General features: G+C 42.8%; 1 protein-coding gene and 1 pseudogene across 5 annotated transcripts; one reads left to right on the top strand and one right to left on the bottom strand.

Annotated features, from left to right (window-relative positions):
* The first annotated feature begins 34,770 nt into the window (after positions 1 to 34,770).
* JCAD (junctional cadherin 5 associated) lies at positions 34,771 to 92,494 on the top strand. 4 transcript variants are annotated; one of them, XR_013813443.1, is made up of 5 exons: positions 34,771 to 34,900; positions 56,009 to 56,335; positions 73,322 to 77,043; positions 83,591 to 89,665; positions 90,824 to 92,494. XR_013813443.1 is itself a non-coding variant. In XM_079769437.1 (4 exons), exons 2-4 carry the CDS (start codon positions 56,067 to 56,069, stop codon positions 83,623 to 83,625), a joined length of 4,014 nt encoding a protein of 1,337 aa, XP_079625563.1. In that variant the 5' UTR covers positions 34,771 to 34,900; positions 56,009 to 56,066; the 3' UTR covers positions 83,626 to 90,221. The 4 variants fall into 4 exon arrangements, 3 of the variants coding, with proteins under 3 accessions (XP_079625563.1, XP_079625561.1, XP_079625562.1); XM_079769437.1 differs by lacking the exon at positions 90,824 to 92,494 and having other exon boundaries at positions 73,322 to 77,031; positions 83,591 to 90,221; XM_079769435.1 differs by lacking the exon at positions 90,824 to 92,494 and having other exon boundaries at positions 83,591 to 90,221.
* On the bottom strand, positions 90,188 to 90,668 carry LOC307098543 (60S ribosome subunit biogenesis protein NIP7 homolog; annotated as a pseudogene). The gene has a single exon. The product of its transcript is annotated as a 60S ribosome subunit biogenesis protein NIP7 homolog (transcript).
* Positions 92,495 to 144,179: the final 51,685 nt, after the last annotated feature.

Here is a 144,179-nt window from a genome sequence, read left to right as displayed (position 1 = left end):
CCCCCGTCCCTGATGTCCCACTGAGATTCGGCAGATGGAAGCACAGGAGTGATTCTGTAAGTGGTGCCAAATAGGGCAGCCAGACGAAGCAGGGGGAGAAGAGGCTGTTCAAGATGTTGCAAGCCCTGCACCCTCCAGGCAGCCATCGCATTCAGCTCCTCTGGCCAGATACAGGCAGTTGGAGCCAGAGGCCCACCTTCTCCACTATGCAAGAAAGCACCCAGCCCTTCATTTCACAGGTGGGAGAGTGACTTACAATGACATGGAATGTAGTCTCTTGAATCCTAGCCCAGTGGTCGATCTCATCGTGGCATCTTATGGGGGGCTTAGGGACCATAGGTCCTTCTGTCACCAATGACTTCTAAAATTTCCCCTGAAGAGGGGAAAAACAAAACAAAACAACCTTCTCCATTTTGGTTAATGAGCATTGTTTTTGTACCTCGCCTCCCTCCTTGGGGTAGACATTAATTGTGCTACGTATGACTTCTTCTCTTCCCATGGCAGGCCCTGGAAACAAAATGGACTTCATCCAATTCCTGTTTTTGAATGATTGTGCTTCTGAACCTTATTATTTTTAAAAGAGAAAGAGACTAACATTGAACCAGGGTCTTTATCTTGCTATCTCCCAAACTCTTTAACTTAAAACCTGAACAAGGAGCTGGCAGATCCTCCACTTGCTATAAGCAAACAAATGAACCAGGAGGCCTGCCATGAGGGTCCCTCCTGATTCGGTGGATGTTCTGGAACTCCGAAGGCTGACCGTTTTATCCTGAATGTCCCCTGGGGAGGAATACTGCTGTTTTCTATTCTAATGCTAATGAAACATCTTTGGGAATTTGAAGCTGGATCAACTGCTTCAAACTGCTTTCTATTTATAATTTTCACACTCAGCCTACTTTGCTTTTTTTTCCATCAGATCCACTCTCTCCACCTTCATTAATTTTAAACAAAAAGTTACTGAAGTCCAGTGAGGTTCTGGGTACCACACCAGGTGTTTTTGCATAAGGATGAATAAATCACACACACACACACACACACACACACCACTTTTTTTTAAATTTCACACATTCATAACCAGTTGAGTAAGTAAGGTCATTGTGTTACAGATAAAATGATATTGGAAAATGTGGTTTCAGTCTGTTTGGTTTAATACCCAAGTGGGCTTGACACTGTGCCCCTAAACTAGATATGCTCTCTCAGTCATGGACAGTGTCACTGCTGAACAAACACAGCCTACCACCACCCCAACACCCCCTGAGAACTGACTGAGTGTGCTCACTGATAGATTCAGAGGGAGGAAGGAAGAAGGTGCTGATCTGAGTGTGTTCAGCTCCTTCCAAACTCAACAATGAGATACAAGTTTGCCTCCTGCCCCGGGTAGAGGGTGTGAAGGAGTGAGAGCCGGCGGGGGGGGGGGGGGGGGGGTGACTCTTTATCACCACACACCAATGAGGAATAGGGCTTCCTTCATCATACAAGTGTTCTTAATTCAGAAGAGCCAAGATTCTCCCGCAAGTCTCTAGACCCCAAATCTGAGGTTCATTCCACTATACTTACCCTGCTGTTTCTCTGACAGGTAGCAGCAGGAATTCTTCAGCGAGAAATAAAAATCTGTCTGGGCCGGCATAGCTCAGTGGTTGGGCATCAACCTATGAACCAAGAGGTCATGGTTCAATTCCCAGCCAGGGCACATGCCTGGGTTGCAGACTCAATCCCCAGTGTGGGGTGTGCAGGGGGCAACCAATCAATGATTCTGTCTTAAAACTGATGTTTCTATCTCTCTCTTTCCCTCTCCCTTCCTCTCTAAAATCAATAAAAATTATTTTAAAAAAGAAATAAAAATCTGCAGAACTAAGAAATTTGCTCTATATTTTAAAAAAAGAAATATATCAGTATACCTTTCAAAAAGTGTTTCTGACTTCTCAGGTCCATTTAATTTCTTTGGTTATAAGAAGTATACTAACGTTTTCAAATCATATGCCTCAAATTGGAAAGAGTTAAGCTCTAGTGGTTGGAAAAAGCTAGGTGGACATCCCTCCTGTGGACACACCTCCAGTGTAGGAGCCACAGGAAGTACAATGGTTATAAAACTGAGGATGTCTTTTGTCAGTCGGAGCAAAGCATTCAACAACTCTTTTCAATAGTGGGATTGGATTTCCACCCAGGCTAAGTAGCAATTTAATGATTTGGATTTGGGACATGGTTCTCAGCATGCAGAATTCAGTATTGAAAGTCTGAAGCTAAGATAACTGGTAAATTCCAAACACAGACAGAATTTTCTACCGTGGGCCTACTTACACCATCTCACAGGCAAACAAAAAGAAGTGAGCTCTTAATCAAATTGTCAAATGCAGCTCATTTCAAACTCAGTAGCAGATTCTTTTCTGCCCTGTCAGTAATATGCAACATTTGAGTTAATGTCCTACACAACTGACACACAGTTTATACCAATTTGTCTGCCAAAGGACAAAGCAGTCCTTTGTGGAGGAGAAAAGTTCAGTGTCCAAAAAGAGGCAAATAAGATATATACTTTGTTTCTCATTGTTTTTCTGGGCAGTCAGTCTTTAGTGCACTTGGTACATATTCTTTTTTCCTTGAGGAAAAAATTCTTTCTTAAAAACAATTTAATTGGAATGTATAATTTAATGCAAGTTATTTTTGTGACAGTTTAATGTTGAAAAAATTCTAATTTTTTCATTCTTAAAAAGAGTCAGTACAGATACAGTTTTATGACTTTTGTCTATAAAATCTCATCCAATTTGCTATTTAATTTCAAATTTTTAACATTTCAAAAGAGTTCATCCAAACAAATGGAATTTCTACAGGGAGGATTACATTAGTGTTAGAATTTGGCTAAACAAAATTCTCTCTGATGCCACAGAATTCTGCTGTGCAGATGCGCAGGGTATGCAGTTAGAGTCCCACAAATTGGACAACATCCAATTGTCCAACATCCATGGGTACTTTTAAGTAGAACAGGTACCCAAGTCATTGGTGATGCTAGAGATTAGAGCTCTTGTTCTAGTTGCCAAGTGACTAGAGAGCATCTTCAAGGTCAGGCCATCACTCCCCATGCACACATACCGTTTCTACCATAGCTCTTTGGTTCCTAAAACTAGTTCTCACTTCTGTGGCTCATAATTCACATTGTCCCTCACTTGGAAGCCCTTTCTTCTCCCCATTTTGCAAGGACCTTTCATTCCCTTCAAATAGCCTTTTGTGATTGCGCAGGACTCTGTCTTCTCAGTTCTGCAAAACCCATATCTTGTATTACAATCCAGCACATCTTCTCTTTAACTGTCTATTAAATTATTGAAAGCAAGAACCATGACTTTTATTCATTACAAAATTCTTAAGCTAGAAAAATATTATTTCAGAGACTCATGGACCAATATGGAAATACTATTGAAATTTAAAGAGCAATACAAAGTCACATAAAAATTGTGGCAAACAGAGCAGATGGTACACATTGAGTAGGATCTCAATATGTGCTAATTTTATGGCAGATCATTTAAAAAATTTTTAAAAAATATTTTTCTTGATTTCAGAGAAGAGGGGAGAGGGAGAGAGAGAAACATTGATGATGAGAGAGAATCATTGATTGGTTGTCTCCTGCATGCCTTCCACTGGGGATCGAGCCCACAATCTGGGCATGTGTCCTGACCAGGAATTGAACAGTGACCTTCTGGTTCATAGGTTAATGCTCAACCACTGAGCCACACTGGCTGGGCTATAGCAGATCATTTTATTTAAGCCTTTTTTTGTGTGACTGATTTCACAATTTGAGGGTCTGACTCTTTAACATCAAGTATTTAGGGTATATGAAAAAGATAATCAAATTACTCCTCTGAAATAGTGAAAATGTCAAAACTGAATTTGAGTTCATAGAAACCAAAAGATTTAGACAGAAAAGGTTATATAACTGGAAGAAAAGACATCAGTGAGTAAGTAGCATCTCTACTAGTATTCTAGAATCAGAGTTCTAATATACAGCTAGGTCTAATATCAGGATTGTTGCTTTATTTTGTTCAGGGAGGATAGAAGGGCAAACCAATTGGACAACTATATGAAAGTAGAAAACAGAATGACCATGGATTGGGTGACTGTGATGATTTCCAGGGTGCAAATAATTGCTATATTTTATATTAATTTAATTTACTCTCCCACATAACCAACATTTTTCAGGTTCTTTAAAACTGTTTTTGCTCATTTGCCTGTTTTCCTTCTTGTGGCTTAAATGCCTATGTTTCAGTTCTGATTCATGACTGACTGTGTTAGGGCTGATAGCAGAAGTTTCATTTTTATTTCTATGTAAAATTATGGATTGAGTGATTTAAACACAGACTGGATGGCTTAGTAAATAGGCATTTAAGCTTTAACTACTAAAGTTCTGCTCTCTGTCTGTAAACGCTGTATTCTGGGAGTACAAAGAACGCTGCTCTTTCTATTGAGTGAGCAAGACACACGTAAGTTCATTTATCTTGAAACCTGTGGTGGAGTAAAATATTGTGTAATTTTTTAAATCAAATCACTTAGATTCACATGAATATACATATACAGAAAAACCGATATGAGTGACTATTTACAGAAATAGTGTTTTAGAAATGACTACTTAGCATTCAACGGAGGTGGTAACAAGGACACCCAAGAGATTCGATTTCCAGTGTCTGCTCTGTCTCTAAACCATCATCTGACCTTGAGCAAGTCATTTGCTTCATTGTAATGACTTCTAAGGGTTTCTCCCACTCTAGAAAACTCTACTTTTTATAAAATAGGATATTATTTTTTTCATCCTTCTTGTGGTTAATAGAAGAGATAAAACATTTCTACAAATGGAGAGAGGAAAAGTATGCATATCTGAAAACCCTGAAAATTTGCACTGTCTTTTAAATTACATTTTGAGCCTGGCCACAGTGGCTCAGTGGTTGAACATTGACCTATGAACAAGGTCATGATTCAATTCCCGGTCCGGATAGGCTCCATCCCCTGTGTGGGGCATGGAGGAGGCAGGCAATCAATGATTCTCTCTTATCATTGATATTTCTCTCTTTCTCTCCCTCTCTCTTCCTCACTGAAATCAATAAATTTTGAAAATAGGGAAAAAATACATTTTGAATTAGGTTTCATATTATTTGATTAGAGAAGCCTTTATTTATTTATTTTTGTAGTGACATTTCTTAATTGTGAGTTGCCACAGTGTTCCCATGGAAAAAAAATTACAAAAGAATTCATATCCTGAGGTATTAGAATAAGTGAGAGCTTTTCTTAGCACTACCTGAGAATGACTAATTTTTATCCTACGGAAAACTGGATTTGACAGCTAATGGGTCTGTTTTGTTCTAAAACTACCATCTGTTATAGGCACTTTTAAAGGTTTCAGTCATCACCATTGTGTGTGAAATGTATAAATATATATTTACTAAAGGCCTGGTGCATGACATTCGTGCACTGGAGGGGGAGGGGTTCCTCAGCCCGGCCTGCGCCATCTTGCAGTCTAGGCACCCCTCGGGGGATGTCTTCCTGCTGGCTTAGGCCTGCTCCCCACCTGCTTGCTCCTAACCTCCCACCTGCTCGCTCCTTACCACCTGCCTGCTCACTCCTTACCGCCCACCTGCTTGCTCCTAACCGCCTGCCTGCTCACTCCTTACCGCCCGCCTGCTTGCTCCTTAATGCCTGCCTGCTTGCTCTTTACCACTTGGCTTGCCACTCCTTAGTGCTGCCGCAGAGGTGAGAGAGGCTCCTGCCACCACCACTGCACTCTCCAGCTGTGAGTCCGGCTTCTGGCTGAACAGCACTCCCACTGTGGGAGTGCACTGACCACCAGGGGGCAGCTCCTGCATTGAGCGTCTGCCCCCTGGTGGTCAGTGTGTGTCATAGCAACTGGTCATTCTGGTCGTTTCGCCGTAATGGTCACTGGGCTTTTATATATATAGATAGATTCTAGCTAGTCTGGTAACCTAGTGCATGATATGAGTTTACTAGAGGCCGATAATGTCTTATCATTCTTAGGTAACATAGATGCCTGTTGAACTCAACATTTGCCTTTACCTAGGGGACCAGTGGTGGTCAGCAGTAGGAGACCACTGTTCTTCGGTGAATTTGGAATACAACCAATATCTAGTACAACTCTAAGGTAGGACTGCCATGATGAAAAGAGACTTTATTCTCCTCTTTCTGCAAACTGAGGACAAGTCTGGTGGACTCCTGGTCTTACATGTGAGAGGAGCTTAGGCAGCCAGCCATTTGGGCACCAGGCTTGGATAAGAAGACATAGGGGTGAGGGTGGGGCAGGAGTGTGTGTGTGCATGCACACATGTGTGTGTGTGCGTGTGGTTAACATGTGATTAGGAACTTTAAGGTAGGAAGTGTGTGATGTAGGATTTGAATTTGACAGAGGCTTTATTATAGTTTTGCAAAAATAAGAGTGGGGTGATCCACTTGAGATTTATGTCAGATTGTTCTTCAGGCTTTGTGCTGGAAATCTGAGGGCTAGAGGAAGGTCAGTGGCAGAGCCCCAGATGGGAGACTGTTGCCAAAATTGCAGGGATATATTGGAAGGAGTGGGTTGAAAGGACACAAAGACAGGACTCAGTGATGACTTACTGTTGGGGAAAGAGAGAACAGGAGAGAGGGACATAAATTGACTAAAAGCTGTGCAACCCCCGTGAGACAGGCCAGTAAGCCAGTAAAACCAGAATAGGAAAACTGAGATAAATAGTTAAACAGCAGTTTGCAGCCATCTAGTAAATCCTATCTTCCCTAAACCATGGACACTTAAGAGTAAGTGGTTTTCACATCTCCCCATCCAAAGGGTAAATAGATTAAATCGTCCTGTTCAGGGAGACAGATAGCAGAAATACAGTTAATGCCATTTGTCAACCACACCCAAGGACAGATGAAGTTAACAAAATAAATCCCATTTTGGTTCATCAGCATAAAGCGGATGAATAGTCTATTGAAATCCTCCCTTAAACACCCAGCCTTTAAACTCCTCAAAACAAAGGTCCCAGCTTTCTCCTTCCCTTTTTACCCCACTTCCCCCCTCCTTCCCTCCCTCCCTCCTTCTCAGGAACACCCTCTTGCCTTCCTTCCTTCTTTCCTCACAGGCATGCATCTCCTAAACTCTAAGGGACCCCACAAGGTTTGCAACCAGGGCAGCAATGGGCAATGGCAGTTCATCCCAGGCAGACTCCCTAAGCCTGTTCCCAAGGCCCCTTTTCTCTGACTTCTTAGTGAGCCAAAGTAGACCAGCCTACACTCATTTACCCAGCTCTTCCTTGTTTCACTGTCCCCAGCTTTAATAAATGTCCTCTAAAATTCACCTGGACTTGTGTTGTGAAATTTTTCCTGCACAAAATCAAGAACCCGTAAACCATCAGCGGGCCCTAGGCAGACCAGTTCAGGGCCAGGTCCCCTTTCCAGTAACACCAGGAACTAAAAGGAGAGTGCCATTAATGCAGCTATTTGAAGGTGGGAAGGAGGGAAGATGGGAAAAGGGAAGGAGGGAAATCTGGTGGTTCTTCTAAGATGAGAATTATAAAAAGAGAAAATATTTTTTTTTTACTTGTTGAATATTAGATAAAACCACTGGACAGTGAGAAAAATAATTATATCTGTGCTTATTTTAGGTAACATCTAAATGTTTCAACTCAGGTAATTCAATAAAGAAACCCTCTTATAGATTTTTTTCTTGACAAGAGATTTATATGGGTATATATTTTTTTTCATTCTTGTTTTTTATTTCGGAGGGCTTGTTTGAAAAATTAAGTAAATGATGAATACTGATTAGGAATCACTGTGCAAGTAAGGCCTGAGCTAAATTCTTTTTATAACTTACTCTCATAATCTGCAGAAACTGTTCAAGTTTTAAGCAGGGGACACAACCATGAAGTTTTAGTATCTGATTTTTATAAGTGCAGAAATGAGAATGAATGTTTGAAACCCATCAACCACAGGTGTGATTCCTGGTCCCTGACTCCAGAAACTCTTTTGCCCTCTGCTCTGTGGTCTTGGAATAGGACCAGCCATGTTGTGTATCATGTGACCTAGCCCTCCAGCCACAGCTGATTGGCTCCTGGTTCATAAGCTGACCCAAGAATAGCCAATCCATGGCCAGAAATCAGGAGGAAGTTTGTCAAAAGAGCTTTCCCTGGAGATAATGATGACAAAGTACACTAATTAGGTTCTTTCTCTTGGAAATTTTGCACCTTAGAAACTCAAAGAACCTATCTAAAACAATAATCTCTATATAACTCTGAAGTCCAGTTGTACCTTTCTGTGCCCTGTACCAGTTAGCCAGAAATTTCTATAATTACTACTCTTCTTGACCCACGAACAAAGTAAGGCAGGTTGCTAGACCTGCATCACCAGCAGAGGCAAGTCCCTCTGATATTGACTGGAAGAATCTCATTGGAGTCTGACCACTAGAGCCTACCTACACCCAGATTTGTGGGGCCCTAACCTTCCTCTCCAGGACATCAAATTGAGTTTTCTATTTTAAGGGCATGCAAAATAAGATGACAATGACATCTGATCACCCATTACCAAGATGTATTTATGAACTCTGGCCACACCTCTTCTGTCCTCAATGTTGCCAGTATCAATACCTACATCAGGGATAGCCTCCTCCTAACTGTCATCAAGGAGAAATGCCTGTGGCAGATCTGCTATATCTAGTTATAAAGGGAACACACTGTTGTCTTGTGGCCTTTCTATGTAGGAGGGCCTGCTGCCATAGGCCAGTCATTGGAGAAGTGACTTCTCTCACAGATCATTTCAGATCCAGCTCTTTCCAATTATTACAGGTATAACTTACTAGTCTTGCTGTCAGGTGAGAGCAATCAGCTTTTCCATCAAAACAGCAAACCCTACAATGGTTGCCTTCGTCCAGCCTTCAGCCATTAGAGCATCTATTTCAACCATCTTCACAGGCTTGGTGGGTGAATTGCTCAATTTACACTAAATGACAATGCTTTGATGCTGCTATATTACAAGGGGGGAAAAAGAAAAGAAAAACCCTTCATCTAGCTCCCTGGGAGTCGAAAGTGACCTTCTTGATTCAGATATTTGCCTTTCTACAACAACTATCAGCCTCTTTATGCGTGTGGTTGTGACAGTTACAAGGTATTCCTGTGGAGTGGCTCTGAGATTTGTTGGGAAACAGGCCACACAGTGACACACACTGTTTGGTTGACCAGGCAGAGCTGCTGGAATTTCAAAAAAGAGGCTTATCTGGTTTTAGTGACTAAATTGTTAAAAATATGGGTTATTAACCAAGACAGAGGCATAGATAAACACAGTACTCTGGTACTTGCTGCCTCCCACAACCACATCAAAATTATAACAAAAATACAGAACAACCATCATTCAGAATCGCCTGAAATCTGGCTGGATGGAAGTCCTACAACTAGAGAAGTAAAGAAGAAAGCACATGGAGAGCATTAGGAGGGGCCGACACCCACATGTGCCATTTTTTAATCAGGAGGTATATCTAGGCTGTGGAGGCTTCCTGTGAGGAGCAAGGGGTCTCTGCCCTACACCAGGCCCTCAGCACAAGGTCCAGTGTTGTGAAGAGAAGCCCCCATAACTTTGGGCTATCAGAATGAGCAGGGATTGTGGCTGAGTGACATGGAGGCTGCTGAAGAACTTCATTAAGTTTCCCTTAAAGGGGTGGCAAATGGACTTATTGACTTGTTCCCTCCAGCGATGGGGCAGTATGTTGGGAGGAGTCAGGGACTTATTAGGAGAAACTGGATTGTCTGGCATCAGAGCAAGAACTTGGGGGTGGCTTTCTCCAAGACAAAAGTGCTCGCAAGTGTCATTGTTCCTATGCTAAGACATCCCCCATCACAGAGCTGACTGGCAGGCTCCATATCTGAGTCTCCATCAACCTGTCTCACACTGTTCACTCCACCATGGTGATTCCCTGAGATCCTGCCCCACCCAATTTTCAGCCCCACCCAAGCTGTTTGCAGTGGCTTTTCCATATGACTGACCTGTTCTGGTTCAGGCTTAAGACTTTCCTAAAATCTCCAAATCAAGTAGCAGCTGGTGTCAGCATGCCCTATACCTCTCAATAAGAAGCCCAAGGATGGTACTGGCAGCAGTCTGCCTTGCTTTAAAGCTTGGCCTCTCCTGGGAACTTCCAAGCTCAACACAAGTATCAGCCATCTGCAGGTCACTCTGTAGCTCCTGACAGGTGGCCCCAGACAGGGCACAGGCAGTGGCTGACTTAGCAACTCCAGCAGGGCCCCAGAGCCAATACACAAGGTGGACAGATTCAGACCATACCAGATTACAACTCTATACATCCATGAACAACACACTCAAGGGGCAGACTCAGTGAGCACCAAATCCCACTGAAACAAGTCCTGCTCCATAGGGATGTCTCCTGCATAGCAACTTTTCCACTGTAGTCACAGCTGGTCCTCACAGCCAATTGGCCTGAGTGTTAATTCCTCCCAGTGATGCCAACAGCAAATAAGGCTCAACTACAATAAGACTGTGCACACAGCCCACACAGGGGCATACCTAGAGTGCCCAGCTCAGTTGATTGGGGAGGTTAAACCACTGGGCCCTACCGGACACCTACTACATAAGGCCACTTGACCAATTCTAGGAGACATAGCAGCTCTACCTAATATATATAAACAATCACAGGGAAACAGCCAGAATGCAGAGACAAAGAAACATGTCAGAAGTGAAAGAACAGAAGAAATCTCCAGAAAGATAACTAAATGAAATGGAAGCAAGAAAACTATTAGATACAGAGTTCAAAACAATGGGTATAAGGATGCTCAAGAATCTTAATGATAGCTTCAAGGGACTTTGTGAGAATTTCAAGGATTTTAGTGAGAATTTCAAAGACATGAAAAAGAACCAGTCAGAAATTAAGCATATACTAACTGAAATAAAGAAGAATTTGTAGAGAATCAACAGTAGAGTAGAGGATGCCATGAACCAAATCAGTGATTTGGAATATGAGGAAGCAAAAAATTCAATCAGAAAAGCAAAAAGAAAAAAGAATCCAAAAATATGAAGATAGTATAAGGAGCCCCTTGGACAATTTCAGTCATACCAACATTCATATTATAGGGGTGTCAGGAGGAGAAGAGAGAGAGCAAGATATTAACAACTCATTTGAAGAAATAATGACAGAAAACTTCCCCTACCTGGTGAAAGAAATAGACTTACAAGTGCAGGAAGCACAGAGAGTCCCAACCAAGAGGAACCCAAAGAGGCCCACACCAAGACACATCATAATTAAAATGCCAAAGGTTAAAGACAAAGAGAGAATCTTAAAAGTAGCAAAAGAAAAGCTCCTTTGTAGATAACTAATTACAAGGGAGTGCCCATACGACTGTCAGCTTATTTCTCAGCAGAAACTTTGCAAGCCAGAAGGGAGTGGCAAGACATATTTAAAGTGATGAATAGCAAGGACCTACAAGCAAGATTACTCTACCCAGCAAAGCTATCATTTAGAATTGAAGGTCAGATAGAGTTTCATAGACAAAGAAAAGCTAAAGGAGTTCATCACCATAAAACCAGCATTACATGAAATGTTGAAGAGTATTCTTTAGGAAGAGGAAAACGAAGAAGAGGAAGAGGAAGAAGAAGAAAGAAGAAGAAGAAGAAGAAGAAGAAGAAGAAGAAGAAGAAGAAGAAGAAGAAGAAGGAGAAGAAGAAGAAGAAGAAGAAAAGGAGAAGGGGAGGGGAGGGAAAGGAGGAGGAAGAAGAGGTAGGGAGGAGGAGAAAGAGAAGGAGGAGGAAGAGAAAAAGGATAAAAATATGAACAATAAATTGGCAATGAATACATAGCTATCAATAATCAAATCTAAAAATAAATAAACAAGGAATCTAATGAACAAAATAAACTGATGAATAAAATAGAAAAAGAGGCATGGCAACATGGATCAGACAGATGAATCTCAAAGGGAAGTGGGGAGGGGAGGGGGGAATTGATTAACCAAAGAACCTACTAGTATATGCATATATGCATTACCTATGGACACAAGCAATAGGGTGGCAAACACCTGGGGTGTGGCAGAAACTGGGTGGAGGGGGGCAATGGTGGAGAAAGGGGAATATTTGTAATACTCTCAATGATAAAGATTTTTAAAATTAAAAATATGGAATTTAAATCAAAACTCTAATGAGATACCACTACACACATATTAGGATGGCTGTTTTGAAAAAGAAAATTAAAAATAACAAGTGTTGGTGATGATGTGGAAAAATTAGAAACCCCCTTTATTGCTGGTGGGAATATAAAATGGTGCAGCAACTGTGGAAAACATTTTGGCAGTTCCTGAAAGATTGAAACGTACAATTACCATATGATCTTCAATTCCACTCATAGTTATATACTCCAAAGAATTGAAAGCAGGAACTCAAACATATTTCTGCACCAATGTTCATAGCTGCATTATTCACAAATACCAAAAGGTGGAAATAACCCCCAACTGTCCATTGATAGACAAATGGATAAGCAAGATGTGGTGTGTACATATAATGGGATATTATTCAGCCTTAAAGAGGAATGACATTCTGATACATGCTGGAACATGGATGAACCTTTAAGACATTGTGCTAAGTGAAATAAGTCAGTAACAAAATAAGAAATATACAATTCCACTTCTATGAAACACGTAGGTAAATTTATAGACAGAAAATAGAATAAAGGTGACCAGAGGCTGAAGAGAGCAGGGAATGGGGAGTTATTGTTTAACTAGAGACCCGTTGCACGATATTCGTGAAAGAATAGGCCTTCCTTCCCCTGGCTTCACTCCCAGCTGCCAGCCCACCGGGAGCCAGCAAGTCCGTGGGAGCCAGCAAGTCCCCGCTCCTGGGCCGCCCGGGAGCCAGCAAGTCCTCGCTTCTGTCCAGACCACTGCTCCAGTAGCTCCCTCCTCCCCCCTTTCCCTCATAGCAGGTGCCACGCCCCTCCTGGCCAGTCCCGCCTGCATATGCAAATTAACCTCCATCTTCGTTTGGTTAATTTGCATACTCGCTCTGATTGGCTGTGGGTGTAGTGGAGTGATGGTTAATTTGCATGTTTCTCTTTTATTAGGTAAGATGGGAATAGAGTTTCTATTAGGGATGATGAAAAAGTTCTGGAAATGGATAGTGATGGTTGCACAACATTGTAAATGTACTTAATGCTACTGAATTATACACTTAAAATGATTAAAATGTTTTTTTAAGTATTTTTCTTTTGTTCAATTCCTTGCTAAGGGCATAGGCAGTTCAATTCCATATACCATCTTCTGCCTGGGGTTTGTAAAAGAAGTCCACACGCGGTGTGTTACTGGCCTCAGAGGAGACTGGGAGGCAGGACCGTTCCACCAGGCTTGCAGCAGTATTGGTAATGTTCTCTGCAATTCAAAATGCCTTCTTATATTTTTCCAAGTTCAATCAAATGCATGTCGATTTTTTGCCTGACATTCTGAGCAAGTGAGTTCTGCTGGGGAATGTGCCTTCTCTTCTCCCTGAGAAACCCTTTAAAGGTTTAGGTGAATAAAACATAGGTCTGAGCAATTCAGTCTTCACAGCGGGTTCTCACAGACACAGCTTATGGTGTGTCTTTTGTTTGCTTCTACTCTTGACAAATCTGATGGCTTTGATCTCATGCCAACTTTTATTCCTGTAACATTGAGGATAACGGGCTGTATGTTGGTCTCATCGCACCAGAGTTTGATTTAGACTCTAATGACTGGCAATGCCATGCTACCCAGGATTGTATGTGTATTCTTATGTTGTCTAAATTCCACATAGATGGGCCTTTACAATTCCACCACAAAATTACAGAGATAATGGGATAGTGCTGGGAGCTGAAACAGGCAGTCCTACTTCTAAATCTAGCTGAGTGACACCTACAGTCTTGGAAGACTAGGATTTTGAAGCTCAGTTCCAGCTGTGGTTTCTGCAATCAACTGTACAGTGTAGCTATTTTGATAAAATAAAAACATTGGCTGGCTAACTCTAGAAGGAAATAATTCTGTTAGGTTTCTGGGTAGACACCAAATGCTCAAAAAGTCCCAGTTTGAACCATATAAATTAGAAGTGAAAATGCCTCAGGAAGCATCAGGCTAACTCCTTTTGTCATCTCAGTCGTGAAGATTCAGAACAAATGACAATGCTTGGAAATAAGTGTTGTAATATAATGAGGCGGGCTGTGGAAAGCTGCACACACAGAGGCAGGGCAGATCTTTTGCTTTTTACCCTAATTCTATTGAGGGGCTTCTTCTTGCTTTAGCAGATAAATTAGTAAAACAAAGAGAAACTGCCCTAATTTTGAATGCATTTTCCCCTTTCCAGATTTTTTCCACTGTGCTGCTTTGTAATCTGGTGGCATAATTCTGACAGGTTGGCATTGCCAGAGTTTGCCATTTCTGAAGTGACATCAGCTTCATTTTCTGCAAGAATTTTTAGCCAGAATGAGCATAGGTTCCTAGAGTGGGTTTAGACCTCAAAATGCAGCAAAGACAGAGCAAATCCTGGGCATTCTATATCCTCAGCCGGCCATTGGCTCACTTATGTAACAATCACCCAGTGCTATTGGTGCTGACAGAAGGTTAAATCAATCAGGCCATTCCATAGAGTTGGGCTAAAGCTGTGTGAAATGCCACCAGACTAACAGGTTTAATGAGAAGACCATGTTGTTTCTAAAGAATCCTATCAGATACATACTGAAAGCAACGTGTAACAGAGCCTGTTATGTAAGCGTTTTCTTGGTATCAGAGAGGAGCTATGAACGCATCAGGTCCTCTGTTACCAAAGCAGGTTATTCCCTTCACAGATTAGAACAACCCTGGCCCATTGCACTTGGCTTCCAAGGTCTTTTCCCCATGGAAGAAAAAGATGCTTCCTACAAGACCATATCAATTTTCTGTTTGTGAAACCAGAATTTAAGTAACTAATTTGAGGTTAAAATGAGGTGGATGTGGTAAATGGGAAGCTGAGGACTGCCATTTAAGACAAAGCAGGTATTGCTTCTTCCATGAGAAAAGATCCTATGTTGGATGCAATGAGTATAGTAAGGGGAACGGAGAGTTTGCCACAGGTGACATCCACTTGCTGATCTCCTTCCACCACCGCCCAGCTCTGGGAATTGTGCTCATGACTTCACCTTTTTATTTATTTGCTTACTTTTTTAAAAAATATTTTCTCTTTTAAAAAATCTTTATTGTTGAAAGTATTAAATAGGTTCCCCTTTTCCCCTCATTAACCTCTTCCAGCCCACTCCCGTCTGCCCTCCCCCACCAAGGCCCCTCAACACCATATTGTCTGTGTCCATGGGTTATGCATATATGCATACAAGTTCATTGGTTTATCTCTTCCCAACCACCCTCCCCAGCCTTCCCTTTAAGATTCAAAAGTCTGTTCATGCTTCTATTTTTGTTCATCAGTTTATTTGGTTCATTAGATTCCACATGAGTGAGATCATGTGATACTTGTCTTTCTCTGATTGGCTTATTTAGCTTAGCACAATACTCTCCAGGTCCATCCATGCTGTTGCAAATTGTAAGAGTTCTTTCTTTTTTATTGCCTCATAGTATTCCATTGTGTAAATGTACCACAGTATTTTTATCCACTTCTCTGCTGATGGACACTTAGGCTGTTTGCAAATCTTAGCTATTGTAAATGCGGTGTTATGAACATAGTGGTGCATATACTCTTTCTGATAAGTGTTTTGGGTTTCTTATGATATATTCCTAGAAGTGGGATCACTGGGTCAAATGGGAGTTCCATTTTTAATTTTTTTACAGTATTCCATAATGGATTCACCAGTCTGCATTCCCACCAGCAGTATACTAGGGTTCCCTTTTCTCCACAACCTCTCCAACACTTGCTGTTTGTTGATTTGTTGATGATAGCCATTCTGACAGGTGAGAGGTGATATCTCATTGTTGTTTTGATTTGCATCTCTTAAATAATTAGTGACTTTGAGCATCCTCTCTAATAAAACGGTAATATGCAAATTAACCATCACTCCGCTACATAAGCCACGCCCACCAGCCAGGCCACTCCCACCAGCCAATCATGACGAGTATGCAAATTAACCCTAATCCAAGATGGCTACAGCCACAGAGAGCAAGGTTTCCCAGGTAACAGAGTAAGCCAAGCTTTCCATGAGCCGTTGCAGGCCTAAGCCTCCACTCAAGCTACAAAGTTTCAATTATAGAAGGCAAACAAATTCAAACAAATGGCGGCAGAATGGAGCTTGAGAGAGCAGGCCAGGGTTGCCGCGGGCAACAGGGGAAGCAAAGCTTTCCGCACACCCTGGCCAGGCTCACCTGCTTAAGGCTACAAAGTTTCAATTGTAGAAGGAAAATAAATTCCAGATACCAGGGCCTCCACTTGCGTCGCCAGGGTGCGTGGCTGGCCTGCAAACCACCACAGGCCCCTTGCTCAGGCCGCCCCACGCCCCAAGGCAACCCCACCCTGATCCGGAACACCCTTCAGGGCAAACCAGCTGGCCCCCACCCGTGCACCAGGCCTCTATCCTATCTAATAAAAGAGTAATATACAGATTGATCATCACTGCAACACACAATATAGCTGCCCCCATGTGGTCAAAGATCCTGCCCCCATGTGGACACAAGATGGCCACTACAAGATGGCCAGCAGGAGAGGGCAGTTGGGAGGCACCCGGCCTGCAAGGGAGGGCAGTTGAGAGGGACCAGGCTTGCAAGGGAGGGCAGTTGGAGGTGATCAACCCTGCAGGAGAGGGCAGTTAGGGGTGAACAGGCCGGCAGAGGAGGGAAGTTGGGGGCAAACAGGCTGGCAGGGGAGCAGTTAAGCATCAACCAGGCTGGCAGTGGAGTGGTTAGGGGGTGATCAGGCTGGCAGGCAGAAGCGGTTAGGGGCAATCAGGAAGGCAGGCAGGCAAGCAGTTGGGAGCCAGCAGTCCTGGATTGTGAGAGGGATGTCCGACTGCCCGTTTTGGCCCGATCCTGGTGGGATCGGGCCTAAACGGGCAGTTGGACATCCCTCCAGGAGTCCCAGATTGAAGAGGGTACAGGCTGGGCTGAGGGACAACCCCCCGCCATGCACGAATTTCGTTCACCGGGCTTCTAGTGTTTTCATATGTCTCTTGGCTTTCTGTATGTCCACTTTGGAGAAGTGTTTATTTGTATTCCTTTTGTTAAGTTGTATGAGTTCCCTATATATTTTGGAGATTAACACCTTATTGGATGTATCATTGGCAAATATGTTCTCTCATACAGTGGGCTCTCATTATTTTGTTGATGGTTTCTTTTGTTGTGCAGAAGCTTTTTATTTTGATGTAGTCCATTTATTTATTTTCTCCTTAGTTCCCATTGTCTTAGGAGATGTATCAGTAAAGATATTGCTATGAGAGATATCTAAGATTTTGCTGCCTAGGGTATCTTCTAGGATTTTTATGGTTTCCCGACTTACTGGTACATTTAAGTGTTTTATTCATTTTGAGATTATTTTTGTGTATGGTGTAAGTTGGTGGTCTAGTTTCATATTTTTTTTTTTGCATGTATCTGTCCAATTTTCTCAACACCATTTATTGAAGAGACTGTCTCTGCTCCATTGTATGCTCTTACCTCCTTTGTGTGTAATGGCTTGGGTGGATTTCTGGGGTTTATGTTCTGTTCCATTGATCTATATGTCTGTTCTTGTGCCAGTACCAGGCTGTTTTGATTATAGTGGCTTTGTAGTATAACTTGATATCTGGTCTTGTGATTCCTCCAACTTTATTCTTCCTTCTCAAGATTGCTGCAACTATTTGGGTCTTTTTTGGTTCCATATAAACTTTAAAAAAAATACATTTTATTGATTTTTTACAGAGAGGAAGAGAGAGGGATAGAGAGTTAGAAACATTGATGAGAGAGAAACATCGATCAGCTGCCTCTTGCACACACCCTACTGGGGATGTGTCTGCAACCAAGGTACATGCCCTTGATCGGAATCGAACCTGGGACCCTTGAGTCCGCAGGCCGATGCTCTATCCACTGAGCCAAACTGGTTTCGGCCCATATAAACTTTTGGAGTATTTGTTCTATGTCTGTGATATATCTCATTAGTATTTTAATAGGGATTACATTGAATCTGTAGATCGCTTTGGGTACTATAGACATTTTAATGATACTGATTTCACCAATCCATGAACACAGTATATTCTTCCACTTGTTTATATCTTCCTCTATCTCTTTTTTCAACATCCTATAGTTTTCTGAGTACAGGTATTTTATCTCCTTCATTAAGTTGATTCCTAAGTATCTTAATTTTTTTGTTGCAATGGTAAATGGGATTGTTTCTCTTTATAAGAGTTCATTATCTATACTAATAAAAGCCTAGGTGGCGTCTTGCCCTCGTGTCATTTCAAGATGACCGCCCCATGTCTTCACAAGATGGCTGCCCCCATGTCATCACAAGGTGGTTGCCCCATGTCATCACAAGATGGCCACCCCCATGTGGTCACAAGATGGCTGCCTCACATCGTCACAATATGGCCACCACAAGATGGCCGCCCCCATGTCATCACAAGATGGCCACCCCCATGTCATCACAAGATGGCCACCACAAGATGGCCACCACAAGATGGCCACATCATCACAAGATGGCCACCACACATCATCACAATATGGCTGCCACAAGATGGCTGCCCCTATGTCATCACAAGATGGCTGACCCCATGTCGTCACAAGATGGCTGCCTCCATGTCATCACAAGATGGCTTTCCCCACATTGTCACAAGATGGCCGTCCCACATCATCACAAGATGGCTGTCCCCATGTCATCATAAGATGGCCGCCACAAGATGGCCAGCAGGGGAGGGCAGTTGGGGGTGATCGGGCTGGCAGGGGAGCAGTTAGGTGTCAATCAAGCTGGCAGGCAGAAGCAGTTAGGGGCAATCAGGCAGGCAGGCATGCGAGCGGATAGGAGCCAACAGTCCCAGATTGTGAGAGGGTGCAGGCTGGGCTGAGGGACACCCCTCCAGTGCACAAATTTTATGCACCAGGCCTCTAGTTGGTGTATAAAAATGCCATGGATTTTTGGATGTTAATTTTATATTCTGCTATGTCACCAAATTCATTTATTAGATCTAGTGTTTTTTTATGGAGTCTTTAGGATTTTCTATGTATAGTATCATGTGAACTGCGAATAATGAGAGTTTTACTTCCTCCTTTCCAATTGGGATATCTTTTATTTCTTATTCTTGTCTGATCACTATGGCTAGAACTTTAAATACTATGTTGAACAAGAGTGGTGAAAGAGGTCATCCCTGTCTTGTTCCCATTGATCATACATGGCTTTTATTATGTTGAGGTATGTTCCCTCTATTCACACTTTGCTAAGAGTTTTTATCAAAAAAGGGGGTTGGATTTTGTTGAATGCTTTTTTTGCATCAAGTGATATGATCATGTGATTTTTGTCTTGAAGTCTGTTTATGAGAGGTATCACATTTATTGATTTGCAAATATTGTACCAGCCTTCCATCCCTGGAATGAATCCCACTTGGTCATGGTGTATGATCTTTTTAATGAGTTACTGGATTCGATTTGCTAAAATTTTGTGAAGGATTTTAGTGTCTATGTCCATCAGGGATATTGACCTGTAGTTTTCTTTCTTTGTTGTGTCTTTATCTATTTTGGAATTAGGGTAATTCTAGCCTCATAGAAAGAGCTTGGAAGTGTTCCTTCCTCTTGAATTTGTTGGAATAGTTTGAGGAGGATTGGCGTTAGTTCTTCTTTGAATATTTGGTAAAACTGCCCTGTGAAACTGTCCAGAACAGGGCTTCTATTCGCTGGGAGTTTTTTGTTTTGTTTTGTTTTGTTTTAATTACTGTTGCAATTTTATCAGTATTTATTGGCCTATTCCAGTTTTCTGATTCTTCTGATTGAGTTTTGGAAGGTTGTATTTTTCTAGGAATTTTTTCATTTTGTCCATGTTTTCCCATTTGTTGGAATAAAGCTGTTCATAGTATTTTATTTTTATTTTTTTTTTTAAGATCCTTTGTACTTCTGTGGAGTCAGTTGTTACTTCACCTCTTTAGTTTATGATTTTGTTTATTTGGGTCCTCTCTCTCTGTTTTTTGGTGAGTCTGGCTAGTGGTTCATTAATGTTGTTTATCCTTTCAAAGAACCAGCTCTTGGTTTTATTGATTTTTTTTTTTTTTTGTCTCTATGTCATTTATTTCCACTCTGGCCTTCATTTTCCCCCCTTCTACTTACTCTGTGCTTTTCTTGTTGTTCTCTTTTTAATTCTTTAAGTTGTAGTGTTAAATAACTTATTACAAGTTTTTCTTGTTTTTTGAGGTAAGCCTGTAGTGCTATGAACTTCCCTCTCAGGACTGCTTTCACTGTGCCCCATAGATTTGAGATTGTTGTGTGTTCATTTTCATTTGTTTCCAGGATAATTTTTATTTCTTCTTTGATCTCTTTGGTAACCCATTCATTATTTAATAGCATGCTATTTAGCCTCCATGTGTTTATTTTTGAGTGTTTTTATTTTAGCTGATTTCTAATTTCATTCCATTGTGGTCTGAGAAGGTGCTTGATATGATTTTAATCTTCTTAAATTTGTAGAGACTTAGCTTATGTCCTAACATGTGGTCTATCTTTGAAAATGTCCCATGTGCACTTGATAAGAATCTATATTCCGTAGCTTTGGGGTGAAATGTTCTGAAGTTGTTGGTTAGTTCCATCTAATCTAGTGTGTCATTTAAGATCGCTGTTTCCTTGTTGATTTTTTGTCTAGAAGATATATCCAGTATTAAAGTCCCATACTATGTATTGCTGTCAATCTCTCCCTTGATATCTTCTAGAAGTTTTTTATGTATTTGGATGCTCCTGTATTTGTGCATATATGTTCACCAGAGTTACAGCCTGTTGTTGTATCAATCCCTTTAGTATTATGAAGTGGCCTTCATTATCTCTTGTTATGGCCTTCACTTTGAGGTCTATTTGGTCAGATATAAGTATTGCTATCCCAGCTTTTTTTTCTTTTTCATATCCATTTGCCTGAAACATTTTTTTCCATCCCTTCACTTTCAGTCTTTGTGAGTCCCTTGTTCTGAGGTGGGTCTCTTATAGACAGCATATATATGGGTCATGTTTTTTTATCCATACATCTACCCTATGTCTTTTGATTGGAGCCTTTAATTCATTTATGTTTAAGGTTATTATTGATAGGTACTTGTTTGTTACCATTTTTATTCTTTATGCCTGTGTTTCTTCCTCCCTTTTCATTTCTTTATACAACAGTCCCATTAGCATTTACTGCATTGCTGGTTTGATGGTAATAAACTCCCTTACTTTTTTTTTTTTTTTTTTGGTCTGCAAAGTTCCTCATTTCACCTTTAATTTTGAATGATACCCTTACTAGATAGAGTATTCTTGGATTTAGTCCCTTGCTTTTATCACTTTGTATACTTCATGCCATTCCCTTCTGGCCTGATGTGTTTCTGTTGAGAAATCACTTGACATTCCTATGGGAAATCCCTTGTATATCTTTCTTGCAGCCTTCAAGATTCTTTCTTTGTCTTCTATGTTTCCAATTTAATTATGATGTGTCTTGGTGTAAGTCATTTTGAGTCATCTTGATTGGGACTCTGTGTGCTTCCTGGACTTGTGTGACTTCTTTCTTCCAAAGGTCCAGTAAGTTTTCTGTCATTATTTCTTGAAACAGGTTTTCTATTCCTTGCTCAGCTTCCTCTTCTTCTGGCATCCCTATTATGTGGATGCTATTTCATTTCATGTTGTCCCCAAGCTCCCTTAAACTCTCCTCCTACCTTTAACATTTTTTTTTTCCATTTGATGCTCTGCTTGGGTTTTTTTTTTCTACCTTGTCTTCTAACTCACTGATTCAGTCCTCAGCTTCTTCTAGTCTATGGTTGAAACCTTCCATGGTGTTCTTTATTGCAGCTATGTCATTCTTCATTCCCTTTGATTCTTACTCAAGTTGGTGTATTTCTCATTCAGATCCTTATAATTTTCCTTGAGTTACTTGCAATGCTCATTCAGATGTTTGAGCATCCGTATAACCATTACTCTGAATTCTTTATCTGACAAATTACTTGCCTCCATTTCATTTAGTTCCTTTCCTGGTGATTCCTCCTTTTCTTTCATTTGGGGGTTGTTTCTTTGTCTCTCTATTTTTTCTGTTCCTTTATATTTGTTTCTATGCATTAGATCAAACTGCTATGCCAGTCAGATTTTTTGGGTTGATCTTTTGTAGTAGATATTTTGTGGAACCCAGTGGTGCAGTCTCTCAAGTCTCCTGGGCTGAGTGTTCTAAGAAGGCCCCCTACTTGAGATATTTGGGTACTCCTGTTGTAGTTCGGTCTTGACTGTTATTGTCCCATTAATGGATAGAATTTCTCCTCTCAGCATGCCTAATTATGTGGCTCACTACTTACCATATTGTGTCAGCTGTTGTGGAGGTGCTGACCGAATAGCACAAAATACAAGAGAAGATGTAACACAGAAAGAACAGAACAAGAACAAGACCTCTATAGTCCCAACAAAAATGATCACCAGAGAAATAGAATTAGGAAAGAGAAAAGAGAGCAAGAATGATAGAAAAATGAAAGAAAAAATATGGGGAGAAAACACAACACAATAAACAAACAAATAAGCAAAAAGGCACAAATAAAAAACACCCAGAAAATGGAGGGGGGCAAAATCTGTAGATACAGAGCCTAAATAAAGAAAATAAGGTTAAAGAATTAGAGGAGCAGGGGAAGGACCATGTTTAGCATAAAGGAGGTAGAAAAGAAATGAGAGGACAAGGAAAAAAAATTGAAAAGTAGAATAGAGGAGAGGGCAGATAAACCTAAATTTGGGAAGGGAAACAAGAAATTAAGAGAAGAAGAAAAGAGAAAGAGAAAAAAGAAAAAAAATTAAAAATGAGTCATGGAATAAAAGAAAACAGAAAGGGAATTTGAGTAGGAGCAGGGAAAAGGGAATTATATATATGAACAAAACAACAGAGACTAGAATAATAGGAAATCAATAAAGCAGATAGATAAAAAAGATCAATTTTTAAAAAGAGGGGAAAATAAAGGAAAGAGAAAAACTAAAAAGGAGAAAGGAGAAGAAAAGCAGGAGAAAAAAAGAGGAAGAAAAAGATACAAAAAGTAAAAATTAAAAAAATAAGAAAGTGAAGTGTTGTTTGCTTCAGCTGAGTTTTAATGCACCATGGCAGCTGGCTTGGGACCCCACTCTTCTGTTCTTTCTGCCAATTCTGGGCTTCCTGTTGGGTACTTAGGTGCTAATCACTGTCAGGCACTGTCTTTTGGCTTTTAGCACCCTGCTTGAGGCAAGCGATCCACCGGTCCACTGCTTGTGTCTGTCTCCACAGGCCTTGGCTGCAAGCAGGAGGGGCCAATCTGCCCTCTTTGCCTATCTGCCAGCTGTCAATCTTCATCACTCAAGAGTCTGTTTCTGACAGGGCTTTAGGTGGGGTTGTGGAGGTGCTAGAACTCTGATGGGTGTTTTTTTCTGTCCAGAGCTACTCCTCCATGAGTGGCCCAAAATATTACTCTGCCCTTGGCTGGACAGAGATCCTTGTATGAAAACCAATGAGGTCAGCTGGGACCCGGAGTTTTTGTCAGTCTGTTTCCTAGAATAGTGGGGCGGATGGCCCCTCCTTCAATCCTGTCACTGAGGGCTCCTAGAGACTGTTCAGATCCATAAGCTTGGCCTCTGCCTTTTCCTCAGTAAAGCTCTAAAGGCAGGGTGTGGCAGGGTGTGGCAGGCTGTATCACCTAGGGTGGGTTTTTTTTCCCCTTTACCTGTCCTCTAGCTGTTGGGAGGAGGTAGCTCCTCCCAGGGAAAATGGCCGTTTCGGTTTGGAAGTGTTTGGACGACCCAATGCAGGACTCCTGGCTGCTACTTTTCCAAGTCTCCCTGCCATGCTTCCCAACCCAACCTGTCCTCAGGCACCTCAAGTACACACGTCTTTCCCTGTGCCAAAGCCTCGGGTGAGTAGTTGCAAATGAAAACTCCTGTGCTCTGGGTTTAGAGATAAAAATAAAAAGGCAATCGAAACTGGGGCTCTCTCCTCCACCGGCTCTAGTCTGCTGGGTCTAGACTCCGCTGCCGCCAGCAGTCCTGCGGCCTTTTGCAGCGGCTTGGATGGTAGGGGCACTGCAGGTCGTGCCCTGTGGGTCAGGAAGAGCTGCTGGTCAGCTCCCCTCCGCCACCCCCGGCCGGTGTGCGGAGCCCGGCCTCTGCTCCCGGAGCAGTTCTCCCCGCAGCTCAGGTCCCTCCTCGCGGGGCTCCCCCCCTCCCGAGATCTCGCCTTTTCTACCCGTCCCCAGGTGTTTTCTGTCCTTCCTTGGTATAAGTCACCTCCTCAGCTGGACCACAGTTGGAAATTCCAGATGAATGTTCTCCCATTTAGTTGTATTTCCAGCCTGGCCCTGGGATGGGGTGCCCGCAGGTCTGCCTATTCAGCGCCATTTTCTCCTCCTTCTCTGCCCTTTTAGATTAAGGTGACCAGACGTCCCCCTTTTGGCGTGACAGTCCCGATTTTTAACAATTTGTCCCGCGTCCCGCGGCGTTTTAAAAAAGTCCCGATTTTTGGAAAGAATGCACGATAAGCTAGGGAACAGTGGGAAAACGGGAAGGGAATATACAGTTTTCGGCGGCCATGTGGCTATTTAGGCAGGATATGAGTTTTATATTATTTTTGTTAATTTTATAATGTTAAACTTTAATAATAACAAATAATTGTTGAGAACTGATTATCGAAAACTGCTTATCAAAGTTCGCATTGTTGATCAGTTGTTAGAATTCGACCACCATTGCTTGGACTTAATGAACAATGGCATTTTTTGGGATTGGCAACGACGAAAACATTTTGTAACTGTCTCTCAGACGATACACATCGTACTGCGTGCTAGTAAGCTAGTTAAACAAGTGATGTCATTACAAATCAGCTATTCAGATCATTTAGGTAAGTAATTTATTTAGTTATTTCATAAATACATAAATTTTCTTGAATTTAGCAGACAGTACTCGTATTATTTATATTTTATAGTGGCGGCAAAAAGTCTAGCGCCGGCCTTGAAAGTGACACTTACGACTTACGTTACGGCAAATTCATGACCTTTTAAACAACGACAGCAATCTACTAAAAAAAATTCACTCAAATGAGAAATATGCCAAAGAATAAAATAATACTACACATAATTTTTTATTTATTATATTTGTAAATTGTACTTATGTTGAAATTTTAAAAAATATATTACAATACTATTTTTGCGTTCTATGAAAATTTTTGTTGCTCCATATAGACCAAATTTTTAATCAAGAACCCCCCCCCCCCCCCCCCCCCTCCCAGTCAATGGTGTCCCGCTTTACCAATGTTAAAATCTGGTCACCTTCTTTTAGATTCCTCTTCCCTGTGGGGACTGCTGCAGCGGGAGGTGAGCACAACTACAGAGCCTGTTGTCTTTCCCTGGAAATCATTTTGTGTTTGGGTAGATGCAGAGCGTGCACATCAGCACTGCCCAGCTCTGACCGCTTATATTTTGGGGAGACACTATCTTCCTGGGAACTCGTGGAAGCCAGGCCCCAATGGCCAGGCTGGCTCTTCCGAATGTTCAGGCCAGTCTGGCCCAAGATAATGTGAAATCACTGAAACTTTCAGTGACTTTATAATATGGGCACATTCCTTTTACTTTGGCCAGTTGCCTAGCTTTGTGCGCTCCCATTAACTTTGGAAGAAAAAGGTGAAAGGCAGTGAAGTAATGTCATAGTCACAGGTTGAATATTTGTAAGTATCCAAAGAAAGAGTCCTGCAAATTTTTTCCTGCTCATGAATGTTTTAAAAATATCTTCGATTTAGTATCAGATGACTATTTTGTCCATAGTATTTTTGTCAAGATTTCTAACTCACTTATTTACCTTCTTGTTGCTGGACCAAAACTACTCTTCCAAATCCTGAAAGGTGGATTTCTCTCTCTCTCTCTCTCTCTCTCTCTCTCTCTCTCTCTCTGTGTGTGTGTGTGTGTGTGTGTGTGTGTGTGTGAGAGAGAGAGAGTTCCATATGCTCACATTAAGCTCTGAGACTTCACATCTCACATTAAATAAGAGTCTTCCCATTAAAGTGTTCTCTTAGAATCTTGTGATATCTGGGCTCCATGGGAAAATAAAGGTATCTTTAAATATCCTGCCTCAAACAATATCTTAATTAAACTCTTTATGATATTTTAATAGCTTTAAGGAGCTCTAGCAATTTCTTTTAACCTGAAAATGCATATGTTCTTTATAATTCCATTTTCTTGTATCGAAGGAAAAAAGGAAGGAAGGAAGGAAGGAAGGAAGGAAGGAAGGAAGGAAGGAAGGAAGGAAGGAAGGAAGGAAGGAAGGGAGAGAGGGAGGGATGGAGGGAGGGAGGGAGGGAGGGAAGGAAGGAAGGGAGGGAAGGAGAAAACTACAATCTTGTTTTCTGATTAAAAAGCTAAATGGAATAGTCTTTCTTAAAATTTGGTAATCATCTAGAATTTCTGTAACATTTTTCCTAGGAAAAGCAAATGAATATAGAAATAGTTTCCTCCTTTGGTTCTCGACAAATGAGGGAACTGTGCTCAGAGGTTATATTTAGTCCCCGAAATTGAGGATACTAATGGCTGTGGTTTGCAGAGTGTGATGATGTGCCAAGTGCTTTGCATTTCTTTCCTGCATTCTCACATGAGCCCCAGGAAGGGCGCAGCATCAGAACAACTAACCTCTATGGAATGTTGACTCTGTACCACATGCCTTCACAACATATCTCATTTAATCCTCATAACCAGATTGTGGTTTGTTATCATGTAAAGAAATGGAGGCTCAGAGAATTGAAGAGATTTGCCTAGAGATACGCTATTGATAAATGGCAGCATGGAGACCCACCCAAATCTCCTGACTTCAGAGCCTCAGTGCTTCTTCCTCAGGTGACGTTCCTTCTGACAAGCAGGGGAATTGGGAAGCACTTTACTGTGAATGAATGCATTTGGCTTCCCCTAAGGGGGCAGCTAATTGCTTTGTAGTTAATGAGATATTCGGACCCAGAAAGGGTATTTCTGAGAGAGCCTGTCAGTAGCAAGTTAATATTAGGAAAGGTGGCTTTCAAACTTCGTTGCTCATTAGATTCAGGAAAGGTGTTTAAAACACAGATTTCTGAGCCCCACCTCCAGGTTCCTAGCCAATAACAGTTAACTATTTTTTTTTCAAATGGTCCATAAATTTACCACTTCTACTTTAATAGATCAGACAATGGCATTTCTAGTCTGCATGGTTGATGCTGTGAATTGGTGGTTGTCATCAGGCAGCCTGTTATTGAGATATGTACAATTTAGTATGATGACTGAGGCCTTTGTGCTTTTAGGAAGGCCTGCACTTATTTTGAGATATTAGTAGAAATAGTGTCTACTGTAGCATAAAACACAAAATATAGCACATAATCTGAAAAATGGGAATGGTAAATAAATATACTTTACTGAGTAGCAGTGGGAGTTAACTGTGAACTAAAGATGTTTCATGGCTTTTAATTTAAATGCTAGGTAGGTTTTTATGATACTAAACTCTGGTCATTATCTTTATGAGGAATAGGAGAATATTTTGTTTTTCCAAAGAACTGATATATTGGTTTCTGTAGGGTTCTTTCTTATTGTTTTAATATTAGTGTTTCAAATCTACATCTAATATAATATGTCTTTTAAATTTTAAGTATATTCCTTTAAACATAGTTATTAAAACCTTAACATGTTACATCAAATGATTGAAAATCAGATTTATGGTTCTGCAATTGCTTCAACATTAGAATATTTTGTCCTCACATTCCTCAGTCTGCAACCCTTTCTGTTCTGCCTGTGCTAGTGCCCAGTTCACAGAAACTCTGGGAAAAGTAAAAGCAATAATAATAATGATGATAATATTGGAACAGTTATTATTACAACAAGCAGCAAAGAATTAGTAGCTAGAAAATGTTCTATATTTTAAATTAATCCTTCAGCATACGAAATCTATCATAATCTCATATGTAGATTTACCTTCCGATAAACAAGTGGTCCCTGATAAAATAAACCGGTGGCCCATGACCACAAATAAGGGAAGGTTCTCTGGAAAAGATATTCATTCTATTTATGAGTAGCATCTGTTCCAAGAATGTATAATATTATGGCTCCAGTGAATGCTGTATATAGAAGGGGAAAAATTGGGATGGATTTAATACTACAGCTGTGACTAGTTAGGTATGGCAACTTTCAGGTATTTGGTGGTTTCAGCAAAAGTTCTAATACACATTCCAGGCATCAAGAACCATAGGAAGGCTGTAAAAATATTTAGACAAATAACTAATACACTCACTGGTTTGAGAAGACTAGAAAGTACATTCCGTTTCCTGCTGGCTTGAAAACGGCTCCTCAGTTCGTCGTCTCAGGATGGAAGTATACCATGGGTTCTCATGCAGGCGCAGAGGTTGTAGTGATGGCACGTGCAGAAACGGGGAGCCCTATGGGGTCTTATCAGTGACGGCTGGGAAAATGGACTGAGTTATCAGGGGAGGTGGGTGACAAAGAAACATTGCAGCAGTTGTCAGGACCTTACTAACCAATTGTTCCAGCCAAATGATACTGGGCTTGGAATTTACTGTTATTTTTTAACTACTGCTGATGAAAAGCGGACTTTCATGAATGGTTTATTTTCTTTTCTCAGACTTATGCCTTACTATAAACCACTAATAATTCTCTTCGGCATCTCTTATATGGATTTTTTAAAAATGTTATTTGCTTTAGAAAGTTTAATTTTTGTTGAACTAAACCAAACAAATAAATAGCACCCAATCTGTTCCGTATATATGTATCACCCAGGTACTTACAAGGCTCATAAACAGAGTTTGAGGACAGTAATCTGAGTTTAAGACAGAACATGAAAAAAAGCACAAGTGAAACTCAAAAACAGTTTTAAAAGACACCAAAAATTCAAGAAAACCTAAACATTTTCTAAAAGTTCTGGCCATTTTGTCCTTTGGTAACCCTCAGCCCTCAGCTAACATTTTGACTGTATTCATATGGTGAGGATTTCTAATTCAGGATTTGCACAGTGTGAGTTTAAATGACCACTTTTTACTTTGAAGATACTCAACAATGCAGTTCAACAGACAGTTGTTTTATCTATCTCAATACAAGTATGGTGCTGGGTTGTGAAAAACAGAGGAATTGACTTGTTTCTGGGTCTTGATTTATGAAGGTGACTAAGTGACAACATGGAGGGGTTAATGCTATTGAAAGAAAAGTTTCAACTCACAGTCCCCCTAGAAACAAGAGGCGTGGAGTGCTATGCAGGCCACAGAGGGAAGCACCAGTGTCAGGAGGCAGGAAGGCACAAGGGAAAGCATAAAACTTAGCCTCCATTGGGGGGTCTCTGTGGAAAAGGCAAAATGGGGCTGGGAAAACAGCTTAGGATTGGCTGGTTTGAATACCTCTGGTGGGCTTTGAGGCAAAGGGGCCTGAGTTAGGGCAGGGGAAATAATTGGCTTAGTGTGGGGGAGTAGATAAGGAGGTGGTTCAGAGTATGGCTCTGGATTGAAGGGGTGCTGTAAACTACTGTGGCCTTTAGTCTGGTCCTGTAATTAATGGGTGGCAAGTAGACAAATACAGAACCTAACAAAACAAAGTTAGGGCAGGGATGAACAGTTCCACCAGGAACTCAGAATCTGTTATCTGAAGTAAATATGAGTGCCAATAAAGCAGATCCAAGGTATACCATGATCAATGCTATGTTAGCAGCTTAAACAAAAAGCTGTGGACTTATACGGAGGCAAAAAAGCAAAGATATGGAAAGTGAATTTCTCATATGGCAGATTTACATTCTCTTCAGTGCTCAACTAGAATCATAACTTCAAAATCATTCAACCCTGGCAATAAATACATAGAAGAACATGGTAGAGTCAAGGCCTACCCAAGTGCCCAACATATAAGAAATGTTAAATGAAAGGTAATTCTCACCTCTTCCTCCCAACCTGGTGTCATTTTTGTGTTGCAGTATTTTGTTATCACTGATATAATAACACATTGATATGCCCTTTTATCCCAAAATGAAAGCTTTTTTTTTTTTTTTCAATTAATGTTGGTGACTTTGTTTTGTGGTTGTTCACATATTTCCCAGTTTTTAAATAAAAACTCACATTGGGTTAAAGAAAATACTCAAGTTAATTTTGGTTGATTCTTGATTAGCTGATGTGTGATGGCTGGCAGACAGCAGCCCTGGGTGCCCGTATCTGGCCATCCCACTGCCTTCTGGAAACCACATTTGCATCACCTTTGTACCAATCGGATTCCAGCCAGCCACTGTCATTCCCTGGAGGACAGGAAAACAGGGTTTTCCTTATGAAATTGGCAAAGAATTGTAGATTGCAAGCAGGGGGATATTTGGAATGTTCTGTCAACCACAAGTAAACAGCAACCCTTTCCTCGGATGAGTTGAGATAGGGCTTAGGAGAGGCTGGTTTCCATTAATGTGTAGCCTTATGGAGGAAAAAGCTGACAAAGAGACAGCAAATACTTACAGATTCATTCTCCTTAGAGTGAAAGTATATGATTGAAAAATGTTTATTATTCTTTTCTTAACCCCCAGGGGCATACAGTTTTCTGTTTGGGAAGTGTCAAATCTTCTAAGGAACAGTTAATAAACACCTCATGAACTTATTCCAGAGGGACATTGCTGTGTTACTCTTCATCATCACACAGTGATGTCCATGGCTACTGGTTTTTTTAAAAAAATGTTTATTATGTACCAATCATTTTGTTAGACTCTTGACACAATATTTCTGTTTCTTGAGCTGTATCCCTGCTTCTCATCTGGGCTTGTACTTCAAGTCCAGAGTTTAGGGTCTCAACTGTAGGCTGTAGGAATTAGAAATTAAATTCTGCTTGTGTCCATTGTTGATGAGGCCCAGGGTCCCCCCTCCCCACCCTCCCTACTTCTCTCACCCCCCTCCCTACTTCTCCCCACCGCCCCAGCCGGGAGTACACAGTTAGCCCTGAAGTAGGTGGTCCATGGAACACACTTTGATAAACAGATTTCATGGCTAAAAATAATTATGCAGTATCACCTCTGAATTAATATATAACATGTCCATATCTAAAAACAAGTTTTACTATCAACTGTTGACATAAAACTCTCTCTGGTTTTTCTATAATCCTTATTGTTAGACTTTCTAGAATAAGCCAACCAGAGAGACTTCAAGGTTTTATCAAGAACTTTAATTAAAAAAAAAAAAAGAGAACTGGTAGTGTTTTTCAGACTAAAGAAAAATATCAAAGAGTATCCAAGTCAGCTAAAGGAAACCTAGTAGGTCATCACGGAAGGGCTCTGTAGCAGGAAGGAGGGTCATTCTCAGATCCTTGAAAAGACAGCAAGTTAAAGAAACAAGGGTTTTGTCTTTTTTCAAAAGAAGGCCATTAAGCATTCTTTCTCTGGTCATTGCACATCTGCACCATGACTCAATAGTCCAAGTTCCTTCCTGAGTCTGTGAAATCCCTTCTCCAGGACTCCAAGAGAGGCGGCGACATTTGGGCACTCCGGCCGGGCTGGATACCAGCACACGCTCCCAGGCAACACTGGATTTCTAGCAGCATCACACAAAAAGTTGTTTTAAATCATATTTTCTATTTTAAATCACATAGACAGTCAATGTGTTTTCCTGTGTTTAAATCTCCCACAGTCAAGTAGGTGGGAGAAAGGGAGTGCAGTTGCATGGAAGTGGGAGTGGGTGGTGATTAGAAGGAATGTGATCTTCCAATGGTCAAGATAAAACCTACGCATGTGCTTTCTGAGTTACAAAGACCTGACTTAGGAAGAAATGTCCTTTTATCTGAAAACATAATAAGAGCCCTGGTTGGTGTGACTCAGTGGTTGGAGTGTCGGCCCTTGCAACAAAGGGTACAGGGTTCGATTCCTGGTCAAGGGCATGTACCTGGGTTGCAGGTTTGATTCCCCACTATATCTGGGTGCATTTGGGAGGCAGCCAATTGATGTTTCTCTTTTACATCAATGTTTCTCTCTCTCTCTCTTTCCCCCTCCCTCCTTTTCATCCACTCTAAAAAAAGCAATGGGAAAAATATCCTCAGGTGAGGATTAACAAAACAACAACAACACATAATAAGAATATACACATGTATATTTGTATATGTGTGTACACATAAAAGACATAAGATTTTACACACACACAGACACACACACACACACACACACAGCTGGCTTCTCAGGTCTCATGTCCACCATCTCATGTCTATGCACTGGTGATTTGTGTGGGAAATGGCCCCATGGGTTTCCTCACCAACTTTTATCTTCCTTTGGGAAAGCACCACACTCCCCTTCACCTCTGTCTTCTTACATTATAATGCAGACAATCACCCACTCTTACTCAAGTATCTTTTCAAACTTGTCCCCCTTCCTCTTCATAATTCTACTCCCAAATCTTCAGAAAATCTCCCACCTTTCCACTTGCTACCCAGCACCACCACCTCCTTCTATCCTCATTTTTTCCCATTCTGCTCTTCACTTGAAATGGCCTCCATCATGGCTGGAGAACCTTAGAGCAGGGCTACTGATATATCAGAACTGAAGAAAGAGAGAAACTAAACATTTTTAAATGAGGGCTTCATGATAAAAAGCCAGTGTCAGGAAACCACATAAATCTTTAAAATTGTGAAGTTGTCTTTTTCAGAATCTGGTATTTCAATCTCTTTACCTTCTTTACCAGCCTTTCTGCTAAAACATAGTTTCTTCTTAAGCTTTATTTCTGGTGCTTTCACTTGTTCCTAGCATTGCTTCAATGTTGTTTTCTACTGCAACTATATAGCATTTCAGTTACATTATAAAACTTCTGTGAGGTGACCCAGAAAGCCAACAATATAACATTGTTCTATGGGGAAAACACGCATCCTAATCGCAATTTGCTGGCTGATTAATGATCTTGCGGAAACATTTGGCTCCAGATGTGTCTGCATTGTGCTGGGAACATATAGGTGCTCCTTAAAAAGCGATTTCACTGAGGACAAACGGGAATTGTATGTCATTGAAACAATTTATCCCCGAAAGATGTTTTTATGAAAAGAAGTAATGTCACCATTGTTAATAACTGCGATTTCCTGGAAAAGCTGTAGCATTCCCCTCCCCCTCCTTTTTTTCTCTCATCCTAATCCTCCAGCCTGGAGATGATACCCTTTGTCTCTGGCTAACCACAACCCTTTAAGGTGCTTCCCACAAAGCCTTCCCTGGTGGCTCCAGTCTACAGAGCACTATTAGCACTAGTATTAGTGGCAGCAGCTAACATTTCCTTCATTCCTACAATTGCTGTACTGTGCTGAGGGCTTAAAAGACATTATCTCATTTAATTCTCATGGCTTTCCTAGGAGGTTAGCATCTTCATTATCCCCATTTTATTCCAGAGGAATCTGAGGCTAACACAAGTAAAGCAACACATCTGGAAGAAGCCCTCAAATTGGGAGCATGCTGTCCACGACCATCTTCCCGCCTGGGGTCCTCAGATACACTAGCTAATTCACAGCATGGCACCTGATTATAGTTCTTTTTTTTTTCTCCCCAGCTCTAGAGTGTTTGGTTTGTTTGCCCTCTTAGACTGTACATTCTTCATAGCAGGGTTCAGAACAAGGGTGTTGGGCCAGATTCTGCAACTTGGTAATTATGTGCTTCCCTGGGTCCCAGTTTCCACCCACCTCAGAGAACTGTGGTAAAGATTAAAAGAAAATAACATATCTGAGGGGTTAAGACAGGGTGACAGTGAAGACAACTTTAGATATTATTTGGTGTTATTGGTGTTATGGCAGCAAGCACAGCCCTAAAGCCATGGTGTGGTTAAATGTTTTTCTAAAATTTTGCTCTGTAGGGTCTCCAGTCTGCTTTGCTATCCATTTTTGACTCCATGGACTTGACTTAGCCAACATCCTGTCCTTACCCCCAACTTGTCAGCAAAGTTGCACATATTATGTCTTTTATCTGCTCTCCAAAGTGCAAGGGCTTTTGCCTCTTAACAGACCAGGCACCAGTCTAATTTCTGCTGCAAGAGAAACTCGGAGTGGTTGGGAGATTGTAAATGCTCATTCTGGTCAGAGTGCCCATTGACCTCCTCCTACTCTTGGCTTTAGGTAAATCCTCCTCCTGGCTTCAGTGTTCTCATCTGTCACAGCTGACCTCTGAGGTCTCTTCCAGCCTTCAGCTAACACTTTCCTTTTTTTTTTTAAAGAAGGAAACCACAAGCACTACGCTGTTGTCACCATCACTGTGTTTTGCTCTTCATGCCTTCAACGTGTTTCTGTGTGTGCTGTATACAGAGGTGTCCGTGTGTCTACTTCATGTCTTTGTGTGAGTTTGTATATGTCTGTGAGTTTGTGTGTGACTGTATGAGTGTGCGCATTTGTGTGTGACTGTACGTGAGTATTTTTGTGTTTTGTGTATAACTGTGTGTGTGTGTGTGTGTGTGTGTGTGTGTGTACATTCTTACAGGGTTGAAGAAGCCCAAACCCAAATATCAGGAAAAGACCGGAAAGGGTGGCCAGCCCACCTGTCCCTTCAGCACGACCCACCCAGGCAGGGACAGAGGCCCATGCTGGGTTCTGTGTCTGGGTGCAGCCCTCCCACCCAAAGAGCCAGAGCCTGGAGGTCACCCGCCCGGCGGGGCGGGCGGTGGGCGGGGCTGGGCGGGGCCGTGGGCGGGGCCGTGGGCGGGGCCGTGGGCGGGGCCGTGGGCGGGGCGGGCTGGGCGGTGGGCGGGGCAGGCGGTGGGCGGGGCGGGGCGGGCGGTGGCTCCGGGAGTGCTGGGCCGCGGAGGCGGCGGGCGGCTGGTCGCGCTGTTCCCCACCCAGCGGGAGCGGCGGCGGCGGCGGCGCGGGGCAGCATGAGGGAGACACTCGGTAAGTCCAGGCGACTCCTCACCCCTGACTCCCACCGTGCCTTTGGCCCGTTCCCACGGCGCTTTACGGGCCTCGCCCCCAGCCTCCAGCGCTCGCCCCCCAACTTCTCCAGCCGGACGTCGCTCGGGTCCGAACCGCTCTCAGCCTTGGGGGACATCTGTCTGCATCCCTCCTCGAGACCCTCGGCGGTGCCCAGCCCCGCAGCCCCCGGCTCGCCAGGAGGGCTGGTCCCAGCCCCTCAGGTGCCCAGCTCGGACGCGGGGCACGGGGTTCCCCGGCGTCGCCGAAGGCCGCGCCTGGCGTTAGGGTTCGCATCGCCCCTCGGCGCTGGGGGGTGGGGGTGGGGGGCCGGGAGGGCGAGGGTCGCTGTTCCACTCTCGTCGGCGTCTCCGCTGCAGCCCTAGTCCAGCCACCCCCACCCCTTCCTCTCCCGCGCGCCACGGTTTGGCGGAGTCTCCGCCCGGGAGCTGACAGCCGCTGCTCAGAGTCCCGAGGTCCCGGGTTCCCACGACGCCCGCCCTGGCGGACCTGCCCGCGGGACGTTGGGGGCTGGCCTCCGCGTCCCCCACTCCCCGCTCGGGACCCCGCCCGGCCCGGGGACCCCCCGCTCCTCGGATCAGGACTAGGGATTAGGGCACTAATCGCCGCTGCTCCCCGCAAGTGCCCGGGTGGCCCGGCCCCAGCTGCGGGTAGTCAGGCGAAAAAGAAAAGAAAAAGAGGGGTGGGGAGAGGGGAGAAAGGAAGGAGCACCGCCGGAGAGTGCTGTAAATCCCGTCCTCCGCTGGTCTGTGGGATCCGAGCACCGTCAGCTCCCCACCTCAGATCGCTGTCAAGTCACCCCAGAATGCCAGGGTTTCCCTAGGTGACTGGACTGCAGTGAGGCTGGGCACGTACAGCTGGAAGCGCTGCTCTTGCTCCTTGTCACTGGCCCGAGCAGCCGGGCGCCTCGGATTCTTCTGGGGGTTTGAAAAAGAAGCTGATTTCACTACTAAAAAAAAAAAATAAATAACAACGGGAACTTTATGCTAGCGCAACGTGGACATGCCCTAATCTTGCTCATCCAACCTCTCCAGGAGCAGAGGACTTTGGGGAATTAGCTTAGGCGGATCACCACCTCCCTTCCCCACCACACACACACCCTGCCACCCACGCTCCCACCCCCTGCATCACCTCGCCTTAACCCCCAGGCCCGTATTCCCCTCCCCTGGTCTTGGGAGAGGAAGATGAAGGAGTGTGGACCACATAATTTGGACGTTTTCCCCGCAGCTTCATGTTTTCCTTTTCCTGTTTTTTTTTTTTTTTTTTTTTTTGTCTTTTCAGATTTGCAGATAACCCTAGGGTTAGGGGTGAGGGTTGGAAGATGATTCTTGATAGGGAAAGGGACTGGGAAATGGGAAAAGACGGCCAGATATTTTCTTGACAGAAAGGGCAGACTCAACAGTCTAAACTTCTAAACTCAGTGGTCACAGGCTGTGCAAGTAAAACAAGAAAATGATGCCTTATGCCAGATAGTTTTTGAATTTAAGAGACTAGATTAAGAACACCCAACAGCACAAGGGTGAGTAAAGGTTTTTATTTGTTTGTTTGTTTTGTTAATCCTCACCCAAGAATACTTTTTTCATTGATTTTTAGAGAGAGTGGAAAGGGAGGGGGAGAGAAAGAGAAACATGGATGTGAGGATGTGAGGATGTGAGAGAGACCCATTGATTGATTGCCTCCCCCATGGGCCACAATCCTGGCCAGGGAGCGAGCCTGCAACTGAGGTATGTGCCCTTGACTGGTATTGAACGCTGAGATCCTTCAGTCCGAGGGCCCATGTTCTAACCACTGAGCAAACTGGCTAGGGTGTGAGTAAAGTTGTTTTTGGTTTTTGGTTTGTTTGGCAAATCACACTCAGCTTCTATTTCATGGGACTTGTGCTGGTTTTCATGTGAAATTGGGAGTTTAGTAAATTCATTTAGTTTTCCATGATGCGTTTGGGCTTTCTATTTACCTTGATATGAGGTGTCTAATTCTTAGCCATCCACTGAACAAGCTTCCCAGAGGTCTCTAAACATTACTCTGGGCAGGCAGCATGTAGCAAACTGTTTCACTCTGATTGGAGTGGGTGAGCAAATATTTGTTGAACAGAAGCCTTGATCTGCTGCATCTTTCTCCCGCCAAACATCACCCTCTGTGGTGGAGACTGGAAGGTCAGGGCCTTGGCAAGCCCAAGAGATTTAGGGGGATTCAGTGGGTGGAAGAAGCCTGTGCCAAAAAAGAAAGAATTTTGTCTTCCCACCTCCTTGGAACATAACTTAAAATGCCTAAGTGTTCAATGATTAGTTTGACAAGCTAATTAGAGTAATTTAATAACCCATCTGAGTGGTCACAGATTCCAGGGGAAGATGGTAGCTCTAAAATGTAACTGGGTAGGGGTGATACCATAAAGAGAATAAATAAAGACCAATTTTTCAGTAAAAACAACAACAACAACAAAAGCAAATAGGAAAAGATCCTTGGAGTCTGATTTTTTAAATGCAACTTAAAATTTTAAAAAGTCCGAGAAATACTACCAGTAAAGGAAGCCCAGGAGTGTGTGGTTCTGCCAAGTTCTCCTTGTCCTTGCTGAGAGAGCCCTCTAGTTTGGGAGGACAGCAAACACCAACCGTGTTGCAGGAGTCCAGAGTTCCTCTTTTCATGAGCTTGGTGGGACTCCATGCCAGCTAACCTGGAGACTGTAGAACCGTTTAGAACACATAGCATAAAGTTGAAACAATTGTTCTGTTGTGATTTTTATTTTGATAAGCAAGGGGTGTATCTCTGAAATCCTCCAGGCCTATTGCTGAACCCATTCCTGTGGTTTATTTGCTTTTTTTTTTTAACAGTCTTTTACCTTTTGAATGGGAAGGGTTATATCACTCATTAAAACCTTGTTATTGTGCTTCGTTTCAAGGACCTGCTGACTTGAGGAATGGCGAGGGACACTCACTTGCCAAGGACAGCAGCCTGGGGAAGCTAGATCAGTCTCCAATGCTTTAAACACTAAGTGTCATTTAAAACATAGGAACTGCTCCGATACTAAAACTTCCATTATCTTAGTTTGATTTTGTGGTATCTTATTTAAAATTTGGATTACTACCTTTACTTCCTTTAAATATATTTTTCAAAAATTTTATATAGATAACAGAGTTGGGAACAGCCTGTCCACACTGGCATAGATAACCACTAAATATCTTTGTAGTTTGCTGCTTATTGGTTATTTCTCGATAAATCACCTCTTAAGCTAGTTTCTTATCTATGTAAATAAAAGAATTTAGATACTATTATGAAAAGACACCAAGATGTATTTCTAAGAGGGGAAGAAAAAGAAAGACAGAGCCCTAGCTGGTTTGGCTTAGTGGATATAGCATCTGCCTGCAGACTAAAGGGTCCCATGTTTGATTTTGGTCAAGGGCACCTGCAGGGGCTGTGGGCTTGATCCCCAGTAGAGGGGCATGTAGGAGGCAGCTGATCAATGATTATCTCTCATCATTGATGTTTCTCTCTCTCCCTCTCCCTTCCTCTCTGAAATCAATAAAAATATACTTAAAAAAGAAAGAAAGAAAGAAAGAAAGAAAGAAAGAAAGAAAGAAAGAAAGAAAGAGACAGAAAGAGCATGCAAGAAACTGTATGTATAGGTAGAAGATTGGAGAAGTAGAAACGAGTTATTGCTGGTTATCTCATTGGGGTTATTGGAAACTTTTACTTTTGCTTAAACTCTGAATTATGTAGTGTTTACTTTTAGAATAACTTTAAATGACTTGTAATTATAAAATCAACAAAAATATAAGAGTTATATAAAATCATTTAAACTTTAAGATTTTTATAAAACCTTGGCTCTTTTATCCTAAAGATATTTGGAAACAAAACTAGTGTATTATAAGTTTAATAGACTGTTTTAGGAATCTTTATATGTGGAGTGTGACATATTTGATGATAATGGAATTAAATTCTAACCTATTATTAAGTTTCACAGTTATTTTTTCAAGTAGCCAAAAATTTTAGAAGATTTAAAAAATCTTATATAATTTCAGTTCGTTTCTTAATGACTGCTAATCTTTCAGAAATGTTAATGGAGGTACTTGGGGGTCTCAAGAAAATGTGATGAGGTCCCCAAAGCATAAAGTGTGACAGAATTTAAAGGTGAAAGAGAAGGTGTGTGTTCACACAAGTTGTGGGGGAAAAGACAGAAAAGTCAGAGGAGATAATATTTGTGGAAAAAAAAATGAAGTGAATAATATTTTCTTTTCTTTATCAGTGCCTTAACACCGACCCAACCCAGCAAGATTGGGTTCCAGGATGCTTTTTGATCTTAGACCCAAGATTTTTCTTTCTTTTGTTTTTTTTTGTCACCATATAGAAACAAGTCAATGATGATTGCCTTATTATAATTATTACTTCACAGATTAAATATGCCTTTTTGTCTTAGGAGATTTTTAACAACTTGAGGGCTCTCTAGCAAAGCTGGCCATCACACTGTGTGGTTTGGTAATGACATTGTATGAGAACTCACTCTCCCAGAACTTAAACTGGGACTGTTGAGTTCTTTATCTCTTAAGACTGAAAGGGGAAACGACAATCTTATTGCTCATAATAAGGTACATAGTTCTATCATTAAAAAAAAAAAAGCTGCCGAAACCGGTTTGGCTCAGTGGATAGAGCGTCGGCCTGCGGACTCAAGGGTCCCGGGTTCGATTCCGGTCAAGGCATGTACCTTGGTTGCGGGCACATCCCCAGTAGGGGGTGTGCAAGAGGCAGCTGATCGATGTTTCTCTCTCATCGATGTTTCTGGCTCTCTATCCCTCTCTCTTTTTCTCTGTAAAAAATCAATAAAATACATTTAAAAAAAAAAAAGCTATAGAAAGCGTTAAAAATTCACGTATCAGTTAAGCAACACGCTCCATTCCAGTACATTTTATATCTTGACTATTTACCTCTTGTTTAAAGAAAGTACTTTGTTATATATTAATCATAACATAGACCAAAAAGTTGTCAGTTGAAGAAATATTTTCAGTGAACTGTCAACAATTTGAGGGACTAATTACATCTTAAGTATGGAATGTCAGTGAATACAGCTAAGTTTTAGGTTCTCTAGAGGAGCAACAATGTCTAATCAAGACCTTTAGAGTGCTATTTGTAATTTTGTATTAGATTTTATCAGCAAAACATGTAATTTTAGGCTTGCTGGAAACAGGTTAAGAATCTTTGTAGCAGATAAGACAAATGCACCATTTACTAGGCCCTTAGAACCTTATGTGATTTAACCATTTATTCTTTTCTTGTTTTATTCTTATTGAGTCATCCAAATATGTAATGTACTTTCAAAGATATTTTCCTAATCTGCCTAAGCAACACCTTGTTTTAATTTTTTTTTCTGTTGATGATATCATATTAAGTTAAAGTATATGAAAGTGCCAACATTTGACGATTTTCTCCTGAAAAGTGGTATTTCATAAGGTTCATTTCATGGCAGAACCTCATAAAATACATTTTATGACAGAAACTTATTTTAAAAAAGTATAAAATACAATGCTAATATATAAAAACTCTGGGTCCGTCACATCCACAATGACCGGAGGCTCGACCAACCGGAAGTCAGTCCTGCAGTCAGCGCTGGGTTGCTGTGGCGACTCAGCACTGACTGCTATGGCTGCAGGCCTGGTGACCCAGCACTGACTGCTGAGGGGGCTGCGAATCAGGCCTGGAGAGAGGCCTGAAGAGAGAGCAGGGTCTGATCCATAGCCTCTGTGGCAGCTATTGATCAGCACTTGCCTCTCTCTTTCTTTCCCGGCCTGGACAGCAGCCACACCTCCATTTCTCTCCAGGCCTCCACTGGGGCTGCTGATCAGCCCTGCCTTTCTGATCAGGCCCCGTTGATAGGCCCAGAGACGCTGACTGGCATAGAAACCAACCAATCAGAACCAAATCTGGGTGAAGTGTGAGGAGCCAATGGCTGCCTAGGAGGCGAAGCTTTTGACACTGACTGGCATAGAAACCAATCAATCAGAACCAAATCCTGGTGAACGGTGAGGAGCCAGTGGCTGCCTAGGAGGCGGGGCTTCTGATGCTGACTGGCATAGAAACCAACTAATCAGAACCAAATTGGCCAGCAGAGGAGGGCAGTTGGGGGTGAGATCAAGCCTGTAGGGGAGGGCAGTTGGGGGTGAGATCAAGTCAGTAGGGGAGGACAATTGGGGGTGAGATCAGGCTGGTAGGGGAGGGTAGTTGGGGGCGAGATAAGGCTGGCAGGGGAGGGAAGTTGGGAGTGATTGGGCCATCAGGGAGCAGTTAGGTGTTAATAAGGCTGGCAGGGGAGTGGTTAGGGGGTGATCAGGCTGGCAGACAGAAGCGGTTAGGGGCAATCAGGCAGGGAGGCAGGCAAGCAGTTAGGAGCCAGCAGTCCCGGATTGTGAGAGGAATGTCTGACTGCCTGTGGGATCGGGCCTAAACCAGCAGTCGGACATCCCCCTAGGGGTCTCAGATTGGAGAGGGTGCAGGCTGGGCTGAGGGACACCCCCCCCCCAGTGCACGAATTTCATGCACCGGGCCTCTAGTAAAATATAAATAAGAACATTAAAAAAAACACAAAAACACCACAATCCAATACCACTGTTGTTATTTTTGGTATTTTTCATTTCAGTGTTTTTCTCCCTTTTACATATGTATATAAATGAAATTTGTATTACACTGAATCTAGGGGTTTGTATCCTGTCTTTATTATTTAACTTGGTACCATAGACAATTCCCTGTGCCATTATGTATCTGAAAACATAATTTTATATGTGTGTATACATATTATAGTCTGTCATGTGGATGTACCAGAATTTTGATCCATCCCTTAAATAGACATTTAGTGTAATATTTTATTATCATAATTAACACTTGGATAAATATCCTTATACAACTTTGTGTATATCTCTGATTATTTCATTAGGATGGATCCTAAGTAGTGAGATTCATCCATAGTGTTTCAAATTTTTAAAGATTTTATGACATATTTATTACTTTTTAAAAAATTTAAATTCTTTATTGTTGAAAGTATTACATATATCTCCTTTTCCCCCCATTGACCTCTCCCCGGCAGCTCCCCACCCCAGCACGTGTCTTCACCCTGTACTGTCTGTGTCCTTTGATTATGCTTAGATGGATGCATACAAATACTGTGGTTGATCTGTTAACCACCTCCCACTTCCACCCTCCCCTGCCTTTCCTCTGAGGCTCAACAGTCTGTTCAATGCTTCTATGTCTCTGGATCTATTTTAGTTCATCAGTTTATGTTGTTCATTATATTCCACAAATGAGTGAGATCATGTGATATTTATCTTTCTCAGACTGGCTTATTTGGTTAGTATAATGCTCTCCAGGTTCATCCATGCTGTTGCAAATGATAAGAGTTCTTTCTTTTTTATAGCAGCATAGTATTCCATTGTATAGATGTACCACAGTTTTTTAACCCATTCATCTGCTGATGGGAACTTAGATTGTTTCCAAATCTTAGCTATTGTAAATTGTGCTGCTATGAACATAGGGGTGCATATATTCTTTCTGACTGGTATTTCTTAGTTCTTGGGATATATTCCTAAAAGTGGAATTATGGGGTCAAATGTGAGTTCCATTTTTAATTTTTTGAGGACACGCCATACTGTTCTCCACAGTGGCTGCACCAGTCTGCATTCCCACTAGCAGTGTACTAGGGTTCCCTTTTCACCACATCCTCACCAGCACTTGTCATTATTTGTTGATGATAGCTATTCTGACAGGTGTGAGATGGTACCACATTGTTGTTTTGATTTGCATCTCTAGGATAATTAGTGACTTTGAGCATGTTTTCATATGTCTCTTGACCTTCTGTATGTTCACTTTCGAAAAGTATGTATGTTGGTCTTTTGCCCATTTTTTGATTGGATTATTTATCTTCCTTTTGTTTTAAGTTGTATGAGTTCCCTATAAATTTTGGAGATTAAACCTTTCTTGGATTTAACATGGGCAAATATGTTCTCCCATGCAGTGGGCTCTCTTATTGTTTCGTTGATGGTTTATTTTGCTGTGCAGAGCTTTTTATTTTGATGAATCCCATTTGTTTATTTTCTCTTTAGTTTCCATTGTCCTAGGAGATGTGTCAGTAAAGATTTGCTACGACATGTCTGCTATTTTGCTGCCTATGGCTTCTTCTAAGATTTTTATGGTTTCCGTCTTATGTTTAAGTCCTTTATCTGTTTTGAGTTTATTTTTGTGTATTGTGTAAGTTGGTGATGTAGTTTAATTTTTTGCATGTAGCTGTCCAGTTTTCCCAACACCATTTATTGAAAAGACTGTCTTGCCTCCATTGTATGCTCTTGCTTCCTTTGTCAAATATTTATTGAGCATTTTGGCTTGGGTCGATTTCTGGGTTCTCTGTTCTGTTCCATTGGTCTATATGTCTGTTCTTGTGCCAGTACCAGGCAATTTTGAGAACAGTGGCTTTGTAGTATAGCTTGATCTCTGGTATTGTGATCCTTCCAAATTGTTTTCTTCTTTCTTAGGATTGCTGCAGCTCTTCGGGGTCTTTTTTTATTCCATATAAATTTTTGGAGAGTTTGTTCTAGGTCTGTGAAATATGCCATTGGTCATATTAATCACTTTTAAGAAAGGAAATTCCCATTTACATATGACCCTCCACATTTATATACCCACAGAAGGAGAACCCGCATAACTCACCATGCCCTCACCAACAACAAATACTGTTTTTTTTAAATAATAATTGGTTAGTGAATAATGACATTCTTGTTTAATTTACATATCTTTTATTATAGGTGAGGGTGAACATTTTTTTCATATTTTTAATGGGGTATTTGTTTCTTTATTAATTTTCATTTCATGGTCTAGGCAAATTTTTAAAAGCAAGACAAATTCTGGTTGATTTAATAAGGTTATTCATATTTTGTTTCATTTCACTGTCAAGGGGAGTCTTATAATTGTAAATATAAGAATAAAATATTTTAACTTTTGCAAATGGAAAGGGAGGAAGAAATGGTACCATTTGCAAGTCTCAATCTCTAATGATAAGAATGCCCATAATTGAAATAACACCACCTAGACCATGACATCCACAGGAAGGGTGCTGACGGGTCTTATGATGTATTTTTATGTTCTCCAGCACAGAGCCCAGTGACTGGCACTTTCAGTGTGGAACAAGAATAAGTGCAACACCTGTGCTCTGGAACTTCTGGGATGGAGAATTGCTAGATGGTGTGTGTACTCCCTGGCCTCTCCCCATCCCCCAATACCCATCTCCTCTTCTCAGTGTGTGGCCATTTAGCTCTGCTCTCTTGGTTGGCCTCTGTACGGGAGCTAACGAGGCCAAGGTCAGAGGTTCTATCTTCATATGACCTATTTAGCTTTGTTTGTGTCATGGCCACAATCTGTATTCTTTTCACTGTGGCCAGCTGACATAAAAATGCATGCTGTTCATCACAAGGGAGAACAGGCTAGAAGGGGGAAGATTTCTAGAGCTAGAAGGACCCTGAAGAACCTTTCATTCAACCTTCTTATTTTATTTTATTTTTTTCAGGGGAAGAGACTGAAGTTCAAACAGGTTCTTCCCTTTTCTCTTGTGCAGTGTCTCAGGGTCAATTCAACACAACAGATATGTATTGAGCAACATGGGGAAATAGAAATTTATCCCTACAATGAGTGGGTGGGCAACTGAACTCTATGCTTAAATGCTGATGGATTGTTAACACTTTCCTAAATCCCTCCCATGTGAATATAAATGATATGGCTAATATTTAAAGAACTTAGAAATCTATCACAATAAGATTGTTTTAAATTGTCTCATTCAGGTCTTTGGAAGGGACAAGTAATCTGATGAAGATCCATTTGAAAATGATTTTGGTAAAGCAAATTTTGTAGGAATTGGTTGGTTAAATCAAAATCAAATTACTTGTCATCTCTGGCCAATAATTATTTCCGCCTTCTGTACTTCTCCTAATGAAAAGACCATTATCTTAGTCACCAAGACTCAAATTCATTTTACTTCTTCCCTTAATAATTACTCTTCTTATTTCTTTATTTCTTAACCCTCTCCTACCACCCCTACACATTACTATAGAAGGGATTTGTAACTTCTTGTCTGCACATCTGTTCTTGGTCTGGCCACTTCGGTCCACTTTCTTGCTACATTCTTTGTGGAACAGCCTTACCCTTACTTGCCCAAAACCTTTGTGGTTTTCCATTATCTGCTCAATAAAGTCCAAATTCTATTAATGATGTAAATAAGAGTGGCTATTTCTATATAGATAATTTTTTTTCTTTTAGAATTCATTTTTTTTCTCCTGAAAGTTACTCCTCTTCCATTTAGCAGAGATATCATTTGTCTGGCTTTTCAGATTCACATAATAGGTTTTATGATGGCTACATGTTACTGACAAGGACCCTGAAAACTCAAATGATGGGAGAGGTCTGCTGAAGGTCCTGAAGCAATTGCATGGCATATTTGTGAATTATGTGTATTCAGAAATTAATACTAGTATTGCCACTAAGACATTATAGTCAAATGAGGCATTGAACCTGTGCATGTGTGCGCGTGCACATGTGTGTGTGTGTGTTTGGTGTGTGTAAGGAAAGAAGCAGCTAGAAGAACCATCCTAATCCCAGAGAATAAGGGAGATTTTTTCTTCTTTTTAAATATACAGCTTTTCAATTTAATGTCATCATGCTTTCTATCTTTTCTTATTTATGCATTATTTGGTAAAGTGCGAACTTTTGTTGCTATATAGAAGGATGAGCCTAAAATAGTAGCATGGGTTTTGAAGCTAGCTGACCTTTGTTTGATCTTGTATCTGCACTTACAAACTGTGTAATCTTGGACTCACTTATGGGACTTTCATAGATACATCCAGAAGTATGCTGGAGTATAAAATGAAATAAAGTGTTCCAAGCAACTAACAGAGTATCTAGCACATTGCAGATGTTCAATGGATGGTTGATGTTATTGTCTTCCATGTGTGCTGCTCTTTTGAGCTTATAGAGCAGTCACTTTCTATTTGTATGTAGAGAGTTTATTGGTACAGGGGAGGATAAATTAACCATGAATTGGAAGATGTTCTTGATGAACTTGTTGTGCATTGACCAGAGAGTATTTTGAGTATTTTACCACCTATCACAAGTATCTTCAGGGGGGTGGGGGTGTAAAAGTAATAGAATATAAACCTACTGATGTTATAAATCAATCAGAAAATCTACTACAGGCAAACTTGGCTGTTTAGCACTGTTATTCCTCCACCTCATCTCCTTTAAACCACCAGAATTAGAGACTGCATGTAATAAGCATTTTTCTTTGGGTGTCATCTCATGAATTTAATTTAATTAAACCAGTCTCATAGAGTTAAACAAGAGAATTGTGGGTTCAGCTCTGTCTCAGCTCAGTGTTACTTGTTTTTTGTTTTGTCCACTGTTTCTTCAATTATGTTATAAGTTTCTAAGCTTGTAAGTAGCATTTTTTAAATTAATTAATTAATTTATTTTTAATAAATCTTTATTGTTCAGATTATTGCAATTGTTCCTCTTTCTTCCCCCCATAGCTCCCCTCCACCTGGTTCCCACCCCACCCTCTGCCCTTACCCCCCTCAACCACTGTCCTCATCCATAGGTGTACGATTTTTATCCAGTCTCTTTCCACACCCCTTTCCCCCCGAGAATTGTCAGTCCACTCCCTTTCTATGCCCCTGATTCTATTATATTCACCAGTTTATTCTGTTCCTCAGATTTTTTAATTCACTTGAATTTTAGATTCACTTGTTGATAGATATGTATTTGTTGTTCATAATTTTTATCTTTACCTTTTTCTTCTTCTTCCTCTTCTTAAAGAATACCTTTAAGCATTTAATATAATACTGGTTTGGTGGTGATGAACTCCTTTAGCTTTTTCTTATCTGTGAAGCTCTTTATCTGACCTTCAATTCTGAATGATAGCTTTGCAGGGTAGAGTAGTCTTGGTTGTAGGTTCTTGCTAATCATCACTTTGAATATTTCTTGCCACTCCCTTCTGGCCTGCATAGCTTCTGTTGAGAAATCAGCTGACAGTCATATGGGTACTCCCGTGTAGGTAACTAACTGTTTTTCTCTTGCTGCTTTTTTAAAAAAAATATATTTTATTGATTTTTTACAGAGAGGAAGGGAGAGGGATAGAGAGCCAGAAACATCGATGACAGAGGAACATCGACCAGCTGCCTCCTGCACACCCCCCACTGGGGATGTGCCCGCAACCAATGCACATGCCCCTGACCGGAATCGAACCCGGGACCCTTCAGTCCGCAGGCCGATGCTCTATCCACTGAGCCAAACCAGTTTTGGCTCTTGCTGCTTTTAATATTCTCTCTTTGTCTTTTGCTCTTGGCATTTTAATTATAATGTGTCTTGGTGTGGTCCTCTTTGGATTCCTTTTGTTTAGGGTTCTCTGCGCTTCCTGGACTTGTAAGTCTATTTCTTTCACCAGGTGGGGGAAGTTTTCTGTCATTATTTCTTCAAGTAGGTTTTTAATATCTTGCTCTCTCTCTTCTTCTGGCACCCCTATAATTCGGATGTTGGTACGCTTGAAGTTGTCCCAGAGGCTTCATACACTATCTTCAACTTTTTGGATTCTTTTTTCTTTTTGCTTTTCCAGAGGAGTGTTTTTTGCATCTTGGTATTCCAAATCTTTGACTTGATTCTTGTGATCCTCTAGTCTGCTGTTGGATCTCTGTATATTATTCTTTATTTCAGTCAGTGTATGCTTAATTTCTAGTTGGTCCTTTTTCATATCCTCAAGGGTCTCACTAAAATTATCGGCCTTTTCTAGAAAATTCTTGAAAAACCTTATAACCATGGTTTTGAATTCTATATCCAGTTGTTTGTTTTCCTCCATTTCTTTCATTTGTGACCTGTTTCTTTGTCTCCGCATTTTGGCTGCTTCCCTGTGTTGATAGAGTGGCTTTGTGTACTAGGTGTCCTATAGGGCCCAGAGGCTCAGCCTCCCCAGTTACCTGAGGTGGACACTCTTGGTGTACCCCTTTGTGGGCTATGTGCACAGTCTTGTTGTAGTTAAGCCTTGATTGTTGTTGGTATCACTGGGAGCACTTGACCTCCAGGCCAATTGACTGTGAGGATCAGCTGTATCTATGATGGGAGAACTTCTGTGCTGGAGACACCCTTATGAGGCAAGACTTGCTTCAGTGGGGCTTTGGTGCTCACTGAGTCTGCCCCCTGAGTGTGTCCCTTATGGATCTGAGGAGTTGTAATCTGGATGGTCCTACTCTGACCCCTGGGTACACTGGCTCTTGGATCTCCAAGGAGGTGCTAATTTAGACTCTGCCTGAGGCCACCCAACAGGAGCTACGGAGAGATCTGCAGATTCCTCTTCTTTGTTTGGGTTTTGGAGGTGCCCAGATGAGGCCCAAGCTGCTGTGGGGCCTTGGGCCTTCTTTTGGATGTTCTGGGTCTCACTGACTCAGCTGCAGTTTGTTAGGTAAGTTTAGAATTCAAAGGACCAGGCCATTCATATGCAAAAGTCTCTGCACTCAGTTTGGATGGGGTGGGGTCTCAGGGTGGAGCAAACAGCAATGGCTTCGTGGGGCGGGATCTCTGGGTGGAGCAAACAGCTATGGCTTCCCGTCACCCCTGCCCTAAGGGGCCCCTGGGTCTCAGTGTACTGCGGTAATCCGGTAATCACTGCAAGCACATCTGAGAGAAAGCTGCCCTTGAGTTTCACCCGCTGCCAGACAGTCCAGTTTCTCCCCGTATGAGTCTGGGTCCCCAGAGTCTCACCCAGAACTGGAGTTCAGAGCAGTCAGGAGCTTTTGTCTCCCTCCCGATTGAGAAAGCCAGCTGCGTACTCAGTTTCCATTCCTCTCCGCGTGCACGCCTCTGTACCTCTGCCTTTATTTCTGTAGCTCCTCTGAGTCTCAGTGTGCTTTTCTCTTTCCTTCTAGTTGTAGAATTTCCACTCAGCCAGCCTTCCTGTGGTTCTGGATGATGTCCGTTTTGTCTTTTAGTTGTAGTTTTGAAATTGTTGTGTGAGGCAGCAGTTCAGGTGTTTATCTATGCTGCCATCTTGGTTTCTCTCTGTAAGTAGCATTTTAATAACAGAATAGAAAAAAAGTGTTTGCATTTATCTTATCCCTTTGTCTGTGCATTGTACACTCAGCACAGAATCTTTCTTCCATAAAAGAGAATTTTTATAAATCCAGTGTTTCTTCTTTCTGTAACAGTTGACCCTTGAAACTATGGGGGTTAGGGGTGTTACCCCCTATACAGTTGAAAATCCAGGTATAAGCCCTAGCTGGTTTGGCTTAGTGTATAGAGCGTCGGCCTGTGGACTGAAGGTCTCAGGTTCAATTCTGGTCAAGAGCCCATGCCCAGGTTGCAGGCTTGATCCCCAGTAGGGGGCATGCAGGAGGCAGCTGATCAATGATTCTCTCTCATCATTGATGTTTCTATCTCTCTCTCCCTCACCCTTTCTCTCTGAAATCAATAAAAAATATTTTTTAAAGAAAGAAAGAGAAAATCCAGGTATATCTTTGAATCCCCAAAAGACTTTATTAATAGCCTACTATTGACTGGAAGTTTTACTGATAACATAAACAGTCAATTAAGACATAGTTGGTATGTTATCCTATATAATAACGAGTTAATATGCTAGTTAGACCAAAAGGTGGAACGACCTCCTGGAACGACCAGTGTCTGGTGGGTGGGGCCGCAAGGCAGCCGGGGCACCACTCTCTGCAGGGTGATCAATGGAGCGGGGGGGTGGGGGGGACGGGGCTCCGCAATCGATCACCCCGCAGAGGGTGGTGGCAGTTGGGGCTGCGAGGGCCTAGCCCCTTGTATGAATTTCATGCATCGGGCCTCTAGTATGTATTATATATTGTATTCTTACAATAAAGTAATCTAGAGAAAAGACAATGTTATTAAGAAAGTCATAAAGAAGATAAAAATATATTTACAGTACTTTTTAAAAATATATTTCTTTATTGATTTCAGAGAGGAAGGACGACATAGAGAGAGATAGAAACATCAATGATGAGAGAGAATTATTGATCAGCTGCCTCCTGCACGTCCCCCCACTGGGGATCGAGCCCGCAACCCGGGCATGTGCCCTTGGCCAGAATCGAACCTGGACCCTTCAGTCCACAGGCCTATGCTCTATCCACTGAGCCAAACTGGCTAGGGCTATTTACAGTACTTATTAGAAAAAAATACACATATAAGTGGACCTGCACAGTTCAAACCCATGTTGTTCACGGGTCAACTGTATGGTCCTAAATAGTTTTTTTCAATCAAATGGTTTGTTTGTTTTGCTCAACTCAAGTTATACAACCAGGCAAGACATTTTCTGAGTGGGTGGCTGGGCCTAGCTCTGATTTATTTCTAGTTAAATCAAGTAATACCACAAAATCCATTAGAAATTACTATCCTAATATCCTAAAGCTCCTAGAAGCCCCATAGGTTTCCTTGGAATAAGTGGCGGCCCATCTATTTTACCCATGAGAAAACCTAGGCTTGGAAGTTAAGTAACTTGACAAAGGCCACTTATAAAATGAAAGGCAGGATGGAAACCTAGGTCATTTTGACATCAAAGTGCGTGCTTTTTCTTACTGTGCTCTGCCACCCTCTCTACATTTGTATAGGACAGCAGTTTTTAACCGGTGAACCATGGCAGGCACACTGATGTGCCACAAGGAATTTTCAAACATGCAGTACCTGACTCTTTTCCCTTAGATTGTCAAATAAAAAAAATGAAAACAGCCAATACAACAATAGCCATCTGGTATGAATGAATCAAAATTATACCTACTTTTTTATTATCAGATCGGCAAAAAAATAGAATTTATGTTTTGGTGTGCCACAGAATTTTAGTAATTAGTTTATGTGTTTCATGACATGAAAAAGATTGAAAATCGCTGATGTAGGAGAAAGTCTGCAATCACCTTCCACCGAGATGAGAAGAAACAGCTGAACACACGCTACCCAGAGAACTAGATCCATTAGCATAAGTGTCCCTTTGAGCAGGCTGTCAGCTCTTCTTGTGGTGCTAGAGTTTTTAAACACTTTATAAGTTTTGTCTTTGAAATGATGGAGTTTAGGGATATAAGCAAGATTATAGTAGGGAAACATGAAAAGACCAAAAGTGAAATAAAAAGAAACAAAAAGCTGTGTCTTGACTTAAGCCAACGAAAGAAGAATAAAGGTGGCAGCAATGCATATCCATTTGTCTCCAGGGACCTGTGACTTCCCTCTGCTTCTGCAGTGCTGGTTGCTCTGTCTGCCAGTGACGCGGTGTCCCCAGGCCTCAGGTGTCAAGCTGCTGGTAGGTCATAGGTAGAGTCAGCAGGGGACAGTACTTTCCCTTCGGGAGATTCATTTCTTTTCTTTTTCTGCTCTTAAGGATAGGAAAGTAGTTTCACTTAGTAGCTATGCTTTTTCTTGGGAAGAACATTTCTAATATGATAGAACAGCTGTATTTGCTGTTGAGAACGGAGCGATGAACTTATTAGATCAAGGAATTTCTCATAGGTTGATAAGGTCTTTGAACTTGCTGAAATTTCAGAGGTCATCTAGTTTAGCCCCCAACCGGTGTAGGAATGATTTTCATAATAGTGCTTTTCACACTGTAGGTTATGACAGACTAGAGCACCATGAAATTTCGTGGGTGGTGATCATAATTTTTTAAAATGTAATAGAATAGGAAGTGTTATAGAACGTGTTAAGTTGTGAGGGTGCATACTTCTTTAATGTTTCAATTGATGTGCATCTACATGCTTTCAATGGGTGGCTGTTGAAAGAAATCAGGTTCTAAATCCATTCCCTTCACCTCTGCTTAAGAACCTCCCAGCTGGGAACTCACCACTTTGAGAGGCAGCAGTGCCTTCATGCTTGATCTTGTGGTAAATGTTTCTCTTGCATTAAACGTCTCTCGGTATTCACAGCATGAACGTGACATTTACAGTGTGCTCATTGTCTCTTGTCATTGTGTTCGGGCCCAGCCAAGGCTAGAAGTCCGTTCCTTTCCTGAGACTGTAATGAGGCGCATTCACTGCCCTAACCACTCTTACTAGATGTTCCACAATGAGTATTTGGTACAAGGCAACAACAAAAAAGTAGCAAAGGAAAAATGTCTTAAATGAAGTGGCTGGAAAATTATCCTTACAGGTGATCTTACTGTGCAGATCTACCCTGAGGTGGGGGATTTTTTTGGCCTAGAGACAATCTTCCAGAAGCCTTCCTGACCCCTTGAGACTGGATAAGGGTCCCTTCTACATCATCCCGTTCTTATCTCTGTCACAGTGCTATGACACTGGAGAGGTGGCTAGTTTCTGCCACTAATACATGCATATGCCATGTTTTGTTTGCCAATTTTCCAACGGTCTCTACAGCAAAACAATAAGATTCTCAAGGGCAAAAATCATGTCTTACTCATTATTATAGTTTTAGTGCTTGGTGCATTGTAGGCATTCAGGAATTATGTGCTAATGTTTTGGACTATATGGAATAGCTTTTACTGTTTTAAGTGACTTGGAAGGAAATTGAAGTCTGTTCATAAAAGACAAGAGATGGGTGCTAGAAAGCAGTCATGACTTTGCAAATCAAGAGTGACATCCGAAGGGTACCAAATGAATTAGGAGATGGTCCAAACTACATCATTAAAATTAATAACTAATGTATAAGATTTCCATAAGGCAAGTAATCCTTGAGAGACAAACTAGAGCTATTGTAACATAATAAACCCACAATCTTATATTTGTGTGCTGATTTCCACTTTTACATATTCTTATTTGGCCCCCAAAACAATTTGGTGAGACAGGAAGATAGTGGCATCACCATTTTTCAGACCAGAAAACTGAGCTTTGGTGTGGTTAATGACTTGCTTGCTAAGGGATCATAGCTGGTGCTGGCATCAAAAGGATCACACCTAAAACAGTACTGTTTGAGCTGCACATATACTTGTCAAGTTGTGAAATCTGCTGTTATAATAACTCACATTTATCCTTTTTAGTGTGTCTTTCCAGCAACCCTTTGAGGTGGTTGGGTGATCAAATAAAATGCTGTTGATGTAGAGTGCTGGTATTTCAGGATTGGAAAAAAACTTTAGAAGGGGCCATCTTTTAGTCCAGCAACTCATTGGATACCTGGCTTCTCCTTAGCTCCCCAATGTCCCCTCCTGGTGGCCGCTATAATTGACATGTTAGTGAGGTGGCTCATTTCATCTTAAGTAGATAAGGATGCTGAAGAAAGTAAGCTGAATATGACAGAGGTTAGAGGAACAGGGTGGCTGTTCAGCAGTCTGCGTCTGCTGTTTAATGTCGGTATGAAGATGAGATAGAAGCCCAGGCTCTGAGTTGGGATTGAGAAAGTAAAGAATGTGAGGCAAAGGGTTGGATGGTGACTGAGAACACTTATTTGGGTTATGGGGCCTATGGGTCATCCCCTCCCCTCTTTTCCTCTCCCCGGGGCTCCAAGTCCTGCGTGATGAAGGTGGTACACTTTGTACTCCTGCTCCCCACAAGCTCTGGCCTCTGTGAAATGAAAAAGTTAGGACTGCCAAGACCGGTTTGGCTCAGTGGATAGAGTGTCAGCCTGCGGACTCAAGGGTCCCGGGTTCAATTCCGGTCAAGGGCATGTACCTTGGTTGCGGGCACATCCCCAGTGGGGGTGTGTGCAAGAGACAGCTGGTCGATGTTTCTCTCTCATCGATGTTTCTAGCTCTCTGTCCCTCTCTCTTCCTCTCTGTGAAAAATCAATAAAATATATTAAAAAAAAAAGTTAGGACTTTCCAGTAATCAATATGCTTTTGTTATCAGACCTATTGGTCAAGTTATGGCTCTTAGGGGTTTGAATCTTTAAAAGATGTTTATGGCTTGACCTGGGCTGTCTTGCCGTTTAAGGGTTTGCTAAGTATGATTGTCATACAGACATAGCCATAATGGCCCAACTTACCTAACCCCAGAAGGAAAATAAGTGACATACATGTTTGTGAGACTCACTTCTTACCACTCTAACAATGGACTGTAACAACCAACTCTGGTGGACACTGGCATGTCCCTCAATCTATGTGATGGCTAGTTGAAGTGCAGTGCACTTTGCTTTTAAAGAGCCTGACATAGCAAGAGAAAGAAACGGCGAGTGTCACAAGACCTACTAGTAAACTCTAACTTTAACTGTGGTGCCGATTTGATCATGACATTGAGCCAATGAGTCTGGGGACCCTGGTCTAGGCTACCGGGATTCTGTTAATGTTAGTTCTTTACAACTGAAATAATTGTACCCCAAATCTAGTTTAAATGTCAATTCACCCTCTCATACACATACACATGCAGTTAATCTAGTGAACTCCTAATCATTCTTCAAAACCTACCTCAAATGTCCCTTTCTTTCATTTGTGAATTCACTCAACAATTATTTATTGAGAGCATATTATGTGCCAGATTCTGAGGGTGTAGCATCAAATAAAACAAAGACCCTACCTTCCTAACCTTGCCTCTGTGTCCCCATAGTCCTGTCTGTAATGGAATCTCTTTCCTTTGCAGCCTGTAGTCCAGTGACTTATTCAATTGAATGAAAGGGCAAGTGCTTGCCTCTCTGGTCCTTCCATTTCTCTCCAAGTGAATGACCCAAGGTGTACAACTCCCGAAAGTACATGCAGCAGTAGTGTCAGGGATGGCAGAATTGCTATGGAGATTTTTCTACTAGTGCAGCAACTACCAGAGCTTGTCAACCTCACATAAGATATAGGAACCTCATAGAAAAATATAGCCTTCCAAAGTCTCCTACGCTCCATGCTGATAACCGAGCCTTTGCTGCTGCTGGAATCCAGCATGTGGTGAGGAGGAAGGACACGCGTAGTCAGAAGAATCATATGCCTCACTAAGAATCCCCACCGACAGGAAGCACACGTGTCTCCTTTCACCTGCACACGGGCAGCAGGCATTTCCTGGCCATTGTTCCAGGGGCCGCTGCAGCGCTATTTCCGTCCACCAGTGAAGTGGGGCTGGAGCTGGCCAACTCTTACAGGCCTGGACTTGGTGTGCTTCTTGCCCAGGCCAGCATCACGTCTGGGGAGCCCGATTCAGATTCATCTGACCAAACTACCTTCCACCCTCTTAACAACAAGAAGACTTTGGAAAGAAGATTCTCTTGTATAAAAAGAAACATGGCAGCCCCACCTGCTTTCAAAAACACATGCTTTCATGCAGGTTCCTGTATATATATATTTTTATTTTATTTTATTATTATTTTTTTTGTACTGTGGCCTGAGGACAGTTTATTCCTGGGAAGTAGCTGCCATGAATTCATGTACCATAGCAGGACTCAGATGTGGACACCACTGGCCCAGAGATGTAGAATGTGTCCCCACGATTTATTGGGGAGAAATTTGATTCTTAAAAGTTTAATGTGGAAAGGAGAAGTACTGGATGGTACAGTGGGTTGGGTGTGTATGCTTGATAAGGGTGTCACATGTTTTCTTATTATGAGCCTCAAAACTTAAGATCTGTTTTCAGCAGCTGGTTGACCTCCCCGGGGCAGCTGCCCTTGCTCAGTGTATCATGCTCGAGTATGTCATGGCTCCATGTTGATTAAAGGTCCCGTTCTGCCCTTTTAGAGTGAAAGGTATGTCTACAGAATGAAAGCAGGGAAGTATAATAAGATTGAGCTGGACACTAGTAGTTTCTCTTTTTAGAAATACCAAGTAGTAATTGCAGCTTCTGAGTCTGTATTTATTTTGTCCTCTCTCCTTATGCCTGTTGTTTTCAGATGACTGGGGCAAGGGATGGTGGACACTGTTAATGATTTCATTGCTCAAACACCATTCTGGACTCCTCTACAAGAGGCAGTCATCCGACGGGTCCTCAGAATAAGCACCACACCCTACAGAGCCCCTGCTCACCCATGCTCTCCACTTGAATAAGACAGAGAATCATTTCAGGCAGCAATCCCCATCCCTACACCTTCTGTGCAGGAACTGCACTGCGTTCATAACCAGGGTCTAGTTCAGGGTGAAGGAGGAGGTGGTATCAGACGCGGCTGCAGGGAGAATTAGTGAGTCCTCATGAACACTTTCTGTTGTCCCCTCAGTGTGGGTTCTGCCATGACGACCGGTCCAGTTGCTGAGCTTGGATGAGGCCAGTGCATTATGTACAGTGTAGAAGACCTCCTGATTTCTCATGGATACCAGCTGTCAAGAGATCTTCCGGCACCACATGAGGGTCGCCCGCCAGCAAGGGCGAGAGAGAGAGTGGGCCATGGCTTGCTGAACGGATGTGAGGATGCCCCTGCTGCCTTCCTACACAGTAAGGCGTCCCTGGGGACAAGACATGTGAATGATTCTGAGAATGAGCACCATGCACTGAGATCCCGAGGAGAGCCCCAGAGCGCCTCTGCTGCCAGGATGTCTGAGGAGGGGTAAGTGTGCACCCACCATGTTCTTCTGACTTGGGGTTTGGCAGTAGGTATGTAATAAAATCATCCACTCCTTATAATTGGCTGGGGTCAGGGGGCGACAGGCTGAGGGACAAGAACGCTGCTGTCCGTTGAGGTACTGGGATGTTCCAGTAGCATTGAGCACAGGGCCGGGCCATAGTAGGCCTTCAATAGGCAGTGGTGAGGAAACAAATTCTGTCCTGCTAAATACTGCATTTCAGTACTCAGCTTCTCTTCTCTCGTAATTTCTTGATATTGCCTGAGCTAGGAATCATTTAAAAACTCTGGAAAAGCTAGTTTATGTCAGGCACACATTCCTAGTACTTTAGGCTTTCTCACTAAGATGTTTCAGTATTTGGTATACAGCGTTGAAAGAGGCTTGTGTTCCCCTCCGTTTGTGAAGAACACCTTTCTCCTTACGTATCCATATAATTCAACCGGCTCCCGACCCATGTTTCCCTTGCACACATACTGGCCCCAGTGTGGGTCCCATCTGAATGTAGCTGCATCTATGGGGGTTTGCTTACACCAACAGAAAAGGCCGGGTTGGCTGGGGGAATAGGAGGGTTAAAAAAGAGGGAATTTCGGCAGCTTGCCGCAGAGCCAGCATAGGAGAGGAGTCCTGCAGTCTCATCCAAGCCGCTTTGACCTGGAGGAAACCTTTGTCATCACTTCATAAAACTGTTTGTCTTTAATGCTGTGTTGAGACCAGGCTCAGACCAGGGAAGGAGGGCCCTGCCTGTATTGAGCATCTTATGAAATTGTATGTGACTGGCAAGAAATGGACCTGTCTTTAAGGGAAACAAACAAGCACACAGAAAGGGGAGTGAATAAGTCTAAAGGGGCGGAACTAGCCTTTAATGGTTAGAAGCCACCTTTTTACAGAAAGGATCTTTTTTGTTTGTTGACAGCTTGCAGGCAAAAAGTGGGAGGAATTTTGTTCTTATAATTCAGAGCATCTGACACCTTGGTCATTAAGTAAAAGTGAAGGTGATCACCCCTCTTCATGCCCAGTGTAGTAAAAGTAGGTTTGTGTGGACAAGTCAGACCATTTCTCTGTTTGAGGGGAAGAGTTCTCATTGGTGGAACCAGGTCAGGGGGAACCCAGAATGGAAAAGAACTTGAAACTACTTTCATATAACCTTGCCCTTCACAAATCACACTTGTGTCCATTGCTCTCTTGAGCTTAAGTCTCTTTTGAGCCATTTCCCTGAACTTTGGAAGAGGGTGCTTATGGATGCGTTGGCTGAGAATTAGGCCAGCTTAGTTACTACAACACAGATTTGCTTATCTGTATGTTCAGCCTTGTATTTCAGGGTCCAAAGAGCTTGTTACAGTGTTAGGCATACGAGGCATTTATTGTAAAATCATGGATTCAGTTCATTCTTCCCACCATTGTAACAACTGTTGAGAAGCAGAAAGCTTAGCTTCTAATGAGGTACTGACAGTGGCTGTGGAATCCCTGGAATGCATGGCTGTGGAATGCATGCGCCATGTAGGCTGTGCGCAGTCTCCTCCAGTCTTGAAGGTCTAGATCAGAGGTGAGAATTGGGTTCCCTGAGTGGGAGGTGATAGAATCCCCTTTAGAGTTCTGTGCAGCCGTGTGGCTCCCAACCTTGTCCACAGTTTGCTCAGGACTTTCTAGCCCCTTTGTGATAGCAGGCTCCTGGGGATCTCTAGGTGTCTGGGCATCACCTGGTCTGCCAGAAGTCTTTCCTTCTGACATCAGTGAAGTGCCCAGATAAGTGGTCATGTTACTCTGGGATGTCTTCATACAGATGACAGAGATCTTGACAGATCTGGCCTCTTCCCCCTATTCTGAGGCTGTCTGATTAACTTGGGAGGTGTATACTAGCTTTGGGATTGAAGGTTGCCTGATAGGGTTGAAAGAGAAAACGCATAGGGAGAGATTAACAGGGGAACTTATATGCATATATATGCATAGTCCATGGATACAGACAATAGTGTGGTGGAGACCTGGGAGGAGCAGGTGGAGGGTGGAGGGGGTCAATGGGAAAAAAGCAAAGGGGACATCTGTAATACTTTCAACAATAAAGATAAATTTAAAAAAAAGAGAGAGAAAATGCATAATACATGCTTACAGATATCTGTGACAGTGCCTAAAGCCTCAGAGACCAGCTGAGTTGGGTTGTAATGAAATGATGTCTTTTGTTTGTTGGCTTGTTTTTAAGTAGTCAATAGAGAACTGAAAACAGAAGGTGAACAGGAAGGTGGGCAGAAGGAGGATTATTGTTTCTCATCAGAAAAAAATGTGCTTTGGGAGAAAATAAATAGGTGCTAATAGTTAACAGCTTAAAAATTAAAAACAGGGAAAAGGAAAATTAAACCAAAAATACTTTGGCTTTCATAAATTCTGAATCTGGGTAAATAAATGATAGCGGGCCAGGTCCCAGCCTTGAGTCACTGGATGAGTACAGCGGTGGCCTTGCAGCCTGGCCTGTCCCATAGGACCCCGCTGGGTCTGTGGGCGAAGGTGAGGTCCAGAATGGCCCTGTGCAACTCCAAGCCATCAAGGTGACTGGGAAGTGTCACAAGGGCCTCTCCTTCCTGTAGTTTCTCTGGTGGGTTGAGGCCCACCCTAGAGTGGGTCCCCACACTGCGGCCGTCCTTAGCACCCCACTGACTTCCCGGGGAAGATGGCCATCATAGTTATTTGGAAGACCCAGGGGCTGGACAGAGTCGGTTTGTTTTATTCTGGCAGGATGGTGATGCAGGCATGCTGGCAATGTTGTTATTTTATAGCCAAAGAACGTGAAGCCCAGAGAATGTCGGTGACTTGGCAGGGGCCACTGGAAGCAGGGGAGGGGAGCTGCCAGGCCGGCTGCTAGCTGCTGCTCTGCAGCAGCATGGGGCGGAGTGAGGCCTGCGCTGTCTAGAAGGGGCACTCAGTCCTCTGCGTGCCGTTCACAGTTGCTCAGTGCTGGACCGTCCTTTCGCACTTCCTTGTCCTCTGCCCTCCCAACAGCTCGAATGGATGTGAAACTGCTCTCAGAGCCCAGCTACGCCCCTTTCCTGTCTGGAGCTGTGTAAGGAATACATCCTGTCACCCCTAAGTTAGAAACACGCACATCACTCTGCTTCTCTGTGTACGGTGCTCAGGGGTACATAAATGAAGTTGGGATTGCCCATAATCTGGAGTGCGGTGAGAATGGTCAGGATTTAGTTCTTCCTCCTGATATTTAACATCATCTTAGAACAGAGTTTATATAAGGGCTGGTTATATTGAGTAAAACTTAAAAAAAAAAAAAAAAGAGTACAGACATGGAGACTTACCCAGATTTCCAAACATTCAGGATATGTATTTTCTAACTTGCTGAAGAGGCTATGCTTCGAGCTTCCAGGATCATTAGATCAAGTGATACCGAACACCCAACATGGGCCGAGAATGACAGTTCTGTTGTGAGGAGAGGTGAAGGACCGACTGAACTTGCTAAAAAGCTCTTACGTTCAAGCAGTGGAGCCAGGACCAAGAGTCCATTCTTATTTTACACAGTTGTTTATCCAAACTGATGTCTAGAGAACTATTGTTTTCCAAAGCTACATTCAGCGTGTTGCACTGGCCGTCTCAGGGCTGGTAACTTTACAAGCATGTAAAGCACAAATGATGGACTCTGACCCTGATTGTGCGACTCCCTGCCCAGGCGCCTTCCTGGCCCCATTGCCTGCGTTGCCAACCCCCAGCTCTTTCATGGGCCCTGCAGGCCTCCTCCTCTGAGCCACACGTGTCTTTCCTATGTCCTCTTCCATTTCCAGGGTGTCAGCCACACGGGCACCATATGCTCCCCACTCTCTAAGCCCTGCCCAGAAGCCCCCAGAACCCTCTCCCCATCTTCCCCGGAAACCCACCTTACCAGTTGGACTTTTTCAGCTTCCTCCAGTTGAAGTTACTCTCCCCTGTGTTCTTCCAACACTTTCTCCTAGTCCACAGGATCGTCAGCTTCCTGAGGGCGGACACCATTCTCATTCATCTCTGATTTTGCTAATTCCTGTTAAAGACTTTTGCATTTATTAAACACTCAAACATCTTTCAGAAATGCATTGGATGAAACCTATCCCTTTTATGGCAAGGCAGTTGTGTAAGTGCTGAGTGTTTCAGGTCATTGGCTACGTGAGATGGGAGATGGAGAAGGTTTTGCCAGGGAGAGGAGCTGTGTGAGCCTAGTTTGGGGAAAGGAGGCGTGTCAGCGTTCTGTGCTGGACAGTTGAGGTAGCAGTGCTGATGGCTTTGTTTGGACCCACTAACTCTTGGGGGATGGGCAGGGCAGTAGGGATGAGGAAATAACTGACTCAGAACAACTCCCGCAGGCCCACTAGCCCTGGTGGTAAAATCTCCTTTGTCGGTGAAGTCTGCAGGTGCAGGAAGCTGAGCCCACCTGAGTGGACAGGGGGCAGTTGTTGTGAGAATGTAATAGGAACTCTCATGGACCATCCACAGGGAGGAAACATAGACTCACAGGCCTCATTCCATGTGGGGATGAGGAAGCTGGGAGCCACAGTTGGTCCATTGATGTCTCTCTGGGTTGGAGTTGCCCCCTGGGGGGGCTCTTTGGGTCTCTGTCCCACAATGCTGCTGTTTCTGCATCTCCCTGCATTCTCCTCCTCTTCTGACCAGCCTCTTCCCTTCACAGACAGTTACTCTTCCCAGGAACTTGGGCTCACAGTCGGTGACTTTTGTTCTCCTTTTGCTTCTACATCATGGTTTAACTCCAGAGCCCCTGATGATCACTGCCCATTTCTCTTAGAATTTTGAGAGAAAGAATCGATAGTTTTGGGCAGTCTGGGGATGCTATGGCCAGCCATTGGGAGCAGGGAAGGGGCTGGATAGGGGAAGGGAGGTTGGACAGGGGAGTCTGAGCTTTATCCATTATGGGTGAAGGGGCTCTAGATGAGGGCAGTTTCCAGGCTGGGTGGGGTGCTAACTATGTACCCTCAACCCTGTCCTCTTCACAGACCATTCACTTAGTAGCTCTAAAGACTTGGCATTTCCCCTTTGCATCACTGACTCCATAGAGCTCATCTAGAGGCTAAACCATGCCTAAGTTTTCTCAATGAACAGGTTGTGATGCTGAAACTGCCTGAATGCATTGCAAGAAAGTCCCTCACACGCTACAGAAAAAAACCTCACAGGCCATGTCAGACATCACTTTGGTAATCCTACGTGTATAGCTGGAAAACCAGGAGTGTCTGTAAAACAGCACCCAGTCAGCATTCTATAGATCAAATCATTTAATGCTAGACTTTAATTATGTCCTAATTTTTGCCATACAATCAACAACAGATACTTATTGAGTGCATCTTATAAGTGGCATCTCTGTCCTCTCTCCAGCAATACAAAAAGGACGCTCCTGAAAGCTTCTATTTACATCTGTGTTCAAAGATTATAATGAAAAGTATTCTTTTAGTCCATCAGTTTGCACTAAGTTTAACTATTTATGCACATACTATCCTGTTCCAAGGCTTGCTTGCCAACACCCACACCCCCCCCCCCCACACACAGACTAAGGAGGAAAAGAGGAGACAAAGGAGAAAAGCTAGCTGTTATCTATATGTGGAGGAAACTGCTGCTTAAAATCCAAGTAGCTGTAACTACCATTAAACTATATAAAAGACTGTTATCAGGCATTCACGGTTTCCTTCATGTTTCCTTTGAAATATTATAATCAGAGGAAACTGTAAAATAAAGTAACAAAGCAGAGATTTGAATCTAAAAGTGACACCATAATAGGTTCTTCTCTGCTTAGCCCCAGGAATTCTGGTAAAAATTTTTGTTAGTTAACCATGAGAATGACTTGTAATTATCTCTTGCCATCAGCGGCAGTTGTAACTAATTAGAGACAGAGCAATCTAGGAGAGTCTCTGATGTGGTAGTGACCTGGGGTCTCATCTTGGGAGGTTTATATTTGATCAGTAAACATCCATTCTAGCCAGTGCTACTGGATATAGTAAACAGTTAACTTTCAGAGGCTTTTTAAGCTTCTCTCAAATCATATCCTGCTTATAATGGTTTTCCAAAAAAGGAATGCTGCAAGTTTAACATCTGTTTCTATGTAGCTCTTTCTCTTTACAAAACCATACTTCCACAAACATTACTTGTCTTTAAGCTGCTCGCTTCATATCCTAAGTGCTAGGTGTTGTTATTTTGACCACTTCACAGAGAAAAGTCAGAATTGTTTGAGCTGTTGTGCTCATGAGCACACATGAAGGTTCAGACCTCCTGTTTTTCCCATTGTCTCTTTGTAGGCCCTCTCCTGAGGTGCGTTGTTTTTGTTCATAAGCAGTGTAAACCCCTGGAAGTGCCGGGACCCTAGTTCTCTCTCCTGCACACACTCTTATGTTGCTTTACAGTCATCAGTTTTTCCCAGCAGGAAGCAGGTCGGGCCCTTGGAACATGAGACTTCTGGGAGAGCAGTGATGAGGAAGCACTTCCAGAAGGGGAAGACTTCGGCAGCGCAGCCTAGAGCTTCATTTGTATTGGTAGCCGTGTCATCACCAAGAGGAGAGTTATTAGTGTTGAGTTTATTCTTTAGCTGGGGCATTGGATTAGTTATCCAGTTGGGAAATACCCAAATGAAAGACACTGAATAGTAAAAATATGAAACATGGGTCTAAAAACGAACCGAGTGGGTCTTCAGTTCCAGTCACTTTGTTTCAAAGATGACTGCAGCTGACCATTGAACAATGTGTATGTGAATGCAGGCTCAACCAACTGTGGATGGAAAACAGTATTTTTGATTAGCAGTATTTGTGGATGCAGAGGTTTGAAGGTATGCCTGTTCTACTCCATTGTATAGAAGGGATTTGACCATCTTTGGTATGCACATGGGTCCTGGAAATGATTCCCAGCGGATACCAAGGGATGACTGGGAAGTAAAACATATACTCAGACTTTTGAGCGCAGAGGGATTGACACCCCCAACCTCTGAGTTGTTCAAGGGTCAACTGCATCCCTCTGAGTTCTTAACAAAGCACAAGGAGCCTAGACAAGAGTCTAGCTGACACACTGACATGTACCAGCTGTGGGACCTCAGGACTTTAGTTAGCTCCCCTGGGTGCAGTGTCCTTGTCTGTCTATGGAGAGAATGTGGACCGGTTCTTTACAGACCCGCAGGCTTTCTGGTTTACTCATCTCTGGTGGCTGCCTCCCCTGCTCTTCACTGCTCTAAGCTTACCTTCCAAAGAATAGAGGGTCAGAGGCACAGAGAACACTCCATAAATGTTCATTGAATAAATGAATGAATATATAAAAATGAGGGGTGGTGATAGAAACATGAAAGGGAAGTGAGAAACTAGGATGTGATTTTTTTTATTGTCTATGGTGACAGTGTATGGACTATACTAGTGAAGATATTTTAACTTGGTAAAATATAATATATCCTTATTAAAGAAAAAATAGGAAAACACTGAAATAATCTGCCTTACCTATTGGATATATGTGAGAGACAGTGAATCGTAGTTTGCTCTTCCTGCTTTGTTTTCATAAGCTAAATATTGGTTTGTTCTACATCATCATTGTGGAAACGGGTGTAGCTCTTCCTTAGAGACCAGGCAGCACCGGAGGGACAGAGTCTGTTATGACAGTCAGCTATATCATTGTTTCCTGTGATTGTGAAGGCCTATAGATTACAACCTAGTGAAACACAATACAGATCTAAAATAATCACCATGTTGAGACAAACAGTTCTCCTCTCTCCTCTGTGCCCCTCACCCTCTTCCTTGGATGATGTGAGGAAAAGAGTTTCAGAATTATGTACTCCACTGAGAATTTATTTTCATTGGATTAACAATAGTAATAATAACTACACACAAGAGTTTATTATATTAGACACTTTGCTAAACAGTTAAATGTATTATTTCATTAATCTTCTCAACAAACTTCAAAAGAAAGGAATTATTACCATCTCTTTAATATAAATGAAGAATCAGAGGCCGAGAGAGGTGGAGTATGTTGCAGAAGGCATACAGTTAGAACGTGGTGTGTTGGCATTTGAGCCCACGACGTCTGGCCAGTGCCCAGGGCAGATGCCCACTCTTTCCCGGCAATATTGCCACACTGCTCCCTGCTGGTGCATTGAAAGCTTGAAGTCACCCATGGTCTCATAGCCTTATGCAAGTGCCACAAGCCTTGACTGGCTTTGAGGGTTGGCTACATGCTCACTGGGTTTCCCCCCTCCCATCTCCCAGGCCTGACTGCAGGCACCGTCTTTTCATTCCACTCTTATCTATAAGCCCTTTCTCCCTAAAGCTTGGAGATTTGTCAGAAGGTGATTAGTAACCTGTGGTAAATGCAGGTGCAGCCACCAAGCACTCAAATGAGGAGGCCCACATCTTGAAGGAGGGAAGAAAGGCATTTGCCCCGACTTTCACCTGCGTTTTACCTGCAGTGAACTGCAAGTCCCAGTAGTCTCCACCGATCGGTGCCCTTGGTCTGACATGACCCTCAGTTCTCCACAGGCTCGAGGAGGCCTCTACATCATGATGGTACACAGATGATGTTTTATATAGAGGGTTATTTACACAGTATAGTATATTGAATATACCAAGGCATGCTGAACAATCAAATAGCAGGCTTCCGGCACAAAGAGCATTAAGAGAAAGTTCTGTAGCAATAGGTAGCTGACCCTATCACAGAAATATGTCAGACATCTAACACTGGGGCTGGTGAATATGAGTCACTCTAAAGAGATGTCTCAATACCTCTGCCCGTCTAGAGGGAGAGAGCTTCTTTGAGGAGTGTGAGGTTCTTTAGGTGGCACGTGCTACCTTTATGCTCAGATTGTGCATCTGGGTAATACTGACTGACCCATTGGAGGGGAGCGCCTTCTGAAGGAATGACTGCAGTGAAGTGCTGCAGCCCACCCTGGTCCAGGACGTGATACCAGAGTTTGAAAGCGATGGCAGGGCCAGCATCTGCTAGGTGGCAGACCTGCAACTGGAAGAAGTCACTGGGCCTGGGACCACTTTAGTGGGGCCTCCCACACTCCACCCAGGCCTCACAGGGAAGCACAGCTGATTAGACTCTGGGGTCTGCCCAAGGGGACTAGATTCAGGATTTTGTTCATGGAGGAGGGAGGGCATCTATCCCATGCCCACTGGCAATCGGGCACAGAACTAGATGTAGCAAGTTGGTACAGCAACTAAGGATCTTGGAGTCCACTGAGAAGGTAATCCTGGAGTGTGTGAAACCATGGTTAAAGTCATTCAAATATTGCCATTCTAAGTAGGCTTTTACTTTTATTTTATTTTATTTTTATTATTTTTTTAAATATATTTTATTGATTTTTTACAGAGAGGAAGAGAGATGAATAGAGAGTTAGAAACATCGATGAGAGAGAAACATCGATTAGCTGCCTCTTGCACACCTCCTACTGGGGGTGTGCCCGCAACCAAGATACATGCTCTTGACCGGAATCGAACCTGGGACCCTTGAGTCCGCAGGCCGACGCTCTATCCACTGAGCCAAACCGGTTTCAGCATAGGATTTTACTTTTAAAAGAAAGGCAATATTGTGGTTGGAAATGAGTCATGTAAACCAACGGAAATGTTTCTTAATTTTTTCATCATTAGCTTTTATATATTCAGTGACTAGGTTTACCTGTTTTCCTTTAGACATGTTGTTTTTCACATGTTTATATTTCAAATATTTTCCAAACTGTTTTTATCGGTTGTTTTGTTGGTATCATGCCTCTTTTCTGTGATAAAGCACGGAGTTGTTCGCAAGTGTAACTTCTGTCTCTCTCTGTCCTGTTCTCCCAGGAATTCTGTATAAAGACCTTGTTTGTCTCATTGAACTTGTCAACACAATTTATTTGGGCTATCGCATTCCACTCTGCTTTCCTTATCTTTTTCCCACCCTGTATTACTGTGTTTTTGTAAAATGTGCCATTGTTAATATTTTTTAAATGTAAATTATTAGTCTCATTTTTTAAAAAGAAAAATTTTATTTGATCATATTTCCTCAAAGATATTAGAAAAAAAAATCTTGGTTTTGAAGCCATCTCAGGTAGCACACATTTTATCTGGTAATAGACATTATATATCAAAGCCAATAAATATCTACCCTTGGTAACTTGTCTGAAGGAGAAATTTATCAGAACTATCACCATGTGGGATTCTCTTGTGCCTGTCCAAGCCAGGGTCATACTAGGTACAAAATAGATATTTATCAAATAAATGCTTTATAGTTTTCTATGTCATATGAACTATTTTTTAAATAGATTACTTAAAATTTCCCAGATAACCTATGTTTTCCTTAAATTGGGATTTAGGTGCATTGTGCAAATAGAAAAAGTTTAACCCAGATGCTTAGCCATTTTGATGAGTTGTATATGGTAGTTTTGACAAAGTTAAGGTGACAATGTAAGATTTGGGGGAGGGGAAGAAAACTGCCACATTACTTGTGTTGGTAGTTGCAGTCTGTTTATATTCTTGTCCTATTTATGTCTCTTTGTCTTCTGATTATGCTCATGGCACATAGATAGACAAGTACCACCTTGGGATTTCAGCCACCTCTTGGCATTTAGGTCCACCACGTGTTTACCGAGAAACCAGAATACCCACTGAGAAAATGAGCAGAAGCCACGCAATGTGGTTTCTTCCATAAAGTTGTGCACCCCAGGAAAATGTTTGTGAGAGTGTAAGGAGCACGAATGGTGCTCATTAAAGCTGTGTGGTGTACAGAGCCCACTCACCGCCAGCTGAAGGACAGAGGCAAGAAAGGAGACTCTGATGGAGGGTGTCAACCACGTACTCCCTAATGATTTATTTCACTCTCACTTATTTGAATCTGTGACAATTGAAACTTATTAAGTTCTAGTTTTTGTCTTGCCTTTGGACTTTCATGGAATCTAAGACCCTATAGCCAGTAGGTGCTGAGGACTTTTAAATAGTTCATCTTCTAAATTGTTTCTCAGGCTATGGGTGAGAGTCACAGAGGATTTCCTAAGGGAAGGGACCATGGCTTCCAGTGCTTTGGACTGTGATTGCTGGCTCACCTGAGTGGGGAGGGGTGTGTGTGTGTGTGGGGGGGGAATGTGCAAGCCCCTCTCCCTGCTGTGATGCAATGACCAATCCTTATAGAACCCGACCCATGAAGTGTTCTGCTAAGTACCCAAAACCTAAATGTTCAAAACCTAATTTTGATGACAACAAAAGCAACAAAGAAATTGACCTTTAGCCAGGCCCAGTGTTAAGACAGCTTGCACTGTGTATGACAGTACATGCAGAAGCATTTAGGCTGCTCAGTGGCAAATGCTTTCTTTCAAGTTGATTTTAAATATTTTCTACTTTTTCAACCCATAATTCAGCCTTGCTTTAAATGGATGCTTAACAAGTTATCAGAGGTGGTAATGGAGATAGGATTTGAAGAACTCCCTCACTTTTTAAGGCAAAGAAGTGATTCCAACATAATAGTAATAATAATAATAATAATAATAATAATAACAATAATAGATTTTTACTATTCGTTTACCATTTAGGCTCCTGCAGAACAGCAGCCTTCTGCTTATTTGCTGGGAATAGACCTCCTCCAGCCCACTCCCCGCAGCTGCCCCGTTCCTGGGCCTTTATATGCTGCGGTTGCACAGAACTCGTGGCCTAGGAGCTTCTCCCTATTCCCTGTCAGCTTCACTCTACCGTGCTATCAGCTGAAAAGTGGACTGTGTTGTAGAAATTGTTTGAAACTACAAATTACATGTAGACACATGACAAAACATGAGCCTTACTAATGATCAAAGAAATGCAAATGAACACCAATGAGAAGTTATTTTCACTTACTTAGTAATAAAAAAGAAAAGATTGTAATAACCAGAGATGGGAAAGGTTCAGCAAGGCCAGCTGTCCTCCGTACCACCTGAGGGAAGGTAAAGGGGAGTGGCTAATCTAAGGTCGGATTTGACAATGTGAATAACATAATGCCCCTGCTCTGCTACTCATTCCTTTTCTAAGGATTCATTCTAAGTTAATAATCTGACACATGTTTAGTGTATGTGAACAATAATTTTCTCAAAGTGCTTTAGAATGTAATCCACATAGATGTCCAACAGTGGTTAAGTAAATCATAGACATATGGTAGAATACAAATCCATTAAAATTATGCACTTGAGGAATTTTTCATTACATTGGAAGAAGTAAAACAGTGGCTAACTGAATGGGCTTTATGGTCACACTTCTTGGGTTTGAATTCTTTCTCCCCTCTACTTAGAAGCTGTGTGATTTGGGAGAGTTGTTTAATCTCTCTGTGCCTCAGTTTCCTTATATATATATATAAAAGGGAGAAATAATGGTGGTTATAGAGTTAATGAAAGAATTCATTTGGCATGCTTTGCAGAGTGCTTGACACAGCATAAATGCCCAATCAATGTTAAACAAATTAACTTTTGTGCCTCAGTTTTCTCCTTTGTAAAATACAAATGAGAGTAGTCCTACCTCAAAGGAGTGCTGGTGAAGCTTAAGTGAATTTATGTCTACAACACACTTAGTATGAACCTAGCACATAGTAATAGCTATGTTTAATTGTTGGTACTACAAGTGGTAAGAAATCCTATATAATAAAGAAGTAATATGCAAATTGACCATCACTCCAATACACAAGATGGCTGCCCCCATGTGGACACAAGATGGCCACCACAAGATGGCCAGCATGGGAGGGCAGTAGGGAGGGACCAGGCCTACAAGGGAGAGCAGTTGGGGGAGATCAGACCTGCAGGGGAGTGCAGTTAGGGGTGACCAGGCCGGCAGAGGAGGGCAGTTGGGGGTAACCAGGCCTGCAGGGGAGGACAGTTGGGGGGGACCCAGGCCTGCAGGGGAGGGCAGTTGGGGGGGACCAGGGCTGCAGGGGAGGGCAGTTGGGGGCAACCAGGCCTGCAGGGGAGGGAAGTTAGGGGTAACTGGGCCAGCAGGGGAGGGCAGTTAGGGGCAATCGGCCCGGCAGGGGAGCAGTTAGGCATCGATCAGGCTAGCAGGGGAGTGGTTAGGGGGTGATCAGGCTGGCAAGCAGAAGTGGTTAGGGGCAATCTGGCAGGCAGGCAGGCGAATGGTTGGGAGCCAGCAGTCCTGGATTGTGAGAGGGATGTCCCAGATTGGAGAGGGTGCAGGCTGGGCTGAAGGACACACACACACACACAGCACCACCCCCCCATGCACAAATTTCGTGCACTGGGCCTCTAGTCTATATATATAAAGAGCCAGGGTCGTAACATCCAAAACGACCGAAGGCTCGACCGAACGCCAGGCTGTGCATGCAACAGGCAAGCGGGCTGAACTGCTGACCTCTCAGAGAGAGAGAGAGACGGGGCTGATCAGCAGTGGCAGTGGCTGCTAGCGAGGCCCAGAGAGAGAAGCAGGGTGATCAAACCCTGCTTCTCTCTCCTGGCCTCACCAGCAGCCAAGCCTCTCTCTCTCCCCCAGAGGGTCAGCAGTTCAGCCTGCTTGCCAGCTGCCTGGGGCGGCTGCTGATCAGCCCCGCCTCTATGATCAGGCCCAGAGATAGGCCCGGAGATGCTGACTGGCATAGAAACCGACCAATCAGAACCAAATCTGGATGAACTGCGAGGAGCCAATGGCTGCCTAGGAGGCGGAGCTTTTGACGCTGATTGGCATAGAAACCAACCAATCAGAAACTACTCTGGGTGAACTGCGAAGGCAGAACCTCAGGTGGGGGCTGAGGAGGGGTTTTAAGGGCAACAGCTGTTTGGTGTAAGGTGTAAGAAAGTGATTCAATTTTTTAATGATCAGTTTGGCAGTATAGTGCATATGGCTGGCTATCAGTCCAGATATAGGGATTATGTGTTTTTGTCTGCCAAGAGCATCTCCTCCTGCTGAAAAAAGGCTTCCCCCCATTTAAGCAATCCTAGCCTATATAATCTATCTATACTAATAAAAGGGTAATATGCTAATTATACTGGGTCGACCGGCCATCTTCCAGACGTCTGACTTCCTTCCAGACAAAGCCATGGTGGTGGGGGCTGAGGCAGAGGTAGTTAGGGGCAATCAGGCTGGCAGGGGAGGGCAGTTAGTGGTGATCAGGCAGGCAGAGGCAGTTAGGGGCAAGTTCAGGCCGGCAGGGGAGGGCAGTTAGGGGCGATCAGGCAGGCAGGCAGAGGCAGGGGCAATCAGGAAGGCAGGCAGAGAGGTTAGGGGTGATCAGGCCAGCAGGGGGGCAAGATAGGGGTGATCAGGCCGGCAGGCAGAGAAGTTAGGGGTGATCAGGCAGGCAGGCAGAGAGGTTAGGGGCAATCAGGCTGGCAGGGGGGACAAGGTAGGGGTGATCAGGCCAGCAGGGGGGCAAGGTAGGGGTGATCAGGCTGGCAGGTAGAGGGGTTAGGGGTGATTAGGCAGGCAGGCAGGCGAGTGGTTAGGAGCCAGTCATCCCAGATTGTGAGAGGGATGTCCCAGACTGGAGAGGTTGCAGGCCATGCTGAAGAACCCCCCTCCATGCACAAATTTCGTGCACCGGGCCACTAGTGTTCTCATAAAACAGATGCCTACTAGAATACTAAGGCTATTTGAAAATCCACATCCTTGCACACACACAGACTAGAAAATAACTGTCATATCAAAATAACTATCTCTTGATAGAACCGTTTTAAGTAGTGTTTGGTAATTTACTTTCCCATATTTTTCCAAAATTTCAGCAATGAATACATATCACTTTTATAATTTTAAAAGCAAACAACAGTTTTAGAGTTGAAACTTTTTCTGCTTGACCTATGGTTAATCAAAATAATTGAGTGCCCCAAACTTCCTTTCAGTTAATGGTTTTTCTGTATTAAAGTCCCAATTTCTGGTGGTTTGTAGGCAGTCACTTAATATTTCTGTACAGTATAATTGTGTTCAGATTTTTTCTTCAGCTGCATTTGAACAGTGATCTTATTTTATTTTATTTATTTTTTAATCCTCACCCGAGGATATTTTCCCATTGATTTTTAGGGAGAGTGGAAGAGAGAGGGAAAGACAGAGAGAAATATCGATGTGAGAGAAACACATCGATTGGTTGCCTCCTGCATGAGCCCCGGCTAGGCCAGGACCAGAGAGGAACCTACAACCTAGGTATGTGCCCTTGATCGGAATCCAACCCGGGACCCTTTGGTCTGCAGGCTGACACTCTATCCACTGAGCCAAACCAGCTAGGGTTGAACAGTGATTTTAAACTTTGGATGCATGGTAGACTCATTTGAGGAGATATTAAAATATACTGGTCTTGGGCTCCTCAATAAACTGATTAGATCCAAATATAAGGGGGTGGGCCCTGGGCATTGACAGTTTTCAAAGGCTCACAAGGAAATTCTAATGTACAGCCAGGTGGTGAACAGCAACCTGGAGCTAGGCTGGCATTTATACCAGACTGTGCTACCATTTCCTGCCTGGTATATAGTTCTGCCCATGAACAGAGCCCCCTCTCAGTCTCAGAGTCAGCCCTGGAAGTATTTCTCACATGTCTGAAGGGAAAATTCCCCTGGAGTGTGTGTTAAAAATATTTGGTTGAAGCATCACCCTGTACACCAGAAGGTTGCAGGTTCAATTCCCGTTCAGGGCACATGCCTAGGTTGCAGATTTAATCCCTGGTCAGGGCGCATATGGGAGGCAACTGATAGCTATTTCTTTTTCACATTGATGTTTCGCTCTCCCCTGTCTTCTCTCTCTAAAACTCAATGAAAACATATCCTCCAATAAGGATTTAAAAAACACACACAGCTGCCTGAATCCTAACCCATTGACTTCCAGGGGGAGAGACTTGGTAATGTGTGTCTTTACTGAGCCCACGTGAGGGAAGTGTGGGAACTGAGCTAGAGCCATGGTTCTGTCTCAGCCACACACTGGGAATCCCTGGGGGACCTGGGAAAATGCTGATGCCTAGTCCCCCTCAGGCCTCCACCATTCTAACGTGGTGGAGCTGGGATACTGCCTGAGCATCAGGAGCAATGAAGTCCCTCCAGATTCTAACACGCTGTCATGGTTGACAACCACAGGCAGTGATGATTCTCAGAGTGAGGTGCTGGGACCAACAGCACCAGCATCACCTGGGGCCCATTAGAAATGATCACTATGGTCCACATATGAGAGAGAGCATGTGGTGTCTGCCTTTTTCTGACTAATTTCACTTAGCATTATACCCTCAAGATTCATCCATGTTGTCCCAAATGAACTATTTTCTTTTTCTTTTATGGCTCAGTAGTATTCCAATGTTTCTATATACAAACAAGAGAAAACAAAAACCAACTCATAGATACAGAGAACAGGTCTGTGGTTACCAGAAGAGAAGAGGGTTGGGGGTGAGCCAAAGGTGGGAAGGGGATCAATCAATTATATGGCGATGGATAGTGATTAAACTTTTGGAAGTGATAGCTTTGTAGTGTATATAGATGTCTAATTATAATGTTATACACCTGAAACTTAAATAATAATTAAAAATGTTCCTTATGGAGCCTCATCAGGCCTGCTGAATTAGAAACTGGGGATGGGACCCAGAAGCCTGGGCCTTAGTAACCCTCTCGGATTCCTGTTACACATTGAAGTTTAAGAACCACTGCGACAGGGTGGGGCTGTGAAAAGCAGATTCTCAGACTTGTTCACCCAGAACTCAGTGGTCTGGACTGAGCAGGGAATGGACTCCCAGGGGCCCAAGACCACACTTGAGAATCAGTGCCCTCAGGTTTATCCTTGTTCCCTTGGGCATTCAAAGTTATAAGGGCCTTGACATCTTTCAAGTATAACCAGTGTCCTAATGTCTGTGGGCAGCCTGTTGCTGCCATTCCTAGGCCCTTGGATGGCAAAACATGTGACAGCCTTCCAGCCATAATTAGTGGGATGTGTTTTCTTTAAAGTTGACAAGTACTCTAGTGGGGGATCTATTTTTCAAAAGTTCTGTACCACATTTGACTTGGATCACCAGTCACAGAAGCAGTGTGTGTGTCCTCCCTTGGTGTAACTTCCGTGCCTCTTATTTTATAGGTTTTATCATCAACCCAGGCTGGCGTGGTCCTCTCAGCACCAAAGTGGTCACAACCATGCCTATTGGAGAAGAGGACAGGAGGTCGGTGGCTTGCTGGCTCCAAGAGACAGAGAAGACCTGGAGGTCAGAGGAGTGACCCAAGCCCAAAGTCTGCCCATCCACACGAGAGAGGGTTCATGGGAAGTTGGAGGAAGGACAGAGGATGTGAGGAAGAAGGTGGTTTGGGAAGAAAAGCTGAGAATGGGAGGCCCTGACAAGTGGCAGAATGTAAGCCTGGAAAGCTGGAACCAGACAAGGAAATTAGGAAGACAGATGTCTGATGGTGATGGGGAGAAACTGTTTCAAGATCTGTACCCATTCATGCGAGGAGAACAGGTGTTGAATTCTCAAAGTAAAAGGAAATCCCAGTCATTGCCTAGAGTTCTCTCCCCTAAGAGCCTGAGTTGCATGGAAATTCCATTAAATGACGGGTATTTACCAGATGTTTCTAGAATGCCATTTTACCCTCCAGATTGTGCACCAAATTTGGAATCCACAAGGAACCCTGAGAAGGGTGGCTCCTCTGTCCCCTTACTGTGGCCAAAATTTGGGAGACCCCTCAAGCCTCCCTCCTATGACTCCCACCAGCACTCCAGGGCGGGAGTGGAAAACAGCGACCATCTGGACAGCCAACAGGCAGACCTGAGTGTTTCCTACAGGCAGGAGGTCGGCCTGCCTGACTCTGGTTTGGAGCCTCCAGTGTACGTGCCTCCGCCATCATATAGGTCGCCACCCCAGCACATCACAAACCCCTATGGGGAGGATGTGGCCCCCAGGCATGTGTATGATGGTCGCCATCATCCAATTGTGGAAGCTGCTGCCAGCTTTCAGTTTCCTTCTGGTTCCCTTGGGAATGGAAATGAGTTCCTGAAACAGACCCATTCCATCACTGCTTACGACGGCTCTGTTCAGTATATTCCCTTTGACGATCCACGGATCCGACATATTAAACTGGCCCAACCCCAGAGTTTCTGTGACAAAACGAAGGTGGATGAGAAATTGTACAACTCTGGTCCAGTCTCTGCCCCAGAGCCAGCTCATGGAAGCATGCATCATGATGGTGCTGTTTTAAACCCACAGGGCATCATGCCCGCATCAGAGAGAGAGAGAGGCCCTGCCCTTGCCGATCCCAGCCCCCCGTGGCTGTGGGGCCAGCTTCCCAGGGATGGAGAAAATGGTGGCTTTCCTGACCAGAGAGACCACTGTGTTATGAGAGGACAGTGGCCTGACGTGAGAGGCAGCCAACATGGACAAGCAGAAAGCCAAGCCTCCTCCCCAAACCCACAGGGCGAGAGTACCTGTGAAACCCAAACCAAGCTCAAAAAGTTTGAAACTGGGATTAAGACCAAGAAAAGTTCAAAGAAAAAAATGAACGAGACGATATTTTGTTTGGTTTCTATCCCAGTGAAATCAGAATCACATCTGCCAGATATAGATACGAACAACAATGACTTAAAACAGAGTGCTGATAAGAAGCATGGGCTTGATAAGAGCCCAGCTCTGCAAGAACAAAGTCTGCTGAGCATGTCTTCCACCGACCTGGAGCTGCAAGCTCTCACAGGAAGCATGGCTGGGAGAACAGAGTTTGAAAAACAAGATCTGGGGGAACCAGAAGAAGACAAACAAACAGATGACCTCAGATTCATTCACCCCATGAAACACAGAGTACTCCAGTATTCTGGCTCGTGGCCAGGGCACCAGTACAAAGATCAGCAAACACAAACCACTTTCACGGAAGAATCCAAAAGCCCGCAGCCCCTCCCCGCTAAGTCAGGAGGGTCACCTAATGCAGTGCTGACTCCAAGTTTTCTGGACCCTCCTGCCTCCGAAGCTCAGATGCACATGACATTAGCTTCCAGTGACCAGAACCAGAAGCCAAATGTTCATCATCTAAAAGGTCAAGTGTCCCTCAACCCTTCTAGCTACAGTGCTTTTTCAAGGACTTCCTTACTCATAAAGCAGGCCCCAGTGCCAAAAGTGGGCCAGAGTCAGCCCTGCACGGATGACCGTGGACGTGGACCCAGTCCTGTGCCCAGAGGCGAGGTGGTGAAGGGGGCAACCACAGGCCCATGCAATAGTCAACAGCTGTTTGGTCAGTTTCTTTTAAAGCCAGTGAGCCGTCGTCCATGGGATTTGATAAGTCAGTTAGAAAGTTTTAATAAGGAGCTTCAGGAAGAGGAAGAGAGCAGTCAGAGCAGCAGTGGCAGTGAGAGCAGTGAGACAGGATGGCAGCCAGAAGGCCATGCTGGCTGCACACTCAGGAATCTGGGCTTCAGCGGAGAGAGCCAGGAAAGGCGAGGGAAGGAGCCGCCAAGGGGGGTGGTGCCGGAGGAGCCTGTGTTTAGGTCGGGAAGAGTTAAGAGTAAGTCTGAGAGTTGGAGTGAGGAGCAGAAGCCTGCCACCTGCCACCAGGGTGCTCGTCCTCAGTGCCTGGGCCCCTTGCAGGTGGAGGACAGCAGAGGTGCAGCGTTGCTGTCAACACAGGGAAGCTTGGTTACCGAGAGGAGAAACCAAGAGGTCGGGAAAAGAATAAAGGAGCTAGCAGTCAGCCCAAGTCCTGTGAAAAGAATAACATCTTCTAGGTCACGTGACACTGTGTCCTCATCTGCTTCAGCTGAACTGAGAGAGCCCCAGGATGGGCAGGAGCTCCCCAGTGCTTTAAAGTCTGTGGAGCCCAGCCGAGCAGCCCCTCCCACGCCCGGTGGGGGGGAGGAGAGGAGCACGGTGGGCCCCCTCTCTCTTGCCAGCAAACCTTTCGGACTCTCGGTACCAGACTTGAGGTCCGTGGGTCTGACTCCAGCACAAGAGTGGAGTGCCAGTAAGTTAGATGGGTCTTCAGGTGACAGGAGTGCAATAGAAATCCCCCCAAATGAGTCCCTTCAAATGAGGGCTGCGAGGATACTGGGCATCGAGGTGGCCGTGGAGTCCCTGTTGCCGGGCGCCAGGAGAACAGGACATAACCAGCCTTCTGAGCCTGATGGCAGTGCGCGAAGGTTGGTGTCCTCGAGGGAGGAACCAGTGTCCAGTACAGCACAGCCGGATGAGCCCACCATTTCCAATGATGCCTTTTATGGCAGGAGAAAGTGTGGCTGGACCAAAAGCCCTCTGTTCGTAGGGGAAAGGGACAGTTCCCCGCAGGCTCCAAGGACTTCTGAACACTCTGGTGTGGACAGGGTCGTCCCCAGCAAGGCCACTGACCCAGAGTCTCAGCCCAGTGACCTGGAGTCCTTCAATCACAAGGGCATGGGGACAGAACCACCCTTCAGGTCCACTTTGTTCCATTTCATAGAAAGGGCTCCAAGTGTGGCAGGCTCAGAAAAGAGGCTCAGAAGTACTTCCAAAGTGATTGAAAGTTTACAAGAGAAACTGGCTTCCCCCCCCAGGCGAGCCGACCCTGACCGCTTGATGAGGATGAAAGAGGTGAGCTCCATGTCTCGGATGAGGCTCCTGAGCTCCCGGAGCACTGACTCCGTGGAGGATGCTGAGGAACTGAAGGCTGAGAGGGGCCCAGGAGCTCAGCCAAGAGGCCTGGTGTCTCTGACCACTGGGGACCTGGCCCGGAAGGTGGGACATGCATTCTCTGTCTCCAAGGGCGCACTCTCACTGGAAGAAAATGGGCATCTGGCACCAGGAAGAGAGAAGAACTTGGATCGGGACTTCTGGTGCCCCGGTGAGGAGTCAGGCAAGTGGCAGGTGTTTGTTTGTGTTTTAATTCTCACAGGAGGGTATGTTTAGAGAGAGGAAGGGAGAGAGAAACAATGATGTGGGAGAGAAACACTGATGGAGCTGTCACTTGGTTGCCTCCTATACACGCCCTGACCAGAGATAGAACCCACAATCCTTTTGGTGCACGGGCTGATACTCCACCCAACTGAGCCACCCGGCCAGGGCAGGCATTCAGTATTAATTTGGTATCCTCAGAGCATGAAAAAATACCAGGTTGATGGATAATGAAAATTTGCATATTCATAAAAGATCAAATTGACCCTGCAAATTATTATACCAGAAGATGTTTCATTTTACAAAATATTATATAGAAGTTTCCTGAAAAATCGAGATCTTGTAGTATATTTTAAATGATTGTCTTTATAGAAATTACATAAACTACTATATCAAATTATCCATATAAACAACATATTAGGCCCCTTACTGTGATGAGGTGAGTCAATAAAGTATTCTAACTTTGGTGCAGACACCTTGAAAAATCTTGTAAGAGACCATAGCATTTGTGCTCTATACTCTCTCCTAAAATAATAGGCATTCACCCAAATAATCCTCATTGCTCTTTATTAACCTTATAAGAAAAGATATACAGGTTGATTAAATAAACTACTGCCCCACATTTCACCTTCCAAATTCCTTGCCCTTCTTCCCATTTTTATCTGTTTTCACTACCACACCATTTATGAAACTTTAGTACATATAAATTAACAGTTTTCACTTTCTCAACACCCACCCCTAAAAGTCCACTCATTAACTCTGTTTCTTTAAAGGCCCCTAAGTTCTGATTTTGAAATCCCAGGTGAATCAGTTTGGGCAACAGCATCCTGCAGGTGTTTGGGCCTCTCCATCCTTTCACCTTAAGGTGTCTTTAGAGCCTTCTCTGTTTCATAAAGCCAGGGCAGGTCCCCAATGACAGTAACAGTGACTTTCCTCAAACACAATCTCATCATCTCAACTATGACACAAATAGGCCAGGAGAACCCTTAGCATCTCTGTTTCAGACACTTTCTTCAGGGGCTGGGGATTATCAGTTATGTATTTAAAAATGATCAGATGACTTGAGGTAGTTATCCAAAGGTCCACATCATAAACCACAGACTGGGGGAACCTTAACTCATTAATTCAGACCTCTTCACAGTAAGCTGAAACTGTGCCCCCTGAGGTAAGTGTTACCCCACTACCCTAGGAGCCCAGTCTGACCTCCTGAGCCAGGCCCCCCCTCCTCCCAGTTTGCCCCAGTGGGGTGGTTCCCCACCCTGCTTCTCTGTTTTCTATTGTGAAATCCAAGGGTGTATGTATTTGTTTATTTACTTTTTCATAAGGAGAGATGTCATCTAAATATCTCCCTTTTCAAAATGTCAATATTTCTTTCAGCTTCCTCTTACTTGCTTTGAAATAGGTTTGAACTTTGTGGTAATTCTTATTTATTTATTTTACCCATTTTCCCAACCTCCCATCCCCTTTGTCAACCATCAGCTTGTTCTCTATATCTATAAGACTGTTTCTGTTTTGTTTTCAGTATTCATTTGTTTTTTTCTGTTATTGTTGTTTTTAGATTCCACATGTAAATGAAATTATATGGTATTTGTCTTTCTCTTTCTGACTTATTTCACTTAGCATAATACCATCTAGGTCCATCCATACTGTCACAGTGGCAATATTTCATTCTTTTTTATTGTTGAGTAATATTCCATTGTATATATGTACCTCAACTTTTTTATCCATTTATCTATCATTGGTTGCTTCTATATCTTAGCTACTGTAAATAATACTGCAGTAAACATAGGGTTGCATGTATCTTTTTTATTAGTGTTTTTGTTTTCTTTGGATATATACTCAGAAGTGGAATTGTTGGGTCATTTGGCAGCTCTAATTTTAATTTTTTTAAGAATCTCCATACTGTTTTCCACAGTGGCTACACCAATTTACAATTCCACCAACAGTGCACAAGCATTCCCTTTTCTCCACATCCTTGCCAACACTTGTTGCTTGTTGACTTTTTTTTTAATGACAACCATTCTAACAGGTGTGAAATGATATCTTGTTGTGGTTTTAATTTGCATTTCCTTAATGATTAGTGTTGTTGAGCATCTTTTCATATGTCTGTTGGCTATCTATATGATCTCATTGGAAAAGTGTCTATTTAGGTCCTCTGCACATTATTTAATTAGATTTTTAATTTTTTTTGGAGTTAAGTTGTCTGAGTTCCTTATATATTTTGGATACTAACCCCCTGTCAAATGTATCATTTGTGAATATGTTCTCCCATTCAGTAGGTTGCCTTTTCCTCTTGGTGATGGTTTCCTTTGCTGTGCAAAAACTTTTTAGTTTAATATAGTTTAATGTGTTTACTCTTTCTTTTGTTACCCTTGCCCAAGGAGATATGTCAGAAAAAAAATATTACTAAGAGAAATGTCACAGAGTTTACTGCCTGTTTTCTTATAAGAGTTTTATGATTTCAAATCTTATATTTAAGTATTTAAATCATTTTTACTTTTTGTATACAGTGTAAGAAAGTGATCCAGCTTTATTTTTGCATGTCTCTGTCCAGTTTTCTCAACATAACTTATTGAAAAGACTGTCCTTACCCCCTGTGTATCCTTGCCTTCTTTGTCATAGATTAATTAACCATATAAGCAAGGATGAAATCCAAGAATTTAAAAGTAGATGGAAAAGATCACTTGTTTCAGTTAGAAGAATCCAAATATTTTTGTCAAACAAAAAATCTACTTGGCACTTTTTAAATTTTTCCAGAAATGCAGTATGATTCTTAGGAGTGTTAGCCAATGTTGCTCTTATGAGTGTTAGCCAATGTTGCTCTGTGCCTTATGCAAAATACTACATTATTGAAATAACTGATTTGTCATGGCTTTCTTTAACCATCTCATTTGACAAATTTGGTCTTTGCTGAGGACAAGAACCTTTGCCACTATGGTGGAAAATTGTTACATGACCCATTTTTTGAGCTGTGGGGATTTATTAGGCTTCAGCATAATTCCTCCTCGCCTGTTCCCCCCAAAATATGCCCACTCATGTTTATGTGCTAGTTAAAAAGACATTGCAGCCTTTTAAGATGAGTTTCTTTATCTATAAAGTTAGGATGATTTTGTCAGTCCTACCTCATCCTGAGAATTATAAGGACTTTAAAATAAGACAAATCCTATTAAAATAAAACACCAGTTTGTAAAGATTTCTATGTCCCAGTCCATGACCACATATTACAGGTAGTATTTTATAACATAAAATTTCTAGTTTCAATAAAGCACTCCCTCAATTTTAGTTTACCATTTGACATGTAAATGGGATGGGATAGGTATCTGAAAACACTTAGATAATGCCAATTTTAATTTTATTCAGCCATTAAAAACACCTCCCCTGTGGCCTTATTTTTTTTTAACCATAGTTACTAATAAGTAGAAGTATTTTTTTCTTCTCTTCTGATGAATTTGTTAATGTATAATAAAATGACCAAAAATCTGAAGGCCGAGAGCTACTTATGATGACAGACAGCTACCCCAGGCATTCTTAAGTAACTGCATATCTAACACTACTAGGGAAGATTTCTTACATGTGCAGTGGCCCAGGTGAAACTCCATCGGCCTTTCATGTGATGGCCATCAGGCCTCAGTATTCAAATTAGTTCTTTGGAGAGATCATATGACTGAGTTAATAACATTTTTCACAAATGTTAAATTTTCTCTTCAGTGTTGCTTTACAAATTAGAATAAAGCTTTGTTGCTGGTAAACTTGAACTTTGTTTTACTTTTGATAAATTTTATTTTATTATTCATTTATTTTAATCTTCAATGGAGACATGCTCATTAATTGATTCTAGAGAAAGGGAAAGGGAGAGAGAGACCAAGAGAGAAACGTCATTGTGAAAGAGAAACATCAATTGGCTGCCTCTGGTATACACCCTGACTGGGACTGAACCTAAAACCTAGGTATGTGCCCTGACTGGGAATTGAACCTAAAACTTTTCAGTGCATGGGTTGACGCTCCAACCAACTGAACCACATTGGCCAGGGCTTGCTAAGTTTTATTTTGAATACAAGACTCCTCATCTCTATCCCCACCCCACCCCCTGCCTCCATCACCCCAATGTATCAGAACCACTTCACTGTTCCTGAATGCACAGCCCACTCAAATTTAGATTTTGTTATGGAATTTCAAAATAAGAATATATCATGTTTATCTATAAGTGCTCCCCCACACACACACACCACCTTCCAGAATTTTTTTATCTATGTGGTATTGTAGTACCTATCATCATAAAGTGTCTTTATCTCAGTTTAAAGATGGGCATTTCAGCCAACATCTTTTCAGTGGGCTTTTCAGGCTCTGGTTAAGAAATCAGCAGCTCAAAACTAAATCAGGGAACAGAATGCTATCTCCACTGGATGGATTATGTTCCAATTCAGAATGTAATCCCAGGCACTGATAGTGTTCCATAACTTCCATATATTCTCTTAATGCGTTTGTGGAGGAGAGACTGCCTCAGGGCTGCAGTGAGGAAAATTTGGAAGGTTTCGTGATGCCACATAATGATATTAGAAGGCTAGACCGTAGCACATCTTTAAGGGGGTGGTCATATGTGAAATATCCATTGGGGCAGGCTTAGTGACTTCTCTTCATCTAAATATTACCCACAGGAGCCAGGATTCCAGCTCCTCAGAGAACTTCTCTGTTCTCTAGGCCTGGCTGGCAGTGTGGTAGCTCTGTCACATGAGGTTCTGAGCACTTGAATGTGGCTCATCCCAACTGAGATGGGCCATACGTGCAAAATACACGCCAGAGCTCAAAGCTCAGTACAAAAACAATCTAAAATTTCTCAGTTTTTATATCAATTACCTGTTTAAATGGTATTTTGGGTCTATTTGGTGAAATAAAATATAGCATTAAAATTAATTTCCCCTGTTTCTTTTTATTTGGTTTAACGTGGCTACTAGAAAATGTAAAATAATATATGTGGCTCATTTTTAATGGACCCAGATGCTCCATGACCTGAGGAAGGAGCCCATGTTCTTCAGAATTCTCTTCCCACTCTGTCTTTTGGCCCCTAACTTCTACAGTGGGGCCCTGGAGGGCAGGCACGTTCGGTGGAGGTGTCCCCAAGTACCTGGCCCTGAGGGGCTGGTCAGTGCCCATGCCTATGTGAGGTGAGGCCTCACAGATGCTCAGCCTCGTCCCCACCTCTCCCCAGCTGCAGTGCACCCTTTCCAGAGTCACCATACGAGACAGCCCACATTCTCAGTGGAGAAGAAGACCTCTTTGCTCACAGGTGGTCCCTGTCAGAGTCAGTTCACGGTGAGGCTGGTGCAGCGCAAAAGTGGTGCTCAGCTGTTAACCTCCTCTCATCCCACTGGGTGGTGTTCTGGGTAAGAAATCAGAAGGCACTGGCTCTTGGGACTCTGCTGGCTTTAGTCTGATGGGCACTTAGCACAGTGAATCATGTCTGAGGAACAGCGAACTCCTCTTCCCAAATGCAAAGACTGCCCTATTGGTTTATCGTGTCAGGGTCAGAGTGCTCTCGATGCTGTCTCAGTTGTCACAGTTGCAGCTTCATGCAGTAAATATGTTGTAGTTAAGTTGAGCAGGTGCGAGGAGGATGCGCTGCTGGAGACCCTGGAATCTGTGTGGGCTCATAATACAGTTCTCCAGGTGACTTGAGAAGCGATTGTTTGTAATACTTTTTATAACTATCAAATTGTGCCATCCTTCCAGAGTTCTTATGTATTCTCTCCTAAAAAGTTAGAAAACCTTTGAGCTGCTGTGGCAGGAATTTCTGACCATAGGAGGTAGATGTGTGAGCTTCAGGTTTGCCTGGACCCAGAGATCTGTGACTCCCAAGTGGCCACAGCCAGCAGCACCGGCTGCAGCACTGAGGGCAGGTTAGGGCTGCTGTTTGCTGTTTTTTTGTGGGGTGTCCCGTCTGGGAAATCTAGGACATCTGACCCCGTTTGGGGTTTTCCAGTGTGGGCTACAGAATGGATCCGTGGGCGGCCCAGACTCATACCCAGAAGATTTGTGCTAACAGGCCTGTGTCCAGCCCTGGGCTGGCTGGTGGCAGTCAGAGGCAGGAGGCCAAACAGTCAGGATTTCAGAGTCCTCGAGCTTTCCGGTGACAGCATTCAGTCATGGAGATGCACACAGCAAAGCAGACTTCCATTAGAATTGTAATTTACCAAAACATTTAAACAATCCTTGGTATCAGCCAAGCACACCACTGCTGGTTAACAGGCATCACATTTAAGGTTAATTATATTTCATTATGAACATCAGGAAGAGACCATCAAAATATTAAGCAACTCACATTTTTCCATCGGTGATCATACATGTCCCTTTAAAACAGCTTTTTGATGACAGTTTTTCACTCAGTGAAAACAAGATTGTTGAAATGGATTTTGCTCCCTAAACATATTTATCTATGGTCTGAGGATTAAACAGGAAACAAACTAGTTGAATATTACACTAATTTTCCTTTCTTTCTTTCTTTTTTTTTACAGATTCGTATGACCCTAGCAGAGTGGAGCGAGTGTGATGAGATGCCAGTGAAGTGCACCCACCATAGTTGCAAATTGAGTGTTCTGTGATTTTGTCTATCAGCCAGCTTGCCCTGGAAACTGCTGGCTGTTAGTGCTCTGTGGTGTCACTCCCACTGCCACCAGGAGACTCGTCATGCCTTCAGAATTGCTTTGTGGAAGTAATGAAGTAGTCCATTGAAACTATCTGTTTTTATAAATGAAGAGTTAATACCTGTATTTAGAAGAGTCACATGGACTCTCCTGCATGATGGATTTAGCCAAACTGGTAAAATGTTTGGTGTTAATCTGCTTCTGTGACAATTTGAACATGGAGAATAGAGTGAATGATTTTTGAAACGACTGTGAATGCCATAAATTCCCTTTCACATCTCCAGGGCCTGTGGTCCAAGCTCACGTAAAGGAATTTGGGACAGCGTTTCTGCACTTTGAGTTTAGGGGAAATGTGAATGACTATATCTGATCCATTTTTAATCAATTTGGCCTTCTGCTGCTGGAAGTAACTTCACTTATAAGTAACTTGCCATCAGAGACTAAAAGCAATATCTTTTTAAGTTCCTAAAAGATTAAAACTTACTATAACGTACTAAGAATATTATTTATCTAGTAATGAAGTGCTTTACTCGTTTGCAAACATGCCATGTCTGCTTTGCACTCGGTATTATCTATTTTTATTTTCTGTATGGACGTTTAGAAATTCTTTATATGAAAAATAATTGCTGGTTTAAAATAGACCATTTTAACAAAGTAACTATATTTCTTTTTACAAAAATGCTATTTTTCTATGATGTAAACAGTTGTTAGGTGGCAGATTTTTAAGGAAGTTTTATTTTATTTAAGAATCTGTATCCCTTTGTGTGAGAGGGCCCACAGAGGGCCCACATCTGCGCTAAAGCACATATCCCTCACCCACTCACAACTCGGCTATTTTTATTTTATCTTACAAAGAGATCTCAATATAGACGTTTTACAGGATTAACTAAACTTTTCACAAAAGTTTTTTTTACAAATATAACTAAAAGGTTATATGTGAAAATAATCCTCTCAAAACCAGCCAACGTCCACAATTTTTGCTGCCCTATCCACTAGAATTACCAAAAAGTGTAGTTTCATTTATGTATATCTATGGGGGTCTGCCCTGAGACCATGCTTTCCTCCCCCAACCCTTTAAAAATATGTATTTTTATCTAGAATGATCCTTACTTAATCTCTGCATATTTTAAAAATGTGCTAGAGACATATATATGCCATTACAAGTATTATGAGGCCTATGTATTCTACTGTGTTTACTATTGCATTATCCTGCACAAAGTTAATGCATTTTTTATGCATTTGTTCCTTCTTTCTAAGTAAGGTATTCTTGTTAGCTAACATTTTCTCCCCTTTCTTCCCTTTTCTCTAATATAATATATTAGAGAGAGAGGAAGGGAGAGAGATAGAGAGAAACATCGATGAGAGAGAAACATCATCAATTAGCTGCCTCCTGCACACCCCCTACTGGGGATCAAGGCCACAACCCCGGGCATGTGCCCTTACCAGAATGGAACTGGTGACCCAGCGATCTCTTGGTTCCTGGATTGATGCTCAACTGTTAAGCCACACCAGACAGGGGCATGGGGCTTTTCTTCCTTCTTTCCTTCTTTCTCTCTCTCCTTGTTTTTTTTGTGTGTGTGTGTGTTGTTGTTTTTTTGTTTTTGTTTTTTGAGAAACCACCTGATCTATTTTTAGACATTTCAGATTCCTAAAATGTGAATTGTTGGGTGGTCTGCAATTTGGCCCTAAAACAATTCTGACTGGGCTTTCCTGGCCTGTTTTTATCTGTAACATATGATTTTATTTCATAAGAACTTCATGTATTTGGACTGTAATAAACAATACAGGATCTAAATAATTCTGAAAAATCGTTTTGAATACACTTATCTGTAGTCTTGGTTCCTACCTATTACTCATAGCCACTTCTTTCCTGATTTTTGGCTCTTGTGAAAAGTTGCAGTAGGCTCTTGTTTTCACAACACAAAGAGAAGGGCCAAGTGTCTGCTAGGCATAGCTTAGATTGTTTTTCCCAGGAAAAATTTAGTGAATAAGTGGCTTATTACTCTGTCATGGTCACTGAATCACTTCAGTAATCTGATAGAACTAAATGAGGGTGGTCACATGTTTCCCTCTTTAAATGCAAGTGAAATGCATATATATGCATATGTTTACATATACATATAAACATATGCAGATATATATGTACATATACATATAGCCACATACATATATACGTATATTTGAACTGTGTTCTGACTTCCTTCTAAATTTTGTTGATCCCATATAAAGACTTCTTTTAATGAAAATAATTAAATTTTAGTTTATTCCTCACGGGAAAGAGAAGAATCCTAAAGAGAAAAAAATTAATGTACCTTATGTGTGATACTTTTACTTTGTTTTATTCTAAATTATTATAGTTTTCTGAAACCACTCTGAATTTAGTTGAAATTATCAATATTTTTACTTCTAACTTTCATTTCTGGATTCCAGCTTGAATATAGTAACTTTGAAAATTTGACTTTTAAACTTGCGTATTCTAAGGTAAATAATACAGTCTAATCAGAAATAGCTTTCCCAGAGGTTTTGAATTTAATGATAGTTATTCTTTTATTACTTCTATTGTTCATACATACATACCTCTTTGTTATTAGTTGTGGCTGAATTTTTATTTTTTTTTATTTTGTGTCTGTCATTGTTTTTCTCATATGTTTGACTAACTTTTGGTGTTTAATAATTTGGGGCTTATAAAATTAAGTTAAAAGTTTTAACTCTGACTATTTGAACTAAAAATTATATGAGGAATTATGTATGAAATGTATTTGTATTTCTTAATTGTAAAAGTAAGGGAAAATATTGGTATAGCTCTAATTACCTCTTTGAAGGAAATTTCTGAATGATTGAAAACCAAATATCTTTATTATCATTTTCAATCTTTCTTTTCTGCAAACCACAGAAAACTTCTTAGAAGTGCAGCCCCTGACTGCAGCTTCAGAATCCTTTTCCATGTTGTTTCTAACTATTTGGGTTTCTTTTTTTAAAGTCACTTAAAAATGTGTCTACTCTGAGATTCTGGTGTCCATATTAGAAGTGTAGGTTGAGGTTTTGATTCATGTGGAAAATCTAATTAGAACTTTTGCTACTCATCTGACTGTTGGTGAAGGGTTGGTGTTAATGCAAGTTCAAGTGCATAAACTCCAATGATTCTAAAACTAGATCCTGACCATTTTTTTGTGACAATAAAAGGACTTACTTTGATACAAGTTTGGTTTAAGGGCTTCTGAGGGGAAATGATGAGCCCCATCCACCATTGACACAACTACTTCCCAGCTCTGAGCAGAAGAGACCGATGGAAGATAAGATTAACTCACATTTTATCTGGTCCCCAAGGATTATGTTTATGTGTTTTGGCTATTTTGTTGTTTTGTTTTGTTTAAAATGGTTAAATAATACACAGTTAAGTATCAGGTTAGCATCTCTTGGAAAGTGGCCAGTGAAGCAGAATTCTCTCTAAATATCTGAGCTTAGAGAAACGCTTCCAGTTTTCCAAGTTCTTGTAGGCAGTTACTTTCATGTTTGGGCCATTGTTCTGCTAGATCATCTGCAGGGGGCAGGAAGTGTAAGGGATGGATTGAGGGGTGGGAGTGTCTTTCTTGAACTGAAGCTGTTAGAGTAGGCTTATGGGGGAGATGCATTTTCTGTTATGCTTTTCACTGCAGATTCTGTACATCTGTTTGTGGGAGGAGAGCTGCTACTCAGGACAGGATTTAAGAGACACATTCCAAGTGACCTTTAAGAATCTGCATGGTGGGAGGTCCTTTTCCTGAACTCTGGGTTGGTCCACTGTGGACTCAACCAAGGAAGATGATAAAATAACATTAAAGAAAGAATGGTCCTCAGCCTGCATGTTAAGGAGTGGTTAAGACTGCAACTCAGATTAAAGTCCTTTGGAAAGATCTCTATGGTCTAGCAAACTGCCCGTGGAAACAGTCCTTAAGTTCACCAGCAGTGCCGCGAGATGGGCAGTGCAGTGAGGTGGGCAGAGTGCTTGCGTGCGCGCATTGCTGGCGTTGACTTTTGAGAGCCCCTGTCACAGTTGTGTTTAGTACAGGGGACAAGAAGGGCCTTGGTCTGTGGCCTCTGACTGAAACTTGAACCCAAAGGCAAGTCTGGCTATTTGTCCCAATGCCTTCATTTGGGGTGAGGAGGAGCGCTTCCCCGACTAATAGTCCCTTTCCCCTGTGGAAGCCAGAGGGGCAGCTGAATGTCTTCAAGGAGCTCTTGTATTTCTCTGCATAATGTAAAGACGTGCTATTCCAGGATGACTGACCTGCTCAATGACACACATGTTTCAAATAAAGATTTTGCATGAAAGTACCTATGTTCATTGTCTTTGGCTGTGGGTGCCAGAGCTGCCCTGTAAGCCTTAAAGGCTGGTCCCCAGAGGGCAGCAGGCTGTACCGAACACAGCTCAGATGGTGTAAGTAACAAAGGGGTGTTGAAGCTCCTCTTCACGATTTCCACAAAGGCTTGCTGACGTGGGGGCTTGGTTTGCATTTCGAGTCCATCACTAACCATGTGGCCTTGCACCCTTCTCTACCCCAAATTCTGTTTTCCCACCTAACCTCTCTTACTCTTTGACTATAAGAATCAAATACCTAGAAAAGCCCCTGGCACACTGTGGCATTCCATGCATGGAAAGTGAGTGTAGACCTGTACTTTATGGGGAACAGAGTAAATAAATGTGTGTCTGGCAGCTTGTAGGTTTTAAGTCCAGGCCGGCCTTGCTCTTCATTCAAAGATCCATCTCATTTCTAGTGCTGGGGTTCTAGAAGCAGAAGCACAGCTTTAAATTGGTTCCTAGCAGCTCAATAAACATAGAAGCTGTTGTTTCTGAGTTTGGTCCTTCTTTCCAACGTAAGCTCCTTGTCTTTCCCTTTAGCTTTGGTAGATGGCTGTCCTTGTCCCTTCCTTGGCTCTGTGTGTGTGGGTCTCAAAACTTGAGTGTACCAGGGGCCTCGCAGTAGTCTGAAATTTCAGATCATGTTGAAATGTGGGTTTTAAAATAAGACCTATTCCCAGTTGGTTGATAATTGAATCCATATATTAAAATTTGACTGAAAAAGACCTTGACCAAACGTACGAATCAGAGAACCCAATCCTGGGCCTGGCTCTGTGTTAACTAGCTGTGACCCACCACCTCTCCTACTCTCTGGAAGTGGAGAAGACAGATTGAACTAACTGTTTTTTTCCAACTTTATATAACTGCCTTGGCTGACATGGCTCAGTGGTTGAGTGTCAACCTATGAACCAGGAGGTCACAGTTCGATTCCTGGTCAGGGCACATGCCTGGGTTGCTGGCTTGATCCCCAGTCGTGGGGTATGCAGAGGCAGCTGATCAATTATTCTCTCATCATTGATGTTTCTATCTTTCCCTCTCCCTTCCTCTCTGAAATCAATAAATATGTATTTTTTAAAAGATTATATAAATATTTCTTAGAAAAATTGGAAGTCCCATAGGGTCTTTGGCCCTGCCTGAAAAGTCCAGAAGTAAAATGATTTCAAAACTATGGCTGCACATGACTGCAGACTGGGTCATGGCCAGGGCAGGAAGCCCTGCCATTACTTTTTTTTACCAGGGTGGTCCACTTCCCCATTCCACTAATTTGTCATGCTCTCTCCTCCACGCCATAGCTTTGGAGCAGCCAAGAGGCTGGCAATCTTGAATTCTCCCAATATATTATTCTGAGGTTAGAGCAGGGCACTGAGGTGTTTATGAGCCTGGACATCAGCCCAAGGCTCACAATTTGGCTGCTTGGGGTTCTTTTTTAAAAAATTCTTACCATTTATTCAACACCTGTCATTTGCCAGGTACTGTTCGATACTTTACAATCATGATTTCTAATTCTAAAATCTGTTCTTAAATAGATGGTTAAAGCTGTTTTTTTAAACAGAAGAAAATGCAGCTCATTAAAGTTTAATGACTCATCTAAAGCATCACAGAAGCTGGTAGGTATTAGAACTAGATTTAGAATCCACGTTTTCTTCCACACCACACAACACCTACTATAAGGAAAAGTAGCAGAATAAATTGCACTTAGTATTTTATCCACCTTGCATTTCATGGCCTAGTATTCTCATATAGCAATATCTATCTTTCATAGTATTAATAAATAAGAAAAATGGTTGTGTTCTTACCATGAGTTTTAAAAACAGTGTTATCATAGATAACAATAATAAGCTATTCTCGTCCTCAATAATAGGACAATTTTCTTTTACTGAAAATAAGAAGCCCTCTGATTGAAATATAAAACACAATATTCTATTTAGTAACAAACACCTAAAACACCATTTTTGACCCATTTCTGAGTCCAGCCTGCATTTGTCCATAATAGAGAGAATATTAAACTAACAAGTCCCTGGAGAGATCACAGTGTTGACAAAATTCAACATGATGGTGGAGTCTTCACAGACACAGGAAACAAAGCTGGGCCCTTCCACACAGCCATAAGTCCATGGGATGATTACATTTTAAGTTAATGTTTCTTCAAGTCACACATATTCCCCAATGTCTGCTTGATGAAATACCACAATCGCCATGGGGTCTACTTTCCTGTAGTCTTGTGTAGACTTTGCTGCCACCCCAAAATCCAAAGGGAGGTCTGCAATGGAGTACACCACCACTCCCCATACTGAGAAGTATTTTCAGTGATTCGACCCAGATTCGCATACAGGAAGGACTGCTCTGCTCCAGCTTTATCCACACTTTGTACTTGCCATAGGGTGTGAGGTAATCCAGAGCTGTGATGTGCAACTGGAATTTGTGAGTCTTTCCCAAGCAGGTCCCCAGCAACATCAGCTTGTCACTAGAGATGTTGGCAGCCAACTTCAAGATCTTTTCACTCACACAGTACACCCAGTAGGAGTGCAGCCTGAAACAGTAGGTGCCATCGGGCCTATTGTCCAGCAGCTGAAGATTCTCCCTGATGTATTTTGCTATCTTCTCAAACATGACATGGGCCCCATTTTCCCACTTTTGGAACACTGGATCCTGCTTAGGATCCTTTTAAATGCACTTAGTTTCAGAGATGTTTGAGTCTCATCAGGTAAGCTTCTACCCCACACATAAATCTTCCTCCAGGTTGTCAACTTGTATTTATTTCACAGGCTGGAAATGCTGTCGGCCACTCCATTGCATAGAATTTTAGGGACAACAGCTCCATGGAAAACTAAGTGCCAGCCCTTTCAGTCCCAACTGGCCACTGGTGTGGATTCAGCTGGAGAACCCAGTTCTTCTCTGAGCTATGGGAGGTTTGTACCTGATCACAGAGGCTCCATTTACTGTTTCTTCTCCTGGTTGCCTTTCTCTCTTCTGTGCTTCCTGCTGAATTAACTGGATGTTTTTACCTTCCTCAACCACACTGCTGTATTTCCAAGATTATGATAGCAGGGTCAGCTTGTGGAGAAATAAACCCAAATGTGCATTTATCTAGAGTTTCTTTGGGGTATTTAAAACCAGTTATCAACATAGGGAAGAGGGGAAGACAAGGATACTAATATTGTTGGGTCCCTCCTATGTACCAGGTATGTTATATGTATTTTATTTAATAAACATCATTTCACAAAAAGACAACGGGTACAGAGAAGAATAATTCTTTACAGAGGCAACAAGCAGCAAAACGGATTCAAACCTATTTCAATGCCCCAAAGTCCATGCTATTTATCTTAGCTTACTGTATCCCAGGAGAATGAGAGAATGATCCTCCAGTAAGTCAGGAAAGTCAAAGGTAACAGCTTATAATATTAAATGAATTTGTTAAGATTGGGTTCATCTGTTTATGTCAGAAAATTGGAAACAATCATGACTTAAACATGATGAAAGCTATTTCCCTCACACTTCAAAGGAACCCAGAGGCAGGCAGTCCAGTATATTAGTGCCATGACAATTGTATCTTTCTGTCCCAGCATTCTCACATAGTGCCTTCCATCCTCAAGGTAACCTCATGGTCCAAGATAGCTTCTAGAGTGCCAACCATCTTAGACACTTCCCAGGTAGCAGAAAGGAGGAACAATTCTTCTTAGCTTCCTTTAAAGAGACTTCCAGGACTATTCTACACTTCTGCTTATATTCCATTTGCTGGAACTTGACTGGTCAAACTAGCTGCAAGGGAGTCTGGGAAATGTAGTCTTTTAAAGTGGGCACCATTGTGGGTCTGAATAAAAATCAAAATTCTATGACTAATAAAGAGAGAGATGATAGTTATTGACTGGCAACCAGCAGTCAATGCCATACTTAAACTACTTTAGGGCATTAGCCTCAGGGGAGATGGGTGCTCACCAACCAGCAATGCCTCCTATGTCTCTGTGGAAGGCATTGTGATGGGAACCTTGCAGGTAGCAATGAAGATTTTGTCTCACCAAAGATTAAGGATGTTGTCCCATATGGGGAGTTTTCAATAGTGTCTCCTTTCCCAAGAGGGAGCAACCACGAGGCCAAAAGGGCCAGCTATGAAGAGTCACCTTAGCAGACCAATCTTAGGGTCTATCAATCGCAAACCCTTTTTTTTCCTGGGTGAATCACCTTAAGCAGAAGAAAATGATTTTACCACATTGGTGCCCATGGTAAACAAAAAAGTGTGAGGTGAGTGGCAAACAAAAGTTTAGATGCCAAGTTTCTGGTTTCTGGGAACAACAGACTTGGTTCACCCCTGTCTGCTCTCCTATGGACACTCATTGCACCTTCTTCCGAGGCAGGGATGTGGATTCTGGGCTGTTTACTTCAAGGGTCCCAATAATCTTCAGGAGAAGATCTCAGGGTGATAGGGCCAGCGACCGCGGAAATGGAGGGAGCAGCACAAGTACCTGAATCCTCACTGGAAAGGTTGTGCCACTCCCTTCCTGCCTGAGATTAGACCCTTTCCACCTTGGCCACCCTGCATTTTACCACAAGGGAACCAGAACTAACTCTGAGCAGTTCAGATAGCAGGTATTACCACTGAATATTCTGCTTTTCTAATTATTTTCTTTCATGTCAGTTGCAGTGGAAGAGTTCTGAACTTTCTTTCCTGGTTTGTTGAGATTTTTATTTGTAAAGTTATTTTTGTTGAAGAAAATACAACCCAGAAACACTTTTTAATTTTTTGTCAGACTTTGTGACTAAAGTAAAAAATGAAACAGAAACCACAAGAAAACATTTAAAGATGTCAGGTGGGGAAACGTTGCCACGGATGGCATGTTCATGCACCATAAATTAGCATGGCATAAAATACTATGCCCCCTGGTGGATTTCTCTCTGAGAGGGAGCAAAATAATTCACTTCTGACGGGGTGGGTGTGCTAAGCTAAGTTGGAGGGGAAGCCAGGAAAGTGGGGAAAGACAACTACTAAATTTTAACAAACCTTGAAGACATGTCATTATTTGTTTCATCATTAAAGAGGAAGAAAATGCTATTAATTAAATTATTTCTTGCCTTGGATTTAAGTGTATCCCAATTTCAAAGATGTTAAGATGTGAAAAAGAGAAGTGCCCGTACAGCTGGTGAAGTACAGTAACTAACCTTCATTCCTCACTCTCTGGGGTTCCACAGGCACACCTCTCCCCTGGGGACGCTGCTCGGCTGGTTCTGCAATGACCTGTGATCTAGGAGTTCCTGACCATCTGCACAGGCAGCAGAGACTTTTGGGCTGTGGCTTTGAAACTTGGGTGTGTATTCCAATGCCTGGAACTTGTTAAAAGAGAAAAGGAGGCTGATTTGGTATGTCTGGCAAGGGAACTAAAACACTTATTTTTTAACTAGGACATCACATGATTTCAATGCACTCAGTCCCATAGACACTTAGGGAAATTCTCTGGAGTCTTCAGAAGTGTTTCAATAGACCAGAAACCAGAGCTTCTCTCAGTCCTTCCTGGCTCAGAGTGCCCCTGCATGCTCATGCCTCTCACTGGCTGGCCTTAGCCTTCTCTTCTTTTGACAACATCCATTCACCCTTCAGGTCTCACTTAAGTCTCAGGTTTTTCAGCAGCTTCCCTGACCTAACCAGGTGAGCTTGGTACTTAGGTCTAAATATGATCCCCCCAAATTTATATGTTGAAACCTAACACCCAAGGTAAAAGTGTTGGGAGGTAGGGCCTTTGGGAGGTGATTAGGTCAGGAAGGTACAACCCTAATGAATGGGATTTGTACTCTTATAAAAGAGACTCCCGGAAAGTCCAAGATGGTGGCAGATTAGGTGGAAGCTACACTGACCTTCTCCTGGTACCAAACTGGAATTCCAACTAAAATATAGAAAAATCATCCTGAATAACCAACTGAAGACTAGCTGGAGAGAAGCCTTATAACCAAGGACATAGAGAGGAGGCCAAATCAAGACTGGTAGGAAGTGTGGAGATGTGAGAGAGCTAGCTAGACTCCCACAGGCAGCAGCAGAAATTCTGGAGAGATATCTCATCTGTGGGGGGCGGGGGGTGTTCCCCCTGAGAAGTCTGGAGTCTAAACCCCAAACCTGGAACCTCAGCCCAGAGCTCTGTAACTGGGAAAGGTGCCCATATAACATCTGGTTGTGAAAAGTAGTGGGGGTTTTGGTCTACCAGGGATAGATGGCTAGAAATGCAGGTACCCTCTTAAAGGACCAACACATAAAATTTCATTTGCAGCCACTCACCTAGGGCCCCAGCAGAGGAAGGGCAGAGTAGACTAGAGCTGCGTGAGGAGAATCTAGGGTTGGTGTCTCTGGGGAGAGAGCTGTGAGGACAGCTGCCTGGATCCCTGTGCTGAGTCATTCCCCCATACGGCAGAAGCCATCTTTCTCAGGCAGACCTTTCCCATCCATTCAACATTAGCCTGGAGGGAACAAATAGCCTCACCCTTTGGAATCCTTTTTGCCCCACCCTGTGGAGCTTAGCCCTGACTATAGCCAGAGGTTCATTAAGTGGCTGAGGCTAATAGACAGCTTGCAGGCAGAGGCAGATCCCTGGGTGCTTTGAGTCTTTGCCTGACCTGCTCCTGGGCCTGGGGCTATTAAAAGCAGATCTTGGTGCACAGCTTGGTCCTTTCCACGTGCACCGAGGCCCAGCAGAGGAAGCCACAAGTTGTGGATCACTGATAGCTCCAAACAGGTGCTCAAGGCCAAGTAAAGGCAGTGTCTGACATTGGCCTGCACCAGAGTCCCTCAGAGAGGCCCATAACCAGTAAACACAGTAGATAGTTTCAGACAACAACAGAGCAGGATCCAATAAGCGTCACAAGCAGCATATCCACAGGGAGATATTGGCAGGCACCAAATCCTACTGAAGTGAATTCTGTTTCGTGTGATCAGCACCTGCACAACAGCCTGCATGCTGTGTTGGGGGTTGAGCCTCACTGTCAGCCAGCCTGAAGGTTGAGCCCACACACGAATGGGCCAGTAGCAATCAAGACTCAGTTACAAAAGGAGGGCCCACACAACATAAAAAGGGTCATTCTTAGAGCACCCGGTTCTGGTGATCAGGGAGACTGTGCCACTGGATACCACAGGCGACCTACTATATAAGGCCACCCTACAAAGACAGGGAGTTTAGTAAATCTACATGATTCATAGAAACAAAGTCAAACAGGCAGCCAATATAGAGAGACAAAGGCCCCAAATGAAGGAACAAGGGAGTTCTCCAGAAGAAGAATTAAATGAAGTGGAGATAAGCAATTTATCAGATATAGAGTTCAGAATAATGATTATAAGGATGCTCAACAGCATGAGAAAGGATATAGAAACCATAAAAAAGACTACTGAAAATGAAGAGTGCACTGAAAGAAATATACAGCAGGCTCAATGAGGCAGAGGATCAAATCAGTGATTTGGAAGATAAGGTAGAAGAAAACACCCAATCAGAACAGCAAAAAGATGTAAAGAAATGAGGACAGTTTAAAGGACCTTTGGGACAACATGAGTGTCAACATCCATGTGATAGAGGTACAAGAAGGAGAAAAGAGAGACCAAGGGATTGAAATCTATTTGAAAAAATAATGACAGAAAACTTCCCCTACTTGGTGAAAGAAATAGAGTTACAAGTCTAGGAAGTGCAGAGAACCCCAAACAAGAGGAAGCCAAAGAGGCCCACACCAAGATACATCATAATTAAAATGCTAAATGTTAAAGACAAAGAGAGAATCTTAAAAGCAGAAGGGGAAAAGCAGTTACCTACAAGGGAGTGCCCATACGACTGTCAGCTGATTTCTCAACAGAAACTTTGCAAGATAGAGGGGAGTGGCAAGAAACATTTAAAGTGATGAATAGCAAGGATATACAAGCAAGATTACTCTACCCACCAAAGCTATCATTTAGAATTGAAGGTCAGATAAAGAGCTTCACAGACAAGGAAAAACTGAAGGAGTTTATCACTACCAAACCAGTATTACATGAAACATTAAAGGGTATTTTTTAAGAAGGAGAAGAAGAAGAAGAAGAAGAAGAAGAAGAAGAAGAAGAAGAAGAAGAAGAAGAAGAAGAAGAAGAGGAGGAGAAGGAGAAGGAGAAGAAAAAGAAATGAATATTAAAATGGCAATAAATACATGTCTATCAACATTTGAATCTAAAAATCAAAGTAAACAAACAAGAAATCTAATAAACAAAATAAACTGATGAATAAAATAGAACCAGAGGCATGGAAACATGGAACGGACTGATGACTCTCAGAGGAAAGGGGTAAAGGGGACAGAAAGAGATTAAACAAAGATCTTACATGCATATATGCATTACCTATTGACAAAGAAAATAGGGTGGTAAAGGCCTGGGGCGGGTGGGAACCAGGTGGAGGGGGACAATGTGGGGAGATATCTGTAATACTCTCAACAATAAAGATTTTAAAAGAAAAAAGAAAAAAATGCCAAAAGTTAAAGAAAAAGAGAGAATCATAAAAGTCACAAAAGAAAAGGCAGGCAGTTACCTACAAGGAAACTTCCATAAGATTGTCAACTAATTTCCCAACAAAAACAAGGCCAGAAGGGATTGGCATGAAATATTCAAAGTGATGAAAACAAGGACCTACAACCAAGGCTACTTTAGCCAGAAAGACTATCATTTAAAATTGAAAGAGAAATAAAGAGCTTCCCAGACAAGAAATAGCTAAAGGAGTTTGTTACCATCAAACCAGCATTAAAAGAAATGTTAAAGGGCTTGCTTTAAGATGCAGAAGAAGAAAAAGAAAAACAAAACACATGAACATTGTTAAAAAACCAAAATGGCAATAAATGTGTACCTATAAATAATCACTTTTAATGTAAATAGCTTAATGCTCCAATCAAAAGACACAGGGTAAATGAATGGGTAAGAAAACAAGACTCATGTATATGCTGTCTTTGAGAGACCCACCTCAGATTAAAGATACACACAGACTAAAAGTAAATGGATGGAAAAAGATATTTCATACAACTGGAAAGGAAATAAAAAGCTGGGCAGCAATACTTTTATCTAACAAAATAGAATTTAAAACCAAGGATATAGTAAGAGACAAAGAATGATCCTATATAATAAAAGCCTAATATGCAAATTGACTGAATGGCAGAATGACCTGTGGAACAACCATTTGCTGTCATGTGCACTGACCACCATGGGGCAGATGCTCAATACAGGAGCTGCCCCCAGTCTGCAGGCCCCAGGCCAGCCAAGGTGGGTGCCAGTGGGGGTCCCCCAGTCACCCCGCCAGTCACCCCACAGAGGGAGGCGACTGGCAGCAGCGGTCGGGGGTAGGGCCGGCCAGTGAGCGGGCCAGTGCCGCCCCCCTGATTGCCCCCACTAGTTGCCTCCAAGGTGGGTGCCAGTGAGGGGCCCCCTTATCACCCTGCTGGTCGCCCCACAGATAGGCCCTGATAGCTGGCCAGGCCTAGAGACCCTACCCATGCATGAATTTCGTGCACCGTGCCTCTAGTATTACATAATGATAAAGGGATCAATCCAACAAGAGAATATAACCCTTGTAAACATGTATGCACCCAATATAGGGGTACCTAAATATGTAAAGGAAATCTTGATGGACATAAGGGGAGAGATGGACAATAATACAGTAATAGTAGGGGATTTTAACACCGTATTGGCATCAATGGATATATCTTCCAGACAGAAAATCAATAAGAAGATGACAGCCTAAAGTGACACACTAGATTAAATGGGCTTAATTGATAGCTTCAGAGCATTCCACCCCAAGGCAGCAGAATATACATTCTTTTCAAGTGCACATGGAGTGTTTTTTAGGATAGACCACATGTTAGGACATAAAACAAGTCTCAAAAACTTTAACAGGGTTGAAATTATATCAAGCATCTTCTCTGACCATAATGCTTAGAAACTTGAAATCATTCACAAGAAGAAAACGAAAAAAAACCACACAAAGATTTGGATGCAAAATAACATTACTAAACAATGACTAGGTTAACAATGATATCAAGAAGAAATCAGAAATGTTGAAATTAATGAAAATGAGAACACAACAACCCAAAATCTATGGGACACAGGGAAAACAATTCTAAGAGGGAAATTCTAGCATCTCAAGAAACAAGCAAAAGCTCAAATAAATAATCTAACTTTACATTTAAAGGAACTTGAAATAGAACAACAAAGCCCAGAGTAAGTAGAAAGAAGGAAATAATATAGATTAGAGCAGAAATAAATGAAAGAATCTAAAAAAACAATACAAAAGATCAATGAAACAAAGAGCTGGTTATTTGAAAGATAAACAATATTGACAAACCTTTAACCAGACTCATCAAGATAAAATGAGAGGACCCACATAAAAAAAATCAAAAATAAGAGAGGAGAAATAACAACTGACACCTAAGAAATACAAAGGATTGTTAGAAAATATTATGTACAACTATATGCCAACAAATTGGACAATCTGGGAGAAATGGTTAAATTCCTAGAAACATATAACCTCCAAAAGTAAATCAGAAAGAATCAGAGAATCTGAATAGACAGATTAAACTAGTGAAATTAAAACAGTAATAAAATTTAAAAAAGTCTCCCAACAAACAAAAGCCCTGGACTTGATGGCTTTACAGGTGAATTTTATCAAACATTCAAAGAACTAGCCTATCCTTCTCAGCTATTAAAAAAAAAAAAAATTCAGGAGGGAAGACTTCCAAGCTCATTTTACAAGGCCAGCATTATCCTAATTCCAAAACCAGGTAAAGATACTACAAAGAAAGAAAATCATAAGCCAATATTTCTGATGAACATAGATGCTTGAATCCCCAACAAAATAGTGGCAAACTGAATCCAGCAATACATTAAAAAGATCAAACATGATCAAGTGGGATTTATTCCAGGCATACAAGGATGGTACATTATCTGAAAAACAATAAATGTGACACTACCTAAACAAATTGAAGGATAAAAACCAAATGATCATATCAATAGATGCAAACAAACAAAACAAAAACATTTTATAAAATCCAACACCCATTTATGATAAAAAAAATTCAGGAAAGTGGGGATGGAGGCAACATACCTCAACATAATAAAGGCCATATATAACAAACCCACAGCCAACATCATACTCAATGGGCAAAATCTACAGCGTTCTCTTTAAGATTGAGAACAAGACCGGGATGTCTGCTTTTATCACTCTTATTCAACACAGTAGTGGAAGTCCTAGCCATAACAATCAGACAGAAAGAAATAAAAGGCATCCAAATTGGAAAGGAAGAAGTAAAACTGTCATTATTTGCTGATGATATGATATTGTATAAAGAAAACCCTAAAGATTCCACCAAAAATGCAACTAGAACTGGCCGGGCCAGTGTTACTCAGTCGTTGAGCCTCCAGCCACAAACCATGGTTCAATTCCCAGTCAGGGCATATGCTCGGGTTGCGGGCTCAATCCCTGGGATAGATGGACCTGGAAAGTATTATGCTAATTGAAATAAGCTAGTCAGAGAAAGGTAAGAACCATATGATTTTACTCATATGTGGAATTTAATGAACAAATTGAACTAACAAGCAAAATAGAGACCAACTCATAGGTAGAGAGCAGGCAGACAGCTCACAGAGGAGGAATTGAGAAAAAAGGAAAAAAAGAGAGAGAGAAAACTCATGAACATGGACAATGGTATGGTGATTGTGGGGGTAGAGAGGGATGGGTGCACGTGGAAGAGGGCACAGGGGATAAATGGTAATGGAAAAAATTAAATTCTTAAAAAGAGGATTACACGGGAAAAAATAAATAAAACTCACTACCTAGGCCAGTGATGGGCAACCTTTTGAGCTTGGTGTGTCAAACTTCGCCAAAAAAATGAGCATAACTCGGGTAGTGTGTCACTTTGAGGAAAAAACATTATTTCGCGATATTTATAGTTTAAATAACATAAATGTATAATTGTTATATATAATTGTATTTAATAAACCAAAAACTAAATATTTAACTTACCTGCTTAGTGACTTCTTTGTTCATCCGTCAGTCGGTTTCTTTTGTTGGTCTTGATATTATTTAGCTTGTGTGGGGTGCCGTGAACTAAGATAAGTGAGGGGGAGGGGGAATTCTTTAACTAACCTGCCTATTAGTGACTTTTTTGTTGCTGAATTTCATTGGCTAAATCTTCAATTGAAGGTTGGTATTTTGTACACTTCAGGCCCAAGCAAGCGCTACTAACTTCATCTGTCAATCTGTTTCTTTTGTTGGTTTTGATATTATTTAACGCTGAGAATAAGGCCTCACAAAAATATGTAGAGGGAAAAATTGTGAGTAAAGCCATTGCTATATTTTTCAGGGTGCTAAAAGTGTCTGGTAGTCGGTTCCAGGCACTCCAAATTTCCTGTTCGTAGTGGCACTCCTCTTGATTCTCCAAGCGGCACCTTTCCAGATTCTCAAGCTTTGACCTCAAGTCGACAAACACCTGAGCCCAGATACTGTCTTGAAATTCTGCAAGTTGCATTTCCAAATCATCAATTTGCATCCATTGGAAACCATTTAATTCCAAACTACTGTAGACTACTACATCAGGATACTTAATTATTTTCATGGTCTGTTCTAGACTTCTAAATTGACTAAATCTATCACTAAACTGGTCAAGTAACGAGTCTAAAACATGCTGGTACTTCATATGCAAGAGTTCCATTTCATTTTGTACAGCTGCACTGGCCTTCTCAAAATACTTTGTTACTCGAGGAAAATACTTATAAGTTTTAGTTTCTACATCTTGCTTGAAAATTTTAACTTTACTTTCAAAAGCTTTTATGTGTCCAAACATAACGTCAATACTTTTGCCAAAACCTTGTAACTTTAAGTTCAGTTCATTAATATGAACAGAGAGATCTGTAAAACACATCAGGGTGTTGACCCACTTATCATCATTAAGCTGAGGAAAGTTTCCCAGATCCTTATCATCAAGAAATACCTTAATTTCTTTAAAGCACTCCACAAAGTGCTCAAGAACTTTGCCTCGGCTCAGCCATCTTACATTATTGTACATCAGCAGTCCACTGTAGGTGGAATCAACCTCCAGTAAAAGTGCCGAAAATTCTTGCTTGTGAAGGGGGCGAGTAGCTATTAAATTAACTATTTTTGTAACAACTGACATTAAGTCGTTTAACCTTTTGCACTCGGATGTCAAGTGTGACAGTTATTGAATGTATCAATAATTTGAAATATAAAAAAATCCAAATAAATAAGTTTGTATGAAAAGAAACTCCAGTTTTTTATTCTACTGCCGCGCTTTTTAAAATCTGGGGTATTTAAAAAATTAAATCCCGAGTAGAATAAAGGAATCGAGAAAAACGCAAGCGAGTGCAAAGGGTTAAGTCGGTGAATCCTGCCTTGGCACATAAAGCCTCCTGATGGATAATACAATGAAAAGGCACAATCGGATGTCCAATAGCTTCTGTAAACAATTTGACAAATCCGACTTTTCCCCCCACCATATTTGGTGCCCCATCTGTCATCACTGACACAACTTTAGAGATATCAATGCTTAGGTCATGAAATGTTTGCATAACAACCTTACATATTTCGCTTCCTGATTTACTTGTTGACACTGATACTAACTTTATCAACTCTTCTCTCATTGTAAGACCATCAGAATATCGACCAATAATGGCCAACTGAGCATGTGATGTGACATCAGTAGTTTCATCAAGAAAGATCGAAAAATATTTACACTTCCTTATGTCTCTCTTTAATTGATGTTGTACATTTGTGTTCAGTCTCATTATTCGGTCTTTTATGATATTTCTACTGAGTGGTAACTCAGATATTCTCTTAATAATTGCATCTTTATTCTGCATATCGTGAAATAGAACTGGTGCACATCTTAGGAGAGTTTCTTTAATAAATTCTCCCTCACTGAGCGCTTTTCCATGCTGAGCTATAGAGTGAGCAATGCTCAAACTTGCAGATATTAAATTTGTAGAGCCTTTCATAAATTTAAGGATGGAATTAGATTGGCTCTTATAAAGGTGTAGCTGCCTGGAAATGTATTCCTTCCTTTCATCCTCACTTTTTTCCAAGAGCTGGGAATGATTAGTTTCAAAATGTCTATTTATATTCCACATTCTGCTTACTACCGTTTCAGTACATAGAACGCAAAATGATCTGCCATTTTTTTTTTCTATAAAGCCATACATCTCGGTCCATGTCTCTTGAAAGGGTCTGCCACTGCTATTCCCACTTCCTTTACTTAACCTTAGTTTTTTATTTTTTGGGTTCTCCATCAGGGGGGCAGTGACAGAAGATGGAATTATAGATAGCTTGTTAGGCCTGCAGGCAATTAGGGGTTAACTAGCCTAACTAACCACAAAATGGTGCATATAACTGTCTTTTAGGAAAGGGCAGGGTTAATAAGCAGAAATAGGGGTTAATAAAGATGCACAACAGTAATAGTGGTGAAATGGAGTCTGCACTATGGAGCAAGATGGTGTTCCTTAAGTGAATTAAAATGGCTGCCGATATTTCTAATGGCGGGAAACGGCACCCATAGCACGCCACAAACCCTCGCCTCTCCCAGCCTCCCCCTCACTTATCTCAGTAATGATGGATTAGAAATCCATGACACCTCAGAACAATAGATAAAGGTTGCTGTGGTTAACTGTTATTTGGTTACTGGTAATGGCAGGGCCCGCAGAGATGCGTCCCCCACTGTGTTCCGCTGCTCCCTGCTCTGCCGGTGGAAGTGAGGGCAAAGATCCCGGCTTAACCGGAAGTCCCTGAACTAGACGCTCTGTGCCGGACTTCTGTTGTTTTGGCCTACAGACCTCCGGCACAGAGTGTCTAATAGGGGAGGATGAAACATCTGCGACTAGAGTCTTGGAGTTAGACTCTAGTCGCAAATGTTTCATCCTCAGGAGCAGCAAATGTTTCATCCTCGGCATGCGGCCGCCTCAGTGGCCGCGTGTCATCAGAAATGGCTACGCGTGTCAGTGCTGACACGCGTGTCATAGGTTCTCCATCACTGACCTAGGCAGAGAGAGAGAAAGAGAGCGAGAGAGAGAGAGAGAGAGACAGAGAGAGACAGAGAGAGACAGAGAGAGAGACAGAGACTCCAGTGAGGTCCTTTGCCCTTCCACCACAACCAGAGGACACAGGAGAAGTCTTTGGCCCAGAAGAGGGCCCTCACCTCCCATGCTGGCCCCTGACCTCAGACCTCCAGCCTCCAGGATTGAGACATCAATTTCTGTGATTTATAATGCACCCAGTCTGTAGTGTTTCGTTACAGCAGCCCAAACAGACTAAGGCACTTAGTTTTAGCTCTGAGAAGCTCTTCCCCTGCACAGCAGTATGACTGTAATGCAGTGTATTTAAAGTGTTGAGTGTCACTGTCCCCTCCTCCTAGGCAACAAGCATCCTGAGGGTTTGGATTCTATGTATCACCTGAATCCATGGAGCCTAAGAGTCTGGCACAGATAGACAGTATCGGTTATCAAACATTTTTTTAAAGCCAGAACACGGCTGTTCAGATGTTAAACAAAAGGAGGAAGTAGGGGCCACCAGGTCCTCTATTTTATTTTGGTAGAGCAGGAAGTGAACACCATAGCACAACAAAAATTTGCAAGTCTGGAAGTGTTTACACCAAAGTATTAACAATCGTTATCTCTGGAATTGGGATTATGGGTATGTATGTATTGTTTAATTGGATTTTTCCATAAGGAATAGCTATTGCAGGAAAAAAGGAGAAAGGTTAAGAGAGAAAGAGAAGGGAAGAAAATGGATAGTGAATTGAACTGGATCCCGAGATGGTGGATGGGATAGGAATTGCATGGGTTAAGATGGGGTAGTTAGGGTTCTACTAGGCGAAGGACACATGGGAAGGGAGACTCAGGGTTGCCCTACCAAAGCAGAGAGGGCCCAGCATCTGGCATTCAAGAAAGGTGGCAGAGGGCTTGAGCAGGTGTGGGCAGGAGGAGAGCAGGATGCACCCTCGGGGGTCCTCACACAACCTCAGCTGGGCCCTCACTGGCTTGACATGTGGGCTGTGGGGACTCATCATAGAAAGGGCACCACCACTGGAGAAAGCCAGCAGAACACACACAGCCTCTTCTAACCCATTCACTCACAAGGTCCAGTCCAGTTTTACCCTCAAATCTGACCTTATGTAAGTCAGCACAAAGTGACTTCGGAGGTCCATTCCTGCTGGCTCATGCCTACCATCCTTTCAACATGGAACAATGCCTTTTATTACAACTAAAGATAAAATCCAATACTGTTTGATGTGACTCTTGACTGAAATTTACTCTGAAATCCATCACTCAATTATTGATATCAGGTTATTTTCCTTTTTAATAGGAGAATGGGGGTTCTTTTAAAAAGGCCTCTGAAAGTGAGCTGGAGATGTGGTAGCCAGCCTCCAAAATTAACTCATAACCCTTGCTCTAAGATATTCATATCCTTGTGGCATCTCCTCCCACATTAAATAAGCCTGAACTTTGTAATAGATCAGCATTTTGCAAAAGTAATGGTTTGTTAATTCTGAAACTAGGTCATAAAAAAACTGGATTTTAACTTGCTGACTTGGATCCCTCACTTTGAGGGAAGCCAGCTGCCATGTCAGAAGGACACTCAAGCAGCCCTGTGGAGGTCCACGTGGTGGGGAGCTGAGGCCTCCCACTAATAGCCAGCACCAGGTTGCCAGCCATTGGAGTGAGCCACCTTGGAAGTGAACATTTTAGCCCAAGCTCACTGCTCCTATATGCTGACAGAAACAATGTGAAATGATAAATGTTTATTATATTTCTAAACTGCTATGTTTGGAGGTGATTTATTTTGCAGAAATAGGAAACTATTTTTGACCTTGAACTGGGAAAGGAAGTTAAAAAGCAAAAGGGAATCTTGTGATTTCTGTTGGAAAAAGAAGAAATATAGGAGTAAGGCCTGGGAGGGTCATGTTGGTAGCTATGGCCAATAACATGTTAGCAGACAGGATCTGAGCAAAGGCTTGAGATGTGCTCACTTGTACTTTTCCTCTTGTGCTTCTCCTATTACCATGAGGCTGTGCCCAAGCATTCCCATTATTCTGGAAAAACAGTAGACACACAGAGGTGAGCCACTCCAGTTACCCTGAGAGCCATCGCTTGACACCTGGGGTGCCTCATAGAAATGAGCAAAACAGCCGAAACCTGTTTGGCTTAGTGGATAGAGCGTCGGCCTGCGGACTCAAGGGTCCCAGGTTCGATTCAGGTAAAGGGCATGTACCTTGGTTGCGGGCACATCCCCAGTAGTGGGTGTGCAAGAGGCAGCTCTCTCATCGATGTTTCTAACTCTCTATCCTTCTCTCTTCCTCTCTGTAAAAAAAATCAATAAAATATATTTTAAAAAAAAAAGAAAGAAAGAAATGAGCAAAACAAATGCTATTGTGCTAGGTCCCTAAATGTCTGTGGTTGCTGGGAATCACAGTGAGAGTAGCTGCTGACTGAAACATAGGCTTAACAGTTTTATTTATCTGCTACTGCACTTAGGAGGAGAACTGTGCACTCTCAAAACATTTATGAATTGTTGTCTTGCAAATACCTTGGGTCAGAGCCTTCAGGAAGATCGAGAGTCTCCTAAAGAAGGTGTGTGCTGAAGAGTGTCTCTGCCCTTTGACCTGCCCTGCTCTGCTCACCCAACCCCATTTATACCTGAAGGTCAAGTTGAACTTGGACTTTTCCTCTGAGGCTTCTTCTTCAAGAGCTAAAAATCACTAGAGGGCTCCTTTGTTTTTGTACATTTAAACATTTTTTCTAAAATCCTGACATGAGGAGTGGCTGTGTTCCTTAATGTACAGATTTGTTTCTTTGGAAATATACTTGGTTGGTTTCTAAAGGGATAGTGACATGGGAGAGAACAGGAAATATATTGAGATTTGTGGAATCCAAGTTGAAAATCCAGTCGAATCAGCACTTGCCATTGGCCACTGGAATAAATGCCCCCAGGGATGAAGACTGTAGTTAATGATGTACAAACCTCCCTGCCAGAGAAAAACAACAACAACAAAAAACCCTCTCATAGGCTGAAGCCTGCGGAGTTTACCGGGAGCTCCACACAGGGATTTTCACGCAGAGACTCTTCCAGTCTGAGTAGGAGAGGGTGCCGTGAAATGGCCCCCATTCTTCAGAGTGTTAAATTTAAAGTCAGGGCTCTCTGCTCAGCCCTCAGGGAAGACAGACAGACACCCTTTCATCCTGAGCAGAGTGTCCTGCTGATGTTTGAACACTAGAGGGCGGCGCACGCTCATGCCAGGGAGGAGCCGCTTGGATGCACCACAGTCCCTCTGGGCTGTGGCAATCAACGGCTTGCAATTTTTTCCTGCAGACAGAACGCACAGCCCTGATTATCCAAAGATCTGGTTTGGGGTACTTTGCTGCAACAGCGCTGGCACGAAAGAAAGGCTTTTAAGGGATTCAGTTCCTGGACCCTTATTTTATTTGTGAAAATGTGCAGATAACTAACAAGCACATAGGGGCCTGAGAGCCAGTTGGGCCGTTGATGAATTGAGGTTTTGTCACTGTGAACACAAGCGTGTCACCATAGAAAGGGTTCTTGTGAGGATTAAATAAGATAATGCCTGTGAAGAGCTTAGCAAAGTGCCTGTGCAGTCATGTTAATTCAGTCATACTGGCGGACTGGAAAAGAGGCCCCGTGAGGAGACAGTGCAGGCACTGGGGCTCTCGTACAACCCACCCTCCCCGCAAGAACCCAGATGCGCCTCCAGGGAGAGAGACCCTCATTGACATTTGTTGAAATACCAAGAGAGCCCTCATTCCCAGGGCCACACACCTTCTTTGAACAGAAAGAAGCCCTCATGTATGGATCCAGGGGAAGGCAGAGCAACAACAGGCAGATCCTGTGTGAGGGCTGCTGGCTGACCACCAAGGCCTCTGCCCGCAGCCCTGCTCACCCCTCCTCCTAGGCAACTCCGGGTCTCCCTGCTCAGGAAGCTCTCAGCAGCAGCAGACCGGCTGCGGGGCCCGGTTAGTCCTGGGGGTCTGTGAGCTCCCTCTGATGCCCGAGTTGGCAGGTGGGAGCAGCTCCTGGAAGCACTATGACAACTCTGAACAAAGCCTTGTTGTTCAGGGCACACACCACGCCACCTGTTTGCAAATGCGCTTGGCCATGGGAGCTTCAGAAGGTCCTAGAGTCAGTGGCTGCTGTGTGCGCCTGGGTGTTCCAGTGTGTAGATGGCAGTGGGGATGAATGAGGCTTGAGTGGCATTAGAGATAATTTTCCCAATGGCCTGGAGTCTAGATTTCTCAGTGTTAGATGTGGCGATTCACCAAGTAGCTTGGTGGCTTGAGCAAATACTTAACCTCTTACTGCCCCAGGCTCCCTGATCATATAAGCAGCATAAAAATGTTTTATTGCCCCTCCCTTCTCCCAGGACAATTATCAGAATAAATGAAGCAGGAATACTTGATGGATGTATAGCACTTACACATTACATAGTGCTTTGGTGGGGAGACAATTCTCCAAGGGTCCCGTGTTCGTATGTCATTGTGCCCACTGAGGCACGGACTGCTTTTGTTCTGGACTTTGTTCAGGACCAGCTTTTCAAGGATGTTTGTAGAAACATGAACAGCTGCGGAAGACAGCAACAGTGTCTGTCTCCAGAGCACAGGGCAGGTTTGTTGACTGCCCAGTAAAATAAGGAGAATGTGCCCCACTGGGGCAAAGCTTGGGCAGGCTTACTACCCATTCTAAACAATTAGGTTTCCAAGCACAGGGCTCCTGTCTGTGTGTAGGTGACTCTGGCCCTCTTTACATCATCCTGTGGAGTTGGGGTCTTGGGGATATGGTGCAAGAAACTGCTGCTACCCTGCCTCCTGCTCTTGCTGGGAGTAATACAGTCCTTCATCTCTGACCCAAGAGTCTGTGTCTTATTCCATCATCTATAAAACTGAGGTCAGTTCACTCGTTAGCTTACAAGGAGGGCAACAATCTCAGACCCTTCACTGTTCAGAACAAGTTTCAGCCAAAGGGCTCTTATTCGGTTTTCACAACAACCCTCTAAAACAAGCCAGGCATGGCAAGCATTTTCATTCCTATTTTCCAGGTGAGGAAGTTTAGGGATGTTTCCAAGGTCAGATAATATCAGGGCAGAGGAGACCCTTAAACCTAGAAAATAAATAATTAAAGACAACATTTCCTCCAAACCTCTCTTCTCTTCCCAAGCCGGATGGGCAGCTAGGAGTTACATGTTTGTTTGTTTGAGGCATAATTGACATATAACATTATCTTGATTTCAGGTGTACAGAATAAATGTTTTGATATTTGTATATATTGTGAAATGATCACAAGTTAACATCCAACACCATACACAGTTAAATTTTTTCCTTGTGATGAGAACTTAAAAGCTTTTAAAAGAACTACTTTTTTAGTCACTTTCAAATATATAACACAGTATTATTAAATATAGTCTCCATGCTGTACATTATATCCCCAAGACTTATTTTATAACTGGAAATTTATACCCTTTGACCCCTTTCCAGATATAAGTGAGATCATATGGTATTTGTCTTTCTCTTTCTGATTTATTTCACTTAGCACAATGCCATCAAGGTTCACCCATATTGTCACAAATTTCCTTCTTTTTTATGGCTGAATAATATTTTCTTTATTCATTCATCTACTGATAGACATTTAAGTTGTTTCCATATCTTGGCTATTGGGAATAATGCTGCAATGACATAAGGGGTGCATATTTTCAAATTAATGGTTTTGTTTTTGTTTTTTTTCAGATAAATGAGAAGTGGAGTTTCTGGATCATATGGTAGTTGTATTTTTAATTTTTTGAGACAATTCCACATCTAGGCCTAGTTCTAATGTCCAGTGTGGTGACCACTAACAATATCCCCTGGAATGTGGCCGGTCTAAACTGAGAAGTGCTGTGAGTGTAGAATACACCCTAGATTTGAAGACTTCATACAAAAAATGAATGTAAAATGGTTCTGTACTTTTATATTACACATTGAAATACTGTTTTAATATTTTGGGGCAAATAATAGACATTACAGTCAGACCTCAGTTTTTGAAAGACATCTCCCATCTCAAATAAACTTTGGTTCTCAACCCAACAGCCCCTTCATGCTGATAGCTATATGATCAGTCATGCAACTCTCAGGCGACAAAGGAGAGAATGTACAAGTATGAGTCAGTTTACTGCTAAACCTCGAGTTGTTAACATCTCAGGAACTTATGCTGTCAATATTTTCATGTTTCTTTGCTTTTGAGGGTCTGGAATGGATTAATTCAATTTGCATTCTTTCTTTTTTGTTGTTGTTAATCCTCATCCTATTTTTTCATTGATTTTTAGGGAGAGTGGAAGAGAGAGGGAAAGACAGAGAGAAACATCCATGTGAGAGAAACACATTGATTGGTTGCCTCCTGCACATGCCCTGACCAGGGCCTGGTCTGGGGAGGACCCTGCAACCAAGGTACATGTCCTTGATTGGAATCGAACCCGGGACCCTTTGGTCCACAGGCTGATGCCCTACCCACTGAGCAAAACTGACTAGGGCCATTTTGCATTATTTCTAATGGGAAAAAATGATTTAGTTTTTGAATAGCCTTCTGGAATGAATTCAGTTCAAGAACTGGGGTTCCATTGTATTGAGTTAACTTTTTAGAGGCTGCTACTAGATAATTTAGTCACCAATGAGGCTTCCATTTGTGGCTCACAGTTTATTTCTATTTGATGTTGCTGCTCTATCAGCCATTTTATGTTCTAGAAAAGAGGCAGAGACTTTGTGGCTTGCCTAATATCACAGGCCTACTTAGTGCAGGGCCAGGACTAACAGCAGATCCCCTCCCCACGCTGGCCTCAGGGTCAGGGGCCACACATGGGCTCTGGGTGAAGCCCACCCTGGAGTGTTTGAGAGGAAGCTGAGTCTTAAACGAAGGTACATTATTGTTTTCCTTGTTGCTGGTCCCTGAAGCACCCAGGACTATGCCTGGCACATAGTAGGCACTCTGTGCAGGTTGTAAAGTTAACTCATCTTTCATGTTTATTGCCTGTGGAAGCAAAGTCCTCATCCTCCAAAGTCTTTGCAATGCTGTCTCCTGCTGGCTGCTTATTGGCAGCTGCTTGGGTGCATGTTGTATGTTGTGTGTGTGTGTGTGTGTCTAATGCATGTGTGTACACTATGCGTGTTGCATGAGTGTGTTGTGTGTGCATGTGCTGTGTATTGTGTGTGTATCACATGCACATGTGCTATGTGTTGTGCGTGCATGTGTCACTTGTGTATGTATTCTGCCTGTGTTTCATGAGTGTGTGCTGCAAGGGCATGTACTGAGTATTGCATGTGTACACTGTGTGTTGTGAGTGAGTATGTCTTGCATGTGTGAAAGGTGATGACAAATATGTACAATACTTGCTCTTGCTTTAACACTGGAAAGGGGGTCGTATCCTTTAGTTGAACTCTACTTCCCCTCCCTGTGGTTGCCAGGTCTACCAGTAAATGCCCTCAGGCAGTTGTGGGAAGAGTCCCATGTTTATGAGTTAGGATCTTGCTGCCTTGTTGGATATTGTTTCTTCAGTAGAGAATTATTTCCATAATAGTACACAGTGTCCCCTATGGGTCACAAAAAGTCTCAAGTAAGAAATTCTAGTTCAGGCCGGTTTTGCAGTTCAGATGTTCCCTGCTCTGCATTAAACAGCTTGCTTTCACGCCCAGGGGTGACATTTCTTGGGGAAGGTGACAGTGACATTCCTAGGGGAGACACATGTTCTCCACAGTGGAGGGTGTCTTGTGCAAGGCTCTGGGAGAGCCCAAAAACATGGCACAGATATTTTCACGCCTTGGAAACACATGTAAACCAGTGACTAAAAGCCCTTACTCTGCAGCGTGCGGGCTCACCTGAGTATGAAACAGGGATAACGCAGGTGGGGCCTGGGACTCAGATGGCTTTCCTTCATACATTCCACTTTTCTCAATGGGATGACTGAGACGATCGCTTGAGGTCTTATACATCCGTGGTCTTCAGCCTGGGCTGCACGTTTAGAAACATTGCTGTCTGCGTCCCCATCCAGACCCATTAATCAGAACTTTTGGGTGTTTGCATTAACTCTCCCAGGTGATTATGCTGTGCGGTCACAGCTACTACACATGAAGCCCTCCTTGAACTTGGCAAACTCTCCAGGCATGAGAAATTCTGCATGTCATTTGCATGTGGCAACCGGGTTCTCCACAGCTAGAAATTGCCAATGACCCAAAACTCTAGACCTAGGGATGTGTAGGTCGTGCAAGGCTTGTATCCATCACATGAGGGACTTATCTCTTGTTCTACTGTCCGTTTGAGTACTTCCAATGGCAGGTGATGGGGAGAGTGGCTGCTTTGTGAAATCGATGAGCAGGTTAACTTTACTGTGGGTTTAGGGAGTCTTGGCTGTGGGCTTAAATGGGACCAACTCTCCCCATAGAAATACAAGCCACAGGGCCAGGACCTCGGTTACTCGGGGCTTTCAGGGTCTATTCCCTCCCTCAGCCCCACCTCTGATCCATCCTCTTATCCCTCACAGTCCCTTTCCTTTGGTAACTCCTCCTGTAGTGATCAAGGAAGTAAGGGGAGGGCTCATTTCTGTCCCCTTTTCCAGCCTAGACTCTGGACTTTGCTCACATGCCTGGACTAAAAACCCAAGGCAAGGGAAGGTCCTTCTTTTCTTTCTTATTATTTTCCGTGGGCCTTTCGGTTACCCACAGCTAGCTTCAACTGTGAGAGGTGGACGGGGGAGATGTTGGGAAGATCATTCCCTCAGCATAGAAATTCTTCAGGGAAGTAGAACAAATGTCAGACTGCCTATTGTTGGGATTCCTGCCACTCTTGCTGCATGGAGCCTTCAGCAACATCCAGTGTGTCTAGGGAGACCCCTACGCCTACCAACAATGACAAACGCTGCCCCTCAAGCAACTCATAGTCTGGAATGATTTACCGTTTCTTCCTCTTGGAGTGTGTTTTGGGAAAGGTAGATGCTGGTTTTTAGACAGTCTTTGTTTCAAATTCAAGGAACATATGGAAAATTTGGGGTGAACAAACAGGAGATTATAAAAAACAACATTAGTCCTTTTCTGTGGGGAGATTCACTTCTTCAGGATTTGAATTCCTCTTCTGGTAGATGCCAGCTGCTGTTCCTCATCCCCACCTCCCCCCTGCTCTCCCCTTCTTCCTGGGTACAAGACCATGGGGCTAAGGTCTACGTGCCACACAACCAGTTCTTGCTGATGAAATGTGAACAGAGAGGCATGTGACAATCCCACCTCACTGGCTCAAGAAGGAATTTGCTGCCCTGGACTCTCCCTCTCTCTCTCCCCTTCAGTGACATCTCATGATCTGGCTTCAGCTTTGCAGCCCAGGACAACACCCTAGGAAATGGCAAGGTCACAATACCAACATTTGGGTCCTTGCCCAGTAAGGGTCAAAGACTTACTTTATTTAGCAAAACTGGTCCCAATGTGAGGGCTGTTACATGAGTGGAAAATAGATATCTGCCATGCTTCAGGCACCAATTTTGGTCTCTTCATTACAATAGCTTAGCCTTTACACTCACAGTGGAAGCTTCACCCCTACAGCATGGTTTCAGTTCTTGCATGACCATTAACTCCTCTCTTCTCAAGACATGCAACTTGTATGCCTCTAATTTGAAAATAACTTGACTTCCATCACTCTTCCCACCAGTGGCAGAGGATTATTACGATGGAGTAACACATTACCTACAGTTTTTGGTCTCAAGTTAGAGCATAAGGTGAAAAGCCTATAAAACCAAGGTGATCCTTAAAAAGTCTTTTAGGAAGTCTCTATGGTGGTTGTTTTTTATTGTTGTTGTTGTTTGTTTATTTATCTTTATTGTTGAAAGTATTACATATGTCCCCTTCCCCCCCCCCACATTGACTCCCTTCCTGCCCGCCTCCCCCCCCCCCCCGCCCCCGCCCCCGTGCCCTGCCCCAGGCCTTCACCACTGTATTGTCTGTGTCCATGGGTTATGCATATGTGCATACAAGTTCTTTGATTGATCACTTGTCACCCATCCACCCACCCCCTCCTTCCCTCTGAGATTCCACAGTCTGTTCCATGCTTCCATGTCTCTGGATCCACTCACTTCATCAGTTTGTTTTGTTAATTAGATTCCACATATGAGTGAGATCATGTGATACTTGTCTGTCTCTGACTGACTTATTTCATTTAGCATGATACTCTCCAGGTCCCTCCATGATGTCTCAAAGGGTAAGAGATTCTTCTTTTTTACTGTTGCATAGTATTCCTTGGTATAAATGTACCACAGCTTTTTTATCCACTAGTCTACTGATGAGACTTGGGCTGTTTCCAGATCCTAGCTATTGTAAATTGTGCTGCTAGGAACATAGGGGTGAATACATTCTTTCTGACTGGTGTTTCTGATTTCGTAGGATATATTTCTAGAAGTGGGGTCACTGGGTCAAATGGCAGTTCCATATTTAATTTTCTTGAGGAAAATCCATAGTATTTTCCATAATGGCTGTAGCAGTCTGCATTCCCACCAGCAGTGTACTAGGGTTCCCTTTTTTCCACATCCTCACCAGCACTTGTCATTTGTTGAATTGTTGCTGGTAACCATCCTGACAGGTGTGGGGTGATACTTCATTGTCATTTTACCTGTAATTTGTGTCTCTCTGATGATCAGTGACTTTGAGCATATTTTCATATGTCTCTTGGCCATCTGTATGTCCATTTTGGAGAAGTGTCTATTTAGTTCCTTTGTCAATTTTTTTAATTGGATTGTTTGTCTTCCTTTTGTTAAGTTGTATGAGTTCCTTATATAATTTGGATATTAACCTTTTATCAGATGAATCATTGCCAAATATGTTCTCCCATGCAGTGGGCTTTCTTGTTGTTTTGTTGATGGTTTCTTTTGCTGTGCAGAAGCTTTTTATTTTGATGTAGTCCCGTTTATTTTCTCCTTAGTTTCCTTTGTCCTAGGAGATGTATCCGTAAATGTATTGCTATCAAAGATGTCTGATATTTTACTGCCTATAGTTTCCTCTAGGATTTTTATGGTTTCCTGTCTTACATTTAACTCCTTTATCCATTTTGAGTTTATTTTTGTGTATGGTATAAATTGGTGGTTTAGTTTCATTTTTTTTTGCATATATCTGTCCATTTTTCCCAGCACCATTTATTGAAGAGACTGTCTTGACTCCATTGTATGCTCTTGCCTCCTTTGTCAAATATTAATTGAATGTAATGGCTTGGGTCAATTTCTGGGTTCTCTGTTCTGTTCCATTGATCTATATGCCTGTTCTTGTGCCAGTATCTGGCTGTTCTGATTATGGTGGCTTTGTAGAATAACTTGATATCTGATATTGTGATTCCTCCAGTTTTGTTCTTCCTTCTCAAGATTGCTGCAGCTATTCAGGGTCTTTTTTGGTTCTATATAATTTTTTGGAGTATTTGTTCTAGATCTGTGAGATATGCTGTTGGTATTTTATTTTTTGCATTTTAATTTCTTTATTGGTTAAGGTATTACATATTTGTCCTCACCCCCCCATTACCTTCCCAACCCCCCCCCCTTGCCTACTCATGCCCTCACCCCCCTGTTGTCTGTGTCCACTGGTTAGGCTTATATGCATGTATACAAGTACTTTGGTTGATCTCTTCCCCTTACCCCCACCCTCCCCTACCTTCCCTCTGAGGTTTGACAGTCTGATCGATGCTTCCCTGTCTCTGGATCTGTTTTTGATCATTAGTTTATGTTGTTCATTATTTCCCATAGATGAGTGAGATCATGAGATATTTATCTTTCTCTGACTGCCTTATTTCACTTAACATAATGCTCTCCAGTTCCATTCATGTTGTTGCAAATGGTAGGAATTCCTTCTTTTTTAGCGCAGCGTAGTATTCCATTGTGTAGATGTACCACGGTTTTTTAATCCACTCACCTGCTGATGGGCACTTAGGCTGTTTCCAAATCTTAGTTATGGTAAATTGTGCTGCTATGAACATAGGGGTGCATATATCTTTTCTGATTGATGTTTCTGGCTTCTTGGGATATATTCCTAGAAGTGGGATCACTGGGTCAAATGGGAGTTCCATTTTTAGTTTTTTGAGGAAACTCCATACTGTTCTCCACAGTGGCTGCACCAATCTGCATTCCCACCAGCAGTGCACGAGGGTTCCTTTTTCTCCGCATCCTCTCCAACATTTGTCATTTATTGATTTGTTGATGATAGCCATTCTGACAGGTGTGAGATGGTACTGCATTGTCGTTTCGATTTGCATCTCTTGGATAATTAGTGACTTTGAGCATGTTTTCATATGTCTCTTGGCCTTCCTTCTGTCTTCTTTCAAAAAGTTACTATTTAGGTCCATTGCCCATTTCTTGATTGGATTGTTTATCTTCCTTTTGTTGAGTTGTATGAGTTCCCTGTAGATGTTGGAGATTAAACCCTGATCAGTGATAACATTTGCAAATATGTTCTCCCATGTAGTGGTCTTTCTTGTTGTTTTGTTGATGGTTTCTTTTGCTGTGCAAAAGCTTTTTATTTTGATGTAGTCCCATTTGTTTATTTTCTCTTTATTTTCCATTGCCCTAGGAGCAGTATCAGTGAAGAAGTTCCTTCAGCATATGTCTGAGATTTTGCTGCCTGTGGATTCCTCTAGTATTTTTAAGGTTTCCCATCTTATGTTTAAGTTCTTTATCCATTTTGAGTTTATTTTTGTGTATGGTGTAAGTTGGTGTAAGTTTGAGTTTATTTTTGTGTATGGTGTAAGTTGATTGATAGTCTTGCTGGATAGAGTATTCTTGGATTCAGTCCCTTGCTTTGCATCACTTTGTATATCTCCTTCCATTCTCTTCTAGCTTGATGTGTTTCTGTTGATAATCTGATGAGGGATCCTTTGTAGGTAACTTTCTGTCTCTCTCTTGCAGCCTTTAAGATTCTCTCTTTGTCAATAACATTTGCCATTGTAATTATGGAGTGTCTTGGTGTGGGTCTTTTGGGATTCATCTTGCTTGGGACTCTCTGTACTTGAGTAACATTTTTCTTTCCCATATCAGGGAAGTTTTCTGTCATTATTTCTTCAAATAAATTTTCTAATCCTTGTTGCTCTTCTTGTCCTTCTGGCAGCCCTATTATACCTATGTTATTTCGTTTGGCATTGTCCCAAAGCTCCCTTAGGCTCTCCTCCTGCTTTTTAATTTTTTTCTCTAGTTACTGTTCAGATTGGGCTTGTTTCTGTACCTGATCTTCTAATTCACTATTTCAGTCCTCTGCTTCTTCTAGTCTACTGTTGAAGCCTTCCATGGTGTTTTTGATTGTAGTTATATCATTTTTCATTTCTTCCTGATTTTTGCATAGTTTTTTTATTTTTTCGTCCATCCGGTGTATGAACTGTATGACCATTACTCTAAATTCTTTTTCTGTCATGTTGCATGCTTCCGTTTCACTTATCTCCTTTTCTTTCCTCTGGGGATTGCTTCGTTGTCTCCCCATTCTGACTATCACCAGAAGGTTGAAATGTCGAGTTGCAGGAGCCTGGGCTGTGTGCAGTGAGAGTTTTGAACCACCCAAGTGTCACTGAAGAGCTCTGACACCAAGACGTGCAGTTGCTGTGGGTTGGTGGGAGCCACGCTCACCCTGGGTGCTGTTGGTATTTTAATAGGGGTTGCATTAAATCTGTAGATTGCCTTAGGTATTATGGACATTTTAATGTTAATTCTACCAATCCATGAACACGGTATATTCTTCCACTTGTTTATATCTTCCTCTTTCTCTTTTTACAATGTCCTGTAGTTTTCCAAGTATAAGTCTTCTACCTCATTGGTTAAGTTTATTCCTAAGTATCTTAATTTTTTTGTTGCAATGGTAAATGGGATTTTTTTTTCTAGTTTCTCTTTCTGAGAATTCATTATTGGTGTATAAAAAAGCCATCGATTTTTGGGGTGTTGATTTTGTATCCTGCTACATTGCCAAATTTATTTATTAAATCTAGTAGTTTTTTGGTGGAGTCTTTAGGATTTTCTATGTACAATATCATGTCATCTGTGAATAATGAGAGTTTTACTTCCTCCTTTCTAATTTGGATGCCTTTTATTTCTTCTTCTTGTCTAATCACTGTGGCTAGGACTTCAAGTACTATCCTAATATATAAAAACCCAGGGTCCGTAACATCCAAAACGACCAAAGGCTCCACCGACTGGAAGTCAGTGCTGGGTTGCCATGGTGACCCAGCACTGACTGCCACCACTGTGGACGCCCCAACTCAGCATTGACTGCTGAGGGGGCTGCGGATCAGGCCCAAAGAGAAGCCTGGAGAGAAAAGCAAGGTCTGATCTGTAGCCTACGTGGCCGCTGTTGATCGGCACTTGCCTCTCTCTTTCTCTCTGGGACTGGCCAGCATCCACGCCTCTTTCTCTCATGCCTCTGCTGGGGCTGCTGATCAGCCCTGCCTCTCTGATCAGGCCCCTTGATAGGCCTGGAGACACTGACTGGCATAGAAACCGACCAATCAGAACCAAATTTGGGTAAAGTGTGAGGAGCCAATGGCTGCCTAGGAGGCAGAGCTTTTGACGCTGACTGGCATAGAAACCGACCAATCAGAACCTAATCTGGGTGAAGTGTGAAGGCAGAACCTAAGGTGGGAGCTGAGGAGGGGTTTTAAGGGCAACAGCTATTTGGTGTAAGGTGTACAAAAGTGGTTCAATTTTTTAATGACTGGTTTGGAAGTATAATGCATATGCTGGCTATCAGTCCAGATATAGGGATTATGTATTTTTGTATGCCAAGAGCATCTCCTCCTAATGAAAAAGGCTTCCCCCCATTTAAGCAATCCTATCCTATATAATCTATCTATACTACTAAAAGAGTAATATGCTAATTATACCGGGTCGACTGGCCATCTCCTAGACATCCGACTTCCTTCTGGACAAAGCCATTGTCTGAGGCAGAGGCAGTTAGGGTAAGGTGACCAGACATTCCGCTTTTGGTGGGACAGTCCCGATTTTTAACAATTTGTCCCGTGTCCCATGGCGTTGTAAAAAAGTCCCGATTTTTGGAAAGAATGCACGACAAGCTAGGGAACGGCGGGAGAACGGGAAGGGAATATACTGTTTTCGGCGGCCATGTGGCTATTTAGCCAGGATATGAGTTTTATATTATTTTGGTTAATTTTATAATGTTAAACTTTAATAATAACAAATAATTGTTGAGAACTGATTATCAAGAACTGCTTATCAAAGTTCACATTGTTGAACAGTTGTTAGAATTTGACCACCATTGTTTGGCCTTAATGAACAATGGCATTTTTTGGGATTGGCAACGACGAAAACATTTTGTAACTGTCTCTCAGACGATACACATCGTACTGCATGCTAGTAAGCTAGTTAAACAAGTGATGTCATTACAAATCAGCTATTCAGATAATTTAGGTAAGTAATTTACTTATTTATTTCATAAATACATAAATTTTCTTGAATTTATCAGACATTACTCGTATTATTTATATTTTATAGTGGCAGCAAAAAGTCTAGCGCCGGCCTTGAAAGTGACACTTACGACTTACGTTACGGCAAATTCAGAGGAAAAATAATACAAGTTAGTATTGTTATTATTTAGAAAGAAATATAGGATTAAAATAATTTTTAAAATATAGTTACTTTATAACAATCAAATTAATTTAATTTATAAACCAACAATAAAATATGTTCATGTAATTATGTACCTACTTACTGTGTTTTTAAGCAATATGTATATAATAATTTATAATATAAATTTAAATTACTTTTTTTAGATTTTTAACATAATGAGTAAGAAAAGAGGATGCAAATTCAACAATGATCTAAGAATTGATTTTTTTTTATTAAAAAAACCAAAAGCGATTACAATATAGACCAAATTTTTAATCAATAACCCCCCCCCCCCCCGGACCAAAACCGGTTTGGCTCAGTGGATAGAGCGTCGGCCTGCAGACTCAAGGGTCCCAGGTTCGATTCTGGTCAAGGGCATGTACCTTGGTTGCGGGTACATCCCCAGTAGGGGGTGTGCAAGAGGCAGCTGATCGATGTTTCTCTCTCATCGATGTTTCTAACTCTCTATCCCTCTCTCTTCCTCTCTGTAAAAAATCAATAAAATATATATATTTTTAAAAAAGAACCCCCCCACCCCCCCACCCCCCACCTCCGGTCAATGGTGTCCCGCTTTACCAATGTTAAAATCTGGTCACCTTAAGTTAGGGGAAATCAGGCCAGCAGGGGAGGGAAGTTGAGGGTGAGATCAGGCCAGCAAGGGAGGGCAGTTGGAGGCGATCAGGCAGACAGAGGCAGTTAGGGATGATCAGGCTGGCAGGGGAGGGCAGTTGGGGGCAAGATCAGGCTGGCTGGGGAGGGCAGTTGGGGGCAAGATCAGGCCGGCAGGGGAGGGCTGTTGGGGCAACCAGGCTGGCAGGGGAGGGCAGTTGGGGGCAAAATCAGGCCAGCAGGGGAGGACCATTGGGGGCAATATTAGGCCAGCAGGGGAGGGCAGTTGGGGGTGAGATCAGGCTGGCAAGGGAGGGCAGTTAGGAGTGATCAGGCAGGCAGAGGCAGTTGGGAATGAAATCAGGCCAGCAGGGGAGGGCAGTTAGGGGCAATCAGGCAGGCAGGAAGAGGCAGTTAGGGGCAATCAGGCAAGCAGGCAGAGAGGTTAGGGGTGATCAGGCAGGCAGGAAGAAGTTTTAGGGGCAATCAGGAAGGCAAGCAGAGGCTGTTAGGGATGATAAGGCAGGCAGGCAGGTGAGCGGTTAGGAGCCAGTGGTCCCTAAACCAGCAGTCGGACATCCCCCAAGGCGTCCCCGATTGGAGAGGGTGCAGGCTGGGCTGAGGGAACCCCCTCCCCATGCATGAGTTTCATGCACCAGGCCACTACTCTCTCTATATATAAAAGCCTAAGTGACCGTTTGACCATTTGACCATTTGACCTTTTGACTGTTCGACTGGTAGCTATGATGCACACTGACCACCAGGGGGCAGGTGGTCAAAGCACAGGCATGGAAATATGGAACAGATTGATGAATCTCAGAGGAAATGGGAGAGAGGGGAGGATGGGAAGAGATTAACCAAAGATCTTATATGCATACTAGAGGACCAGTGCATGGATTCATGCACCCATGGCCTCCCTCGGCCTGATCTGTGGGGATCGGGCTGAATCTGTGCACCAGGCCTCCAACATCCCCCGAGGGGTCCCAGTTTGCTAGAGGGCACAGGCTGAGGGACCCCACCTGTGCACGAATATTTTCATATGTCTTAAATAAGAGTGGTAAAAGCAGACATCCTATCTTGTTCCTGTTTCGTTTTTGCCCATTGAGTATGATGTTCGCTGTAGGTTTGTCATGTATGGCCCTTATTATGTTGAGACATGCTCCCTCCACTCCCACTTTGCTAAGAGTTTTTATCAAAAACTAGAGGCCCGGTGCATGAAATTCGTACACTGGGGAGGGTGTCCCTCAGCCCAGCTTGCACCCTCTCTAATATGGGACCCCTCGGGGGATGTCCAATTGCAGGTTTAGGCCCGATCCCTGTGGAATCGGGCCTAAACCTGCAGTTGGACATCCCTCTCACAATCCGGGACCGCTGGCTCCTAACCGCTCACCTACCTGCCTGATTGCCCCCTAACTGCTCCCTTGCTGGCCTGATTGCCCCCTAACTGCTCCTCTGAGGGCCTGATTGCCCCCAAATACCCTCCCCTGCTGGCCTGATAATCCCCAAGGCTTTTATTAGTATAGATATGACCCTGCACAGAAAATTTTACTAACCCTGCTTTACAATAAGGGCTTGACGATTGAATCATTAGGACCAGACACCAAGATTTCCTTTCTTTGAATAGTGGAGGGAATACTTATCTTGTCTTTAAGTTGCCCGGAAATTAAAATGAGATAATGACTTAGAAAAGTATAAAAGCACCATATAAAGACAACTGTCTTTTTAATGAAGTGGCAAAATGAAAAACACTTTTTATTCTCCCCTTCCTTCCTTTACAGCTTTTATTTAAACTTTGAAATTTATAAAAATTTCACTCCAATTTTCATTTCTTTACATTCAACATTATTTTGTATTGGTTTCAGGTTTTATATAGTTACAGAATAGTGGTTAGACAACCATATACTTTACAAAGTGTTCCCTGATATTTCTAGTACCCACCTGGCATCATACTATCATTACAACACTATTGACTATATTCCCTATTTAAGTGACAATGGGTTTACAGGTTCCTTTCAGTCTTTCTTTTGTGTTGCTTGTCCTTCCTTTTCTTTCTCACTTCTTCCCTCATTTTCTTTATATAGTATCTCAATTGGCCATCAAAGCTCAGTGAAGGCACTGGGACACGCTTCATCCATTTTACAGACCAGGAAACTGAGGCCAATTCCAGTTGGCTGTGGAACTTGACTCAGCACACAGGAAGCCATTAGAGCCATGCTCTTTGCGCTTCCTAAGGGGCAGCGGCCCAGCAAACAGAACAAACCTTCCAGTCAGGCTTCCGAGCCTCTTTCTCAAGCACCTCTTCATTGCGGATGCTCCACATTCTTTCCTCTCCCCCCATTCTTTACTGTCCCCCCTTCTCCGAAGCAGGTGGAAGGCTTCCCACTCACTGCCTAGGCATGCTCTGCTATGGGGCAGGGTGTAGCGAGCTTGCTTTTGGGTCAAGGCAGGAGCAGGAGTCACTGCCTCTGAAGTGTGTAGGCCACCTGTGCGTGGCCCGTTAGCACTGGGAGCTTCTCTGAATCACATCAGTCAGTCCAGTACCCTGCAGTGCAGCACCCCTCCACTGAGGTGGCACCACCCTTCAACCCCCGCCTCAGGGGTGAGGGTCCTGGCCCTCTGCCAGGAGTCCTTCCATGCCCCTTGATCCCTGGCTGGGCCCACCCACATCTTGGGGGCACTGCAGAACCTCTGTCTCTCTGCAGATGAGACAGATCCCTGCCCTAGGTCTCCGCAAAGCTATGAATCTGTGGCCAGAGGCCTGGTCTGGGTCTCAGCAACCACATGCCTGCAATGTTCCCAGGGACCCTGGGAGCGGCTTGGCGAGTCCCGCCTCACCTCCCCGGGGTGCCGATCTCCCCAGAGACCCCTGGGAGAGGCTGGATGGGCTGGCTACACCACCCGGGTTGCCGATATCCCGGCCACGCCCCCTAGGTTGCCGATCTCCCCAGGGACCCCCCTGAGAGGTTGGATGGGCCCAGCCATGCCCCCCCAGGCGGCCGATCGCCCCCGGGACCCCCAGGAGGGGCGGGAAGGGCCCGGCCACGCCCCCCCAGGCTGCCCATCACCCCCCGGGACCCCCAGGAGGGGCGGGAAGGGCCCAGCCACGCCCCCCCAGGCGGCTGATCACCTGGGAAGGGCCCGGCCACACACCCCCAGGCTGCCCATCACCCCCGGGACCCCCAGGAGGGGCGGGAAGGGCCCGGCCATGCCCCCCCAGGCTGCCCATCACCCCCCGGACCCCCGGGAGGGGCAGGAAGGGCCCGGCCACGCCCCCCAGGCGGCCGATCACCTGGGAAGGGCCCAGCCATGCCCCCCAGGCTGCCGATCTTCCCGATACCCTCTTGAGTGTCTGGGCAGCCAGGTCTCCCCTCCCCGGGGCAGCGATCTCCCCAGGGACCACCAAACTAAGAGGACTGGGCGCCGCCATCTTGATCTTCTCAACGGCCGGATAGGCCACCCGGAGTCCCGCCCCCCAGCCTCCCGCTGGCCCAATCGTGGGCGTAGCGGAGGTGCGGTCAATTTGCATGTTTCTCTATTATAAGGTAGGATAGGTGTTGGATTTTGTCGAATGCTTTTTCTGCATCTATTATTATGATCATGTAATTTTTGTCTTTCAATTTGTTTACGTGATGTATCACATTTATTGATTTGCGAATATTGTACCATCTTTGCATCCCTGGAATAAGTCCCACTTCGTCATGGTGTATGATCTTTTTAATATATTGCTAGATCCGATTTGCTAATATTTAGTTGAGGATTTTAACATCTATGTTCATTAGAGATAATGGTCTATAATTCTCTTTCTTTGTAGTCTCTTTATCTGGTTTTGGAATTAGGATAATGTTGGCCTCATAAAAGGAGTTTGGAAGTGTTCCTACACCTTGGATTTTTTTTTAATAGTTTGAGGAGGATAGGTGTTAGTTCTTCTTTGAATGTTTGGTAAAACTCCCCTGTGAAGCCATCTGGACTTGGGCTTTTGTTTGCTGGGAGTTTTTTTTTTTTATTATTACTGCTTCTATTTCATCATTTTTTATTGGACTATTCAGATTTTCTGATTCTTCCTGATTCGGTTTTGGGAGATTATATTTTTCTAGGAATTTGTCCATTTCATCCACATTGTCCATTTTGTTGTCATATAGTTGTTCATAGTATTTTCTTACAATCCATTGTATTTCTGTGGTTTTAGTGGTTACTTCTCAAATTTCGTTTCTGACTTTATTTATTTGGGTCCTCTCTCTTTATTTCTTGATGAGTCTGGCTAATGGTTCATCAATCTTGTTTATCCTTTCGAAGAACCAGTTCTTGGTTTCAATGATGTTTTTGTAGTCTCTATGTCATTTATTTCTGCTCTAATCTTTATTATTTCCTTCCTTCTACTTATTCTGGGCTTTTCTTATTATTCTCTTTCTAATTCTTTAAGTTGTAGAGTTAAATAGTTTATTATTATTTTTTCTTGTTTTTTTGAGGTAGGCCTGTAGTGCTATGAACTTCCCTCTCAGAACTGCTTTTGCTGTGTCCCAGAGATTTGGGTTGGTGTGTGTTCATTTTTATTTGTTTCTAGGAATTTTTTTATTTCTTTCTTGATCTCATTGATAACCCAATTCATTGTTTAATAGTATACTATTTAGCTTCCATGAGCTTGAATGTTTTTGGGTGTTTTTAGTGTAGTTGATTTCTATTTTCATTCTAACATGATCTGAGAAGATGCTTGATATGATTTCAATCTTCTTGAACTTGTGGAGACTTGTTTTGTGTCCTAACATGTGGTCTTTCTTTGTAATGACCCATGTGCACTTGAAACGAATGTATATTCTGCAGCTTTGGGGTGAAATGGCCTATAAATGTCAATTAAATCCATCTGATACAGTGTGCCCTTTAGAGTCACTGTTTCCTTAAGACATGCATTTGAATCATGTTCAGCCTGGCAAGATGCTCAGAACATGAGAAAGGCTTGGGTTTTGAGATGGATTGAGCAGAGTACTATCATGTGCTAAGCTCACTCTAAGGCACTGGTTCTTAACCAGATGTGAATGTTCTCTGACCCCCAGGGTGACATGGGAAATGTCTGGAGACATTGTGGCTATTAATACTGGGGACAGGTGTTACTATGTTATGAGCATCTGGTGAGTAGAGGCAGGAAAGAATTATCTGGCCCCAAATGTGAATACTTCTGAGGTTGCAAAACCCTGCACTAAGGCATGGGCTTATTGAGAGAAATGGCAGGGCAAGCTGTTGTACATGCACTTTCCAGAACTCTCCCCAGCTCTTTCCCTGACTTGCACATGTTTATTTTCATTTCAGTTTGAGATAGTTTCATATACTGCTCTTGTTGATCCTTGGAACCAAACAGGATAAAGACAGCAAGATCATGGATCCTTGGCAATTCCGCAACATTCTGGTGTCCTAGAGACCAAAGATGTACTATTTGGGTTAATTATGGGCTAGGAATTTTCATCAATAACAATTAACAGTGCTTTATCATCTCTAGTTTTTTGCTTTCTAAGAGATGTAGGTTCCTACTCTCGTGTTGAATAAAAGCTCTTCTGACCTGTAGCTTTTTGTCAAGGATACTCTATAATAAGCACAAAACTTCTCTTAGTTTTATCGTGGGGTGTTTTAAGAAATAGCTCCAACATTTACAGGGAACTCATACAACTTAACAAAAGGAAGATAAACAACCCAGTCAAAAAATGGGCAACTGACCTAAATAGATACTTTTCAAAAGAAGACAGAAGGAAGGCCAAGAGACATATGAAAACATGCTCAAAGTCACTAATTATCCGAGCGATGCAAATCAAAACAACAATGTGGTACCATCTCACACCTGTCAGAATGGCTATTGTCAACAAATCAACAAACGACAAGTGCTGGTGAGGATGCCAAGAAAAAGGAACCCTCGTGCACTGCTGGTGGGAATGCAGACTGGTGCAGCCACTGTGGAGAACAGTATGGAGTTTCCTCAAAAAATAAAAATGGAACTCCCATTTGACCCATTGATCCCACTTCTAAGAATATATCCCAAGAAACTAGTAACACCAATCAAAAACTATATATGTACCTGTATGTTCATAGCAGCAAAATTTACAATAGCTAAGATTTGGAAACAGCTTAAGTGCCCATCAGCAGATGAGTGGATTAAAAAACCGTGGTACATCTACACAATGGAATACTACCGCTGCAGTAAAAATGAAGGAGTTCTTACCATTTGCAACAGCATGGATGGAACTGGAGAGCATTATGCTAAGTGAAATAAGGCAGTCAGAGAAAGATAAATATCACATGATTTCACTCATTTATGGAATATAATGAACAACATAAATGATGAACAAAAACAGATCCAGAGACAGAGAAGCATCTATCAGATCATCAAACCTCAGAGGGAAGGTAAGGGAGGGTGGGGGTAAGGGGGAGAGATCAACCAAAGGACTTGTATGCATGCATACAAGCCTAATCAACAGACACAGACAACAGGGGGGTGAGGGCATGAGTGGGGGGGGAGGCAATGGGGGGGATAAGGACACATATGTAATACCTTAATCAATAAAGAAAAGAAAAGAGCCGTAACCGGTTTGGCTCAGTGGATAGAGCGTCGGCCTGTGGACTGAAGGGTCCCAGGTTTGATTCTTGTCAGGGGCATGTACGTTGGTTGCAAGCACATCCCCAGTGCGGGGTATGCAGGAGGCAGCTGATCGATGTTTCTCTCTCATTGATGTTTCTAACTCTCTACCCTTCTCATTTCCTCTCTGTAAAAAATCAATAAAATATATCTTTAAAAAAAAAGAAAAGAAAAGAAAAGAAAAAGAAATAGCCATCTTGTACCAGCATTATGACACCACATTAAACACTTACTCTCCTGGTGGCAACTTCTGCTCTCAATGATCTTCCCTCCAGCCTCGCCTTGTGACATGGCCTCTCAGTTGTAGTTCTTCTCTGGACCCCTCCAGTGGGCCCGTACCATCCTGGGAAAGAGGTGAATGGATAGCACCTGGTTGATCTGGAGGCATTTTCCTGGACCTGTTCTTGGGCGTAAAGGGCAGGGGCAGATGTAAGTGCAAGAAGGGAGTCTTCAGAGAACTTTAGTGCCTGAAAAGCTAAAATGGGCACATCATTTTACAGTTCTGTGGGTGCCTTGATGGTGGACTACTCCAGGCATACCTCTGCACAGAATGTGAGCCACAGACAAGTCACCTGCCACCATTACATGGTCAGAACAATGATGGCAAAACAGCTACCATTCCTGAGAGTCTCTTGTGCTTAGGGCACTGCCTGCTGCTTTATTTACATTATCTCATTAAACCCCACCTCCTCCTGAGCCTTACACTAGCTATCTACTCTAGGCACTGGGGAAATGACAGGGAACAAAGCAGGTCAAAGGTCCCTGCTCTCAGAGGGGCTGTGTTCTAGAGAAGGAAATAGACAAACCAAATAAATAAAATATATAGTACTTTAATTCAACACCCACCTGTGATAATTTTTTTGTGATAAATAAAAATTAATAATAGGAGAGAACTTTGTTATTATATTAAAGGGTAACTCTAAAACACCTCTAGTAAACATCCCATTCAATGATCAAATATTGAAGGCTTTCCCTCTGAGATTAGGAAGGAAAGAAACTTCAATTCATTCTAGTATAAGTGGTCCTAGCTAGTGCAATAAGGCAAGAAAAAGTAATTGGTAAATAAATAATAGAATGTATAAGAATTATACTGTTATTATTGCCAGGTGCTATGATTTTGAACCTAGAGATTAAACTATTAGTGAATTTCTCAAGGTCATTGGATTCAAGATCAATTTTTTAAAAACATAATATTTTTAGAGCAACAAAAAATTCAAAGATTAAATTTAAAATGTCATTTACAACAGCATTAAAAAGTCAAATGTCTAGGAACTAAAGGTGCTCAGTATTCTATATCAAGAACTACAAAATATCTAGAGAAATTTAAGAAAACCTAAATAATGGAGACATAGCTCATGTTCATGTTTTGGTAGATTAAATATCATTAAGATTTTAATTCTCTCCCAAATTCTCCCCAAATTAAATCTATAGATTCAATATTATTCCATTAAAACATCAATCATTTTTGTGGAAATAAATTTCATATGGAAGTGCAAAGGGCCAATAATAGCAAAGATAGTCTTGAGGAATAACAAAGCTGGAAGATATACTCTATGAAATAGCAAATTTATTATAATGCTACGTAATTTTTTAAATGTGGCATTGGCCCAAGAAGAAAAAATAGACCAGGAAAGGAATGGGAAGTCCAGAAACGGATCACCGCATAAATGGTCACTTGATTTGTGACACAGGGCAGCAGTGAGAAAAGATGTTCTTTACAATCAGTGGTGCCTGGGATACTGGATATCCATGTGAGAGAAAGGTGAATCCTACCCTTCCCTGCACTGTTAACAAAGTTAGTTTCAGTTGGATTTTAGATTTAACTGTGACAGGTAAATTATAACGTTCTACAGGCTAACATAGGAGAATATCTTCTTTGATTTTGGTCAGCCAAGTGTTTTTAAGCATACAGAAAAACTAACTTAAAAATAAATAAATTGGTATTCATTAAGAATTTCTGCTAATTAATAGATAGCACTAAGAAAATAAAAAGGCAAGCCACAATATGGGAAAAGATATTTGCAATACATATCCCAACAAAAGACTCAGATCTAAAATATGTTAAGAACTCCTACAAATCAATAAGAAAAAGGCAGATAGCACAGAAGAAATCTTATAAAAGCCTTGAAAATGTAGTAGAGAAATATATCCAAATGGCCATCAACATATGAAAAGGTATTCAATCTCATTAGTCATCAAGGAAATAGACATTAAAACCACAATGAAGTATCTGTACACACACCCCAGAGTGGTTCAAGTTTTTTAGAAAACTAACAATATAAAGCATTGGTGAGATGTGGAGCAATGGAACTGCCCCTACTGCCTGAGGAAGTGGAAATCTGAGCAATCACTTTGGAACACTGGCTAGTACCTATTAAAACTGAGCATACATGAACTTATGGTCAAGAATTCCCTTCTTCAGTCTTTTTCAATATAATCATCAAAAGATATGTATAAGAATAGCCCCAAATTAGAAACCGTGCAAGTGAATAATGAAATTATGGTATATCCATGCAATGAAATATACACAGCAATGAAAATGATCAAGCATCTATGTCCTGTGAAAACACAAGTAAATTTCACAAACAATATCTATACTAATAAAAGCCTAGGTCACGTCATCACAAGATGGCCGACCCCATGTCGTCACAAGATGGCTGCCACAAGATGGCTGGCAGGGGAAGGCAGTTGTGGATAATCAGACCAGCAGGGGAGGACAGTGGGGGGCAACCAGGCCAGCAGGGGAGGGCATTTGGAGGTCACTGGGCCTGCAAGGGAGGGCAGTTAGGGACGACCAGGCTGGCAGGGGAGGGCAGTTGGGGGTGACCAGGCTGGCAGGGGAGGACAGTTGGGGGCCATCAGGCTGGCAGGGGAGAGCAGTTGGGGGTGAGATCAGGCCAGCAGGGGAGGGCAGTTGGGGGCAATTGGGCCAGCAGGGGAGCAGTTAGGCGTCAATCAGGCCTGCAGGGGAGTGGTTAGGGAGCAATCAGGCTGGCAGGCAGGCAAGCGGTTAGGAGCCAGCAGTCCCGGATTGTGAGAGGGATGTCCGACTGCCGGTTTAGGCCCAATCCGGCCTAAACCGGGAGTCAGACATCCTCCAACGGGTCCCAGATTGGAGAGGGTGCAGGCTGGGCTGAGGGACACCCCTCCAGTGCACAAATTTCATGCACCGGGCCTCTAGTTATCAGATAAAAACCAGACACGAAGAGGACATATTTTACAATTCCATTTACATAAAGTTAAAAAATAGGCAAAGTTAATTCAGGTTGATAAAAATCAAGAAGGAAAAGTTAATCTATAGTGATAGAAGTCAAGATGGTGGCTACTTTGGGTAGAGGGCTGGTCAGTGTGGAGGGCTTCAGGGTGCTGGCAATGTCCTGTATCCAGATCTGGCAATGGATACAGAGCAATTATGTAAGTAAACATGATGAATTGTGCTCTTAAGCACAGACACTTTACATATGCTATCTAATAAAGAGGGAATAAGAAAATTGACCATTACACCATCACAAAGGTGGCGGCACCCATAGCCACAAGATGGCGGCACCCAGTCCCCTCAGCCCCACTGGAGTCCCACAGGCCTTTCAGCCAAGCCAGGGGGTGGGGTGGCGGCAGGCACACGGTGTGGCTGGACCTGCCCTCAGCCCCCCAACGGTCCAGGGCTAGCCTGAGACACAGGCAAGCCTCAGATGGCAGCTGCCCAGCCGCCTAGGGCCGCCCGTGGCTCAGGTAACCTGAGCTGGCTGAGGCTTGCACTGCCAGCAGTGGCAGCAGCAGAGGCGTGATGGGGGCATCACCTTCCCCTGATTGCTGGGTCACCTCCCTCCTCTGAGGGCTCTCGGGCTGTGAGAGGGGGAAGGCCGGGCTGAGGGATCCCCCCTCCAGTGCATGAATATTCATGCACCGGCCTCTAGTTTAACTATAAGCATGTAGCTATTCAATGTAAAGAGTTCCTCTATTAAGTAAATTCATAGGGTTAAAAAAAAAGCTCCACCAATTTGTTCTTTACGTAAGTGGTATGTGGAGTGCAGGGGTGTGATAGTATGAATCTAGAAGTTAAAGCATGGGGGTGATAGTATGAATCTAGAAGTTAAAGCATCTGGTCTTTTTTAAACTATGCATGCAACCTCCACTTCTAATACTTCCTTGAGAGAAGGGGAAAAGGTTGGTGATGATTTAAAACTGTTCTGCTAACCAAAAATTCTATAATTGATCATATCCAGAGTTATTTCCTGGGGAAAATTGACACTCTTATGCACAGCTGGTAAGGGTATAAATTGGAGGGCAGTTTAGTGGTTACCTATCACAGCTTTTAAGTCGAATCCTTTTTGATCCAGCAATTACAATCCCAGGAGTCTATACATGTGCATACACAGGTTCTTTGCAAGAATCGATGATGTTTATTGAAAATTATAAGAGGAAAAAAATCAACAATCTAACTGTCAATAGGAGATGAGTGATTAAATCAGAGCACACACCAAATGAAATTTTATGCATTATGCAGCCATTATAAAGGATGAAGTGAGCTGGCATGAAACTATAGCTACAAAAGATATTCTTTAAATGAAAAATTAAGAAGTTATAGAACCAGTGGGAGAGATAATCTGACTTGGTCACATGCAAGGGTTCCACAATCAGAGGACTGGGGCTCAACCCTGTCTCTGCCACTTCCCAGCTATATGACCTTGGGCAGGCCATTTAACTTCTGTGTTCTTTAGTTTCCTATCTGTATAATGGGGATAAAAATAGTGCCTAATAGGGTTTCTGTGAGACAAGAACCAGTTATTACATGTTAAGGCCTTACAGCAGTACTGGTGCTGAACAAACACCCCAAAATGTTAGCTGTTACTATAAGTATAGAATGATCCCACTTATAAAAATCAGGATAATAGAAAATGTATATGTATCCCCACAAATACATGTGAATACATTTAAAGAGAAGCCATATAATATTTTACTATATATACTAGTATATGTGTGTGTGTGTGTGTGTGTGTGTGTGTGTGTGTGTGTGTGTTACTAATGTAATATTTTCAATGGTGTGTTTTAAAAGACCGCTTTCTCTCAGTTACCCATGCAGTAGGAAGTAAAGACATACACTGAGTGGCCAGATTATTATGACCACCTGATGTTTGTAGGCAAATTAGCCGTACACTGCATCATATCGGATATGGAAGCCGAAGGCCTGTTCGAACACCTTTGCTGTCTGCAGTTACCAAGATAAAACTTCTCCAATTCGCACAGGAACACAAGGATTGGACAGTCGAGCATTGGAAAAAAGTCATGTGGTCCGATGAATCACGTTTCCAGTTGCATCATGCAGATGGCAGAGTGAGAATTTTGTGGAAACAGCATGAAAGCATGCGCCCCACATGCATGAGTACAACCCTTCAAGCTGGTGGGGGCAGTATTATGGTTTGGGGCATGTTTTCCTGGCATGATTTGGACCCTTTAATTCGTGTGGAACAATGTCTGAAGAGCACAACATACCTAAGTATCATTGATGATCAAGTTCATTCTATCATGTTGATGGCGTATCCCAGTGGAGATGGCTTCTTCCAACAAGACAATGCACCATGCCACGGTGCTCGTATTGTGCAGGAGTAGTTTCAAGAACATGAGGGAGACTTTACCTTGCTTAAATGGCCCCCACAATCACCAGATCTCGATCAATAGAGCATTTGTGGGACGAAGTTAAAAGAGCCATCAGGCAGCTGGTTCCACAACCATCAAATCTCACAGAACTGGACAGTGCTATTCATCAGGCATGGTGTCAGATTCCTCGCATCACCTTTCAACATCTCGTGGAGTCAATGCCAAGAATTGCTGCAGTATTGAAGGCAAAAGGTGGCCCAACGAAGTACTGATGGGTGGTCATAATAATCTGGCCACTCAGTGTAGCTCCAAGGGCTGTCAACCTGGCTTTGGGATACAGTCTGCCTGGACCACGAGGTCTCTCTTACATTTCTGTAGACACGGGCTTCTTCATTGCACCCCAGCTCCACCATCAGAGCCCCAACCCCAGCTGGTCTGTGATCAGAAAAAAGCATAGGACAGTCTGTACAGAGTCACCCATGCAGAGTGATGGGCTGGCAAAATTCCAAAGTCGGAGCTTTGCCGCCTCCCTCCCTAGCCTCCTCTTCCTGCAGTCCTTCCCTTTGTCTCATGCCCTCCACAAGGAACTCTCTCCTTTCCCTCTAGAAAGCCCCTGCAGTAAGTTTCTAACACACTCACCCATAATGAATTCTATACAACTGATAAATTGCATATTTGTTCTCCAAAAGTGTTTACCTTTTCTCATGAGTAAAAGAGATTTATCCCCAAACCTCATCCCCTCTCCCCACCGCCCCCAAAAAAGACTCAGTAATTGTGGATCAGCAGAGAGCCACAGTGGGAGTCTCTTTCTCATGAGGGTATAAAACAAGCTTCCATGTGTAATTCCCCTCCACCCCTCTCCACTAGAGCTATGTCCTCTACCGAAATCAGAGCCTGTTCCAAGTATCTATGCTAATATATCAAACTCCTGGTTGTAAGCCCCAAAGTCATGGGATTTGGAAGTGAAGCCTGGATTCTATCTTGATTCTCTCTGAGATATCTGGAGGTGTGGTTTTAACTCTAGACCCTAGACAATGGGAATGATAATAGTTCTTACTTATATGGATATATTGTAGGAATTTATGACATTTCTACTTAGAATGTACTTTTTAAGAAAATATCTCAATGTATTAAATTTCTTCAGTGTTTTCCCTTCCTGTACACTTATTTCATTATCTAATATTTTTTGCTCATAAAGAACAAATAATTCTTTTTTTACTTCTTTCTTCTTTCTACCTCTAATCAGGAAAATATTGATTGAATACTGCAATAGAAGAGCAAACTGATTTTAAAAATAAAATTCTTAACCAGTACAATCAAATAAGTGTTGTCCTGAAAAAGCATTTACTCCAATAATGCTGGAATTTCCTGGAAATCTTGGGGATTGGAAAGTGTAAACTAATACTGAAGGCATTACCCAAAGAGGACCATAAAAGTAACTGCATTAGAGATAATAACTCTCACTTAAACATTTATTTTTTGGACATACTTGTGGAAATATCTAATACTTGAGATTTGACTCACTTGTGCAAGACCATCTTGTGAGAAAGTTGTTAAGGAGCTTAACAATATAGATACCCACAAAACCTTTAAAATACTCAGGGTTCCACAAATATGGTGGGAGATGCTGTCAGCTCTCCACGGACAGAGAGAGAGAGTGATTAGGGAAATCCAGGAGATTATAGTACTTTAGCTTTGTCTTGAAAGATGGATAACATCAGGTAAAGACAAAGCTGTTAAGCAATATGAGGAAAGATAGAACTTCACAGTAACTCGGGACAGCCATTCTCATGGGTTATGTTCCTACCTTATACCCCCAGAGAAATAGTCTATTAGGTTATTGGGGGGGATTTTGAAGCCTAGGTTATGGAAGGAGGATGTTGCCAAAAGTATGTTGTGAGCTAGATGCTGTCCTTATTTCCCCAAATGAGTTGAAAACTTATGTCTATACAAAAACTTGTAAGTACATTTGTAATTGCCAAAACTTGGAAGCAACTAAGATGCCCTTCAATAGATGAATGGATCAACAAACAGTGCTACCTCCATACAATGAAATATTATTAAGCAATAAAAAGAAATGAACTATCAAGCCAGTAAAAGAGATGAAGGAACTTTAAAAAGCACATTGCTAAGTGAAAGAAGCCATTCTGGAAAGGCTATAGACTGTATAAATCCAATGAGATCACATTCTAGAAAAGGCAAATCTATGGAGACAGCAAGTAATAAGATCAGTAGTTGCCAGGGGTTAATGTGGAGGGAGGAATGAATAGGCAGAACACAGTATTTTTCAGGCAGGAAAGATGTTCTGTATGATGATATAGAAGTGAATACATGTCAGTATACACCTGTCAAAATCCATAGGATGTATGGATTTACAAAGAGTGAACTATGGACTTTATTGTAAACTATGGACTTTATATATCCCCAATTCGGTGAAGGAAAGCAGCAGAGCTTGGAGGTCATCATGTGCCACCAGCCCATCACCGTCAGTGTTTTCTGGCTATCCGCCTGAGACCCACATGATTGGCAAGCCGTTAGAGGACAAGAAAAAAGCCAAGAATCATCACAGGAGAGAATGATCTGCTATTTGATGCTTCTGGCTTTTAAATTCTCTTCTCTCTCTCTCTCTCTTCTTTTTTCTTCAGTATTTCTCTAAGTGTGGTCTCTAAACCAGCAGCATCAGCATCACCTGGGAAGTTGTTAAAATGCAAATTGTCAGGCCCCACCCCAGATCTACTGAATTAGAAACTTTTAGATTGGGGTTCAGCAGCCTGAGTTTCAACAAGCAAATTTTTTTCCTTTCTATTCAAGAGGGGCTTCGTATGTGATGCCTGTCATTTAGCAAGGCAAACCATTGCACATGAAGGGAGTCACCAGCTGTCCTAAAGTGTCACAATTGCTATATTGATTCCCATCTGTCTCCATGTGTTTATTGATTTGGAAAATAAAATAAAAGATATGTGACTAATATTATATATGATATTATAATTATGCTATAATATAATATAGTATGTGATATTATAGCAAATCATAATAGCTCAAGTAGGCTGTTGGTTCTTTGTTATTAAAATACAGCAGAGGGCATTTCAAACCTCTGGTCATTGATCTGAGAAGTGGAGCAGTGATTTCAGTCCATTGTAGGAACCCAGCTCCCTTTGCTTAAATAAAACACAAGTCTGTCCTCCACATAATTACAGAACTTCCTCCCGACACAGTCCTCACCCCATGAGGTGAGAAAATAATCATCAGGTTAAATTTTTTAAAGAAGAAAATATCAGATTGAGAAACAATTTTCATGTGCAAAACAAAAATTTGATTTCAAAATGCATTTCTTTCCAATAAACAAAGGCATCATTTTTGTAAGTTAGAGCTTAGTGGTGAGTGAAGGAGTTTAAAACATGGCTCAGCACTTAAATTGCATAAAACAACGCAGAGGTTCAAGGCAAAGGGGCAATGTAAATGTATTTCCACACTGAATTTTCACCTTGGTATTGCAGTCCAAATTCGTCATACGTATTGGGGAGAGATTGTCAGGGCTCTAAAAGGAATCTGAGCCCCCAGGGATAATTAAGGCCTCCTTTTGCCGATAGAAATCTGTTCCTATGTCCTGGGCATGGAGGGCTGGCTGTTCCTCTGAGACCACTGAGCCCTCATGGCTCCACCTGCCCCATGCCCTGTGGCCTTTTCATTTACTTGTCCTATCCCTGGGCACCTCCAGGCCTCTTCACCCCAATATGAGAGGCTAAGTCCTACCCATCCTTCAAGTTTCAGTTTATATGCAACTCACAGAGGAACACTGTGACCACCAGACAAATTTCTATCCCTTTGCTCGGCTTCTCCATGGTGTCCTCCTGTCTCCTTTTCCTAATACAGAGTGTATTGAGGTATTTATAATTTACTTCAAAATCATCAGCAGTGAGAGTGTAAAATTATTTGTGCCAGTTAGTTGCAAGGTTGCCACCTAAGCAGGTATTATCATCTAACACATGGAAAACAATCTAATTAAAAATGGGCAAAGGACCTGAACAGACATTTTTCCAAAGAAGACATACAAATGACCAACAGGTACATGAAAAGTACTCAACGTCACTAATCATCAGGGAACTGATAATCAAAACTACAGTGAGATATCACCTTGAACCTGTTAGAATGGCTATTCATAACAAAAGAAAAGAGATAGCTCTAGCCAATTTTGCTCAGTGATTAGAGTGCCAGCCTACAGACTGAAGGGTCTCGGGTTTGATTCGGTCATGGACACCTACCTCAGTTGCAGGCTTGGTCCTCGACCCCGGTTAGGGTGCCTACAGAAGGCAACTAATCAATGTGCCTCTCTCACATGAATGTTTCTCTCTCTGTCTCTCCCCCTCCCTTCCATTCTCTCTAAAAAAAAAAAGGAAAAAAGAAAAGAGATAAGTGTTGGTCAGGATATGGAAAAGGGAACCCTCATGCATTGTTGGTGGTATTATAAATTGGTGCAACCACTATGCAAAACAGTATGGCGATTCATCAAAAAATTAAAAATAGAACTACTATATGATCCAGCAATCCCACTTATGGGTATTTATCCAAAGGAAATCAGTATCTCAAAGAAATATCTGGTTATTACAGCTTTATGATAGCTAAGATATGGAAACAACCTAGGTTTCCATTGATGGATGAATGGATGAAGATGGTGTATAATATATATAGAAAGATATCTACATATCATATATATTGTATATATATATCATACATCTTCATATACTGCATATGATATATATCATACATATTCATATACTAGTATTGGGGCCTGCATGGGAATAAACATTTGTTCAATAAATGTCTCTATGTGGAGTAAAATTTTATCTAAGGCTTGCTTTTATTATAAAGTGGAGGGGGTAAGCAACTTTCAATCCCTTGAAATTTCTTCAAGGCTGTTGCAGCCTCCCTAAAAGAACCCAAGGGCTAGGCAAAACCTGATTGTGCCTACTTGCCTTACGTCTGGTTGCTCCTGGTCAATTGTCAGCTCTAAGAGGGCAGGGGCCACTTCTTAAACAAATAATAGGAGCAAAATACATTTTGGAATAAATGGCCAAAGTGTTCAGGCTTGCCAGGACAGCCACATGAAGCAGGTCGAAGAAAATATTAACAGACTTGTAAAAAAATCTGAGAATACATTGGCCAAGGAAAGATTGTGTTTTAATGTAAATTCACTCAAAAGAAGGTTGGCAAGTAGCGAAATGGCAAGTATTTTCATGATCTGACATATACCTTATTATTTATTGATTTATTAACTTTTAGAATACTTTACTGACTTTTAGAAAGAGAGGAAGGGAGAGGGAGAGAGAAACATCAATGTCAGAGTGCAACATCCATGGGCTGCCTCTGCACACCCCTATCAGGGCCAAAACCCAAGCATGTGCCCCAATCAGGAATTGAATCAGTGACCTCCTGGTGCACAGGATGACGCCCAATCAACTAACACACACTGGCCAGGACCTCTGACATATTTTAATTGAAAAAATATTATTATTATTATTATTATTATTATTATTATTACTAGAAGCCCGGTGCACGAAATTCGTGCACAGCAGGGGGTTGTCCCTCAGCCCAGCCTGTACCCTCTCCAATCTGGGACTCCTGGAGGGATATTCGATCCCATCGGGCCTAAACGGGCAGTCGGACATCCCTCTCACAATCCAGGACTGCTGGCTCCCAACTGCTTGCCTGCCTGCCTTCCTGATTGCCCCTAACCGCTTCTGCCTGCCAGCCTGATCACCCCCTAACCACTCTGCTGCCAGCCTGGTTGATGCTTAACTGCTCCCCTGCCAGCCTGTTTGCCCCCAACTTCCCTCCTCTGCCAGCCTGGTCACTCCTAACTGCCCTCTCCTGCAGGGTTGATCACCTCCAACTTCCCTCCTCTGCCGGCCTGGTCACCCCTAACTGCCCTCTCCTGCAGGGTTGATCACCTCCAACTGCCCTCCCTTGCAAGCTTGGTCCCTCTCAACTGCCCTCCCTTGCAGGCCGGGTGCCTCCCAACTGCCCTTCCCTGCTGGCCATCTTGTAGTGGCCATCTTGTGTCCACATGGGGGCAGGATCTTTGACCACATGGGGGCAGCTATATTGTGTGTTGCAGTGATGATCAATCTGTATATTACTCTTTTATTAGATAAGATAGAGGCCTGGTGCACAGGTGGGGGCCAGCTGGTTTGCCCTGAAGGGTGTCCCGGATCAGGGTGGGGTTCCCTTGGGGCATGGGGCGGCCAGAGCGAGGGGCCTGTGGTGGTTTGCAGGCCGGCCACGCCCCCTGGCAACCCAAGCAGAGGCCCTGGTATCTGGGATTTATTTTCCTTCTACAATTGAAACTTTGTAGCCTGGAGCGGAGCCAAGCCTGCTGCTCCCTCGGGGGCAGCAGCCATATCTGTGGCAGTTAATTCACCTTCTACAATTGAAACTTTGTAGCCTTAAGTGGGTGAGCCCGGCCAGGGTGTGCAGAAAGCTTTGTTTCCCCTGTTGCCACCGGCAACCCTGGCCTGCTCTCTCAAGCTCCATCCTGCCGCCATTTGTTTGAATATGTTTACCTTCTATAATTGAAACTTTGTAGCTTGAGTGGAGGCTTAGGCCTGCAACGGCTATGGAAAGCTTGGCTTACTCTGTTACCTGGGAAACCTTGCTCTCTGTGGCTGTAGCCATCTTGGTTTGGGTTAATTTGCATACTCGCCCTGATTGGCTGGTGTGGCGTGGCTTGGCTGGTGGGCGTGGCTTATGTAGCGGAGTGATGGTTAATTTGCATATTACCATTTTATTAGAGAGGATTATTTTTGGAATTTGAGCTTTGGTCCTTCTTTTCTGTAATTTGAAATTCTCTGCTTCCATAATGATTGGAGATTATGTATGAATATGGAGAGGGGAACAGCTATTTTCAGTAGTTTTAAATTATTGAATTCATTATTAAGTTATTCCAGACCTCAGTTTCTGTCATTTTCTTATGCTTCTATGTCAGCAGGGTAAAATAAATAGCATGTGCAAGGAATAGAAATCAAGAAAAAGCCCCAAGTACAGATGTGTGATGATGATTATCTGTTAGACTCAACTAAGAGACAGCCAGCGTTTCTTCCTTCAGGAACATGCAGGTTTTCATCAGGAGAGAGCTGGGACCTGTCCTCGTAGCCAAAAGCTCTTCCTACTGACCACTGATTATTCCAGGACAATGATATGTCCTGCCCCGTAGTTCGTTTTTTTATTTTTATTTTTTGCCAACCAGGCGTTGAAAGCTAATCAATGTTGCTATGGATTCTGTTCTCAAGCTCCTTGCACAGTAGCCATTGGCCACATGTGGCTACTGAGCCCTTGAAATGTGGTTAGTCTGAAGTGAGATGCACTCTAAGTACAGAGACACTCTGAGGTTCAAACACTTAGTATAAAAAATATAATATCTCAGTTATGCTTACATTGATTACATGTTAAAATAATATTTTAGAAATAACTAGACTTTGGGTAGTGAGCACACAATGCAATATAGGAATGATGCATTATAGAATTGTACACTTGAAACATATTATAATGTTATAACCAATGTCACCCCAATAAATTTAATTTGTAAAGAACTTACACATTTCTTTTGACTTTTTAATGCAGACAGTAGGAAATTTTAAATCACGTATGATATTTGCATTGTATTTCTATGGGATAGCATTGCTCTAAAAAAGGGGGTCTGTTTGAAAATTAGCTGAGAAGATGAGGCTGGGGGCTGTCTGTGCTTTGGCACTCTTTGCTGGCTCTGGGCCCTGGCCATCCAGGGTTTCTGCTAAGGCTGCCTTCTGAACCATCTCAGACCAGGTCTAAAGTCCTTTCCTTCTGCATAAGGCCAAGTTTTTCAGGCCTCTGCTCTGTGCTAGGTAACAGCCAGCTAATGTTATAATTGCATCCTTGTGAAGGAGTGGTAGATGCTGTTGGATTAATGAGTTCTTTTCTGTGTCCCAGTCCTGCAACTCTGCAGGGTCCTTCTGGATGATGGTTTTTCATTCATTTGATAAGTATTGAGTACTGACCATGTGCCAAACACAGTTAGTCTTCTGGCCAGAGAGACTCACTGTCTTCTGAGAGAAAGTTTCAACGCAGTGAACAAGATTCTGGAGGAGCAGAGTTCAGGTATCTACACTAATAAAAGAGAAACATGCAAATTAACCATCACTCCGCTATGCCCACAAGCCACGCCCACAAGCCAATCAGGAGCGAGTATGCAAATTAACCCAAACAAGATGGAGGCCAGCCATGGAGCTGGAACAAGCAGGAGGCTTGGGTTGCCCCGGCAATGGAGGAAGCCAAGCTTCCTGCCCACCTGGCTGGCCCTGGCATCTGCTCAAGGCTACAAAGTTTCAATTATAGAAGATAAATAAATCCTAGATACTTGCTTCCAGCCAGCCCTGGCCTCTGCTCAAGGAGGCGCTGAAAAAAAGAAAAAGAAAAAGAAAAAAAAGGAGGGGCTGGGACCTTGGGTCGCTGGGGGGTGATCAGGCCAGGATGGGACGGCAGGGGCCATTGGGGGTAAGCAGACCAGCAGGAAGGCCAGTTGGGGGTGAGCAGGTCGTCAGTGGGGGTCAGTTGGGGGTGATCAGGCTGGTGGGGGGGGAGCATTTGGGGGCAAGCAGGCCAGCAGCGGGGGGCAGTTGAGGGCAAGCAGGCCGGCAGGCAGAGTGGTTAGGGGCAATCAGGCAGGCAGGCAGGCAGGTGAGCAGTTGGAGCCAGAAGTCCCAGATTGTGAGAGGGATGTCTGACTGCCGGTTTAGGCCCGATCCCTGTAAACCGGCAGTAAGACATCCTTCGAAGGGTCCCAGATTGGAGAGGGTGCAGGCCAGGCTGAGGAACACCCCCCCCCCCGTGCACGAATTTTGTGCACCGGGCCACTAGTATACAAATAAATGGGTTTAGAATCTGGGAATATTATGTGACTTCATGCTCAGAAAGACCCAGGGGCCATCACAGGAGAGCCAGAGTTTGAGAAACATTTGAACCGTGAACAAGTGGTCTCTAAGGGAAGAAGTGAGGAAATAGACTTCTATAGGAGGAAACAGTAGCCACAGAAGCACAGAGCCTGGAGTGTCTTGACTCATTGTTGAGTGGGAATTTCAAGCTCCCCAATCCAGGGCAGGGCATTAGGTATTCCCCAACTATGGGCTTATCTAAAGGAATTTTTCCAACTCTTGCTTCTAGGTACTAAAGAGAAAGAAGTAACATCATTAATAACTGATAAAGGTTATAACAGGGGTGAACCATTGCTGAACAAAGGTTTCCAGGACTTCTTAGCTTTCATGGTAACTAAATCAGGAAACTCCAGGAGAGAGTGATGACTAATTTCATGTGAAGTACTTGAAGCTCCTAAATTAGAATAATCTCTTACTTATGATTAAAAGATGGAAAAAGGTGGGGGAGGAAGAACCCTATTACTCATAATAGGCAAATGTAGTATTGTAAGCAGTAGTTTCTTGGCCCATATGGAATCAGCAATAGTCTGGAGGGAAGACCCTATGGTTGTGTCTGGGGCCTCTCCTCCTCTCTTGAGGTCAGGAGTGGTTGGCAGCTACAGTGTGTGGGTGGGTACAAAGCACTCCAGTACAGGGCCATGGGAGCCCTGGGATCTATCCTCTGGGGATTTCCTGGAAGGCCACACCAGGTGCTGGCCAGTGCCCTCCCTTCGGCCAGGGGTTTCTTAGTCGGTTAGATTGGTGCTCCTTGGGGTCTCCAGACCCAGGCTTGTTCTGGCCATGGTCCCTGTCTTTCTTAGAAATTAAAAAAAAAATTTAAAAAAAATCTTAGAAAAGAGTATAGTTTCTACCCTCCAACTTTCATTTGGAAAATTTTAATCTTATAGAAAGGTTAAAAAAATTGCTTAATGAATACCAATATGCCATATTTTTTCCATGTATAAGAAGCCCCCATGTATGGTATAAGATGCCCCCCACTTTTCCAACGCAAAATTAAGAAATAAATATTTTAAACATTTTGCTAGTTTTCCTCTTAAGGCCTTCTTCTTTTTTGGCATCTTAAGGAGTTGTTCTTCTTGTTTTCTCCACTCTCTGATCATACACTCAGTGGGAGGAGGTCCAAATTGTCTCTCTGCAGCTCTATGTCCATGCTTTTCTGCATATCTGATTACATTCAATTTGAATTTTGCAGAGTACGACAATCACTTACCAATATTTATCTTTTTGTTTTTTGACATATTTATGGGCTCAGAATGCTCTGGTCCATGTTGCATCTGCACACTCTCCGCCTCCACCTCTACCTCCAGTTACGGCATCGGCTGACATCAGTAACAATAAGGCTCATGATTGGAGGAAGCCTGTTTAACAAGGTATGGGCAGCTACACACCCCCAGGGCTCCCTCCTCAGCTGACTTTCATGTATAAAACACCCTTTGATTTTCAGCCTAAGGATTTTAGGAAAAAATAGCGTCTCATACACAGAAAAATACAGTACCCTTTCACCATTGCTAACGATGCTAACATCAAGGACACATCCTTGCTCGCTCTCTTTCTCTCTCTCCTCTACCTCCCTCTCAATCATTTTCTCCTTCCCAACCCCTTTCTCTCTTTCATTTGAAAATTAGAGATACCACAACAGTTTGCTCCTAAATATTACAGCCTGTATCTCCTAAGAATAAGAATATTCTTCTATGTAATCAAAATAACATGATCACACCCAAGAAATTTAGTGTCAATATGATCCTATCTAATAAAAGAGTAATATGCAAATTGACCATCACTCCAAGACACCAGATGGCCGCCCCCATGTGGTCAAAGATGGCTGCCCCCATGTGGACACAAGATGGCCACCACAAGATGGCTGGCAGGGGAGGACAGGTGTGGGCAGTTGGGGATGAACAGGCTGGCAGAGGAGGGCAGTTGGGGGAGACCAGGCCAGCAAGGAAGGACAGTTGGGGGGGGGCCCAGGCCTGTAGGGGAGGGCAGTTGGGGGGACCAGGCCTGCAGGGGAGGGCAGTTGTGGGCGATCAGGCCAGCAGGGAAGGCAGTTAGGGGTCACCGGGCTGACAGAGGAGGGCAGTTGGGGGAGACCAGGTCAGCAGGGGAGGGCAGTTGGGGGGAACAGGACTGCAGGGGAGGGCAGTTGGGGGGGGACCCAGGCCTGCAGGGGAGGGCAGTTGGGGGGGAGGGCAGTTGGGGGAAACCAGGCTAGCAGGGGAGGGCAGTTGTGGGGGGACCAGGCCTGCAGGGGAGGGCAGTTGGGGGTGACCGGGCCATCAGGGGAGGGCAGTTAGGGGCAACCAGACTGGTAGGGGAGGGCAATTAGAGGTGACCAGGTCGGCAGGAGAGGGCAGTTAGGGGCAATCAGGCCGGCCGGGGAGCAGTTAGGTGTCGATCAGGCTGGCAGTAGAGTGGTTAGGGGGTGATCAGGCTGGCAGGCAGAAGCAGTTAGGGGCAATCAGGCAGAGGAAGGCGAGTGGTTGGGAGCCAGCAGTCCTGGATTGTGAAAGGGATGTCCAACCGCCCGTTTAGGCCCGATCCCACGGATCGGGCCTAAACGGGCGGTCGGACATCCCTCAAGGGGTCCCAGATCTAAGTTTTCTAATACCTTAAGTAGTATCCTTTAGAGCTGTTCATAAAAGTTCCCACATTTCATTTGGTTGAATTATTTTTAGTCTTCCTTATTATGGAGCAATCCCTTACCTTTTATTTATTTATTTTTTTTGCAGGTTTTGTTGGTGGTGGTTTGTTTGTTTTGGTCTCTCATGACATTAGATGTCCCGATATGATAGTTTTTTGAAGGACCCAGGCCAGTGTTCTTGTGGCATGTCCTCATTGTGGATTTGTCTGATGAGCCCTGATATCAGCCCAGGTGAAGTATTTTGGCAAGAACACCACTTCAGTGACTCATGTCCTTCCCATTGCGTCTCAACAGTTTGTGAGGAGTATAGACTTTTATGAGTTATGTGCTTGAAATTTTCCAGATGGGGAATAACCCTGAATAGTTTCACCTACACAGCCCAGATGTGGTGAATAAGACACCACTGAGTGGTCTGCATCAGTCCAGTTATTTTTTTATTAATAAGGCATAGAAAATGAAAGAACACATTCTTTTGGGAATCCTTTTAGGGATAGAAAGGGATTCAACTCTCTCTTCTCTCTCTCTCTCTCTCTCTCTCTCTCTCTCTCTCTCTCTCTCTCTTGTGCATGCGACCTCTCCCTCCATTCCCTTGGGTTACTAGTGTGATGTGAATATTATGTTAATCACCCTCACTAGCTCATATGAATGAAATATTCCACCTGGCACACAGTTCTGCCTGCACAGTGCTGGCCAGGGCTTCCTTGCTGCCCTGGGGAGCCATCTGCTTCCCTTGCACATGTGGAGTTGAACTTTTCTTCTCCTCTTTTATTCTGCTTAGTAAGCAGACCCTGACCAGCCACACCTGCATCCTATTCACTTTGCAACCAGAGCCAAAGGGTAAAAAGGCTGGTCTGCTAGGGGGATGGGCTGGGGCAGCATGGGAATGGCTGGGCTTCTCTGTTTCTCTTTTCTGATCAAGAGAGGCAACTGGGAGTTTCATGGAGACTATTGTCAAAGCTCAGTAGATAATTATGCTTATTGTTTATTGATTGATATGTACATTCTTGTTAATGCTCATTGATGGGCAGCCCATTAGTAGCCCCTGCTTCCTTGCTATGTCCCTTGTAGTCAAA

The sequence above is a fragment of the Cnephaeus nilssonii genome (genome assembly GCF_951640355.1).
Source record: "Cnephaeus nilssonii genome assembly, chromosome: 4".
NCBI classification, from domain to species: domain Eukaryota; kingdom Metazoa; phylum Chordata; class Mammalia; order Chiroptera; family Vespertilionidae; genus Cnephaeus; species Cnephaeus nilssonii.
This window is presented reverse-complemented; position numbering and strand designations above follow the sequence as displayed.

Excerpts from the sequence above, each read along its gene's own strand:
- JCAD (XM_079769435.1), top strand. The coding sequence starts at position 56,067 with ATGTACAGTGTAGAAGACCTCCTGATTTCTCATGGATACCAGCTGTCA. Across the intron at positions 56,336-73,321 it reads GCCAGGATGTCTGAGGAGGG|GTTTTATCATCAACCCAGGC; the intron begins GTAAGTGTGCAC and ends CTTATTTTATAG. Across the intron at positions 77,044-83,590 it reads GTGCCCCGGTGAGGAGTCAG|ATTCGTATGACCCTAGCAGA; the intron begins GCAAGTGGCAGG and ends TTTTTTTTACAG.